A 144,179-nucleotide genomic window follows, 5' to 3' on the forward strand; every position below is an offset into this window, starting at 1 on the left:
TTGGTTTGCAGTGATGGACGTGTTGTACAGTGAGTGTGCAGCTCTGCATCTGTTTACTGTTGTTTACTAACATCCTCCATCAGTCCTCCACAGGGAAGAAGAAACACAAGTGGTGTTTTTCCTTCAGTGCTGCTCCCTCCATCTTCTGTCCTTATACCGTCATCTGTCCCGCCATCATTTGATTATGAAGATTAGTTGACCAACACACACACACACACACAGAGAGAGAGATAGCCTCCCTTTAGACTCCTTAGGGTGCCTGGGAGGAGGAGGAAGAGGAGGAGGTGCTCGTTTCTTCGTCTCCTGCACAGATTCAACCGGTTATTGGGCATCAGGACAGGCTCTGCCACTTCATCTGTTGTTGCTGCTGCTTCTGTTGCTGCTTTTGTTGCTGCTGTTGCTGCTGTTGCATTGACACCAGACGGAGGTCGACAGAAAGTTTCTAAAGCTGAGAAAACAAGTTCGACTTTTCCAGGTGAGAAACTAGGGCTGGGCGATATCGACCAACACTCATATCTCAACAATTTTTTACTGAAAATGCCGATATTTGATATAAATCCCGATTATTTTTTAATTCAAATAAAATCTGACCAGAAGAAAGATAATTCTGGGTTAAATTAGCTGAAACAGCTGCACAATATGTGGCACTTTTTGGCTTTTTCTCCTCTAAGGGACAGCATGTGTGAGTGAGTTCTGTAGTGTGGCTTGTTTAGGGGAAAGTCTGGGTTAGGATGCAGTGCTAGGGCTGGGCAATATCGACCAAAACTCATATCTCAATATTTTTTCTTAAAAATGGTAATATATGATATTAATCTTGATATTTTTAACTCAATAAAGTCTTATTAGTAAGACAATTCTGGGTTACATTTGAATTTGAAATATGTGCCGCTTTTGTTTTTTTTTCTTCTTCTTTAAGGGACAGCATGTGTGAGTGAGCATCTAACTGTGCTTTTTATGCAGTATTTTAAATTCAAAATAAGCTCAAATATATATATATAATTGTAGGGATATTGCAATTTTCCATATTTCTAAAAACTTGATTTATCTTGAATCTTGATATATTGCTCAGCCCTATGAGGAACCTTGAAGAGTTTCCAGTGTTTTTTTCTTCACATATGAGTGTTTATTTAAAGGCCTTTATTGAATCAATGCATTTTATTTTTTCATCTGTTACCACTCGGTGACTAACCCGATCAATAGCTTTATTATTTATATTTATTGATTTATCTGTGTTACTATGATAACAAAGTGGAAATGATTGATCTTTCTGCAGGTCTCCAGGTATTTTAAAGTATACACTTTCTTTTCTTATCCTTAGGATTGATTGGTAGTTTTTTCCGCCTTGTCGGCAGTTAGTGGAACTCAGGGTTGCCCTTAGTTACGGGTTCTGTTCAGAACGTTTATGGACATAATTTCTAGGTCTAGGGCGTTGAGGAGGTCCGAGGTTTGGTGGTGGCCTCAGGATTGGGTCACGACTTTTTGCAGATGATGTGGTTCTGTTGGCTCTATTAGCTCTTATTGCACGCGCGTCAAACTTAAGGCCCAGGGGCCAAATCCGGCCCTGTGAAGCATCCAATGTGGCCCTCAGGAGAAAGTAAACATGACAGAGAAAACATGAATCATTGTGAAAATAAAAGTCAATCGCATGATTGCAGTAATTTTTAATGTTAAACTGTTGAAAAACACTCAACATTCTTACAAAATCCTTCAATTTACTTATTATTTCATAATATTTTCCTTAATTTTATAGAAATTGGTCCAAAAATCTAGGAAATTTTAAAGTGAAGATCTTGTTGGGACTGATATCTGTCACTTGTTGCTTGGATTTTGTCAGTTTCTTACATATTTAGTATTTTATGTCTACGTAGATGTGCAAACTAGGGCACAATAATGTCGAAATTATTCGTTTGCATAAAATCTGTGGCCCACTTGAGGTCAAACTGTTCCGTATTTGGCTCCTGAACTAAAATGAGTTTAACAAACCTCTTGTAAAGTTACATTAAATGTGTGTATTTGAAGGGAGTGTGATATCTACACATATTTACACAATGATTCACATTTTTCTGTCATTTAAAAAAAAAAAAAAACTTTCTCCTGCGGGCCAAATTGGATGCTCTTAAGCAGTGTTTCTCAAATGGGGGTACGTGTACCCCCTAGGAGTATGTGATGGCACTACAGGTGGTACTTCAGAGAGAGAGAGAGAGAGGAAAATGAACAAATAAAATGTCACTCTTGTCCTGTCAGAAATGATAAAAAACTATTACTAATCAGCTGTTTTCAACCTTGGGGTCGGGACCCCATGTGGGGTCACCTGGAGATTAAATGGGGTCACCTGAAATTTCTGAAAAATTAAAATAGATTTTTGAAATAAATATTCTTTTTTTTCTTCTTCTTTTTAATTAAAACAACACACAATCTTGAAAAACTGTATTTCTATATATTCACTTTGTGAAATATTTAAATCTAGTTCAACAAACATATATTTGTGATCAATAATGAATTGAAAGAAAGAAAAAATAAATGTCTTTGGAGTCGCCAGAAATTCTTGATATCAAACTAGGGTCAAGATCTAAAAACGGTTGTGAACCACTGAACTAAATACTGTTTATTTCCACTTATTTACAATATGTGATTCTTTAAAATGTGTGTTATCACTTGTTTATTCCATCATTATGATCTATAGTTGTTTTTAAATAGTTTCCTAAGCACATAATAGTAAAGTAGTTGACAAAGGGGGGTACTACTTGGATTTAGAAATAAGAGAATGGGGGTACATGAGCCATAGTTTGAGAACCACTGGTCTAAAGGGCCGAAATTGGGCCCCAGGCCTTGAGTTTGACACATGTGGTGTAGTGGATTAAAAAATGTTGATGCTCCATTTTTCCTCTTTCAGCGTTTTCCTCCTCCTCCTCCATTGTTCCACCACCACCTGAGCTGGGTGGGCATGCCGTGGTCCAGACCTCAGATGGCCCTCCCCTCAGTCGGAGCAGAAGCCCCCGACCCCTACAACACAGACGACCACCACTACGAGGGCTCCCTGTTCCCCACCTCCACCCTCATCCCCGTCACCATCATCTGCATCCTCATCTTCATCATCGGTGTGACGGGCAACACCATGACCATCCTCATCATCCAGTACTTCAAGGACATGAAGACCACCACTAACCTGTACCTGTCCAGCATGGCGGTGTCTGACCTCATCATCTTCCTGTGCTTGCCCTTTGACCTCTACCGCCTGTGGAAGTACGTGCCGTGGCTGTTCGGGGAAGTCGTTTGTCGTTTCTACCACTACATCTTTGAGGGCTGCACCTCGGCCACCATCCTCCACATCACGGCCCTGAGCATCGAGCGCTACCTGGCCATCAGCTTCCCCCTGAGGAGCAAGGTGCTGGTGACCCGGCGCCGGGTGCAGTACATCATCGTGGCCCTGTGGGGCTTCGCGCTGCTCTCTGCCGCCCCCACCCTGTTCCTGGTGGGGGTGGAGTACGTCAACGACACGCAACCGGACCACAGCACGGGCCAGTGCAAACACACCAGCTACGCCATCAGCTCAGGGAAGCTGCACATCATGCTGTGGGTGTCCACCACCTACTTCTTCTGCCCCATGCTGTGCCTGCTCCTGCTCTACGGGTCCATCGGGTGTAAACTGTGGAAGAGCAGGAATGACCTCCAGGGGCCGTGTGCCCTGGCCAGGGAGAGGTCACACAGGCAGACCGTCAAGATCCTGGGTAAGAGGCTCCACCTGAGGGTCTGCATGGTGCAATCATAGCATCATTGATAATCATTAATCATTAAACAGATGTAAACACTACATTTGTTTAATATTATGAGACAACTCTTATGTACATGTACAATTACCAATTTATGCGTCCCATTAGTCACATTTGTGCATTAACCTGTTTGACATTTAATATAATTTAATATAATGTAACATGATGTACTACAACCTAATTTAATATAAAATAATATATAGTCAATCATAATATAACGTTATTTAATAATATAATGTGATATGATATAATATAATATATCATAATATAATGTAATTTAATAGAATATAATGTAAGATAATACAGTAAAACATAGTTTAATACAATATAACAACACAGTATAACTTATTTTAATATAATGTAATATAACATAATATAATTTACCATAATATATTATGGTATGATATAATTTAATATTCTATGATATAATATAATAAACCTTTACAAGACTCTTACAGCAGTAACACACCTAATTAGCTTTAGATGCTAATTTTGCTATTAGCTCTGTTGCACATTTCCATATCATTAAACTCACATACGACGATAAATACTAAACGATAAAATTAGTTATGTTTTAGGGATAAAAACAATATTTCTTTGCTTTCAAGTGTTTCCTTCACCATCAAACATGAACGGTATCGGGACTTTAGAGTTAGCCATGAAATGCTAACAGGATGAGCGATGACTTCTTGGTTTATTGTAGAGATCAGGATAAAAGTGCGTGAAATTCAGATTTGTTGTTATTCCTGTGATTTCTAACTTAACTGAACAACAATAAGATGATTTTTGTTGTTGTTGCAGAATCCGAGTCCTGTGCTTTAGATCGTTCAGTCTTTTTCCTTAAAGAAGACAAAGCTGCTGTTGTTGATATCATTTGGTTAATTGTTGTTCTTCGTCTGAAGCTAATCGTGCCTGCACATAGTGATTAGACCTCATTCGATGCTGGCGTTTAATGTGCATAAGACAGAGTCTGATTGAAGGAAATACACAGTAATGAAGTAAATAATCTTTCCAAAATGCATCTTTCCAGATTTTCAGCTGCCGTACAGTCACCTGAGTGCAGGTCGCCTCCTGTAGATGCTCTACACTCAATAACATCTACTGTAAAGAAGGTCTTTGCATGTCGTGACCCCATTTTATTATCAAGATATTCTGGTGACCCTAAAGACATTTTTTGGTAACGCTTTACTTGAAGTTTTATACATTACGCTGACATTAGCATGAATAAGGTGTCATTAAGTGTCATTAAGTGTCGTGTGCTAAATTATGACACCTTTGGAGCTATGTTGGCATTTTTTGGTTTAGTTGGAGTGAAGGGATCTAGTGGGGTTAAGGTAACGAATGACACTTAATGACAGCCTTAACGCCTCTGATCTAGAATAGTTTACGTGTCTAAATAAGATGCATATCCTTATACTCACTCTTTAAAGCTCTCATATGTCATGCTATTTCTTTATTTGTTCTAAGAACAACAAAAACATAATATTTGAGGTTTATTTTCCCAAACTCGCCTGTTTTCCACAGTTTTAGCCTCTGAAAAGTCACTTTCTGACCAACTCTATACAAACAGGCTGATTTGCGTCCTACTTATGCATATTCATGAGTGGGCGTGTCTATAGACGGGACACTGACTTCCTCCTCCCCGCACTGTGACATAGGGCCAGAGGACGGCCCGCCCTCCTCCCACCCACTCCGTAGCTGAACTCATTCTGCTTCATAAACACGAGACAGAGTGTGGGGGCGGGGCTTTCACCGGTACATAAACAGACTGTAGAAAATACATAGATAGAACTGTGTGAAGGACGCTGAAATGCTCACCTTCGTGGGCGTGTCTGTTTACATGTCAATCACGGCAGAGAGCTTTTGATATTGATTTTTGTTTTCATATTAGTTTTCCACTTATATCAAAGATTAATTGTGCATTTTTTTCCCCCCATGATCTTATAAGTGTTTTTTTATTAGCCTTTATTGTTTGCGTTTATTGAAAGGGGCGGAGCTCTTGTACAAGTCCTTTTGGCTTCGTTCCCTCCTTGCAACTTAAATGTAGTTTTTTATGTGTGCTAAATAAAATAAAATAAATGAAATGACACCTTATTCATGCTAATAAAAGGTGTCATGTCATACGTAATGTCAGCCTTTATGTATAAAACTTCAAGTTGTGTTGTTTTTTCTCTAGAATTACATTTTGATCATGTTCGTCATAATGTATTGCAAATACAGAGTTGCCAGTATTATTAATGTAAATAAAGCTCAGGGGGGGGGTTGAGGGTCTACCCACAGGCATCATCCTCCACATTTTCCTTTTCCTCTTTTTTTTCAAGTTTTATTTTGCATTTTTTAAGTTATTTTATTGAAATAAATAAATAAAAAAAAAGAAAAAATCCCATCAATTTAAAAAAGAAAATAATGAAAGAAAAAAGAAACGTATAATAAACATGCTGTGAAAAAGCCAGACCTGTGTGTAACATGTTAGTTGTTGGATTGCTACAAAACCAGTGTCTCAGTCTCTCAGTGTGTGTCATCCTCACCAATTCCACCACCTCCCCACCCCCGCCCCCCACCACCCCTCCTCCCACTGCCTGAACTCATAACACAGGTCTTCAGTTTCTGGGAACTTGCGTTCCTAATTCACAGATAATTAGGTGGAGAAACACAAAGGCAGCGACCCCCTCTTTTAATTATTGAGGTAACATTTATTACTCTCTTTGAAGTTACAGCCTCCATTACAGATGGATTGATGGTACGGGGGGTCGGGTGGGGGGGGGATCGATAGGAGTGACTCACTGGTTCCCCCACAATGAGATGTGATGGTGATGGTGGTGCCCTTTGCTTTCTTCTTCTTCTCTTTCTCCTCCCTGTAGGGGGCTCTAATGCTCTAATGCTCTAATCTACCTGGTCATTGGCTTGTTTTGTGAAATGTGAGTTTATCGTAGGAGAAGAGATTGTTCTAGTGTGTGTGTGTGTGTGTGTGTGCGTGCGTGGGTTTGAGGATGAGAAGCCTCTGTGATGTCGGTGTAATTGCAGCCGTTCGTTAATAAATGTCAAAGGTAAAAACAGACCATGAATCACCCTTAAAGAGACCGAAAACAATTCTTTCTAAACCAGACTTTGGTTGGATTTTGTTCAGCGATAAATACTGACACTGAACATGGTTTTATTGTCTCAATAATAGCAACATAGTCGAGATGGAATGAGAATGAAGATGACATAAGGACGATGAGGATGAGATGAGATGAGGTGAGCTAAAATCAGATGAGATGGAAATATGATAAGATTAAAAAATGTACAATGAGATGAGGTTGACATTAGATGAGATTAAACGAGACAGAGATTAAGTAAAACGAGACAAATTGGGATTGAGATGAGATGGGACATGAAATAAAATGAGATGAAGTTAGATTGTGATAGGATGCGATGAGATAAGATGAGATGTGACTGAGGTACAATGAGATTGAGATGACATATGCAGTTTTAAGACTGAGATGAGATATGATGAGGTGTGCAGTGATGAGATTGTGGATTGTGGATCAAATGTGGAAATATAATTCCTAAATTAATCCCAACAATTTATGAAAGACATTCAGAAATAATGCGTGTGTGTTTACATGTCAATCACGGCAGAGAGCTTCCTGGAGGCGTGGCTTCTCCAGCTCAGTGCAGCGTCAAATTCATCATCAAAGTGGGAACGCGTCATCAAATTGCAGCGAGGTGTTTGTTCTCACCCTGTAGTAAGAAAGGAGCAAATCACCGTCTAACTAACGACTGAGGGAATCAATAAAAAAAACACTTTGGACGTGTGTATGAAGTCATAATAACACTTTATGATGTTTAAAGCACAGAAAAGTTCATTTAGAGTAACAAAGGCAGTTAAAAAACATCTTATCCACTCATGAATCCTCCCACATTAGACCAAATTTCTACTTTTTGATCTTCAATTAATATTTTGTTCAAAATTTTCATTTGTCTTTTGATATTGATATTAGTTTATATATTAGTTTTCCACTTATATCAAAGATTAATTGTGCATTTTTTCCCTATGATCTTATAAGTGTTTGTTTATTGAAAGGGGCGGAGCTCTTGTACAAACCCTTTTGGCTTCATTCCCTCCTTGCAACTTAAATGTAGTTTGTGCATGTGTATGAAGCCCTAATAACACTTTATGATGTTTGAAGCATAGAAAAGTTAATTTAGCGTAACATGGGCCCTTTAGGCTTCATGTGATGCAAACCAAACACAATGGAAGTGTAAAAATACATTTTAAAATGCTCATTTGGACACAGTTTAGCACTTTCCTATGTAAATTAATCTAAACTTTTATAGTTTTATATGATTCATGATTTTCTTTACCCCCATTTGGTCAATTCATGATTAAATAAGTAAAAAACTATTTAAAATCTTTAGGTGAGACCTTCAGTTAATCTAACGTCTTTGCAATGTATTGCTTTTGGCTGATATTCACATTTGTGAAGGAGCTGTAAATATAGTTATCATCACTGCTGTGAGACCCTGAGTCTCATTGTTCTCTAAAATCAGCAGCACCAAATACACTTGGAGGTCGTGCAGTGACTTCCTGTTGTAGTTGAGGTGAAGACAAGAGGCAGGAAAAGGCTGTGAGCCAATGTTCTACAGATCAACCACCACAGATATAGAGTTCATTAGTCGTGTTAGTGCATTGATGTTGGTTTTAGAGAAAAGCAATAAAACTCTGATGGTTTTAGTCTTTTCAGTGCAAAAATATGAGGTAGCGTCTGTATTTTAGTCACGCTAACACAAAATTGCACACTCCGTACTATACACTACAATCTCAATAAGTGTATACTGTCTACTATATACTATTAGTGTGATTAGGATGATGAGCGCTCCCACTGAAGTGTACTTACAAGTTTCCCAAGATGCATTTGGAACGTACAACGATAAAAACCTGAATCACACTGAGGCTAAATATGTCGTTGATTGTCCACCTTTGAAAGTTCTGAAAACATTGAGAAAGTCACCAAATAGAAAATCAACACGAGGTTCTTTGATCCATAAAACTCATGTCAACACATTTCATTTCGACATTCCGGAGATTCCATATTGAATCTCCGCCATTTTCTAATGACTTCTTCCGTTTAACTTCAAAACATTTACAAAAGAGGTAAAAACTAATGCAAGGTAAGAAGATGTGCTTTTATTTTGAAAAGGAGATGTTTAATTATTAGCTTGAAGCCGGTGTCACGTACTGAGATTATAACCCTAACGCTAACATACTTCAATAAACAAATAAAACGTGTGTCTGTTCACTTTGAAAACAAAAATAAACAAAAATGAATTATTGTTTTTTTAGCAAAAAGGAGTTTTTCGGTAGTGTGCATGTGCGCGCATGCACATATATGTGCATATACAATCTCAGTACGATGCGAACGCAGTACATGACACCGGTCCCAGGACATTTCCGTTAGCAATGCATCATGGGACGGTTGAGTATGACTAGTGTACCCACCGTGTATACTTAAAAAATTACCCCATATAGTATATATCTGGGTATTTCTCATGTACTCAACCTTTTCATACTGTACTATCTAATGTGAACGCACTACATACTCATTTTGATGTCAGACTTAGTATGAGTAGTACGTTAGTATGAGTAGTATGTTAGTATGAGTAGTACGTTAGTATGAGTAGTATGTTAGTATGAGTAGTACGTTAGTATGAGTAGTATGTTAGTATGAGTAGTATGTTAGTATGAGTAGTACGTTAGTATGAGTAGTACGTTAGTATGAGTAGTATGTTAGTATGAGTAGTACGTTAGTATGAGTAGTACGTTAGTATGAGTAGTACGTTAGTATGAGTAGTACGTTAGTATGAGTAGTACGTTAGTATGCGATTTAGAACAGTCTCTGACTTTGACTCTGCGTGTTTCCCTCCTCAGTGGTGGTGGTCCTGGCCTTCATCATCTGCTGGTTGCCCTACCACATCGGCAGGAACCTTTTCGCCCAGGTCGACGACTACGACACGGCGATCCTGAGCCAGAACTTCAACATGGCGTCCATGGTGCTCTGTTACCTCAGCGCCTCCATCAACCCGGTCGTCTACAACCTCATGTCCAGGAAGTACCGCGCCGCCGCCAAGCGCCTCTTCCTGTTGCACCAGAGAGCGCGACAGGCGCAGCGTGGCCAGCGGCAGCTGTCGGCCATCGACCACATCTCCACCCTAAATGAAAGCCTGACGGGTGTGTGAGGGGACGCTGACACACACTCTGTAGATGCTGGTTTGATCCCAGTCGGGCTCAGAAGGTCTGAGGTTTAGTGTCAGGAGGGGACGGTGGTTATTTTTTGGAGAAACAGGGCTGACTGATTGTTGTCTCTTTAGTATCCATCAAAAAACGTGACATTGTCACAAAAAGGAACGTTTCTTTTTGTGTTTTTGTGCGTGCCAACACGATTTCCGCATTTTTTTTGTGCTGCGTGACACAAATTTCATACTCACGTGTTTCGGTTCTTATGTTCTTATTAGAACATTTCATTCATGATTTGGGTTAAAGGGATCCTTACTGTTTTTACAATTGTGGCCTAAAATCTTTTTAATAGAATATATACTGTATGTCTAACAAAACATATTATTTTGCACTAAATTCATTTTATTAACTTTTAAAAATGGAACTACTTTACAGTTTTAGAGCCTGTGTTCTGCCATCTTGAAATCATGTGATTGATGATGTCACACTGCCTGTAAACATCCCATTGTTTTCTATTAGAGGGAAAAATCCAGCCTGCTTTTTAGGTCATTTAGCAGCTTTTTCAGTCAAAATTGTGCTGCTTTTGGTGGCTCTAAATAATCAGGAAAAGTTAAAGATGTTGATTTAAACCTCTTTTGTTTACAGAAAGAGGATAAAAACTGTTGTGAAAGGAGACAATCTGTAACCGCAGGGGGCGACAGTTCCAACTTTGTGGTTTCGTCGCGTTGTAGACAATGAAGCAGAGAAGAAGAGCTCTCCTAAGGGACCTTTACTTTCCCGAGTCATCACGGACACAAACCCAGAAAATAGAAGTCCTTTTGGTTTTGAGTCCTTCAACAGTCCGTAATTTACTCTCTAACTTCAGCCAACAGAGCGTGTCAGCGCACATTTTAAGGGAGAGTTAAGGCTCCTTAGGAGAGCTCTTCTTCTTTTCTACGAAACCGCAGAATTGGAACTGTCGCCCCCTGCGGTCACAGACTTTTTTTGGGTCACAATTGTTTTTATCCTCTATCGGTAAACAAAAGAGGGTAAATTTTCTTGAATATTTAGAGCAACCAAAAGTAGCAAAAGTTGTAATTTTTACCGAAAAAGCCACTAATTGCTTTAAAAAGCAGGCTGAATGTTTGACTCCAATAGAAAACAATAGGATGTTTACAGGCAGTGACGTCATCAATCACGTGATTAAAAGATGCCGGAACACAAGCTCTAAAACTGTAAAATAGTCCCATTTTTAAAAGTTAATAAAACAAATATGGTGCAAAATAATGTGTTTTCTTAAGCATAGATCTGCTAATAAGTACATTTGAAAGATTTTAGTACACATTTGTAAAAACAGTGGAGGATACCTTTAAATGCCATTGATATAAATTGTGTTGCCACGCACAAAGAAATTACATCGAGTCATTTTCGCGGCAGTTTCACAAACTCTGTGAGACCTAAAGATGATTGTCTGAATCTATTTACCTCCATTTACATTTTTTTATGTATTTTACCTCATGTCCACATGTTTACTGCATCTCCAGCTTTTGCTGTTTTCCTGCATTTGTCTCTATGCTGATGACACCCCGAGGTTTCATTTGTATTCCAGTCCGTTTCACTCTGTATTATTAGTGAATCTCTTTATATCTACAATTATATGCATTGCGAAAAATTGTAACCACGTTGTTTGTTTGTTCTTGTAAGTCAACGGTTAAAAAACAAACCAAAAAAAATCAGCTTTGCAGATCTGACATCAAAAACACCACCTTGACTACGTGTGTTTGATGTGTATGTCTATGTGTGTGTGTGTATGTGCGCGTCGCCACCTGAGCCTGGAGGTAACAGATGTGTGTACGTGCTGTTTGACTCATTTATTCTGACGTGATTATTATATTAAAGGGCTCTGAAGCAGATTTGGGCTGGCAGCTAATGTCCCTGCATCACAATATTCAGAGTAATGGCCGCTCTAAGTGCATTTCAAAGAAAGCCGAAGGATATTAGCTTGTCACACTTATCGGCCTCATTGCTTTTATTTCTTTCCTTTTTGCATAATCATGCCACATAATGTATAATGTGTGTAATGTGCATAAAGAAATGTCATGCTTTTGATGCCCAAAGTTCTGCACATCAACCTGAGTAATGTTTGATTACAAAAGCCAATGTAGTTTCTATTCTTTCCGCTTGTTTTTATGCTTCATTCATGTTTCTTTCTTCCTTTTGAAAGACGCCGTCGTTTTTCTTTCTTACACATGAATCATCGGCACAAAGACAAACAGGCCCAGTAGCTCGTCCTCCTCATGCTTTTATACATGAACTCATTCATCTTTTGCACCGACGGAGGTGACTCTGCTCTGTGAAAAATTATATTTTGCTGTCCATTCTTCATCACCTGGAGGAAAGGACTGAAGGGCTCTGGGAACATTTTGTTCACAGTGGTCAATTTTCACCGCATACTTTGTTTTGTTTTTTTTTTGTTCCGGCGTGGTTACGTCTGCCCGATCAATGACTCAAACCCCTAAGGTAATATATTACGGTTTCATTTATTCAGACACATTTTTCAGGAAGTTTACTTTGATCTTTTGACATGTTTTGATTGTCAACTGCCAGTCTTCTTCAGAGGCATCTGCTGGTCCTTAACTTCCACGTAATAATTCCAGCAAGTTCATTTTGTCTTCTATTTGAATAACATCTAAAGGTTTCATTTATTTTGACAGCATATTTTCAGGAAATTTACTTTGATCTCCTGACATGTTTCGACTCAACTGTCAGTCTTCTTCAGAGGTTTTATTGATCGCTTTAATGTGTCCTTGACTTCCGGTTAATAATTCTAGCAAGGTAATTTTGTATTTTTTCTGAAGAATATGTTAAGTTTTCATTTACCGGTATTCAGAAAAACTTTTCAGGAAATTTGCTTTGATCTCCTCACATGTTTCAACTGTCAACTGCTAGTTTTCTTCAGAGGCATCTGCTGGTCCTTAACTTCTGCGTATTTTTTCCAGCAAGTTAATTTTTGTTTGAATAATATGTCATAGTTTCATTTATTTTGCCTTTTTTTTAGGAATTTTACTTTGATCTCCTGACATGTTTCGACTCAACTGTCAGTCTTCTTCAGAGGCTTTGATGTGTCCTTGACTTATAGTTAATAACTTTAGCAAGTTCATTTTGTCTTTTTTCTGAACAATATGTTAAGTTTTCATTTACCGGTAGTCAGAGACATTTTTGAGGAAATTTACTTTGATCTCCTGACATGTTTCGACTCAACTGTCAGTCTTCTTCAGAGGCGCATGCTGATTGCTGTGATGTGTCCTTGACCTCCGCGTAATTATCAATCAGCAGATGCCCCTGAAGAAGACTTTATTCTCGAAATATTGTGACCCAAATCTCAAAATATTACAACTTAAATCGACTTTAGTCTCATAAAACTACGACTTCATTCTTGAAATATTGCGACTTTGATCTCGAAATATTATCACTTTAATCTCGAAATATTATTACTTAAATGTCATAAAATTACAATTTTATTAAGACACGATTTATTTCTCATAAAAAGACAAGTTTATATTCTAAATATTACAACTTTAATCTCATAGTGCCAAGATTTTTATTTCATTTTAATGTAGCCCTAAAACTCCATCCTACATTTCTGATGATTCAGGAAAATGTCATCAAGATTTCTTTGGTATTTTTTAAGTTAGACACAAACAAATAAATAAGTACACGCTGGTAAAACCATAACCGAGCAGAAGTAATAGATGATAAATCATGCATTTCTACTTAAATGGTAAATATTAAATCTAAATGTTAAATATCAAATCTAAATGTTAAATGTAAATCTTAAATGTTTGACTTTTAGATTTAGATTCAACATTGACAATATATTTTTGCGTGAAACAATTTCACAAATGTTGCTGTAAATCTGGTCAAAAGTAACGTTAAAAAAAAAAAAAAAATCACAAAAGTGGTTTGTTGCTAAATGTTGCAAAAAAAAAGAAAAAAAAAAAAAAAAGCGCAACTCAATCAGATTGACAACAGACATAATCTGATTGTAATGACCTTTCTAAACACACGGGGGAGCCAAAAGCACTGTAGCCTCTACACACGACAGACACGTGTGGCTTTAACACAACACAAACTCTTCTTTTGTGTGTGTGTGTTTTTTTTTTTGCAAACAAAAGCTTCTGTTTTCTCCCACATTTTTTCTTCCAATATGTCTTGATCTGTTTCCTTTTACAGTCCAGTTCCTTAAATTATCAGCTACATAACTTCACTTCCTGTTTGGCTCCTTAGTTTCTATGTGGTGACAGGAAGTTGAGCTAAAAAAGGCGGTTATTTGCAAACGATTTCTACAGATCCTGCAGAGCTTTGCACTATTTCCTGCTCGTCTCGCTTCTTGTCACCTGTATTGTCTTCTTTTTATTTTCCTCTTTTACCCATTGCATTTTTAACTTTAGAAATAACATTCAAATATGTTTTTTTTAACACCCTCAGTTCTCTAAAAACAGAAATCAGTCTTAGTAAATGCTGTATTTACTCATGTTTATTTGCGTATATTGGCACACACACATTTTAATGTTTAATGAGCTGCTACACACATGAATAAAGGCTCAGTTTTCTCCTCCAAACTACTCGTGAGCTAACCTTTATGTGTTTGCACACCCTCACAAAATGTGTTTAACTTGAGATTAGCCAAGAAGACACAAAGCACGTCAAATATTTTGTGAAACACTCACAAACCAGTCACACCACATGCAGTTTTGCTTTGAGAGAAAAACAAGTTCAATGTTAAACTTGCGTCAGTGAAAAAGGTCCATATTTCTCAGATAGGAAAAAATTGATCGTCAACACTCGAAACATTGTATTATCTATATTTTAGTATTTATTATTGAATTATCTTCATTTCAGTAGATTAGAAATATAATTTTAAATGATATTTATTAGCTCGAGGTAAGCCTATTATTTAATATTTTCTTTTTCAGGATAAAACTGGATTTTATAGCACACTTGTTATTACTATTTTGAATAATTTAAACCATCTATACATGACCCTTGGACTAAAATAAGTTTATCATCCCTGATCTAAAATAATAAAAAAAACAAATAAACATTTTTTGTTCCCTGCCACTAGTAAAAGAAAAAAAAAAATCCTGAAAAAAAAATCAAAAAAAAAAAAATCATACAATTATCTTTTCTTTCTTTATTTATTTTTTTAGATTATTTTAAATTATTTATTTATTTACTCATTTATTTATTCATTTATTTATTTATTTTGGGGGGGGTGTCCTTAACTTTATTTCCCAGACAACGAAAATCATTACAAATACTATATATAGTGTTAGGGTTACACACAAACCCATGCCTTAAAAACCCAGCAAAAAAGGAAAGATTAAATAAGACATTTTTTTCAGTGGCCCTAATCCTCTTCCTTATTCTACACATACTATAAATAAATTCAACATAAATTAAATTAATTAACTTCATCTCCTGAACAGATTTTTTAAAAAAGTGAAAGTAAATACCACACGTTTGTTTATGTGTTTGCTTGTTTTATTCTGAAAATCTTCCCTATAAGAACACATGTATTTTCTTCAGTGCAGCGAGCGCGCGCTCACTGACGCACTGGGCCGCCTGTGCGTAAACACGCGCGCTCCGCCTCTGAGTGCGTGCGTGTGGCTCGAGATATAAACACGGAGCGTGTGCTCGACTGTTCCCACAGTCAGTAGATCAGTCTGTAGATCAGTCTGTAGAGGAGGAGGAGAAGAAGAGGAGAAGAAGAGGAGAGGACACACACACACACACACACACAGAGGAGACGGTCCCAGGATGGAGGTAACACGAGGAAAAGTTTGCTTTAATGACATCATAGTTCCTGGTGTTGTTATTGTGATGTTTAGAGATCAATAACACATGTTGTTGACTAAAGTGTGTGCGTGTGTGTGTGTGTGTGTGTGTGTGTGTGTGTGTGTGTGTGTGTGTGTGTGTGTGTGGCTGGAAGGAAGGAAACGGATGATACATGTGTCATGTCATGTGACTGTTGGTGCATGTGAGTTTAGATTATTTACTCACTTCATTTTTGGAGCCTCCATCTTTTTTTCTTTCTTTCTTTCTTTCTTTCTTTCTTTCTTTCTTTCTTAGCTGACATATTTTGAACATTTATCCCATTTTCTTTCATTTCATGTAAAACAGCATGTTCTATATCAATTAAAAAATGTGTAAACTTGAGAAATTAATCTAAATGTAAATCTAAATGTTAAATCTAAATATTTAATGTAAATCTATGGACCTCGAAATTGACCTGACCTGCCTTCCCCACTTTGCATAATTTTCTCAACATTTAGCTTTACACTTGGTTGCCGATTTAACATTTAGATTTGCAATTAGATTTAACATGTAGATTTACATTTTACATTTATATTTACATTTAACATTTAGATTTACATTTTATATTTATATTTATATTCATATTTAACATTAAGATTCACATTTAACAATTACATTTAGATTTAACATTTACATTTAATATTTAGATTTACATTTGACATTTAGATAGATTCATGTTTAAAAGGTACATTTAGATTTAACATTTAGATTCATCATTTAGATTTAATAGTTAGATTTACTATTGACATTTAGATTTACATTCAACATTTACATTTAGATGTGTTTTTCATGTGTACACATTTTTAACAATGATACAGAACGTGTTGTTTTACATTAATTTCTGTCCCAAATGAAAGAAAAATGAGCTAAATGTGAGGAAAGTGAGCTTTAATATGTCAGCTATGACATATGAGCCTCACATACAGTAATGGTGACATCCAATATGTCACATTTATGTGGTGAAGTGAAGGAGAAACACTCTCCTCACACACTCACGAGAGAGTTCGTTAGCGATCAACTGCAAAAACTGCTGACACGTGCAGGACAGCTTTCATCAGTGCTCAGGCTCACACTGGGATTCAGTTCTCTGAGCTTACCTGGTTTTTCCTGTTTGGTAAACGTAAGGGAAAATAAAAGAAGTTGGAATGGTCCCAGACCTGCAGGGAAAGGTAAACAACAGCAGGCAAAGAAACGTGGAACCTTTCATCCCATTCTGCTGTTCTCACAGGAGGATAATGTTAAAACACCAACACGTTATAGAGCTGGACGATATTAATCAGAGGTGTCAAACTCACTTTAGCTCAGGGGCCACAGATTTTAGCCCAAAAACAAGTCACAATTTTAACATTAATGTACCAGTTTCCACTTCCATGTATTACATGATGTGTCAAATGTGTAAAGCCATAACAACATGTTGTTTCAGTCCCAGCAAGAATTTCCCTTTAAATTTCCTTGATTTTTTTTTTTTTTTTTTTTTTTACCATTTTTTGTTTAATTCAAATCCTTTTTTTTGAGAAATTGAATTTTTCTTTCTTTTATTTAAATTTTGTTCTTTCATCAATTTGTGATTAAAAATGACTGACATTGTGTGATATAAGCGTGGGAAAAATGTAAGCCCTACAAATATTGTGGAGTTTAATTCAATTGAATTGTTTGATTTTGGAAAGGCTGACTTATCTACTACTGAAATATTTTGTAATTTAGGGTATAATAATTATAGTTTTCTCAATCATCTTCACTTTCTCCTATGGGCCACATTGGATGTTCTTAAGGGCCGTATTTGGCCCCCGGGCCTTGAGTTTAACACGTTATCTAAATCACTGTCAGTGTCAAATAGTTGAAAGTTGTGGTTAAGTCCAAACAACCAGTGCTAACGTCGCAATATTACAAAATCCAAAAGGCCAACAATTAAAAAAAAAACATTTAGAAATGTGATTATTTAAATTCTAAAGAAAAAAACAACAATTTAATGATAGAGACGAGAGCATTTGGCACGAATCATTTTAAAAGATATAATGCAAAGAAATGTCTCCGTCTCCTCTTTTGTCATGTGGTCATGTGACCCGGTACGTCATGTCCTGTCACGTGTAATCGCGAAAAAACCATTTCCAACGCATTTTTGTGATACATTTAAATATGGAAACATCTGAAGCACCTTTATGACAGCGTAAAAGCTTTTTAGCGATATTTGAACGTTTTTTCCAGATTCAAGTGTTTCCATCACCATTTTTTATTTGATTTTCCAGATTTCCCACGATAATGGAAACGCAGGGCATCCGTCAATCATTCCCAAAATCAGTCAATCCTCAAAAACACAAGATAAAGCTTATGATAGCAGTTTATTTTATGATCATGTTATCTTTCATTTATTTTCAAGCCCATTAGGGATAAAAACTTTATCCTTGGAGTCCTTTTGCCTATAGCCAGTGTGTGTGTGTGTGTGTGTGTGTGTGTGTGTGTGTGTGTGTGTGTGTGTGTGTGTGTGTGTGTGTGTGTGTGTGTGTGTGTGTGTGTGTGTGTGTGTGTGTGTGTGTGTGTGTGTGTGTGTGTGTGTGTGTGTGCGTGCGCGTGCGCGTGCGCGTGCGCGTGCGCATGCGCGTGTGTGTGGCTGGAAGGAAGGAAACGGATGATACATGTGTCATGTCATGTGACTATTGGTGCATGTGAGTTTAGATTATTTACTCACTTCATTTTTGGAGCCTCCACCTTTTTTTCTTTCTTTCTTTCTTTCTTTCTTTCTTAGCTGACATATTTTGAACATTTATCCCATTTTCTTTCATTTCATGTAAAACAGCATGTTCTATATCAATTAAAAAATGTGTATACTTGAGAAATGAATCTAAATGTAAATCTAAATCTTAAATATAAATATTTAATGTAAATCAATGGGCCTCGAAATTGACCTGACCTGCCTTCCCCACTTTGCATAATTTTCTCAACATTTAGCTTTACACTTGGTTGCTGATTTAACATTTAGATTTAACATGTAGATTTACATTTTACATTTATATTTACATTTAACATTTAGATTTACATTTTATATTTATATTTATATTTAACATTAAGATTCACATTTAACAATTACATTTAGATTTAACATTTACATTTAATATTTAGATTTACATTTGACATTTAGATAGATTCATGTTTAAAATGTACATTTAGATTTAACATTTAGATTCATCATTTAAATTTAATAGTTAGATTTACTATTGACATTTAGATTTACATTCAACATTTACATTTAGATGTGTTTTTCATGTGTACACATTTTTAACAATGATACAGAACGTGTTGTTTTACATTAATTTCTGTCTCAAATGAAAGAAAAATGAGCTAAATGTGAGGAAAGTGAGCTTTAATATGTCAGCTATGACACAGTGACCCCCCCCACATATGAGCCTCACATACAGTAATGGTGACATCCAATATGTCACATTTATGTGGTGAAGTGAAGGAGAAACACCTGTATGTGTAAATATTAAGATAACATCTACGTTTATTTAAAAGGCGAGTTATTGTACCGACAGAGGGTGAAACCCTTTAACAAACCTGTGGGTTAATTAGAAATCGAGAAACTCTCCGTAATAATTTCAGCGAGTTCATTTTGTCTTCTTTTTTAATCATGTGTTAAGGTTTTTCTTTATTCAAACAGGAAATTTACTTTGATTTCCTGACATGTTTCGACTGTCGACTGCCAGTCTTCCTCATTTTTTTATGCGCACAAACCCTGAGAATGAAACTATTTTTGGGTGGGAGACTTTCAACAATCTGTGATTTACTCGTTTAACTTCGGCCACCTGACAGACTGTCGGCCATGCACTGTTTAAGGGGGAGTGAAGGCTCCTTAGGAGAGCTCTTCTTCTCTGCTTCAATTGTCTACTACGAAACCACAGAGTTGGAACTGTCGCCCCCTGCGGTCATAGATTCTTTCAGATTACAACTGTTTTTATTCTCATTCTGATAATTTAGGGCAACATACGTCCCAGTTTGACCTCATGTGGGCCGGACCAGATAAATCCATGTTCAAACAAAATCCAGAATGTTAAGCATTTGGTAAAAATTCCTTTAATTTCCTTGAAATTAGCATTGTAATTTGCCAGAATTCTTTGGGATAATGTGAGAATTTTTCTAGTTTTTCAAAAAAAAAAAAAAAAGTTTTAATATTACTGTAAATAATGTATTATTGCATTGCCCATCATATTTTATCTCCAACTTATATGGTAATTTACAAAACGTCCTGTTTTTGTTGTAATTTATACTCTGAACAAAATCATCCTGCGGGCCGTACTAGGTGATCTGGCGGGCCAAACGTGGCCCGCGGGCCTTGAGTTTGACATATGTGAGTAAAGGTCCCTTAGGAGAGCTCTTCTTCTCTGCTTGAATTGTCTACTACTAAACCACAGAGTTGGAACTGTCGCCCCCTGTGGTCATAGATTCTTTTTTGGGTCACAACAGAAATGCTCACCTTCGTGGGCGTGTCATCATCAAAGTGGGAACGCGTCATCAAATTGTAGCGAGGTGTTTGTGCTCACCCTGCAGTAAGAAAGGAGCCAATCACCCTCTCACTAACGATTGAGGGGATCAATGAAAAAAACACTTTGGACGTGTGTGTGTGAAGTCATAATAACACTTTATGATGTTTAAAGCACAGAGAAGTGAATTATGCGCAACATGTTCCCTTTAATGAAACATGAGATGTAAACTCTTCTCTTTCCTTTGTTGTTGTACAAACTTTGATATTTGAGATGAACATCACATGTCGGTGACGTTTGCTGTTTGTTCCAGCGTTGATAGTTGTTCACACACACACACACACACACACACACAGGAAAAGCCCCTTTAGAGAAGATGAACAGTGTCTGTGTGTGTTTTCCATGTTTTAACGTCAATCATCCACGTGCACGTATGTCGGTTTATGGGAGAAAAAAACCACAGCTGGAGGAGTGAGTCGCTGGGATTGCTTTACCATCCATATGGTGTAGTGTGTAGGTTTCTTATGTAATCCATAGTAAAGTGTAAAAAAAAAAAAAAGAAGCAATAACAGTGCGAGCCAGACGTTCGCTAATGGTGGAGTGTTGTTTTTTTCCCTTTACTTTGGCAACAGTTTTCCATTTAAAAGGCTTTTACAGAATGATCTTTATCACTGTCATTAGTTTCTCTACATGTCAACATTTGATAGAATCTCTTATTCAGCAGTAGAGCCCAGTGTGCACCGCAAAATAGAAGAATAGCCCACTTTATCAGCTCATTTAGAATGTTTTTTTAGTCTTTATTTTGGGGTGTTGAGGGGAGCCTATGAACCAGGCTTCAGTACTTTTTTTTAATTTCTTTTCGTTCTGATGCTTAACAACAAGTGGAGTCATAGAAAGAATGTTAAGGTTCTTTTATTTTGAAACAATAGTGTGCGCCGCACCAACTTCCTTTCCATTAACACCAATTAAACCAGTGGTTCCCAAACTAGAATGGCTCTGCTGAACCTTGAGGATGAATTTTTTTTAAATTTTTTAAAATTTTTTGCACTTTATTCATAAAGTACGACTTGTATTAGGGCCACATTAACATAAAAATAAATCTGAGCACTGCAGGATTAATGTTGTAATAATTTGAGAAGAATGTTGTAATTTTATGAGGATAAAGTCCTAATTTTATTAAATTCTTAATATTTCTAGATTAAAGTCATAATATTTCGAGAATAGTCGTAATTTTATGAGAATAAACAAGTAATTTTATTAGATTAGTCATAATATTTCTAGATTAAAGTTGTAATTTTATGAGAATAAAGTCCTAATTTTATTAAATTTGTAATATTTCTTGATTAAAGTCATAATAAAGTCGTAATTCTTTGAGAATAAAGAAGTAATTTATTAGATTAAAGTCGTAATATTTCAAGATTAAAGTCTTAATATTTCGAGAATGATGTTGGAATTTGATGAGAATAAAGTCCTAATTTTATTAAATTCGTAATATTTCTAGATAAAAATCTTACTATTTCGAGAACAATCTCATAATTTCATTACAGTTAAAGTCGCAATATTTTGAGATTAAAGTCAAATTTCGAGAAAAGTCCAAATTTGCCGAGAATACAGTAATTTTATTAGATTGAAGTAATTTGATTCAAGTTGTAATATTTTGAGAATAAAGTTGTACATTTATGAGAATAGTTGTAATTTTATTAGATTAAAGTTGTAATATTTCTCGAATAAAGTCATATTAAAGTCATTTTTATCAAGATACAATTTAATACGTCTCATAAAATTACAACTTTATTCTCAATTTTTACAACTTTAATCTCATAGTTCCCAGGTTTTGTATTTTATTTTAATGTGGCCCTAATACTACTGTTCTAAAATTTGCAAATTTTGCTGATTATATGTTATTTTTATGAGATTTGAAGAAGAATAGTCCAAATTTGTATTTTTCTTTCAAAAAAGTCACACTTTTTGTTTTTGTTTTTACCCATTTTCTTTTCTTTTCTTTTCTTTTATTTGGTGGCATAAACTAACTTGAAAACCTAATGATCCAACTTCAAAAACCAATTCCCTGCTTTACTGTAAGTCTAGTTTAATCTGATGATGTGATGTAATCACTCAGCGACATTCTGTATTTGTTTTTATTTCAAGAAAAGGAAATATTAATAAATATTATGCTGCTGCTATTTGTCCAGCTCAGTGTTTGTAAACTGTAATGATCTATTATTGCTAAAATGACGAAAAGCTGAGAAAAAGGGTGTTGTTCACAAAATGCCGAGTCATCATCCGACAACTATTTGGATTTCATGCGAGTTCATAAAATAAATTAGCTGGTGTGTTGTTTTAATACATTTGGTTTTAAGGGAGGGGCTTAATTTACAGCTGGACAGTGATGACATCATCAGATAATGTCGGTTTAGACATTTGGTCATAGAGTTATCAGTGTGGTGCTAAGATTAGTCCTTAAACATTAAAATGAATGAATTACTTGTTGCACCTCAATGCATAAATTCATTAATATAGTCTGTGACAGTAAAATAACTAAATAAATAAATAAATAAATAAATAAATAAATAAATAAAGGACAGGTCATTTGAAGGAAATCCAGTCCTCTGCTTTCTAGTCACACAACGTGAGGATAAACACGTTGTGTTTGAAACTTGTTTAATAACTATCATCAGACATAGAAAATATCACAAAATAGACAATAACTACTAAAATTCTGAGAGTCTAATGTAGGGACTTTTCTGTGATCACGGGAAACAGACGGGAAACGCAAAATGTACATTTTGAAACAAAAACAAAGTTTTATTTGTCTCTTAATTTAAAAATCAGGCCCTACTATGACAAGGAAATACCTAACACACAAGGTTTTGAACAATATCCGGCATTTAAACACTATTTTTTCCAGGATAATAGGTGACTGAATGACTAGCAAGTGTTAAAAAAAAAAGGCGGTGGCTAGCCGTACGTATATACCCACATTCTATCCGTACGCAGCGCCCCTATTTGTCCAGTTTAGGTCACGTGACAGGTCAGTCATTGGTTAGTTTAGGTCGTGTGACTAAGATTAAACCTAAGCCTAAACTTAACCCTAAGACGCTACGTACGTGTACTTCGGTAACTGTACCAATAGCACCGGGGGTTGTCCGTACGAATAAACACTTTATTAAAAAAAACACCCCCAGACAAATATATCAAATTTAGCTCATAATAATAACACATTAGATTTTAAAAATTTACATTGCTGTGCATTATTCTTTCACACCACACACGGTGGTGGTAAGCTACTATTGTAGCCACAGCTCCCCTGAGGCAGACTGATGGAAGTAAGGCTGCCATAGTGCGCTATCGTTCCCTACGACCACCACCAACACTCACTCACACACTACATTCATAGTCGGCAATGTGGGCGAAGTGCCTTGCCCAAGGACACAATGACAATCATCTGGATAGGGCGGGATTCGAACCCCCAACCCTTTGGTTATTGGACGACCCACTTTATCATTGAGTAATGGTCGCCCCTTAATCTTGCGCTACTTAATTTCACGGCTGTGCATGGATTTTGTGCAAAATTGAATAAAAATATCTGTATTACATGGATTAAACCAGTGTTTCTCAATCTTGGGGTCACCTGGAATTTAAATGGGGTAGCCTGAAATTTATTTATTTCTTTTTAAATTACTAAATACATTATTCTTATTATTATAAAAACATTTTTTTTTTTTTTTTAAATTGAAACACAACAAAAGAAATCTCCAACAACTGTCTCACTTTCTCAAATATGAATCTAGTTGAAATAATATACAGTGTCAAAATATCTGAGCTGTCACTGAATCTGTATTTGTGGGACAAACGTGTTCAAAAACTAATTCTAGAAGAACAAAAAAAGAAAATTGTGATAACAAAATGGGGTCACGATCCAACAAAGGTTGAGAACCTCTGTTTAACGGTAATAATAACTGAGAGTCGAGCAAGTGCTGCAAACGGACACCAAATGTCTTCTGACCTGTAATTACTTCTGAACATATTAATAGCTTTGATATGTAAGATCATTCATAACTTTATAAAAGTAAAACCAGGCTTATCTGCCTTTGGAGGCACACGCTGTGGGTCAAAAACAAAACATTGCGTCCGTTTCTGTGCGACACTGTGTTTCTTTTGGTGTTTAACGCATCACATCCTGTACACTTTAACTTCACCACAGTGTATTTTCTGCCTCGTGTCCTCGTCTTTTTATCTTCTTCCTTGTTCTGTAGCGTAGGCGCTTTCTCAAAGCTGAAGAGAATACAGTTGCAAATCTGTGTCTACAGTGTTTTTATGTTCTCGCTGTGGTTCAATGAGGAGTAGTTGTTTTTTTTACATTTAGGACTGAGCTTCTGTTCAACAATGCTGTAAGGAAACCTTCATGATGTTTAATAATCCCTACAGTGTTGTGTAATCTGAACCCATAAAGACATACAGTCGATGATGCACACAGTATATCACAGTTTCTAATAACTTTTTTTTTAACTTGTGTATCTTTTCGTCACACCGTGCTATTACAATTACTGGTTTTGTCTTCAAGCATAGATCTAAAAAGGTAGCATCAAACAGGGATTTTTAGTTGATATGTTCCATATTATCTTTCTGCAGATATATTAAATATGCTGATATCGTCCATTGCTTTATTTAAGATGTTTGATTTTAGCTGATAGTGATAAATAAATAGGGCCCCAATATAGTTAAGTTCAGTTATGGAATAAGTGCCTCATTCATTGCCAACATGTCTCAAACAACAGCCCATATCGGTGGAAAAAACGATACCGATTTCCCATTTTATGGACAATATCGGTCGATAATATCAGTAGCACGAAAATAAAATGTAACAAAGCCCAAAACCACTTTTTTATCTGCTGAAAACGAATCAATGTATTGTCATTGATTGATTCTCTTCCAACTTGTGATACTTTTTTCAAAGTATTTTAGTTTGGCGTATTTTGTTGTAAAATGTCAGTGACTGCCCTCTATTGGTTTAAACCCAGCAATTACAATTGAATTGAATTTTGCTATTGGCTGACATGAAGGCCGATGAGGTTTTAGAGGTTTCTTACGTGACTAACCTATAGGGTGGGCCCCGCCCGGGCCCCGCCCCCCCTATAAAAACTAGCAACTTTCGACTGACTGACAGGGGCTACTATTAAGGTGCTTTCACAGCGAACGCGACTTTGACGACTCTGTCAACTAGATTACATTTGAAATCAATGTAAAGGAAGCAACGTTCAGTGACATTTGTTCAAGCACCGCGACTCGCGCAATTCCAGCAACTCAATCACATGACCTGAGTCAGTGGAAGTTACTGAAAGTTAAAAATGTTGATTTTTTTTTTTTTTTTTAAGCAACTTCAAGTGACGCTGTGTCGCAACATCCAATCGGCAATGACTTTCTCCCCACGTTAAGTTACTGAAGTCACGTTCTGCGTTCAGACGCCTATTCTATAGTCACTGAATTCACGTTTGGTGAGTTTACGTGACTTCAGCGACTATAGTTGCTTAAAGAGTAACTAAACCACAAACCCACTTTTTTCTGTTGAATAAATGTGTATTTAGGTATTAAATAGTGCTCTTTATTAATCCTATTCCCACTCTTCACATTTTAGTAGAAGTGTTTTAATTTTGTGTATTTAGTTGTAAAATATCAGACATACTGCCCTCTAAGGGTTGAACGCCAGCTATTACAACTGAATTTTTCTATTGGCTGAAATGGATTCTTTAGATTCTCCTGCGTCATCAACTTTCACTGTTGGCCCCGCCCCTCCTATAAAAGCTAAGAGGAGGGAGGAGGGTTTCCTCCAATCACAGCCCTCAGTGAGCATTGATTGACAGCCACTGAGGAAGTCCACTGTGTTCCGTGTGAAACAATGATGTTTTTGACTCTGAGCTTCTATAAAGATCAGATTCTGGTCTAATCAGAGGGTTCATCAATCTATGCTATGAGTGTATTCCTGTCTGTCTCTGCGTGTGTGCACGTCTTATCGCTATGTGCGTGAGGTGGTGGCAAAGCAGGGCTGTTTGTCCCTGAGTGGTGTCTGTAAGGCTGTGTGTGAGCTTTACGTTGTGATTGTGTGTGTCTGTGGTTGTAGTGACACATCTTAGCTTATGAACTCACTATGTGTGTGTATGTGTGTAGACACATTGTGTGCATAACCGTCTGTCTCTGTGGGCTTCCTGAGTGGGCGTGTCTTACTGCTACAGCAGCAACGCCCATAATCAAGACATTTTTTTAATTTCCCTCCTAGTGGCCGCTCAGCAGAAAGCAGGTGTTTAGTTACTCTTTAAATTGTGACGTGAGGGGAGTTACTGTATATGTGGAGAAACTCATTTTCGATTCAGTGCCACGACAGCGTCACTCGAAGTCGCTTGAAAAGTTCAAAATTATTTACTTTTAGCGACTCAGATCGAGCAATTGAGTCACTGGAATTGCGTGAATCGCGTCGCTTGACGTTGTGTCATTTACATTGATTTTGAATGTAATCTAGTCGCTAGAATCGCGACCTTTAGAGATTGACTGGGCGTGTCTTAACTGCACATGAGCAAGACAATTTCAATTTCAAGCCTAGATGCACGACGTCCAAAACCTCAGGGTTTAGTTCCACTTTAAAAGCATTTCTTTCCTCCAACGTTGTTACTGTCAGTTGACGTTCTCCTTTGTAAGCGATAATCATCCATGTGATGGACACGGCCAAACCAACTGGTTTTGTGGTATTTGTGAGGAAATAAGAGGAAAGATGAACTGAATGTGGCTTTAACAGATCAGTGAATGTGGTCGACTCACAGGAGAAGTGTTGTAGATACTTGCTGTGCTGTCAACTTTTCCCTCAAATTATTTGTTTAGTAGGTACTTTATTTTCCCCATTACGACCAATGGAACAGTTTACAAAAGCTTGTTCTCGTGTCTTTATTTTTCCCCATCTTCTTTTCTACGTGTTTTATTCTTACATTTAAAACTTTAAAAGATAAATACTTTAAAGGGACTTTTATCATACTTGTCAATACCAACTACAAGGATTTTTTTTTTTTTTTTTAAAAGACAGAAATGTTTTGCAGGCACCTCCTTTGACTAATTTTGGCTTACAGCCACACTTTGTCCTTTTATGGCAAAAACATGTTCTCAAAAACATGGCACTGCAAGCAGCTTCTACTGAACCAGTGGCATTTTTTGTGCCTTAAGTCAACATTTACGTTTTCAGACTCCATTTGTCAAAACCTGATTTACAAGCACAAATGTTCAGGCGTCGTTATCTTTGATACGATGACATCCTGGGAAATTGATTAGTCTTCTTACGGTCACGCTGAAATAAAAGAAGAAAAATGCCTTGTCATGGAAATAGCATCAACGCTCGAAACATAAAGGAGCGTTTTCCAATTCGCTGCTGATAATTTCTCATTATTGAATTTGCTGTGACATGGAAATTGAAATAGTATTAACAGGTTTGGTAGTAATAACCACATTTATTTATTTATCTGAATAATATCCATTGTTATCCAAGAAGTTTATCACTATTTGCACCATAATATATACAGTCATCTTAAAGATGTTTATCATTATTTTAATCAGAAATAAAATGGGTGGAAAAAGGGCCAAAAATGTTGGAAAAGGTGGTGAAATTTAAAAACTACAGAAATTGGTTAAAATTTGCAAATTGGAGTGACCAAAAAATGGACTGAAAAGTATCAATATGGGTTTGAAAGTGGCAGAAATGGGGGGAGGAGAGTTTGGGGTAATGTAATATAAAAAGTAGAAACAATTAGTTTAAACAGTGAGAGTTGTCTGTGTCTCTGTTGCCCTGTGATGGACTGGCGCCCTGTCCAGGGTGTACCCCCGCCAAGCGCCCTATGAGAGCCGGAGATTGGCACCGGCAGACCCCCGCGACCCTGTTAAACGGGAATAAGCGGGTAAGAAAATGGATGGATGGAATTAGTTTAAACTGGCAAATAATGGGCATGACAAATCATGAATGTGGTTAAATTGGCAAAAAATAAGCATCAAATATGGTGATAAGAGGTTAAAATTGACAATATTGAGTCAATCTATGGGACTTTATGTGGAAACAGTTGTGGAAAGCGTTTATAATTGCTGACAATGTCTTGAAAGTGGAAAAAAGGTGCAGGAAAGGCGTTGAAATGGCAGAAGTGGCAAAAAATGCCTTTAAAGGAGCAAAAAACTGGCAAGAAAAAGTGATGAAACTGGGTTAAAATATGGCCAGTTTGGTGTAGTTTTAGAAAAAGGGTCTTTGCAGATCTTGGCAGATGCTTGTTTTTTGTCATATTATTTATGATGCAATACCCCCCCCCTCGTCTATTTACCTCATCCCTTTACTGAAGAACCTAGTTTCCTGCCCACACTTCTATAACTTATGTGAAAACACACGTAATGGTACCAGTGAGGACAGTGGAAAAGTGAAGCTGTTCACATGGAGCCCGGTTCCAACAACACATCATGTTTTCCTGGAAAGTTAGAGAGAGTCTACTTGCTTATTCAGGATTCAAACTGAAGACGTTCTGTTTGAGGATGACCAGGACGCTAAGCTTGGTGCTTGATCTTGGATTTGAATGATCTCCTCCACTGTGTGTGAGAAAGCTTATGAGGATTGAATTATTCAGAGGTGGGGGGGGCCACACAGCGTGTTTATCGGCTCTGTAACAGATTAAACCAACCACTGTTGTCAAGCAGATTCATCAGGGTTTAAAGTGTGATTAAACATCATCTGCTTCTTCTCTCCTGCCTCTGGGTATGTGTGCACACAATACTGAGCTTTGTGCGATGTGTTTTTATCTGAGCTAACCTTCACATCAGCTGGTCATACTGTAGAACTCGTGTCTTCATCCAACGCCTAAAAAACCAAGACGATGCAGACAATTAACCGTTGGGTCTCAAAGACATTTGTACGGCCATGTTTTACTTCTTCTTTTACAAGCACCGAGGTCACAGTTTTTAATCCCATGTATTTATAAATAATAATAATAATTCTCTACTGTTCAAGACCTTGATCTAGACTGGAAGCTGTCGTACCGAGTTGTTTAAAGCGTAAGTACACCTTACGAAGGAAATTAACCTTGATTATGGGCAGTAACGCCCCCGCCCCTCCATCCCAGCACACATGTAATCAAAACCCATCATAACTGCTAGCTAACGAGCTAAACATGAGCGAGTCCCACAGTGCGGACACTTTTGCCAAAGAGAGGTCATTTGAGGTGTCAATCCAACGTATGTGCTGCAGTTTGCAAGGAGGCGGGTGTTCAGGTTTTATAGGAGAGGCGGGGCCAACATGATGACGCAGGAGTTTCAAGAGCTTACCGTTCGACAAACAGCAAAAATCAGTTGTAATAGCCGGCGTTCAACCCTTAGTGGCCAGTATACCGGACATTTATATATATATATATATATATATATATATATATATTTTTTTTTATCAAATAAAGACAAAGTGAAATTTTCAAATCGCTGCCCTAAAATTAGTTTTTACCTCTGCCGTGTACGAACACTTTTATTGACAATATTGGCAAAGTTTCACGCAACAAAACCTTTGCGTTTTCACTTGAAAAGGTCGCGTAAAATGATAGACAGCTTTATTGATCTCAAAGTGGGGAAATTTACTGTCATGACAGCTCACATCAGATAAAGTGCAGTAAAAAAACACAACACACACAAAAAAATACAATAACAGAAGCTTTATTTAAATAGAAAAAATAATCTAAAAATAAGAAAGGATACAGATATATATATATATATATACATATTTACAGGCGGATGCAAGGTGATATATTTATATATTTACAGACAGTACAACACCCTTGACTGTTTTATTGTACAGTCGTACACTGTGTGTGTTTGAGTCTACCAAACAGTTTTGCGCATTGCATAGTGGGATGTGTACTCCCACGGATGCTTAGACGTGTTTTTTTTTTTTTTCTTTCATTCTCACTTTGATTTCTTGTTTCTTCACCAGACAAAGAGGAAAGTGATTCTTTTGACACTATTTTTGTTCTTGTTTGTTTTCAGTATTCACTTTAGTCCACGAAACATTCAATTTCAGCCGGATCCAGATCTTTCCGTGTAAACCCAAAATAAACCACCATCATTTGGAGGTTTTTTTCTCCCCCTACAACATTCAGTTCATAAAAACGCTAAAAATGTTTTGGGAAGTCACTTTGGCTGAATTTTTAGGAGTAAACGGTGAACACACAAAATCACAAATGAAGTAATGCAAAGTGAATCCGAGCGGGGCAAAAAATAAACAATTCAGGCCCTGTTTACACAACGTTTTCAAGTGAAAAATGTGTTTGGTCTGTCCGTTTACACGGCAACAGCATTTGCTTAAAAACTGAACTTTTCAGAAATCTTATACATTTATAGACAATCTAGTTCAGACATTAAAAAACACAAAATGACTCTAAAAACAGGCAAAAATACTTTCCTTTTTCCTGTATTAATGCTCATTTTGGTCAATATTCACACTGAGATGACGTCTGATTGGTTCATTTATACCCAGTGTCCCGCCCCTACCGTAAAATGAGCCACTGATTGGATGAAAAATGGTTGTTGTTGATTGTCAGATCATTATTTAAATTATTGTGCACAAAACTTTTCCGACAATGTAAATCCAAGCGGGGCAAATTTTTAAAAAAATAATTCAGGCCCTGTTTACGCGACGTTTTCAAGTGAAAAAATGCGTTTCGTCCGTCCGTTCACACGGCAACAGCATTTTGGTTCTTGAAAACTGAACTTTTTAGAAACGCTCGACTCTTACTTGTTTACAGAGGAAGTGTCTCTGCTCATGCACCACACCGCCATCTATTGGCCTGGCATGTACAGTATACTACATCATTTTTTGTTTCCCACGGTCTCATGTAATCGCAGATCATTCTGAAAAGGTGTGAATGCGGAACTTTTGGCAAACAGAAACGTAAACAAAATGTTGTTGTGTAAACAGGGCCTTAACCTTTCATATATTTTCTTTTTAACAAATAATCTTTGATTTATTGATGTGTGAGACCAATACTTTGTCTTGATCTGTTAAAAAAATTCTAATCTCCAGCAGCTTTAACAACAAATACTAACAAAATAGTACGTATGTAAATGTGACAAACAGGAACTAATCAATAAAAATGTGTCAGTCGATGTGAGATTCCTGGGATTTCAGAGTTGAAAACATTTTTCAGCAACTTTTTACAGCTCAACAATTAAATATATAGATAAATATATAGATACATATTTTATTATGGCCTTTTTCAATGTGTGATACCATTGTCAATTATACTCATATTGTTCAGTATCACTTGTTTTATACAAATATAGAAAGAAAAAAGAATAACACAATTAAAATAACACAAAAAGATAATATGAGATAATAAAAGTTTTACTGTTTTTTATGTTTTGAGTGCCCTGTCATGGTTTTAGATTGTCCAAAAACAAGATAATTTAACCTACTATAGATTATTCCCAACACCTTTTACTGAAATTAACTTTTTTAAAAAACAAATATTGTTTCAATGTTTACATGGAAGACCTGAAACAGTTTTTTTCCCACACATTTACCTTTGAAGACGTAGCTTTCTTTAAGAATCACATGGCTAACATGTATCATGCTGCTTCTTGGAAACGTCTTTCCATTGCATTGTTGACACACGCTCCATTGGTTTTTCCGCCAGATTTCAGTGTTTCAGAAGTGGACTAGCGTATCCTGAGACATGCTCTCTCAGGAGCTGAGAGGTTACAGATCAGAGCTGGATCTCAGCTGCCTGCACAGCTTTAGTCTTTTTTTCCCAGGCCTGGAGCCCCAGAAATAGCTTGTAACGCTCATTTAAGCAGTAAAAATTTCCCCCTCTTACACAAAACTCAAAGTGCCCAGCAGCTCTGTGGAACTGTGCAGCTCAATACCTTTAGAGTTGGGACCAGATCTCACAGCTTTGTTTACTTAAAATAAGAAAAGTAAAACACAAAATGATTTTAGAATAAAAGCAATATCTAAGTAGTTTTTTTTCTTGGTTACCAGTAATGCTGTTACAAGATGTTCAATGAAAATAGTTACTGCCAATAATATGATTGTCTGCATTTAAAATAATGACTAATATGAGCATTCATACGGAGAAGAACAATGAGTTTGTGTTGTCATTTAATGTGTTTTTGGTCATTTTGTGTATTTTTCTCTAATTTAGCACTTTGTCTTGTGTGTTTTTACTGTTGCTTTGTGTGTTTTTGAAATCATTTTGCATATTTTTCCCATTTTTTGGGGAGTTGTTGTTTTGTGTGTTATGAGTCAATTTGTGTAACCGTTTTCTATGTTTTTGTAATCTTTCTAAAATTTTGTTTTGTGTGTTGTTGATGTAATTTTGTGTTTTTTTTTTTTGTCTAGTGTATATTTCTGTAGTTTAGTATGTTTTTTTTAAGTCATCTTGTGCTTTACTTTTGGGGCCACCATTTGCCCATGCCTGGTCTACATGCTTCAGGGCTTCCATTTTTCCAACATTTTTACAGTAAACTACATTAAATATGATAAAAATAAGCGCCAGTTGGATGCTTTTTTTTTCTGCATTAAAAACATATTAAAGATAAGGATTGAGGTCAAACCAGAAGGAAGCTTCAAGCAGCTGTTGGTTAAAGATCAGACATAAGAAGGGTTAATCCTCTGCTGTGCTTGATCCAGTACCATCACTAACGGAACAATCAAAGTTCCCTCTCAACCTGAAACGTTTCTGGCAAATTATTCCTGCCAACTTTTTAAGGGTGTATTCACACTGACGGATCCTAGAGGACAAAAAATGCTCTAGGATTCGTTTGCTCTGATAGTCTGCCTTGTTTCGGCGGTGTGAACACGCAAACAAAGTCTAGAATGAGTCAAACAGGTGAATTCTAGAGCGATTGTTTTAGTCTGTCTCTTAGTGTTTCCAATCGAAGTCTAGAGCGATTAGGAACGTTGTGAACGCAACCACTCTCAAAGCGGATCAAACACAGGAAGTATCAGCGATGATGTAGCTCACACGACATCGTGGGTGATCAGAAGAGCTGGCGACGGGGCGAAACAGGGCTTTAAAACCACTAAAAGCACGGCAACTTGTTGCCACTCCATTGTTGAATGTTGTGAAAGAACAAACGGAGAAGGAAGAAGTTTCTGCGCACTTTTAAACGCTCGCTTTGACCCATTGTTGAGAACCTCTTCTTCAGGTTTCTGTTTTAGTCTCTACTCCAGTAACGGCGCCCACAAGCGTTAAGTTCATGTAACTGCACCAGAGGCTGTTTGAAGCGGATCAGAAGTTGCACTCTGAATGCAAACCGCCCCCCGCCCCCACCCTTTTTGACCGAGTCGGGGACTAAACCATTCTGAAAGCACCCTTAAGGCTCAAACATACTCGGGCGAACTCCGCACACAACAAACTCCACGTGGACAGTCCGCTCTCCTCAGAGCACACACACTCTGGTGCACTACCGCAGAGTAGTTTCCATTAAAATCCGACATTTCTCACAATTCTTAGCAAACCTCTGTAGTCCTTGTACTCCGTGTTTTAAAGGTGTCGGTACTTTCGTAGTTCGTCTGCCAGTCTCTCTTCTAAGCTCGTGTTCGTCTCTCCTGCTCTGTTACACCAGATGGTGAAATGCAGGTTGGTGTTACATTTAAGAAAGTGTCTATTTGTACGGTTGCCATACAGACAACCCCCGGTGTTATTTGTACGGTTGCCATACAGACGACCCCCGGTGTTATTTGTACGGTACGTACGTCTTACGGCTAGGTTTAGGTTTAGGGTTAGGTTATAACCCAATATCGCAACAATTTTTATGGTAATGGTTAGAGTTAGGGTTAGGGTAAAGTTTAGTCTTAGTCACGGGACCTAAACTGGTCGAATGGGGGCGCTGCGTACTGATAGAATGTCGGTATATTGATACGGTAACCGTACGGATAGCCACTGCCTACCTGGACAACTCCGCGTCGTAGTAAAATCTGAGGTTTTGTAGTTAATTGGCCTGGCGGACTCCCGCGCGGACTCTGCTCCACGCATGTCTATGTTCGAGTATGTTGCTGCATCTCTGTTTACCATGTGCAGTAAGAAGCTCTAAGGGAAGCAAACGGTCACAGAAGGAGCTGTGCATGTGCACAAAATCTAACTACATTCAATTGTCCCACAGAACGGTCATGTTTTAATGGTTCATCATATTTTTGACATGATCTGTGATTAAATCACTTTACGTCTTAAACTGGAATGTCTTGAAATGCAATTTTCTAAAGGTCAAGGCAGAGCTTTTCTTCATCCTAAACATCGAAGTGTTGATTAATAACAAAAAGGGACTGGTTTCCTTTGCCTGCAGTGTTTTGACTGGAACTCGCATTTGTTTTTGAAACACAGGAAAAAGTTAAACAAACAGGTTAGAAAATAATGCTGCAGCAGGTGGGTGGTCCCTAGCGATGACTATTTGTCCCTCGCATATGGGAGAGAGAGGGGAGCTCAGGAAAAGGCTCGGGATGTGGATTAGGGTGCAGTGCTGAAGTTTCTCATTTGGGTGGAGTGTGTTAAAAGGTGAGGTCATGTGGAGAATAATGAGAGAAGGAGAAGAAAAGGCATGTGGTTCAGATGTATGAAGCTGTGGATATACTTGTTTTTATGGACGGACTTTAAACTGTTCATGAAGAGAGACAGAGGGGAGAAAGTGAGGGTTCACACCCAGAAAACATCACAGAGTTGGCAGATGTGCGGAGAAGCAGGAGATTTGTGGTGCTCTATAAAGTAGAAGTGGGATGTTCTACATGGAATTGGGTTGGGTCACAGATTTGTGATTAAAAAAATCTGTGGTATAAACCAATGCAAATGTGCAGACTTTGTTTCTGCCTCCAAAACTTTCATCTTTGAAGACTGTTGTGTAGTTTAAAGTAGGGTTTCCTATCAGGAGCCCATTTGTGTCCGTGCGACATTGGGAGAGGGTCACCAGATGCCTTCAAGAAACTAGGATTTTTTTTTTTTTTTTTTTAACAATTTGAGCCCATTTTTGCCTATTTTTTACCATTTTTCTGCAACTACACCAAACTTGCCGTATTTTAACCTTTTTCTTGCCATATTTTTGCTCCTTCTAATGCATTTTTGCTACATTATTCCTATTTCTGCCACTTCTCCATCAAATTTGAATGTCTTTCAGGCATTTTTTTTCCTCTTTAAAGATTTTTTTTGCGACTTTATAAACCCTTTCCTATTTTTCAAGATTTCTCCTACTCATTATTTGCCAGTTTAAACTAATTGTTCCTACTTTTTAAATGACATTAACCTAATTTGCAACTTTTAACCAATTTCTGTGGTTTTTAAAATCCCATTTAATTTACGATTAAAACAAGGATTTTCATCTTTAAGGTGACTGTATATACTATGGTGCAAATAATTAAAAATAAACTTTCTGGATAACAGTGGATAATATTCAGATGAATAAATAAATGTGGTTATTGCAGATTCATAGAACAATGGACCATCATTTTGCTGACTTAATGGATGGACCCTAAAAATCTCTCCCCTTTATCCCCCCTTTCTCACCTTCAAGTACAGTGGGGGTCCCCACTCTCTGGAACCTTTATTTTGAAGGGTCACGGGCTGAAAAGGTTGAGAACCACTGGTTTAGGGAGTGACAGTATTCAAACAGTGATTTCTATGTAAGTGACACCATTGGAAAGCTTAGAATCCAAACTTTCAGAGTCTATAAATATCAAGTCACATGTTAGTAGTGGTGAAAATAAATGTAAATAACTTTGCAGTAAATAAAAAAGCCTGAATCATTGTCAGCACAGCAACGCTGTAGTTGTTTCCAAGGCGTACATTCCAGTTCGACACCATCACTCTACTTATCACAGAGGCCAGAGATATGACGGGAGAGTTACAGGCCATCAAAGGGAAAGTGTGAGGGAGGCACTGGTCAGCAATCAGCTCAGGAATAGTGGGAGCCGTGGGAAGTATAGAGGCCTGAGAACTGACAGGCGTGTAGAGCAGAGTGGAACGGTCCCTCCTGTCACAGGCTGAAGGCTGATGTTCAGCAGCTGCACAGAGAGACTCTCACTTCCTGTGCTCTCTCTCTGGCTGGGCGACATTCTCCAAACCACTGGTGTGACAGATGTTTTTGTTTGCATAATCGCACAAAAGTCCCTGCGCTGCTTCTAAATGGTCAGCAAATCTGTGCCAGAAAGAAGGAAGTGAAAGACCTTTATGGTTTTGGAGGAATCAAACAACTGTCAACAACAACAGCTCATTACCCACACAATGTTAAATGTATTTTACCATTTTGTTTCTTTTTTCTTATTTTTCCCAGAAGGATTCTCCATCAAAGCCATCCGTAGCAGAGCTGGCTGGAAGGTTCAAGGGTCACATCCAACCTTCGCCAAACGATGAGGTAACCTTCACATTTCAGCAAATATAAGGCCTGTGTTTAGGACAAGTTTCTCATACAGAGGTATTTAAAAATACTGTATAGCACACAAAAGGCCAAGTAAGAGATTGGAATGATGAAAAAAAAAATGTATATTTAAATATGTTAACATTTTGTTTAAACCTTTTATACCTGTGCCATCAAAGCTGTATAAATTATAGGGCTGTGCATTGCCATTCAATTCAACTTTATTTGTATAGCGCAATTTACCACAAAGTCATCTCAATGCGCTTATCAAAATATAAAAGTCATAATAAGAAAGAAAAAACCCAACAAGATCCACATGAACAAGTATTTAGCGACAGTGGGAAGAAACAACTGCCTTTTAACAGGAAGAAATCTCCGTCAGAACCAGGTTCAGAGGTGGCAGCCATCTGCGTGGACTGGTTGGGGTTAGTGGACAGAAGGACCAACAGAACAGGAGAGAGAGATAGAACATCAGAGTGTCCCAGACTAGTTGAGCCGTGAACCACAGATCAGGAAGTGACATCATCAGCTTCACGACACCTGAAACAGAGCAGAGAGAAAAGAACGAGGAGAAGACACTGACTGCAGAAAAACATGATACATTATTATCAAGTCAGCCTGTCACTCCCAGTGCCTAGTCAGCACTTATTATAAAGGTGACAAATCTCTTCCTGTTTATTGTAAACTAACAGCGACTCCAAGGTCTGTAAATGTGACCGTTTACAGACGAGCCCATGTCCGCTCTAGCTGTTATGTTGTGTTGTGTTATGTTATGTTATGTTATGTTATGTTATGTTATGTTATGTTATGTTATGTTATGTTATGTTATGTTATGTTATGTTATGTTATGTCCTGTTTATGCAAACTGTAAATTATAACCAGCTTCATCACAATTTCAATCTCTTCCCGTTTATTGAATCAGAAAATGCAACCGTTTACAGACAAGCTCATGTTCGCTCTAGCGATCAGATTATGTTATGATTCAGTTATGCCATGAATCTGACGATTTGCATGTCACTATACAATATACTGTGCATGCTGCCTGTTACAGCCGCTCCTGCTCTTTTCATACCTTTTTAACTTGTTTTAAGTCATTTTTCTTCACCTCATTAGTTTTATCTATCCTACTTTATTTTCTACTACTGTAATGTGTCTGTATCTGATCCCTATTTTTAAACTTATTTATACACTTATTTAACATTTATTCTTTCTTTCGTCTTTGTTAAACGTTTTATTCTTTTATTTGTGATTTTTTTTTTTTTTTTTTTTCTATGGCTGTAACAAAAGAAATTTCCCCCTGGGATTAATAAAAGAATTCAGATTCTGATACTAAACCACACAATATACTGTATATCACAATATCAATTACACATTTCTCAAGTACAAAACGGTATGAAATACAATTTTTAAATTTAAATTTGCAACAAGTACATGGTAACTAACTGTAAATATCAAAACCAAGTGGTATGTTTATCAAACTGTCAACTTATATTTCTCAAAAAAGTTTAACTTTTGCTTTTTATTCTGTAAAAAAGTGCCGAGTATGTCCAACTTCCTGCTAAAATGTAGTTTCACAAGGTCTGATTTCGTACACTGACACCTAGTGTTAAATTTGTTTTTTTTTTTTCGTTAAAAAACATGATTAAAAAAATCACTTTGGACATTTTTTGGATCGATACAATAATCGCGCGGTGTAATATTGCGATATATCGCCAAATCAATTTTTTCTTACACCCTTAATACATTACAATGGTACAGAACATAAAGTTGGGTAATTTGTAAGATTTTAATGAAGTGTGATTAACCAAGCTTTATTAATTCAAAGCAGAGATACTTTACTTTTTGAAGAAGTAACAAACATATAAAGCCTATTGTATTTCTTTAAAAAAAACTCCTTTTATTCAAGGCTTCCTTTGAGTAAACGTCACTTCAGGATCTTTAATACTAATATCTATAGAGTGTGTTTGGCTGGAATATACTTTTTTTTCAGATTGAACTTGTACATAATTTTCTAACACTTTCTCTCTTTTTTGTTTTTAAGTTGCCATATCGAAGAAAACCTCCGTGTTCCTTAAAGTTGAAAAACCAAATGGATATTAATGAAGACTCAAACGTGAGCAGTGCTGTTCTTCTACTAACCTTTTCATTTTAATGCATGTCATGATGTATTTTAATACTCATGCATAATGTGAATCGCACCATATTCAATGAAATCCTAAAAGTTGGTTGATGAATAAAATGTAACTTTCATCTGTTTTCTTCTAGAAATCCCCTCTCTCACCAAATCCTCCCAAAGTGAAGCACAAGAACTCTGCCATCATTGAGAAGCTGCAGGTTTGTATAATACAAGGAGGAGCCAAATCTGTCCAAAAGTAATGCATTACTGCCCCCTAGTGTTTAGTCTATGTTGTGTCAATGAGAAAAAGGCATGAGAAAAAGTGGGAGGAGCCAGTCCTTGTTGCCAGGGGCGGCTCAGATTAATGAGCTAATGGGATCAGGGGCCTCTGAGGTTCTGCTCAGGCTCAAACTCAGGCTCTCCAGGTTCCTTTAGTTAGAGTAAACCACACGGTTGGGCAGAACATGGGACAAAAAGGCTGTCGTTTCTCTCTTTTCCTCTTCTCTCCTGTGCAGGTAGGAGCATTTCCATGAGATCACACTTGATGGATTTACTTCATTTACATCAGAACTCTGAGAATTTTAGCATTGCAGTTATGATCATAAGGTTACCCAAGGACATGCCCAGTAGTGAAGTTGGCAGCAGATATTAGTGCGTTTTCTGATTTATTTAAGAATTCTGACCCAAAGCGAGAATAGAAAACCACCGTAATCCGTGTTCTTTGGTTATTCTGTTTTAAAACCAAATTAAAATAACATATAAACGTGGGGGTATTTAGTTTTACTGACTTGAAAAACAAAAAAATAAATACAGAAAAATATAAAATCAGACATGCATACATTTCAAATTAAATCTTGTTCTGTTTGTGTGATATTTGGATATTTAAGGGAAACTAGGATGAGAGCTTCATATTGTAAGATCACCACACAGAGAGGACACAGACTTTTACTCCAGGACAAAAAAAGGGGCAACGCATAAGTCACTTTACTGATGAACTGGTGAATTGAAACGTCATTAATACATACATAAATTAAAAAAAACAGAAAACAAAAAGCATGCACACAATATGTGATTAAAGGAACCAGGGGTGGTGTAATGAATCTACTGGTGCTCCTCGTTTCTTGTGATCAACCTCTGTGCGTGTGTTGACGACTGTCAGTGCCTGACCCTTTCAGATCCTTTCAAGCATGTGTGTAGACTACGTCACTTCCTTTACTCGCATTCTTTACGACAAAGCTCCTGGGACGTGATATTTGAATGTAAACCAATCACACGACGTTTGTTAAATATTTTAATAGTACACATGTAAATATGTGACTGTTTTGTGTTGTTTTTAATTGTTCATTTAAAAAAAAGGAAAAACCACTGCAAGACGATATATATACAAAAATGGATGAAAACAAAATACACAACATTGAAAACCAAACAGAAAATACAATAAAAACCAAAATAAATCGGAGTTCACTCAAAACATATAATACACATGTCTACATTTCTAATTATTTTTAAATAGCAGGGTTTCAACCATTTATATAGTACACAAACTGCCGTAAAATAGGTCGACCGCGTGTAGACGCATTTCGCGCATGCGTTGAAAAGATCCAAACGTATCAGGCCCGTGAAAGGATTGGGTAGTGACACGTGTCTGCGGTAATAAAACATGCAAAATAAATGTTTTTAAGGGCCTCAAAAAAGCTGTATTTGTTTTTGCAAATGTGTGGTAGAAGTTCTAACATCTGTTGTTCTTCACAGTCGATAGTCAGTCACTTGTTAATCTGGATACTATTTGAACCATAAAACTTAAACGTGAGCAGCTTTATATGAGCTGAAACATTCACCGACTGCATAAAAACATGAGCAGAACCAGAAAACTTCTGAAATACATCTTTAGTCATTTTGTGTCTGACACACGATGCTGCTTGTCTGGTTTTTACTGTATTTTTGTTTTTGTTTTTGTCAGGAAAACAAAAATAACCACACATTTATTTGTTATTTTGATTTGGTTTTAAAGCTGAATAACCAAACAGTGAACCCCTATGTGGCTTTTTAGAAGAAACCCCCCAAAACTCACACATTTCCTTTTCAATCTTTCTCTCTTATTTTGAACTTCACTAACTTTTATCATCCCCCCCCCCCCGCCCCTTTCTTCTAGGCCAACCTTGCTCTGCCACCCAACATCCTCCTGCCTTCACCTATGAGCCCGGAGGTGAAGCTGCATCCATCACCTTTGTCCCCGACCCCACCCATGAGCCCCCTGAGCCCCCTGATTCCTCTCAGCCCCACACAGCAGCAACGCTCACACACACCCAGTGAAGAGGAGGATCCCGTCAGTTTTGAAACCCCCCCTGAGAGCGTCCCCCTCCTGAGCATCAACAAAGTAAGCATAAATAATGCTGATTGTTACGTTCCCAATCTTTATTTTCCCATGTAGTGTACCCCCTTTGCATTTTTGTCAAATCACGTGTACCCCCTCTTATCACAAGTATTTTTTCTAGAATTAGTTTAACATGTTCAGCTAATACGTTTAACCCTTTTCAACCTTATTGCTAATGTTAAGCTAGTGCTAGGCAAACACTAATGCTATTTTAGTGCTATTGCTAGGTTAATGCTATTGCTAGGTCATTGCGTTTGCCAGGCTAATGCTAAAGCTAGGTTATTGCTAATGCTAGTTTATGCTAATGTTAATTTTAATGTCAATGTTAATGTTAATGCTAATGCTAATGCTAGCTAATTCTGATGCTAATTCTGATGCTAATTCTAGTGCTAGCTATTTCTAATGCTAATTCTACTGCTAATGCATGCTAATGATAGATCAGTGCTAATGCTAGATCAATGTTTATGCTAGGTCATTGCTATTGCTAGGTTAATGCTAAAGCTAGGTTAATACCACTGCTAGGTTACTGCTAATGTTAAACTAATGCTAGCTAATGTTAATTTTAATGCTTATGCTAATTTATGCTAAAGCTAGATCAATGTTAATGCTAGGTCATTACTATTGCTATGTTAATGCTAAAGCTAGGTTAATACCACTGCTAGGTTATTGCTAATGTTAAGCTAATGCTAGTTAATGCTAATTTTAATGCTTATGCTAATTTATGCTAAAGCTAGATCAATGTTAATGCTAGGTCATTGCTATTGCTAGGTTAATGCCATTGCTAGGTTATTGCTATTGTTATGCTAGTGCTAATTCTGATGCTAGTTAATGTTAGCTAATGCTAATGCTATTGCTAAGCTAATGCAGTGCGACGGACCTGCATCCTCACTTGCATTTTCTTCAGAAAATGCAAATATTCTTGTTACATATGCTTTTTCATTTGTGGAAAAGTGCGCTGTCCTAAACCCTTAACTGTTCAGTTCTTAACTCTACAGCATTAAATAATCCTATTTCAATAAAGTACAAGAAAATATAGTTTTTTATTGAGCTGTATCAATAAAAGTATGCGGTGAAGCCTAAAAAGGGACTATAGGAACATTTCCCAGTTTATTTTTAAATATTTTCGAGTACCCCCTGTAATGTGCTCCTGTACCCCAGGGGTACATGCACCCTTGTTTTTTCGTGCTATTCGTGGAGAGTTTGATGATGTCACATCCTGAGCACATGTCTCTGATGACGTGCTTCTCACTGGGTGTTCTGCTTCTCCTCACTAAGCACTTCCACAGATAATCCAGGGCCAAGATGCTCCTCCAGTGCATTTGTGCTGCTGCAAGAAGGGGATTAAGGTTCTAATCCCTTTAGCCTAGTTAGAGATCCCAGGTGCAATTACGGTTGGGGAGTATCACGCAAAGATGTTAGATAAAAATCTGTAAACCGTATAAACAGTATGTTTGAATCCAAAACTAATCATTTACATTTTAATTATGAGAACAAACCTTCACTGAGTGCAGAATCTCCTCTTTGCCAAATATTGGTTCAGTGATCCTGGTAACATGTGTTACTTAATTATTCTTAATTTTATATATATATACATTTTCTAATGGAATCATCCATGGCATAAAGTCTATCTTTGGTTAACCCTAGAACATTATCGCTAAAACTAGTAACACCATCCCTAACGCTGGGTGATTTTTACCTGATTTATTATACCAAATAAAAAGGAATTATCATCAAAATATGACAATACATGAGAAATTAGAGTTGTGTTCTTTTATTTTCCAACAATGCCATGCCTAACAAAATGAAAATAACTACCACCATGGGTGGATTGTAAAAATATTAACCAAAATTTCGGAAAAATTAAAAATGTAAGAACAAAAAATTCTAAAAAAAAGAAAGACACCGTAAACTTGGTTTTTTGCTCCAATCATTTCTGGGGTATTTGAGGCGTCCCTGGTGAAGGTATAGTCACACAGACACACAAAGGAGGAGAGAGGAATAAAAAAACGGTATTTTTCGATTGGGTAAATATTGGGCTACTTGGACCAAAATTCATATTTTGATAATTTTTCTCTATCCTGTTGAGGAACAATATATATTTAATTAAATAAAAAAAAGAAAGAATAATGATCTGAAACCATTTATTTATGTACCCCCTATGACAATTTGTGTACCCCTGGGAGTACCTGTACCCCACTTTGAGAACCTAGGTTCTAATTGAAATAATATTGTCACTACCTATTGCTTTAATAGGGTCGGTGGCTTATATACCCTACATACAGACATGCTTTTAACTATATTTAACAGCAAAACTTTCATTTATTACATGTACTCTTTTCTGTTTATCATCTGTACTGTCATTGTAAAGTGTAAAGCTCTTTATAAAAACATATTCACCTATTGATAGTGTTCTAGGGTTAAAATGTTTTAAAAATCCATCAAATACGTATGGCGTAATTCTGCTAAAAGATGAAAAAATAAACATCCAATCCTGGACTCAAGATCATTTCTGTAGATTTTCATGCGTCAAGAATAACATAAATAAATACTGTTATTATCTTTTCCACACAGACTCGAGCTCGGCTGTCATTTAAGAGGCGTCCACCGACGAGACAGCACAGGAAGTCGGTCGGAGAGGAAGCAGAAATGTCCGGGAGTGACTTGTCTCAGTCTGAACTGTCCATCACAAAGAAAAGTGAAGTGTTCCACAGTCCAGCTCAGGAAGAGGAGGATGAACCGCTGAGTGGTTCCACAGGAGATAACGAGAAAGATAGGAACTGTGAGAACACCAACGGAGGGACGCCAAACCTCCACTCAGGCCACGAGAAAGAAGAAGAAGAAGAAGAAGAAGCTGTGGACGAAGACAAGCAACTTTCAAATCAAGTTGAGGAAGAGGAGGATGTCCCTCAGGATGGCCCACGAGAAGAAAATGATAGAATGTGAAAAATATCAATAAGAACTGTTTATTCACCTGGTTTTAATGGCCCTCTGCTGCCCCCTGGCTGTGTAAAGAAACACTGGAGCATCTCTTTATTTGCTAATGGAAAAGCATTACTGTTATTGAAGCACATTTTTGCTTCTAAAAATATAGAAAGTCATAATTATGAGTTAGTAAAGTCATAATTATGATATATAAACTGAGCATTTGCAGCAGTCTACCGACACTGACTGTTACATTCTTAATTACACTTTGAATAATAATTAATTCAAAACACATATTTTGGATGTTTATTCAGTTCTTAGAATTCCACACATGATAAATAGTGTATACAGTAGTAGAAGTACATAAATAAGTCTTTTTTTTTGCAAAATTATATTGTCACATTTTTGTATGTTTCTTTGCAAATTGTCTCATAATTGTATTTGGTAATTGAAAATTGCTAAATACATTGTTCTGGTTGGAGTTCTTATTATTTTTCTTTGTCGTGTAACTCCTCCGAGTCTATTAATGCAGCACTAATGACACGTGTCATCTCATGAGGACAACGTGAAGGATGTGCAGTCGACCTTTTTTGGAGCCAAAATGTCAAGGTCAAGGTCACGTCAACTGTCAAAAACCAACATTTTCCATATCTCTTTGAATATTTATTGTACAAGTTTGATGCTTACATTTATGAAAAGCTCATCTCAAGTGGAGTATTTTTTTTCTCTATAACTTGGCCACACATTAAGATACAGTGCTCAGACTGGTACCATTGAGCAACATTTCCTTTCAATGTGTGACTTTAACCTTTGCTCAAGGTCATGTTTAAGGTCAAGGTCAGTCTTCTGTTTTTAATGCATTATTACTTTCAATTTAATTAGTAAAAAGAACAAACTTGTCAACAAATCCAGTTACGGGCTGTCATTTTTTCAATTGCCAAATACATAATTGCCTTACGAATACAGGTCTTGCCTCGTTATGACTTTACTATCTCATAATTATGACTTGCCATAATGATTTTACACTTTTTTTTAGTTTTTTTTGGAATACTGTTGATACCAAAAAAATAAAATAATTATTAGACATTTTTACTAAGACATTTTTAATAAGAAAAACTCGAAATCCAGATTTACAAGAGTGCATTTCTTTATTTCAAATCTATACAAAACAAAAAACATCTTTTGTGATTCTCTCTCTCTCTCTCTCTCTCTCTCTCTCTCTCTCTCTCTCTCTCTCTCTCTCTCTCTCTCTCTATATATATATATATATATAGATATCAGCAGATGTAAAAAATGTTACACATTCTGCTGGATCATTTTTAAGCGGAAACAAAATGTCAACTGTATCACGTTGTTTTATTAAATATTGGCCAATTTTGCTGCTTTTGTGTTATGTGCTACAAATAACCCAAGTCAGGTCCTCAGAAATCATGCACAAAATTGTTTAATAAACAGTTTTGTTTTATCCTGTTTTAAAAAAAAAAGAAAGTGTACAATTTATTATGCAGTCAAAAATGACCAAAAAACTAATAAAGGAAGAGAAGAAACTGAAATAAAGGTGAAAATCCAACAACTTTTCATTCACTACAAGGACAAATGGTGGTTAAAAACCTTATTTTTTAACTTCCAAACTATACCTAATGTACCACATGCGGTCCTCGGTTTAGTATTGTGCAGCCCACCCAAGGAAAATACACACATTGGCTAAATAAAACATACAAAAAAATACCCCAAAAATGACTCCAAAAACCAGGGGTGTAAAAAAATCTATTTTACAATATTTTTTGGGTGCAAAAAAATCGATTTTGTATCTTCTTTTTTTAATATTTAATCAATATTTTTCTCATTGTATTTTTCACATTTTTGTGGACGTGTTTTTTTTATTTTTACTGCTGGAGACATTGTTACGTCTCAGCGCAGCACCCTAACTACTGGACATGTTGACCAGCTCCTGTTCCACCATAAAAACCTTAAAAATTGTGCCACTTCCGCATCTCCACTACTGTAGATGGCGCCATAGATATAATAATAATAACAAATAGGATGTTTTGAAGCAAATAGTTTTGACTCAATTTGTCCTCTGAATGATCAATATCTTCTAATGAACATAAACAGCAACTTGATTTTTCATCTCTACATTAAATTTTGATATTAACTGGGAAAAATATCGCAATATGTCGTAATATCGTATCGTGACCCAAGTATCGTGATACGTATAGCAACATCCTTGCCAATACTCACCCCTACCAAAAACACACAAAAATATATAGAATTATAAACAAAAACGTAATAAAAAATATGTTAAATGACTGCAGAAAACGCATAAAACTCACACAAGAACAAAAATACATAAAACAACCACAAAAACAAGAGGCACAGAGTCTCCAGTAGGTGGTGCTGTAGAACCAGCCAAACATCCACATTATTGTGCTCCATAACTAGTTTCTGATACTGTATCTAAAATATCTGCCAGATCATCTCCAAAATCAAACTCCTTCTTTCTTTTGACATCGTCCATCAGATCCATTCAGGGAATGGACGATGTACAATTTCCAATTCAGTGATTACATCTTATCATATTTTAACTAATTTAAACACTTTTTTTTTTTTTTTTAAATGTACGAATAACAATTAATCTAAACAACTTCTTAATAAATCAATTATCACTTTGTCTGCCAGAATTAAAGTTTATTGAGACACTGCTTTAGATAAGAAGAAAAGTCAATACATTGATTTTTTTTTAATACATATATTGTTTAAAAAAAAAAAATTCGACCAAAGTAAGTTACCACATCTATTTATTAAAGGTGGGGACAATATTTAGTGCGACAATATATCGCAATTAAAAAGAAAAAAAGTGCAGATATTTTTTGAAGAATGTCATGATATGATATGGTTTTGACACTTTCTGCAATTTTTTTTAAATCTTTTTTATTGTTATTGCTATTTGTTATTGTTCATTACTTTATTTATTTATTTTTTATATTCCTACTGAGTTGGAAATATCCTACCCTGACTAAATATGCAAGTATTCCCAGAGTTAAAGTAAAAAAAATAATGGTTGTTTTTTTGTTATTTTTCCAAAGGGAATTTTTGTGTCCGTTTTCCCTTTCAAAAGGGAAAACTTGGTACCTCAGTGGTGCCAACCTTTCCGAAACTGTGAGCTATTTTTTCTAAATTTATGCAATCGTTTTAATACATTTCACACGGGATCATCATGTTCCTATTTTAATAGACACTAACAATGTTTTACCCAATCACAAAAAAAACAAAACATGTAACTTGAACATTTCAACAAGTTTGTAATATTTTATTTAAAAAAAAAAAAAAAAAAAAATCCTCTTTTTATTTATTTAAAACAACACTGTTACCACAATCCAAACACCAAATCAGCAGCATCTTTAACAAGATACAGGCAACAATTGAACTAGGGGTGTCCCGATCCGATATTGATATCGGATATCAGTCCGATATCAGCCAGAAAACGAATATCAGATTTTATTCGACTGCATCTAAAATCTCCGATATCGCTTTGATAAGTTTTTGCTGTTTTTGTCCCCGCCCTCAGTTGTTCCCACCTTATACTTAAAAAAATAACTTAAGTAAACTTGAATTATTTTTATTATTATTGTTCTCTGTTTGAGGAACATCACTTGATCAAACCTTTTCTAACATTCCACACGACAAAAAATAAAATAAATAAAAGTATGTATGATCTGTGCTGATATTGTACAGTATCGACCATTAGTCAAGGCTGCAATATCGTAACGGAAGTGAAAGAGTTGTATCAGGACATCCCTAAATTGAACACATTGTTTTAGTGAAAAAAATAAAAAATACAAATTCTGACTATACATCCGTCACCCGTATTTATCTTTGTGATGATTAGAGCTCCTGAGGGCCCCTCACATGGTCCCTACGGGCTCCCAGGTGCCCGCGGGCCCTATGTTGGTGACCGCCTCCACCTTATTTATTGATTATTATTTTTTTAACACCGCTTCCTTAAAGTCACACCTTGAGCACTTATCTGGCAACCTGCACGACCAGCTAGTTAGCTTGTTTCCGCTGCTGTCAGTGACTTTTAGGGAGGTTTTCCCGCGGATTGTCAGCAGTGACCCGTGCTCGTGCTGTTGCTATGGTATCACCAGCTGGTGTCCTATTGAACCCGTGACCACTACCCGGCCCCGCGTGCACACCCGCGTCGGCTAAAAAAACAGTTAAAGTTCCAGAATATATTTCCGGGTTGGTGTTCGTGGGACATAAACATGGACACGGAGCTGACACGGAGCTCAGTCATGGAATCTAATGGAGCCGCTAAAGAACCGGTGAGTTTATTTATCACAACTCAGTGTTCAAACACCTGTCATTAATACGTTTTAATGAAAAGGTGTGGGAACTACTACTGTACACTTCAAACATTTGAAAACAAACACACACACACACCCAAAAAAACACACCCACCCAACAAAATATATATAAAAAGGACTGACATAAATGTATTTATTTGTTTATTTGTTCTTAACTGTTAATAATTCGTGTCATAATTGATCTCATTATAATATTTTGGTTATTTTAACACTTCAGTTAGACATGGACAGAAATAGACTTGAACATTTAAATCCAAACAATTCACATTAATTAATTAATTCATAATAAATTAATAAATAGAAATGATATTTTGTCATTTCTAATGAAAAAATGTACTTCATAATTTTAAAGTTAATTTAATTTGCCTCATGGTGTGTATAAGGCAGACATAGGCAACTGGTGGCACATTCAGCCCTCGGTCTAATTTTATGCGGCCCCCAAAGTAAATGTACAAAATTACTGAAAAATACACAAAACAAGAGCAAGAACACATTTAAAAAAACACACAAAAAATTACAACATTGTACAGTAAAAGACAAGATAAAAACACAGAAAATGCTCCAAAAACACACAAAACAACTACAAAAATGAACAAAACGACAACAGTAATACACAAAGTTACTCAGAAAAATATACAAAATGACAACAAAAGACAAGAAAAACACAAAAAATTACTCTGCACACCCACAGTACTAATAAACAAGCAAAATGACAACAGAAATACACTTAAATACTCCAAAAAACTCATGACAACACAAATACACAATATGACTCCAAAAAACATATATTTTATTGGAAAAATACACAAAAGGACAACAGAAATTCACAAAATGCCTCACAACAATCGAGACAACAACAAACAGACACAGAATGAGAGAAAAATATACAAAATGACTAAAAAAAACTCTTTTCTTTCCTGTCTTAATGCTCAGATTGCTCATTATTCTAAATGCTGACATGAATGTTGATCATGTGACCCTCTGATCAAACAAACACATTTTTGAGGCCCCACTTTGATAAAAGTTGGGAAGTGTCTCCTAGTACGTAATACGTATCTATATACAAGCATTCTATCCGTACGAAAGATGACGTTACCGGAAGTCATTCCGACCATTCCGTGCAGTTACGGTTAGTTAGTCCATAACATAGTTAAGGGTTAGGGTTAGTCCGTAACATAGTTAAGGGTTTGGGTTAGTCCGTAACATAGTTAAGGGTTAGGGTTAGTCCGTAACATAGTTAAGGGTTAGGGTTAGTCTGTAACGTAGGTTAGGTTAGGGTTAGGCCTGGGCCGATAACAGATTTTGCTGGACGATATATTGTCCCACAAATTATTGCCGATCAACGATAACAACAAAAATGCTAGCGGCCCCCCCTCCCCGTTTCATTCTGTTCCGTTTTTATTCAATGTTAAACCATACAGAATTGACCAAATAGTTTCTAGGTTACCCCGTTCATTCTGCTATAGAACAAACATGCTCAGGTGCTGAGGGTGAACCCCCTTGTCATCCAGCCTGTTTGGAGGCCAAAGACGGAGAAAATAAAAAACTTCCGAAGCAACGTAGTAGGTCCAGAGTTGCCGCATCTACCGGACTATAACTGTTTGATTTACCTAAATGTAAGATTGCCTTGCGGTGGAGTACTAGTTTAGAGTAATTACGCTGCAGGTTTACTGAGAAATTATTAGAACTGACTGAGTTATCTTCTGTTTAATATCCGTTGCTAACACAAGCCTCTGCAGCCGACGGGCGCGCCTCCAAATACACATGAATATGGCAATATACCGAGGCCGGCATACTTACCGAGTTCATTTTATTTACCGTCTGTTAATTGATTTATCGATCCAGGCCTAGTCAGGGTTACAGTTAGGGTTAGGTTTTGTCCGTGAAGTAGGTTAGGGTTAGGATTAGGGTTATCTACCTACCTATCACGTGTCCTAAACTGGCCAATGAGGGGCGTTGCGTACGGATAAAATATCGGTATATGGATATGTATTGACAGCCACTCCCTAAAAGTCGCCTCCGTCTGGTGTAGGGAATGGAATGTTTTAATGGTGCAGCCAGATATTTACTTTTCTTTGTTAGATTTGTGCGTTTGTTAAAAATGTCATCCAAATAAACAAAAACAGTAATAATTTAACTTTAAGAAATGTATTTTTTTAATTTTTATCTTACAGAAAATATTCCATTGTACACTGTAGTTAAAATTATCTTAACTTCAGCTAAGACACAAAATGCACATTTTAAAAAATTACATCTAATATTTGTTATTTGTAATTTTAAACAAGTCCTTGAATTTTTTTAAATACACTTATCTATCTTTTTTTTTTTTTTTTTTTTGTATCTTGTCCTACTAGAGTTTTCTCTTAATTTTGTTGCACTTTGTGTATAATGACAATAAAAGGATTCCATTCTATTGAATTCTATTCTAGCGGCTTGATCTTAGTTAAGATTTATTTAATCTAAGTTTTGCGTTATGTCTTGCCTAACTTTTATCTTGTGTCCTGTTTCACTTTGCTAATTTCACCTCTTATTTTCAGCACTTAATGCATATAATACATTAACTTTCAAAGGACAACAGGCTTGTCTTTGGTGAGCTTTACACAACGGTGTTTCCATTGCAAATTGATTTGCGATAATAGACCCATTCTTAGTATTTACAGTCTGCACAGTTTTCTACAATTACAGTAAAATAGAATACAAAAGTAAAAATCTAAAAGAATAAAATATAAACAGTTGCCATTCCTTGTCACATGAGTTGAAAACAGTTTTTTCTTATTTTGGCACAAATTCAATATCATTCCATCCTGTTTGAGCAACTTTTCTCTGTCCATTGTGTTTCATCCAGACTGATTAGTCATTGAGTTTTCTCATGTAGTTCATGTTTGTGTTTCTGTCACACAAAATGCCTCACTGTCATTGTATTGGTGTGTACTAGGGCAGGGCAATATGGACCAAAAACTACTTTTTCTCAAAAGGGTGATATAAATACAAACTAACCCAAAATGATGGTCCATTGTTCTATTAACTGTGATAACCACATTTATTTATTTATCTGAATATTATTCACTGTTATCCAGGAAGTTTATTATTATTTGCACCATAGTTTATAATCATCTTAAAGTCGTCGTTTTAATCGGAAGTAAAATGAGGTTGAGCTTGAAAGTGACCAAAAATGGTGGAAACGGTGGTAAAATGGGAAATTAGAGTGGGCAAAAACGTGGCAAAAGTGTCAATATTGGAACAATTAGTTTAAACTGGCAAATAATGGGCATGACAAATCGTGAATGTGGTTTAATTGGCAAAAATAAGCATGTGAAAATAGGTTAAAAGTGACAAAAATAGGTCAATATATGTCACATTCGGTGGAAAAGTGGTGGAAAGGGTTAATAAGTGTCGAAAATGTGCTCAATAGAGAAGTGGCCGAAATGGGAGTAATGTAGCATAATTTAATTAAAAGGTTGAAAATGTGTCAAAAAAAAAGATGAAAATATGTTAAAATATGGCAAGTTTGGTGTAGTTGCAGAAAAATTGTAAAAAAAAAAAAATAAGCAAAAATGGGCTCAAATTGTAAAAGAAAAAAATATATTTTTTTGTAGGCATCTGGCAATCCCAAATGGGGTCCTGACCCCAAGGTTGAGAACCCCTGCTCTAAGAGACAGCATGTGTGAGTGAGTCTCTGTAGTGGGCTTGTTAAAATGAAGCTTCCCTAAACATTCCTTTGACTTTACAACAGATGTTGGTTGTGTGTTGTTTTGTAACTTGTCATCTAATCGTTTTTTTGCAAGCAAACGAGAGAGATATGAACATGTACAGTACACATACACGCATGTTAGATCCTTAACTAACACTTTAACATGCTGCGAAATAAATATTTTATTAAAAAAGGCCTTTTTGTAACATGACCTAAACGCCCCAAGGCTGAGAGCAAGACAAAGGCAGTGACATGCAGTTACAGAGAAGATAGAACTCACTTGTCATCATGTCAAGATAAATACTGACAATGATAAGAGGAAATCACCAAACTTGCCATATTTGAAAATATTTTCATCACTTTTTTTGCCATATTTTTGCTACATTCCTCCTATTTCTGCCACTCCTCCATCACATTTTGATGCCTTTTCTGCACATTCTTTTTCCAATTTCAAGACATTTTCAGCACTTATAAACCCTTTCCACCATTTTTCCCACCTAATGTTTCGTATGTTGACCCATTATTGTCACTGTTAACCTCTTTTTAATTATTTTTTTTTTACCGTATTTCGTGCTTTTTTTTTTTTTTTTGCCAATTTAACCACATTCACCATTTGTCATGCTCAATATTTGCCAATTTAAATGAAATATTACTACTTTTTAGATGACTTTACCCCCCACACCCTTTCATTTTGACCACTTTTTATGTTTGTTTTTATCCACTTTAATTTAACCAATTTCTGTGTTTTTAAAAATCCCATTTCACCACCTTTCCCACCATTTTTAACCCATTTTATTTCTGATTAAAACAAGGATTTACATCTTTATGACGACTAAATACTATGGCACAATTAATAATAAACTTGCTGTCGTGGATATTATTCAGATTAATACATAAATGTGTTGTCACAGATTCATAGAGCAATGGACCATTGTTTTGCTGACAGAACCACTGCTTTATATGACCAACAATATACACATGTACTACACATGCTGCGTGACGTTTTACGTGTAATAGATTTATTGTGTGTGTGTTTTTGTTTACCAGGGTGAGAAAAGTTTAACTCGTTCTGCAACTACTTTTGTACCTAATTTATTAAACCTGTGTATAAGGTGTTTGCAGTAGTTCCTTTGTTTGCTCACAGTAGTTTTTTTTTGACACGTTGCTAAATATTGATTTTCTCTCAGGCACGGAATGGGGATCGTTCAGCAAACAGAGATCCTGCAGAGACAGACTGTGACGCGCTGCTATCAGTACATGTAAGTTGTGTCATTTAAAGTGTGTTCATCTGCTATTTGTACTAAACTGATAACAATAATCTCAGTACAACTACTTCACAGTGTGATTTTCCAGCTCGCTGTGAATGAGAACGTTGTCCCGCCTGGTATTTAAACAACTCTAAACCTTGTTTTTCCTTTGTTTGTTTTAATTTGTGTCAGGTGAGCAACGGCAATGGGGATTTGGCAGCTGAACCCTATGCACCAGAACAGGTATGAAAAAAACAGGAATTATCCGTAATTTCCTCTTAAGACTGACGTTAAAGCTTGTATGTGTTTGAGCTCGACCAATTCAGGGTTTTCGGGGCCGAAATTATCTTTTTGTCAGTATTGGTTGTTTTGTGTTTTGTAATCTGCTATATGTGAAATGTAATATGTTCTTGTCCCCCTCGAAAACAAGATGTTGCATCTCATGGGGCTTTACAAGGATACATCTCAAATTTGGGGGCTTAAAAAGCCGTTAAATCGGCCGATACTGATAAATCAGTCGAATTAAACATCTTAGCAATATCAGTGAGTAGGGATGTAACGATTAATCGTAAGGCAGTTAAAAATCGATTCATAGGTATCACGGTTAATATCGATATTCTGAAAATTGAATCGCCGTACTTTTTTTAAACAGCAGAGGGCACTATCTATTTATCCTTCTCTTGTCCAGAAGCTTAGGTAGCGGGCGGAATCTCCTGCTACTCTCTTTCTGGCCGCCTACTACTCTTAAACATGTTCATTAATGATTCCTTACCCCTTTAGCACCAAAAGATTATCTGTAATATTATGTGAATGTCTGTAAAAGTCACGTTTTTTTTCTATTAGCTCTGTCTGCTAGCACATAGCATCTCTTCTTCACTGCCAGAATATCTGCATGCCAACCGACCACTGGGTTACCAGCGCCCTCTGCTGGTCAAAACAAATATCTTATGTAAATACAGTACAATGACTGTTTCTTTTAAAGTCCAATTGTTAAGGCACAAAATACATTTTCAGTTGCACTTTTAAAAAGAAAAAGAACTATTATGCAGTTTTGCATTGTTTACTATAGAACCAGAATTTAAATGAATAGAATTCTTCTTCATTTGTATTATTCTTTTATTTATTTCATTCAGGATTTATTTTTAGTTAAATTGCATTGTTTTGAAAAGTTTATCAAGGGATTCTTTTGACAATGAAAAATAAAAGGAAAATAGTACAGTATTTTCTAGTTTTTTCCCAAAAAAAATAAAGGAATATTTTTCAGTCATTTGTCTACAGTCCCATTTTGTAAAATAAATTGTGAGAGAATCGTATCGTGAACCCAGTATCGTGAATCGAATCGTATCAGGAGTTGAGTGAATCGTTACATCACTACTGGATGTCATCAACTCATACAGTGCCAGCCATTTTCCAAATTTCTACCCCATCAGTGCCAGACGTTTTGGAGCATTTTGACTAATTTTTAAAGACCCACAGAATATTTTGTACAATGACAATCTGAATTCTGAAAGATTAAAGTCTCTGTGGGACATGACAAAACGCAGAGCCGCTCCGTCCAAAATAATGTCACCCTTACACCCATACCAGATAAAATTTTCACTCGCACACACTAAAAACCTACTCGCATATGCGACTATTTTAACAGGGTGAGAAAAGTTTAACTTGTTCTGCAACTACCTGCTGTTGTACCTTATTTATTAAACCTGTTTATAAGGTGTTTGCAGTAGTTCCTTTGTTTGCTCACAGTAGTTTTTTTTTTTTTTTTTTTTTTGGACACTTTGCTAAATATTGATTTTCTATCAGGCACGGAACGCGGATCGTGCAGCAAATGGAGATCCTGGAGCGACAGCCGGTGACGCGCTGCTATCAGTACCAGTAAGTTGTGTAAGTGTGTTTATCTGCTATTTTCATTAGACTAAATCTAATAATGACTCTTCTGGTACTGGCCACCCTGGGAAAGCCATGTTCCAGCTCCTTCCCTCCGGGAGAAGATATCGTTCGTTGAGATGTCGGACATCTCGCCACGTTAACAGCTTCTTCCCACAAGTTATTATCAGGCTGAACAAAGCACTTTTATTGTTGTATTGCTTCATTGTTGTATGGTTTTAAGTAGGCTTTATGTGTGTTTTTATTACCTTGCTTCATAGTGTCAAATGTTTCCCTTTGAACTTTTACTTTGTTCATATTATTTTGTCTATTTTGGTATTTGTTGTTGCTGTCTCTGGTGCATACCTGTGTATTATTGCACAAATATTCCAATGTGGATTCTTTTCATCATAAATGGCAAATAAATTGAAATTGAACTTGTGTTATAGTCCAGTGCAGTGTGCAGGATAAAGAAGGAACTCACTGAGGTCGTCTTTTGGAAAGTCCAACTGTGGAAGATCATCATCTTCATCCTGCTTGTTATGGTTGCTGTGATTATGATTTCTCTGGCTCTGTGCACAGGTAATGCTTCAGATTAACCAACATCTAAAGCAATTTACAATTTATATAGCACCATATTACAGAAGTTGAGTTGATAAGATACTTTCTTTTTTTTGTTTTTTTTTTTATCTGTTTTGGAGCAGTGATCCATAAAGACGTGGATGATGAGTTTGACTCGTCACTTTTTAAATTTCCTCGCTATTTTAATGGAAGTTTCCAGATGCCAAACATGGTCCCGACAGAAGACTTGTATAATCTTTCATCCAATGAAAGTCAAAACCTCACTGCAGACCTTCAGAAAAAGGTTAGGTACACCGTCACATTTTCTAATGGTTGTTTTTGTATTCTAATTAAAACGATGTAAAAATGTACCAAAATGTCAGTAGTGAAGGGCTTAGCTTAGAAAACAGATAAAATAGTAGGGACAATAGAGACAAAAAAAACCAAACAAACAATATATATTATATATTATATATCTTATATAATATATATAACCAAAAGGGACCTTTAGGGGGAGCTCTGAGCGCAAGTTACGTAGTTCTGATTTAAAAAGCCGTACAATCGGCTGATACCGATTAATGGGTCGATGACCAATAAATCGTCTGATATATGAAAGAAGAACATGAACACGAACACAAAACCTTATAATATTTAAAATAATAATGAAGACTAAGAAGCAGAACACTACTACAATTAAATAAATGTTTAATCTTTTATCTGTTTGCACCAGTTGAACTTAGTGTTATTAGAGGTGGTTCTAGACTGAGACGTGTTTACTGCACTCAGGTGATCTTCAGTCACTTGTCTGTGGAAGGTTTCAGTAATGGGTGGAACATTGCCAGGAATGCAGAAAGATAAAAATCAACCACAATGCCCTGAAGCAATGTGGCCAAATGCATGCAGGTGTTAAATCAATGGTAAAAAAAAATGGTAAAAGTGACCTCATTCCACTAAAGAATTTGTGGCAGGAAGTGAAACGTTGCAATCGACATACTTCTTATGAGACGCTGAGTTAAGGGTAGCCTCACTCTTCTTGCGTGTGTCAACTTGTCGTACCTCTGCAGCTTTCTGACGTCTACAGCTCTTCTAACGCCCTGGGCCGATACTTCTCCAGAGCTGAGATAACTGCTTTCAGGTAAATACTCATCAGTTGTCAATTCCATTTTATGTATAGTGCAATCACTGAATTGTTTTATTCTGAACTTTTGACTGGCAGGAACGGTTCAGACGTTACTGACTACAGGCTGATGTTTGTGCTGCCTGAGGAAGAAAAGGAATCAATAGGAAAGTTTATAGTGTGCAGGGAGATCGTTTACAACGTCCTCAGACAGTTCCTCTACGACCAGGAAGACGATGGGCTGGAATACATCGACCCGAGGACCCTTACGATGTTTTTGCAAGACGTTTGACACGTACAGAAATAACTGGGTTGTTCCCAGTAGTGTTTTTTACTTTGTTGTTGAAGTTTGACGCTGCAACACAAAACAGGAAGCTGTGCAATAACCACCGTGTACGTATCGTCAGCCTTAAAGCATGATATTTCCCACAAGTTTACAAATGACCACCAAACCACTCTATACATGCATCCTCAGGAGGATGTTCTCATGTGATTCACATTTTTCAAACAATTGTCATGTCAGTCAATACCATGGAAATCATTCCATTGAAATCTCGGGCTTGTAAATATTTTTAACCCTTTCAAACCACATCCCATGTTGTAAAGTATTTTCTATAACTTCTACAAAACTTATGTATTTCTCACAGATGGAAGTATGAACAAATAAAGACATTTTTCAGATTTTTCCAAATGTCAGAATTTAATTAGTATTAATAGATAAATAAACATAATTTTAAAACTATCTATGACTATTTTATTTAAATGTTTTTACTTGAAAGCATGTATTAGGTTTTGAAAGGCTACATGATGCTAAGGCTGTGTTTAACATCACATACTAACATATTACTCGTACTAACTTTGACATTCAGTTAGTTTGTAGTGCGTTCACGTTTGATAGTATGAAAATATTTGCGTACCCGAGAAATACCCAGATGTATACTATATGGTGCATGGTGGCCATACTAGTCATACTTAACCCATGATGCATTGCGAGCGGAACGTAAAATTGTCATGGCACCAGCTTTAAGATAGAAATCAAACATCCCCTTTTCAAAATAAAAGCATCTATTCTTGTTTTCCATTAGTTTTTTTTTTTTTTAATATTTTGTAAATGGGGCTCTTGTTTTGAAGTTAACCAGAATTTTAGCCAGTAGCACAATGGAGGGTCTCTGAAAATCTCCAAAATGTCAGAATGAAAAGTGTGTACAGTACGTGACGTATGGTTCAAATGAGCACATGTTGATATTCTACTTGTTCACTTAATACGTTTTCAGAACTTTCAAAAGTGGAGAATCAACAGAGATATTTAGTCTCAGTGTGACTCAGGTTTTGTAGGTTTCAAATGCATCTTGGGAAACTTGGAAGTTTACTTCAGTAATAATCCAGAAGGTCTCTCAGATCTATGGACACAGGTCAGATAGTGGAGCCCAGAGTTCACAACAAACATGATGATGCCGCTTTTAGTTGTTATGCTGCAAAGAAGTGGAACAAACTGTCAGCAGAGCACATTGAATTGCCTTGTGAAATGTGTTATACAAATACATTTGCCTTTGGAGATAAAAGGATAGCCCATATTGTTCTTTTTGATGTCTTGAGTCTACCAGATCTTGACCTTGTTTATGAAATGTGTAGCTCCAGCTAACTAGAAGTAGAAAGGTTAATAAGAAACTGAGAACCTTGGTGTGTGCTTTTGGTCTTGCATTAACCTGGTTATTCTGTGATTGATGACGTGCTCTTAATGCAAACCGCTAAGCTACGTTGGGCTCCAGAGTCCCACAATACAGATCAGGATAAGAAGATCCACTGAGTGGATGAATGGATTAAATCGTCTCATGGGTCGGACAGCAGAGGAAGTTCATGATCCACATTCAGCAGCCAAAAATGACCAATATTTGATTTCTCTGATCCTTGTTGTCAGAAACCGGTTAAAAAAATCTACCTCAGTAATTCACACTGCAGCAAGACTTAAATCAAACAATTGTAGTTAATATTTGTTAATTAAGAAAAAAAAGGTGGATGTTTTCTGTGTCCTTGGAACGATAGAATCTCTGTGTTAAAAGGATTAATGTGTTTGCCAATTTGTCCGAACACAAATAGTCTTATAAGTGCATTTCCGTTCGTGATGACTGCGTAAGCTACAAAGTGAGCCCTGCTGATCCTGTCACATATGCTGCATATAAGGCACATTTATTTGTATAGTGCATTTCACACACAAGGCAGTCCAACGTTATTATTTGTGCCATGGTATATAGTCATCTTAAAGATGTAAATCCTTGTTTTAATCAGAAATAAAATGGGTTAAATGTGACCAAAAGTGGTGGAAAAGGTGGTGAAATTGGATTTAAAAAACCACAGAAATTGGTTAAAAGTTGCAAATAAGATTGGCCAAAAATTGACATAAAAAGGGTTCAAAGTGTCAATATTGGAACAAGTAGTAGGAACAATTTATACCGACAAATAATGGACACGACAAATCATAAATGGGGTTAAATTGGCAAAAAATAAGCATGAAAATGGTGAAAAGAGGTTAAAAGTGACAATAATGGGTCGACATATGCAACATTAGGTGGAAGAAGGAGTGGAATGTCTTCAAAATGGAAAAAAAATGTGCAGAAAAGGCGTTGAAATTTGATAAAGTGGCAGAAATGAGAGTAGAGTAGCAAAAATGCATTAAATTGAGCAAAAACATGAGAAGAAAAAGTGATGAAAATAGGTGTAGTTGTTAAAGAATATTCTTAGTTTCTTGAAGACATCTGGCGACGCCCTTGCCAGTGTCTTGCGACTCCAAGGTACAACAGTATATCTATTTACATATCAGTTTTTCCTTTCTGCATAGAGTAACCTATATTTTTTAATTGTATCTTTTTGCTGCTGTAATAAGTGAGTGTTCAGTGGAGAGAGTAATGGCGTCCTTTGGCGAGGAGCCTGATACAGTAGCTGAACACTTTCCTGTTTGACTTTTACAGTAAATATTTTTGTAAACATCCACTAAATGAGCAGCCTGGGACAGTTCTTTAACATATACTGTACTAGAGCATTATCATTGAGAGCTTTGTATGCCAACAGAATGATTTTAAAACCCTATTGTTGCTTTAACTGGAAGAAAAATGAAGAAAAGAGACCAATACTGGAGAAATGTGGTTCATCAAACCATCTGATCGTAAAACGAGAGGTAATACTTGCGTGTCCAGACTGAATATATAACAGTGGATGGTGACCAGTAGATTTAAATTGGTTTAATCCTCTCTGGATTAAGGTGTAAATTGTGGTGTGTTTTAGCCAGCGTTGAGCTCCTTCCTATCGCAGTAAATACTTTTCTTAATCTTCTCACAGCACTTTGAGATTATGTGGTATGTTGTATGCACCTTGGATATTGCCAGTCCATAGTGTGATAAATGAATGCTGCCGATGCTCTAGGAAGTCTGGAGTGGTCCAGAGTCTCAATCCTATTTCAGGAGCTGTTAATCGTCTAAAGGCAGATTAACTGTTGTGGGCGTGTTGAGCATTGACAGCCTTTTTTCTTTGAACTGGTCACAGTTGTTCTTCACAATACTCATAGACTGACCACCTTTTAGGTCATCCACAGGTCAACAGTGCTGCTCAAACCTGTATTCATCTGGAGATTAACATTTAAAAACCTTAAATATTAGACATGACCTGTGTTTAGTCTTCATTCATTACAAGTTAAAGAAAGTGGTTTTATTCATAATTATCATGTACGAATGTGAGCTTATGGAGCATTAAAAAAAGGGCAAGTGGTTTCTCAGAGACTTTTCCTCAGAGGATTCCCAGAGGGTGTCAGTTCTGTCCGTAGGAGGAGGGTGGGTGTGACAGGGCTATGGGGTCTTTGTCAGATGAGCCAATAAGCTACCGGGAGCAAAGAAAATGTATATAAAATATAAATCATATTTAAAAATGTAACTACATTGAACAATAAAAGCAGTCCATAAATATACAGACTGTAAATAAAATGTAACACATACACTGTAGACAAAATTGAGTTTAAAATCACTATTACAGATTATGTATAAAATGCAACATTTTACTTACATATATACATGCATACATCATACAAAGTATACTAGGCTAATATTAAAAACACACATTGCTTTTACCTTTTTTTGTTTAGAATGGTTATATTCAAATAACCATGCATTTTTTTTTGTAAAAATGTACGCCATTTTGTCTATTCATGCCTTTTCTGACTATTTATGGAATTTTCTTCAGACTATATATGCCTTTTTTATGACTATTTGTCATTTTTTCTGACTGTTTATGGCATTTTTCCCCGACTATTTATGCCATTTCTTTCTGACTATTTGAGCCTTTTTCTTTCTTTTCATGTCTTTTTTCGACTGTTTCTGCCATTTTTGGGGAGCATTTTTGCCATTTTTATTTTCTGCTGGAAACTGAATCTTCTGACCCCAATTTCCTTGACGCATGCATAAATAGATAGCTGCTTCTTCTTGTCATTGTACAAAGTCATACAACAAAATTTGTAGCAGCTTGAAAAGTTGTCACGACACATAAAAATAGAATAACAATAAAATCTTGATAAATTAAAAACATGACACAAATATGTACCGCTACTTAAGAAGAGGTTAAAGAGATATATATATATATATAATGTCAAGTAAAACAGTGCAAAGGTACAGCAGTGCCTTTACGATGGTGAGAAATCGGTGTTTGTTATATAAAACTCTAATCTTCACATTTCCTTGAAATCCCTTGGCTCCAAGTCCTGTACCCTTGACACTGGCCCGTTGGCTGCCCCTTAGCTCAAGTCGAGCAGTCACGAAGCTCTCTACCGTTATCCCATTAAAGTGTTATCTCTCCTTTTGGTCCACACCAAGACTCAAAGATTAGGACGTTGGTTGGATGAGGTTTTAGCCAGATCTGCACTTGCTCTTCTGCTCTGTCCTCTCTCCGGTCTTCTTGGGTCTCCTAGCAGAATTCTGGATAATAATCACAGATCTACAAAGGAAAAATGGGCGCCCACAGCTCCATTGACGACATCCTTGAAGAGGACATGCACCACTGGTACACCAAGTTCATGAAGGAGTCTCCATCGGGGCTCATCACCCTGTTCGAGCTGAAGACCATGTTGGAGATGAACGGTATGACAGAAGAGGCCAGTAGCTACGTGGACCAGGTTTTCTTCACCTTTGATATGGACGGGGTGAGTAGAGTACACATACCGGCATGTGATGACAGGCAAGACAGTTGCACAAGAGCAGGGGTGGCCAATCCTGGTCCTCAAGAGCCACTATCCAGCATGTTTTAGATGTTCCCCTCTTCCAACACACCTGATTCAAATGATTAACTCATCATCAAGCTCTGCAGAAGCCTGATAACGATCCTGGTCATTTCAATCAGGTGTGTTGGAAGAGGGAAACATCTAAAACATGCTGGATAGTGGCTCTTGAGGACCAGGATTGGCCACCCCTGCACTAGAACTTGTGATGCATTTGTGGATACATGAGGTTCCTGGAATCAGAAGAAAAACTTGATAATTTAATTCTGCAACAAAACATTCTTTATTATCTAAAAAGGCTTTTATTCTATAGATTTTCACAATGCTTTTCGTCTTCTTCTTTCATAGGACGGGTATCTAGACTTCGTTGAGTACATCGCAGCCATAAGTTTACTCCTCAAAGGAGAAATAAACCAAAAACTAAAATGGTACTTCAAGCTCTTCGATCAGGACGGCAACGGAAAAATCGACAAAGATGAACTGGAAACCATATTCAAGGTAGGCTATACGACTTTATCTCTTTAAGATCTTTCAAAAGCAACGCTTCCAATCGGAGGATGTCATTAGCTTCTGGTTGTACATTTTAAACTCTCGAGTTTGAAGAATCCAGTTGAAGTGTGTGTGACATGTAATCTCATTCGCCACCTAAATACGTCCTGCACTAATCATTCTGAGGACAGGACACTTTTTAACCTACATACAGGGTTACATAATGTTAAACGACAACGGTCTTATACTCCTAATGTGCTATACACGCTTACAGGAGGTCATCGAGGGAACCGTTGCGGTGAAAGAATGAAAACCTGCAGATCACTAAAAAAACAAGAGTTCAAACAAAGCCACACAAGCCACATTCTCAAAGAATATAAGAGAATAACATAAAAAATAAAGTATAAAGTGGTGCAATGAGCCTTTTTTCATATACACTTCGTTTTCTATTCGAATGGTTTAGTTTTCCTACATTTGCTCTGACCGATACATTTTTAAAAAAGCGACAACGGAGGGGCAGGACGAGATACGTTTTTATTAACTTCATGGTATGATACAAGCTATGATGATCTATGGCAGTAGTTCTCAACCCTTTCAGCCTGCAACCCCTAAAATAAAGGTTCCAGAGAGCGGGGACCCCCACTGTAGCTGAAGGTGGTTGAACACAGACATGAACCTTGAAGAACAGTCATGTGGAGACAGGACCATCTATAAGGAGGAATAAAGGGGAGAGATTTTTGGGGTCCATCCATAAAGTCAGTAAAATGATGGTCCATTGTTCTATGAATCTGAATTCTATTAATTTATTTATTCATCTGAATAATATCCACTGTTAAACTTAGTTATCATTTTCAATAATAAGTGTATTATTATTTGTGCCATAGTATATAGTCATGTTAATGATGTAAAACTCTGTTTTAATCAGAAACAAAATGGATTCAAAGTGACCAAAAATGGTGAAAATGGTGGTGAAATGGGATTTTAAAAACCACAGAAACTGGTTAAAAGTTGCTCATTTAAAAAAAAAAAAATGTAATTAAAATTTACCAAAAAAATGGTTTGTTGTGTCTTGACTTATTTAATTTATATACTGTGTATATATAAAATAACATAAGAAAAATTGCAGTGTAATTGCGATGACAGCTGTTTGTAATAAAGTATTCAAAGTGACCAAAACAGTGTAAAAGGTGGTGAAATGGGATTATTATTATTATTATTATTATTATTATTATTATTTTAAACAGCATTTGGTTAAAATTTGGAAATTAGAGTACCCAAACGGGCACAGAAAAAAATGTTAAAAATGGTTCAAAGTGTCAATATTGGCTTATAAGTGGCAGAAAAATGGCAAATAATGGGCATAACAAATCTTGAATGTGATTAAATTGGTAAAAAAATAAGCATGAAATATGGTGAAAAGAGATGAAAAGTGAGAATAAAGGGTCAATATATGCAAAAATGGTGGAAAGGGTTTATAAGTGCTGAAAATGTCTAAAAATCTGCTAAAAAGCATTGGAATTTGATGGTGAAGTGTTTTAATCAGAAATAAAATGAGTTAAAAGTGACCAAAAATGGTGGAAAAGGTGGTGAAATGAGATTTAAAAACCACAAAAATTGGTTAAAGGTTGCAAATTAGAGTGGCCAAAAATGGAAAGAAAAAATGGTGAAAAGGGGTCAAAGTGTCAATATTGGCTTAATATTGGCAGAAATGAGGGGGGGGGGGGGGGGATTAAAATAATCGTCCCTACTTTTTAAATTACATTAAAAATTTCAAACTGGCAAATAATGGGCATGACAAATCATGAATGTGGTTAAATTGGCTAAAAGAAGCATGAAATATGGTGAAAAGAGGTTAAAGGTGACATTAATGGGTCAACATATGCAACATTAGGTGGAAAGGTGGTAGAAGTGAAAGTGGAAAAATATTTGCAGAAAAGGCTTTGAAATTTGATAGAGAAGTGGCAGAAATGAATTTAAAGGAGCAAAAATATGGCAAGAAAAGTTATGAAAATACGTTAAAATATGTTTGGTGTTGCAGAAAAAGGGTCAAAATGAGCAAACATGGGCTCAAATTGTTGAAAAGCATCTGGCAACCCACAAAGGAAGTCTTGACTTTAAGGTTGAGAACCCATGATTTATGTTGTTATTCAGTTTTGTTTTTGCACTTTGTAAATTAAAAAAAAAACATATATATTTTGTTTATCTTAACCTGTTGGAAAAAATAAAATAAACAACTATTGTCTTATTGTACGACTTCTTCTGTCTTCTTTAACCTTTTCATTCAGGCTATTCAAGACATCACAAGAACGTATGACATTCCACCCGAGGAGATTGTGACTCTAATATACGAGAGAATCGACGTCAACGGAGAAGGTAAAACAAAACCACCTCAGTGTGTCAATATATTGATATAAAATAATGAGAAAAGCTGCAAAAACAGTCCCAGAGTAATAATCCTAAGAAAATAAAAGTCCTGACGTGCCCTTTGGTTCCTCTTGTGTGATCCTCCCAAGGTGAGCTGACACTGGAGGAGTTCATCAGTGGAGCCAAGGAGCATCCGGACATCATGGAGATGCTCACCAAGATGATGGATCTCACCCACGTCCTGGAAATCATCATCAAAGGTCAGCCGAAGAAATGAGAAGGAGCGACGCTCACCTGTTCTCAGTGGGGGGGGCGGAGGGATTCAAATGGGCATCCTGTGTAGACGTGTGCACAAAAAAAGCCAAGCTTTATCCCAGACTGCATGGACGGAAGTCAACCGGCAACCTCCAGGAGGCGGAAGAACAGACTGTTTCTGTTGTTCTGCCAGGATTACAATTTAATTTAGCAGACGCTTTTATCCAAAACAACACAAACAGTTAGGGTTAAAGGACTGTGATAGTACAGGTTGGATTTGAACCGGCAACCAAGACTTTTAATCTGTTTTTAAGGTGGAAGATAATGTTGATTTATTGAAATGATGACACTGCCACAATTAGAGTCAATCAACCTGTGATTGGTTGGTTTAAAGCACTGGTTCTCAACCTGAGGATCAGGACCCCATTTTAACAATTTAAGAAGAGTTTTGTTCATAATTATTATACTGCACCAAACCTGCCATGTTTTAACCTATTTTCATCACTTTTTCTCACTCATGTTTTTGCTCCTTTTAATGCATTTTTGCTACATTACTCCTATTTCTGCCACTTCACCATCCATTTCCAATGCTTTTTAGCACATTTTTTCTATTTTCAAGACATTTTCAGCACTTATAAACCATTTGCCATCTAGTTTTGCATATTTTGACCCTTTATTGTCACTTTTGACTTCTTTTCAACATATTTCATGCTTATTTTTGACCAATTCAAGATTTGTTATGCCCATTATTTGCCATTTTTCTGCCACTTTTAAGCCAATATTGACACTTTGAACCATTTTTAACACATTTTACTGTGCCCTTATGGCCACTCTAATTTGCAAATTTTAACCAAATGCTGTTTAAAAAAAAAAATAATAATAATAATAACCATTTCACCACCTTTTACACTATTTTGGTCACTTTGAATACTTTATTGCAATGATTAACAAAAAAAAAAAAAAAATCATTTTTACAAACAACTGTCATCGCAATTACACTGCAATTTTTTTAAATTATTTTATTTTATATATATACAGTATATAAGTTAAATAAGTCAAGACACAACAACCTTTTTTTTTTCAATTTTAATTACATTTTTTTTAAATGACCAACTTTTAACCAATTTCTGTGGTTTTTAAAATTCCATTTCACCACCTTTTCCAACATTTTTGGTCACTTTGAACCCATTTTATTTCTGATTAAAACAAGGTTTTACATCTTTAAGATGACCAAATAACAATAAACGTTATTGGCCCAAATAACAATAAACGTTATTGGCCCAAATAACAATAAACGTTATTGGCCCAAATAACAATAAACGTTATTGGCCCAAATAACAATAAACGTTATTGGCCCAAATAACAATAAACTTTCTGGATAACAGTGGATAATATTCAGATAGATAATGAAATGTGGTTATCACAGATTCATAGAACAATGGACTATTATTTTGCTGGAACCCCAAAAATCTCTCCCCTTTAGTTGTGGGTTGAAAACCACAGTTTTAAACAGTAAGAAATATTAGTGATGGAAAAAGTTAGGCCTAGTTCAGCATTTCAATGTATGTTTGATGTTACATTTCACCATATTTTGTTTATGTAAGGAAACATTGATGCCTTAAAAAAAAATGTTACTTTTGTTAAAATGGGTTTTTTAAAAACGTAATTGCACAGGATTGTGTGGAGACAGGATTGATATTACACAAACCAATGTATAGTTTGCTTTAATTAATGTGTATATATTTATATGTGTGTATTTTGTCAACTTCTTAAGTAAACCTTCTTGTTTTATTATGTAACAGTGATCGACAAAGATGGATGACAGAAGATTTATTGCACAGGTTTTACACTGAAAAGGGCGAGTGCACAATATAATCAATAAACTACTGCTACTTTATGGAATAAATGGAATAAACATGTTTCATGTATATATATATATCAAATCACAATCCAAGCATAGGTTAATGTACATTTTAGAATATTTCAATGTCTGTCAAACTTTTTTTATTTTGAATCCTAAAAAGTTTATTTTAGAAATAAAGTCTTTTTAAATTAAAGTGTTAAAATTTGATGACAACTATTTTTTTATGCTGATACAAAATTAAAAATACAGCAAAATGTAGATTTCAGAAAAAGAGAGAAATACTGTTAAGGATACTTTTTTTTTTTTTTTTTTTGGTACTACCATTTATCATAATATTTTAAATGATTAACATCTCTGATATTATAATCTGGTGTCTGAAAGTTTAACTTTTTTATGAAAAATAAAAACTTGCTTCATTTGGTCAATAGTGTATAGGACATGAAAACTATTTACTAGTGTTAGCTAATCAATAACTCCTCTTTGTTTATATTCAAAACCATTTTTGTAGTCAAACCCTTTGGTTTTCCACTGTGGGAAACATGTCATGAAATGTAAATAAATGTTTTTATTGAATTGCAAAATGTAAGTTGTTTTTTTTTAGCTGAAACAATTCACGAAGAAAATGAAATTAAAATATACTTTTATTCCTGGTTCCCAGGAGGATATGTACAGGTTAATGACAATGTTCACAGAATTTTCATTTCCAATTACAAAGTCAATTATCTGAACTCAATTATGATTACAACAGCAACACTTTTTTCCCAATTCCAATTACAGTGGATATAAAAAGTCTACACACCACTGTTCAAATGCCAGGCTTTTGTTATATAAAAAATCACACCAAGATGAATAATTTCACAGGTTTTTCCACCTTTAATGTGACCTATAACCTGTACAATGCAACTGAAAAACAAACTGAAACCTTTCAAACTTGGTTGCATAAACATGCACACTCTTAAACTAATACTTTGTTGCAGCATCTTTGGCTTTTATTACAGCACTTTGGGTCAGAGTTTATCACTGTGGCACATCTTGATGAGGTAATATTTGCCGACTCTTCTTTACAAAACCGCTCCATATCTGACAGATTGTGAGGGCATCTCCTGTGCACAGCCCTCTTCAGATCACCCCACAGATGTTCAATCGATTCAGGTCTAGACTGGCTGGGCCATTCCAAAACCTTGTCTTTAGTTGATGTGGGTGTGCTTAGGGTCATTGTTGTGTTGAAAGATAAAGTTCCTCTTCATCTTCAGCTTTCTAACAGAAGCCTGAAGGTTTTGTGCCAACACTGCCTGGTATTTGGAACCGTTCATAATTCCCTCCATCCTGACTAAGGCCCCAGTTCCAGCTGAAGAAAAACAGCCCCAACGCATGATGCTGCCACCACCATGCTTCACTGTAGGTATGGTGTTCTTTTGGTGATGAGCAGTGTTGTTTTTACGCCAAATATACCTTTTGGAATTATGGCCAAAAAGTTCAAACTTGGTTCCATCGGACCATAACACATTTTCCCACATGCGTTTGGAAGATTTCAAATGTGTTTTTACAAAATGAAGCCGGGCTTGGATGTTTTTCTTCATAAGATAAGGCTTCCGTCTTGCCATTCTACCCCATAGCTCAGACATATGAAGAAGGGAGATTGTTGTCATGTACTACACAGCCAGTACTTGCCAGAACTTCCTGCAGCTCCTTCAACGTTGCTGTCGGCCTCTTGGCAGCCTCCCTGACCAATTTTATTCTTGTCTTGTCTTGTCATCGATTTTGGACGAACGTCCTGTTCTTTTAAAGTCACTGTTGTGCCATATTTTCTCCACTTGATGATGACTGTCTTCACTGTGTTCCATGTTATATTTCACTCCTTGGAAATTCTTTTGTACTCTTCACCTGACTGATATCTTTGAACAATGAGATTCTTCTGATGCTTTAGAAGCTCTCTGAGGACCATGGCTTGTGCTGGAAGATGTGGCTACAAAAGTGTGAGAAAAGGCTACTAGAACATCTGAACTTTATTTAGGGTTAATCAGAGACACTTTAAATGGTGACAGGTGTGTGCTGACTCCAATTTAACATGAGTTTGAATGTGATTGGTTAAATCCGAACACAGCCCCATCCCTAGTTATAGGAGGGTGTGCACATTTTTGCAACCTCATTCTCTCAGTTTTTCATTTTTACTTCACCTCCCTGAAAGGTTTCAGTTTGTTTTTCAGTTGCATTGTACAGGTTATAGGTCACATTAAAGGTGGAAAAGGTTTTTACATCACAAAAACCTGGCATTTGAACAGGGTGTGTAGACTTTTTCTATCCACTGTGTGTCATAATTGTAATTATCAGTTACGTGATTACAACTATAATTGACCCCGACGTAAATTTTCAATGTAAGTAGTAAGTACATTTTATTTATAAAGCGCTTTTCACAGGTAAAAAAAAAAAAGAGTGCTGTACAAACATTTCAGGATCATCCCATTCAAAGAAACATAAAAAGACAATCACATATAACATGGGAGGACAAGAACGGGATAAACTGTGGGTCGCCATGGGAGGTGCCCCGTATTTAGATTATAAATGGGAAACAACAGGAGGAGAAGTGAGGGGAAAAAAGTTTTTAAACTGAATTCCCTATTTGGGAGGACATATAAAACTAGGAAAAAAACCTCCTCGGCGTACGTGCACAAAGCAAAAACAGTCACAAAGAGCTCGAGACCATAGCGCGTGGGCAGGGAGCGTCAAATCTGCACACATTCCCGGTGAAATAGAAAACACAGTCTTGAGCTGGCACGTTGGGGAGGCCAATGGTGATCCAGGCTAGCACAGTTTCAGTAACCTTGAGTCTTTGGTTTCCTGCAGTAAAATCCAATAATGTGGACTCAAACTACAAACCTAGCACTTAGCCTCTCCAAGTTGGTTTCAATTCCGCGTAAACGCTCCAAAGTAGCGTTCGTCACATTAGTCTGAGTGTTGATCGCTCTGCCACACCCTTCAGAAATGACTGACAGCTTTCCTAAAACAGCTGCCAACGTAACAGACTTTGCGATAGATCAGAAAGCTGCCAGCTCCAATCAGCAACATCCCTGCTACCATAAATAGTCAGAATTCCAAAAATAATTTCACATGTGGCCCTAATCCTCTTCTGTAAGATACAGACGTGGACATAATATATAGATTACTTACAACCAAAACTGAAACCTTTAAATTAAACAACTGGCTTCTTATTACATTATTAGCACAGATGTGACAACCTGCAGTTTATTAAATGTTTTAAGTTTAAGTCACCTGCTAAATACTGATTTTTTTTTATAAGTTGTGTATTTTTCCCTGTTTGCTGAGGTTATTTAAACACGATGACCTGCAGAGGGTATTGACTTCAGTGGTAAATGTATTCATGGGTGTGTAAATCAAACACAGATAAGGGTTTGACTTTACATCATCAGGTGATGCCGTTACATAACTAAACAGACCGTATAAACGTCTGAGCTCACAGAGCTTCGTCCTCTATCACATCCACGCAGTGGAAACAACATGCAGCTCTCACCAGAGACCCACTTCTACAGGAGTGGGCTGTACCTGGCCATGAGGAAATACAGCACTGCTGTTAGGGACATGGAGCAGACCGTCCTCCTACCCACCCTACTCAGGGACATCCGCTCTGACCAGGTGTGGAACAGCCAATCAGAAGACATCAGCACTGACCTGTACGACTACTACATGATGCTGAAGGCTTTAAGAAACACGGTCGAGAGCGGATCTATCAACAAGGACGACCTCAAAACCCAAAGTAAGACAACGGAGCTGCTCCTGGACAGCGATCCCCAAGCCCTGCTCCACTTCCACCTGCGAGGACTGTTTTCTGTGATGAGCGACCTCACCGAGAAAACCCAGAGTGTGAAGGACAAATACGTGGAGGTCATCGGTGTTTCCAAAGGAAGAGGAAATCAGGACTTTAAACTGCATGTTTAATCCTGACCTGAATGATTGTGTTTAATCTGTTCATTTCAGAAAGAAGAGTCATGAATTCACGTTAAGATTCTGTTTATTTACATTTCTATATTTCACACAATAAATGACAGTTCTTCATCAAACGGTTTCATTTGACACAAAATGTTCTGACTGTGGCACTTTAGCGCACGGGGATGAAGGGCTCCACGATCTCTGCAAAGGTCTTTTTTTCTGAGGAAAAACACACGAGAAAAATCCTGTAACAAACACGCTTCACTGTGTGTCTGTATTTACTGCTAAACTAAACAAGCACCAAACAAGTGCAGCACAAAGCAGCAAAATAACAGGAATAAGTACTAGGGGTGTGCATCACCATGAATCTGTTGATACAAAACACGATTTCCATGTCACAATACAATATATCGCAATATATCCTAAAGAATACGATTTACAGTAAATCAATAATTACAAATCTCACCTTTACAAGTACAAAATGGTATAAAATACAATTTGTTTCATTTATTTTGAAACGTGCAAGAGCAAGTTAATGATAACTAACTGTAATTCAAGTACAAATATTAAAAACAGGTGGTATGTTTTATCAAAGTGTCAAATTACATTTTTCAAAAAACTTTAACTTTTGTTTCTACAACAGATTCTGATTCTCATTTAATTCATTTTACAAGAAAATTTCTGGGCCTTTTATTATATAATTTTTTTTTTTTTTTTTTTAAAGAAATGTCTTTAAAAGTCATACTTGCTTAGGATTAGAATACTTTGCACAGTTTACACATTTGTTGAGATCTAAAGTTTGTATCTACTGTATATCATGGTTGTTTATTATCTAATAGGTCTGTGCATTGCCATGAATCTGACGATACGATTCACAATTTACATGATACAATACAATACATCCCGATAATAACCACCACGATATCAATAATTACAATTTTCAAATGAATGTTTATGAAATTATCAAATTACATTTTTCAAAGAAGTTAAACTTTTGCTTCTACAACAGATTCTGATTCCTAGTGACCAGGCGTTTACGTGCTATGCATATGATAGCACTATTAATTCTTTGTTTTTTTTTATTCATTAAAAACTTGATTAAATAAATCAATTTGGACATTTTTTTCAGATCAATACAATAATTGCGCTGTGAAATATCTTACACCCTTAACAAGTACGCTTGCCTATGAATATCAAAATAAATCGACATATAAACTAAATAAATGTCAAGCAAAAGGTGCAACAAAAGAAACACTACTACTAATACTACCTGCTTTAAAAAGAAAAACTATACAACTATACAATCACCTATTTTAAAATAAATAAATAAAGACACGCACATACGCAGACATATTTATTTAATAATGCTGTGTTCGTGTTCCAGCATTAAAGACTCACCTTTTGGTGCAAACTCCTCCGGGTGTTGTCGGATGTACTCGTTCATCTCATGATCACGCTTGGCGTAAACGTAGTTTTCATACTTTGTGATGTGATATCCCACAAACCACCCGATTGTCGCGTAGAGGAACTGCCGATGAACACCTAAGCATTAAAAAAAAAGAAAAAACAATAAATACTGTACATTTAGTTGACAGATTCATTAGAAAGCAGAATTTGTGAATTGTGAAGTGCAGTAAGCTGTAATTTATTTATTTTTCTATAAAATATCTGTAATAAATGTAAACCCATTAAATTATTAATACACTCAATGAAATATTTAAGAACAACACATTTATTAATAGTAAAATTTCACTGATTATTTTATGCATTATTCATATAATTTCTAAACAAAATTAATTGTATTAAAATTATCTACTAACACATGAATTATTAACACTTGATTCAAATATTTATACAAAAATGTGATGGATGCTGCGCTGTTTTATTTCACATCTGAAAATGGTTTGCTCTTGTTGATAAGACAGGATATTAGATAGAGGACTGTAGAGATATAATAATAATAATTTAGGCTACTAATATTGTTTATATTTTATTCATTTTTAACCATTCATAAGTGATTTGTTTATTTTTTTTCATTTACTTTTTCCCGTATTCCTCTCATTTGTTATTCTGCAAAAAACGTACCAGTAGTTAAAACAATTTTTAATCTATAACTCGTCTAATTAAATTGTCAAATTTAAACATTAGCATTTAAAACAATTCAAAAGTAGCATTTAGAATTAGAATATGAATTTAAATTCAATTTTTAGTATAAAACTAAAATGTAAACGTCACCTTAAAAAAAAAAAAAAATAATAATAATAATAATATACCTCCACGGCATGTTTATTGTGCTATTGTCTGATTTGGTGTCTTGCTCCGGTGTAAACAGCTAAGCTAACATGCTAACCTGACTTGAGTGGTGGCCTCTGTCTAATGGCGTTATCGAGCATCGCGGTGCACCAGCCGATATTAGCCAACCACACCGAGTTACGGTTCACCACCCCTGGGGGAGGCAGGTCCTTGGCTTTGTCTGGAAGAAGCCCCATAGCCGCAGAAATAAGCTTGAATTCACTCCGTTCCACTGACCTCCAGGTTGCTAACTGCGTTAGCTACGAGCTACGGAAAGGAAGCCAAGGACAAGGTGTGCAACAGCAATAAACGTCCGGGCAAAACAAACGCAAACACGTCTTACACGCTATAATAACAGTATAATAACAGTAATAATGATAATGTTCCTTTTGTTAATGCATTATAATTAAATCAATTAACCATTGCATAAGAATTCTAGGAAAATAGATTATGATAAATAACAACTCATTGAGAAAAGGTGCTTTATTATTATTGTAGAGCAGATGAGCTTTATTTTGTCACATGGGACCACAAAATGTAACTGTCTGATCCTAGTGTCACATTATTATTTATCATTTATGTCAGCATTTAGAATAATGTGCAGAGAATTGATAATTTGATACAGGAAAGAAAGGGTTTTTGACTGTTTTTGGTATATCCATTATTATTATTTTTTGGATACTTTTGTCGTCCTTTTGTGTGTTTTCGTTGTCATTTTGTGTATTTTTGCATTGTTACATTGTGTATCTGGTGTACATTTTGTGCATTTTGGGCGTTTTAAGATTTTTGTGGTCGTATTATGTGATTTTACAGTCTTTATGCATTTCTTGATTTTTCTGTAAAGTGGTGTATGTGAGTTTTAGTCATTTTGCGTATTTTTGTGTATTTTTGCATAGTTGCATAACTTGCATTGTATATCTCCTCATTTTGTGCATTTTTCTATATTGTGTGATTTTAGAGCCATTTTGTATGTTTTTAAGATTCATATTATTTATTTTTCTGTTATTTGGTGTATTTATCTGTCTTTTTTCATGTGTGTTTGTAGTTATTTTGTGTATTTTAGTGTCATTTTGTGTGTTTTTGCATAGTTGCATTGTATATCTGCTGTCATTTTGTGCATTGTTCTATATTGTGTGATTTTAGAGCCATTTTGTATGTTTTTAAGACTCACATTATTTATTTTTCTGTTATTTGGTGTATTTATCTGTCTTTTTTCATGTGTGTTTGCAGTTATTTTGTGTATTTTGGTGTCGTTTTGTGTGTTTTTGTTTGTTTTTGCATAGTTGCGTTGTATATCTGCGTTGTGCATTGTTCTATATTGTGTGATTCTAGAGCCATTTCAATTATTTATCTGTCTTTTGTGTTTGTGTATTTATGTTTTTGTTGTTGTTTTGTATTTTTGAATAGTTTTTTTGTGTATCTATGTTTCCCTTGAATGTTTTTTCATGTTATTGTGTTTGTCTCTGGGGTCATTTTGTGTATTTTTGTTGCCCTTTATGGTTTTTTGGAGTCAATTTGTTGTTTGTTTGTGTAATTTTGTTGTCGTTATGGGTTATTAGAGTCATTTTTGAGTATTTTGTGTGTTTATTAATGTGTGTGTGTATGTGTTTTTTTCTTTTCTTATTTTCTGTCATTTTTATGCTTTTGGAATGATACTTTTTTAGTTATTTGCAGCTATTTCTTAATTATCTCTCACTTCACTATAGCCCAATTCATTCATTTTTATTTTTATTTATAGCTTTTTTGTGCGTTTAATTTTCCTTTAGTTCATGTTATTATTATTATTATTATTATTATTATTATTATTATTATTATTATTATTATTATTATTATTTGTTTTGTTTTATTTTGTTTTGTTTTTTTTAGTTCATGTTATTTTTTTTATTTTCATTTTTTTTAGTTCATGTCATTTTTTTATTTATTTATTTATTTTTATTTTTTTTAGTTCATGTTATTTGCTGGACCTCTTGCTCTGTGAACTGATGACGTCATTGAGGCCTTCCTCCTCCCCCTCCTCTTCATCACTCATCCTGCTGTTGCTGAGGACACAGAGGGAAGTATATACTACACTATGCACACTACAGCATCGGTTATTCCGTCCATCTGAGAGCGCTGTGACCGATGCTTCCCTGCTAGCCTGAGCTCCGGGGATCTCCCGGTGTTTTCGGTGAGTAGAAGCCGTCTCTGAGGGTGTCTCAGTCCGCTTTCTGGTCCGTTCTTTCCCTCCTGCATCTGCAGATGAAGCCAAAATGGCCAAAATCAGACGATGCTAGCTGTTGCTAATGTTGCTAGCTGCGCCTCAAACCCTTCAAAAACTCACAAACTAAACCATAAGCCCATCAATGTGCAACATTAAACACGATAAAATATCTGTGCATGTTGTTCAAACTGTGATTTTAACAGATTCAATCAGACTACACTTACTAATACTAGCAGAAATCTCATGATTTGTGCAGAAATGGGTTTAATTATTGTCCCTAACGTATAAAAACCATCTGTATTAAGCAACAGTTTGTCTTAGATGTTCATCTTTTGACTCATATTATTATTATTACTATTATTATTATTATTATTATTCACATGCACAGACATTATAACAAAACATCCTCAGTTTAAATTCTTTTATCTTTCCATGTCTGTTTTTCCATTTAACGACGCCATCCTTCATTTTGACTTCTTTGCTTTGAGAAATTCAGCTTTTTTTATTTATTTATTTTTTAATCAATAATAAACGTCACTGAAATCCACACACTGGGTTTGAAACTATTGGCAGGCAATACATTGTTTTACAATTAATAATATTATTTTAAAAAGTGGCTTTTTATGAACTTCTAATTTAAATAAAACAATTATTATTTTATTACAATGCAGATAATCACACATTTTAATACCTACATGTAAATAATTTAAAATTAATGTAAGGGTCAATGATTTTTAAGGGTTTTCAGCGCATTATGTTTCATAAAATAGGCATCATCATCATCAGACAGTTTACATTAATATTACAATGGGGGAAAAAGGCACAGAGTCACTTTGACATTTTATACAGGTCTACAAAGCACAATGTGAATTTATCACAAATATGTGTTTTTTTTTTTTTTTTTTTGTAATTCGGTATATTTTGATGTCATTTTGTTTGCTTATGTTTCATGTTTTTTTTCTATTCATAATCATTTTGTATATTTTTCTCGTGATTTTGTGTTTTTATTGTTGTTTTTCTGTTTTTGTTTCACATACTTTTGTTGTCATATTGTATTTTTTACTGTCATTTTATGTTTTTGTTGTTGTAACGTGTGTTTTTTTTTGGGGAAATTCCGGAAAATCTCTGCATTTCTCTTGTCGTTTTGTGTATTTTTCTGGCATTTTGTGTTTGTTTTCGTTTTGTGGATTCTGCGAGTAAATTTGTGCATTTTTGTTTCCATATTGTGGTTTTTGGAGTCATTTTAGTAGGGGTGTCCTGATCTGATATCGATATTGGCTATCGGGCCGATACCAGCCTGAAAACGGGTATCGGATTAAAAGTTCTGATTTTTTTTGCAATTCATTTTTAATTTTTTTCATTCAATTGTAGAATACTGCAGATATTATGTTGAAGGTTAAAATGTATGTAAGCAATTGGTTAATAATACATGGGTCAGTTTTTCTCATCTCTACTGTTGCTGACTATTGTTCTCTGTTTGAGTGACATCACTTGATCAAGCCTTTTCTAACATTACACACTATAAAATAAGTAATTATTATTTTTTTATAAAAAGAAAAAGAAAGGTAATAAAAGTATGTATGATTCATGCTGATATCGCATTGGATCAATATCGGTATCGGCCGATACGTAAGGCTACCATATCGGAAATGAAAATGTTGTATCTGGACATCCCTAACCTAAATTATTGAGACCTTGTCCTTCTCTCAGCACATATTGTAAGACGGGGTGTGTTAACACAAAAAGAAAAACATTAACTCATGGACACTTTAACCAAACATGACCAGCAGGACGAACAAAAGTAAATGAAAAACTGAAAACATCCCCACCCTGACCTTGGATCTCACAACCTTTGATTTACAAGCTAGAAACCAAACCAATTGAATCCGATTTGCCAAAGTACGTGACCCGGAAGTGAAGCGTTACACATATATATATATATATATATATATATATATATATATATATATATATATATAGATATCTTTAGCTCTGCAACACTTATGAGTCTCTCAATCCTCCGAAATGTCCGTGAGGAGGTTCTGTGCCCAACACCAACTAAAGCGAAAAGGACACGTTTCGGATGCACAGTTGGAAGCAGCGATCTTATAATGCCGAACTGCCGTTAGCATAGCCATTAGCGTCGCATGAGAGTACACTTCCGGGTCACGTACTTTGGCCACTTGTTAATGGAGAAAACAAACAAAGATGTTTGTTTTTCGTTTTTCGTTTTCTAAACCGAAGCAAAAGAGCTTGAATTTGAAAAACAAGGCGTTTTCCGTTTTTTCATTTTGGTTTTGGAAACAAATATCAAACAATGAGTGTTTTTTGCATTTTTCACGTTTTTTTACATAATGAAAAACGAATGATACACGGATTCAGTTGTACGACATAATCAACATAAACATTAAAGAAACAGACACACAAACAAACACACCCACGGGCCACAGATTGTGAGGTAGTATGGTACACCCTGAACCAGACATAGTGAACACACAAAATGACTCCAAAATGCACACAAAATAAAATAAAAATTCATAGAACAATGACAAAAACACACAAAAATAACTTCAAAAACCTCGGAGAACAACTTAAATACACAAAATGTCAACAAAAATACACAAAAGAGTCTCCAAAAACCCATAATGACGTTAAGCACTCAAGGAAATATTATATAACACAAGTATAAATAACTAGAAATATGTGTGACATTTTGTTAAATGTAAATGTAATTTTTTCTTCTTTTTTTAATATTGCCTGACTGTTACTGTATGTTTGCTTTCTCTATTTTACAGTTGACTATGAGCATGGAAGATTATGACTACCTGTTCAAAATCGTTCTGATAGGAAATGCTGGAGTTGGGAAGACATGCCTGGTTCGGCGATTCACTCAGGTTTGGTTCCCAAACAGTCCTGTACCCCCTTTTAACCTGAAGCCATGTACCCCCTACTTCTGCACATTTAAAAAACATAATAATGTAATGTTTTATACAATGTCGCCCTTTTACCTTTCATGTAGAGAAATAATATACTACTACTAATAATCATAATAATAACTACAATATTTGCATTTCCTGAAGAAAATACAAGTGAGTATACAGATGCTGGCCCATGTCACACTGCATTAGCTTATCATTGGCATTAACTTAGCATTAGCATTAACCTAGCATTAACATAAACCTAGCATTAGCAGTAACCTAGCATTAACATAAACCTAGCATTGGCTTAACAATATCAATAACTTAGCATTAGCTTAGCATTAGCATTCACCTAACATTCGCTTTAACCCAGCATTAGCCTAAAAATAGCATTAGCATAGCATTAACATTCACCTGAAAATAGCTTTAACCCAGCATTAGCATTAGCCTAAAAATAGCGTTAGCCTAGCATTATCATTAACCTAGCATTAACTTGGCAATAGCAATAATCTAGCATTGGCCGAGCATTAGCATTCACCTAAAATTAGCTTTAACCCAGCATTAGCTTAGCAATAGCATAAGCTTAGCAATAGCATTAGCTTAGCAATAGTATTAGCTTAGCAATAGCATTAGCTTAGCAATAGCTGAGTAATAGCATTAGCTTAGCATTAACCTAGCGTTAGCATTCACCAAACAGGTTTAACCCAGCATTAGCCTAACATTAGCATTAGCTTAGCAATAGCATTAGCTTAGCAATAGCATTAACTTAGCAATAGCATTAGCTTAGCAATAGCATTAGCTTAGCAATAGCATTGGCTTAGCAATAGCATTAGCTTTGCAATAGCATTAATTTAGTAATAGCATTAGTTTAGGATAAACCTAGCGTTAGCATTCAACTAACATTAGCTTAAACCCAGCATTAGCATGAGCCTAACAATAGCATTAGCCTAACATTAGCATTAACCGAGCATTAGTTTAGCAATAACCTAGTATTAGCCTAGCATTAGCATTCATCTAACATTAGCTTCAACCCAGCATTAGCATTAGTTTAACAATAGCATTAGCCTAGTATTAGCCTAGCATTAGCATTCATCTAATCTTTAATCTTTAATTTAATCTTCAACCCAGCATTAGCATTAGTCTAACATTAGCATAGCCTAGCATTAGTATAAACATTAACTGCTCTATTTATATTCTAGTTTATGTTGTTTTAATTTTTTTATTATTTATTCACGTACCCCCTATGACAAGTTGCGTACCCCACTTTGGGAACCTATGTTCTAGTGTTAAAATATAGAACATGTAAGTGCAGTGGATTGCTAACTTTTGGGTGTGATTACAGGGCCTTTTCCCACCTGGACAGGGGGCCACCATTGGAGTAGATTTTATGATTAAAACTGTTGAAATCAAAGGAGAAAAGGTCAAGGTGAGGAGGATTTTCTAAAAGTATCAAATGTATGGAACACTGGATCTTTACTGCTGTGTTTCTTCTTTTTTAGCTGCAGATATGGGACACAGCAGGACAGGAGAGATTTCGCTCCATTACTCAGAGTTATTACCGCAGTGCCAACGCCCTCATTCTCACCTATGACATCACCTGTGAGGACTCCTTCCGGTGCCTTCCAGAATGGCTGAGGGAGATTGAGCAATACGCCAACAACCAAGTGGTGACTATATTAGTCGGTAAGAAGGATTGACTTCAACGTTTTTCACAAAAACGTGATCCAAGGGCCACATTATCAATATTCATGTCAGTATTAAAGATAACGACCTATCAGAGCATTGATACAGGAAAGAACATTCTGTGTTATTGGAATCATTTTGTGCATTTTTATTGTCATTTTTGTGTATCAATGTGATAGCTTTTTGTTTCTGGAGTCATTTTTGTACTTTTATTGTAGATTTTGGAGTTATTTTAGGGTAGTTTCTATTGTCATTTTGTGTGTTTTTTGAGTAATTTTGTGTATTTTTTGTCTTTTTTTTTTTTTTTTGTCATTTTGTGTATATATATCTTTATTTTATGATTTTTGTGGTCATTTTGTACATCTTTATTGTAGTTTTGGTTGTTTTTGGAGTAATTTTGTGTGTGTTTGAAATAATTTTACTGTTTATTCGGTCATTTTGTACATCTTTATTGTAGTTTCAGGTGTTTTTTGGCCATTTTGTGTTGAAAATAAAAATAATTTTACTGTCAATTTGTACAATATTGTTGTCATTTTTGTGCATTTTGTTTCATCATTTTGTGTTTTTTGTGTATTTATCTGTAAGGTATGTTTTGTGTAATCAATTTGTGTATTTTTATTTTAGTTTTGGGTCATTTTAGTGTTTTTGAGGGATTTGTTTTTTGAACAATTTTACTGTTGTTTTTTTTATCATTTGGTGTATTGTGTTATTTTGTGTATTCAGGATCACACCACAAAATTATCATTATTTTGAAAGAATAAATCAAACTTATTTATTCAATCATAAAATTGAAATGTTTGGTGAAAAGCACCCACTCATTTTTATTTTTTATTTTGAAAATAAATCCAGTCTCATTTCTTTGCTAAAGTGCGTCCATGTGATTGGTCGGTATCGCTTGTAATATTTAGGAGGTCTTATAATCTAAGGGCACAGACCAAGTGTGGGAGCGGCCCATGGCTGCGGATAGGAGAGAGTGGAAAACAGTTATGGGACGCAAGCTCGGGAGTGATCACCCTGTAGCTGGCCACTTTTGATGAGGGCCATCTCGTCCTTTGTGCCATCTTTTGGCACAAAGGACGATTTACCATCACATCCCATGTTGAATGATTCTGTTTTGCGGTTCCCAGGTAATAAGATCGATCTGGCAGAGAAGCGGGAGGTTCTGAGGCAAAGGGCCGAGGACTTTGCGGACTCTCAGAGCATGCTGTATCTGGAGACGTCAGCGAAGGAATCGGACAACGTGGAGAAACTCTTCCTGGACTTGGCCTGCGAACTGATCCGAGAGGCCAAGCAGAACAAGCTGGATAACAATGACACTGCCCCTATGCCTGGAGAGGGTAAAACCATCAGTTATTTGACCTGCTGCAGCGTCAACTAGAGAGAGAGAGAGAGAGAGGGGGTTTAGCTTAGCTTTGACTGAGCCTCCATGCCTCTGTAACACTAATAAATGGCAGTGATGCCACTTCTTAGTCTGCTCATGTCTAGTCCCAGGCCTTGACCATAGTTTGGCCTTCCAGGAGGAAAGATTTAAAGATGATGCTTTAATGGAAAACATTACCAACTCAGTGCTGTTTGCCTGATGCATCCCAAAAAATCAGAGCAGGGCTCTGTTTCTATCTGCCGTGTATAGAAGAGGAGTAGGGCCACTGGTTAAAAATAAAAACAGATTCAGTAGTGGAAGGAAAAAAAATCACAATTGTAGGATTTTTTTTTAGTCTTAAAGGTAGGGTAGGTAATTTTCTCCAGATACACTTTTTAAGTTTTTGGTTGAAATTTTCTTTATGTCGTGACAGAAATTAAGATCTTAAAAAGGAACAAATAAAATCTGTAAAAACTTTGACCAATGAAAAAAGACGACTTTTTTTTTATTAATCTTCCTGTCTCCCTGCTCGTTCTTGACCCCTCGCGTGCACGAGCCCACACTCAAAGCGTGTCACGTCATGTATTTCATTTTGTTTCTCTTTTCTTTTCCATCTGTTAAAGAAACTACTAGTGAATATTCATCAAGAAAAAAAAAAATCAAGGGTAAAAAAAGGTAGACTGAAAAAATTAAAAAATCAAGACCAAAAAGACAATTTTTTTTTAAATTTTTATTTTTAAAGTTTTCTACAATTGTGATTTTATTTTTTTCTTCCACTACTGGCTGTTTGTTTGTTTTTTGTTTTTTTCTGTGGCCCTAATCCTCTTCCGTAGCCGTGCTTTCTTTTTTTTGGTTTAAAATTCCACTTTCATCAAATGTCAGTATTCAACCAGCAGTGTTTTTTTTTTTTTGTTTTTTTAACCAGATTTTCTGTTACAGCCTCTACAATTGAGAAGAATTTTTTTTCATATTTTGTTAAAAATAGCTGCATAATGATGAAAACAAAACCTGTTTACAACATACAGTTTGTTTGTGAAATTACAGATCATTCCTTCTGCAAAAAAAAGCTCCTTTTTATTGTGCTCTGATTACTTCTTCATATGATGGTATTAACGTTCATTATTTCTTTCTAAACTCGTAGTTTGCACCTGACATTTTGTACTGTGAAATATTTGTTTTCATTAGAATGTTTTACTTGCTGCTAAAATGATTATTATTATTTTTTTTTTATAAACGGAAGTGAAGCGTATGATTAATATAGTATTCTGTGATGCTTTTATTTTTGTAAGTAAACTTGCAGTGCTTGTGATTAGTCATTAATTAATTTAGCTCTAGAAACTGCCATCACAGATTATTAATCACCTTTTTTTTTAATGATTATTATTCGTAGACATATAAGTTTTCTGCGTAGTCATTGAATTGTTTAAATGATAACAGTCATGTAAGTTTGTATGACCTGTAGTATTTCAAATACTTTTATTGTGAAAATGATTCTGAATCGATCAGCATGTAGAGCCTTCATATGTAGTGTCTGACCTAATCTTGCCTATATTTGCCATAACTGTAATGTACTGTATTGCACAATGCCGTTAATTGCACCCTTACTTTTTATAGTAACATTTTTGTTGTCTTTAGTTCTACAGACTCCGTACTTTAGTACATTCTCTGCACTTTTGTGTTTGTTTTACCAGAAGTCTTTGGTTTTAATGCTGAGTCATTGCTATTCCCTTTGGTTTTTCCATGTGTCACAGTATGGCAAATACAGAGTGAAAAAAAATAAAAAAAATGTTGGGATGTTCCATTTTATGTACAACGTTTGCCCTTCGTAATCTGCGTATCATTAAATGAATACTCTAACGTCTTCTGCACCTGTGTTGTTCTTTTTTTAATTTATTAAATTTGTTAAAAACATTTTTTTTTTTTACAATTAATTTAAATGAATGATAGGAAAATTAAATCTCTGCCATGATTTTTCGAGGTTTTTTTTTATTTTTACGTTAACATTTCTGGGCCTTTTGTCGTTGTTATTTTTAAGAAATGCTTTTAAAATTCATACTTACACAGGATACAGTATGTGTCTATACCATGGTTATAATTGATTTAATATTTAGTTTTTTTTAGTTATTTGTGTATTTTTATTTAAATGTAAAAAAACAAATTACTACTCATTATTTAATAGTTTTAATTTTTTTATTCTTTTATATATATATATATATATATATATATATATATATATATATATATATATAATTCATTATTTAATAGTCTTAAAAAGACTGACCTGCCCATAAAGTTTAAGATAATGAATGTTACGAGCTTCCATCTGCGACAGCCAAAAACAACCAAAGCCGAATTATTATTAAATAGTAACTTTTGTGAAAATAGCCAAATTTTTGCACTCTCAAAATCAGGGTAGCTAAAATAGCTATTTTTTTAAAATAAAAAAAATATTATTATTATTATTTTTTTTAGATTAAAAATAGACCTTTTTGTTTCATCTAAAATTATGTCTTTTGTTTTTTTGTTTGTCATTTTTGTATATATTTGTAGTCACCATGTGTGTTTTTGTAGTTTTGTGTATTTCTGTTGTCTTTTTGTGAAACCACTTTCTTTTTCTGTAATAATTGATTTTGCAGTCATTTTGTGTGTCACACAAATACAGTATAGACTGTAAATTAGTCCAAAAAATAAATAAATAAATAACTAAATACAATTTGCAGCTTATATTAACAATATACAGTCATTCTTATCAAAGTGCCTTGAATAGGAATCAAATAAACACAAAGTTTTTTTGATCTTTCAAATTCCTTCTTTTTAATTAAAAGTACAATTACCAATCTGTATCTGTTTTTAATAGAAATCAAATGAACAACAACAAAAATGTAAAATGATTTATTAATATTTTTCCCAAATAAAAAGTGTAATCAACAATATGCAGTCATTCTTGTCAAAGTGTCTCGAAAACAAATAAACAAAACAAAACATTAAATGTGATTAGAACAACAATTTAGTAATTTAGTGAATACATTTATAATAAATATTAAAAATACAATTTTGTTCTGTCTTGTCAAATGCGATAATTTTCAACGGCACACTTTTCCTTTAAAGAACTCTAACTCCCATCAGCCATTGCGAACTCACTACCGTCAAGTCGTCCACTGTGCAGATTTACGACACTAAGCTAGCTGACAGATGTAATTTAAAGTTTTAAGTTTATTAACAGTATAAAAAAAAATAGTATTTAAAACTCGGTGCTTCAGTTGACCGCTTCGGTTCAGGTAATTATTATTATTTTTAGTCCTTCCGGTAACAACAATAAGAGCTTCGTGAATCTGCTGACATCAGCTGTCTGACTTCCTCCTGTTCACGCGACCTGCTGTGTGTGTGTGTGTGTGTGTGTGTGTGTGTGTGTGTGTGTGTGTGTGTGTGTGTGTGTGTGTGTGTGTGTGTGTGTGTGTGTGTGTGTGTGGGGGGGTGAACCACACACACACACACACACACTGACTGCAGGCATGGCGGGAGGACGGAGGCTCGTGCTCTCCGGTGTCACCTTCGTCCTATTATCTCTGTGTTGGGGGTCCCAACACGTGACTGCACTCAAAGCTCAACTTTTCACCAGACTGGGGGGGCTCCCCACCAACACTGAGCCCCCCATCAGCTATAAAACACTTTACTTTGACCAGCAGGTGAGTTTCAATTTCACTTTTCATCTTTGTTTGTCCAAGAATGATGAAATATTGGAGTGTTTATTTATTCTTCAAATCAGCAAAATGATGGTCCATTGTTCTATGAATCTGTGATAACCACATTTATTTAATGTATTTGTCTGAATAATATCCACTGTTATCCAGAAAATTTAGTATTATATAGTATATAGATCTTAAAGATGTTAAATCCTTGTTTTTATCAGAAATAAAATGGATTATAAGTGACAATAAATGGTGGAAAAGTTGATAAAAACCACAGAAATTGGTTAAAAGTTGCAAATAAGAGTGGTAAAAAAGTTCTCAACGTGTAAATATTGAAACAATGAGTTTAAAGTTTTAAACCGGCAAATAATGGGCATGACAAATTGTGAATGTGGTTAAATTGGCCAAAATAAGCATGAAATATGGTGAAAACAGACAATAATGGGTCAATATATGTGACAATAGGTAGAAAGGGTTCATTAGTGCAGAAAATGTCTTGAAAGTGGAAAAAATATGTAGAAAAGGCATTGAAATTTGATGAAGTGTCAGAAATGGGAGGAATGGAGCCAAAATGTATTAAAAGGGGCAAAAATATGGCAAGAAAAAGTGATGAAAATAGGATAAAATATGGCAAGTTTGGTGTAGTTGCAGAAAAAGGGTAAAAAATAAATTACTTTATTAACCCCTCAAGGGGATTAATTCCCAACATTTTTCACAATGAAGGGAGCGCACCCAGAGCAATGTTGGTGTTCATTACCTTGCTCAAGGGCACCTCTGCAGTGCTCGGGAAGTGCTCCTTCCAGCTACCAGTACAACTTCTGTATTTTGTCCGCACCAGGACTTGACCCAACGACCTTCCAGTTCCCAACCCGCGTCCCGACGGACTGAGCTACTGCCGCCCAGATTTGGGGTCCTTACCCCAAATTTGAGAACCTCCTGATCTATTAAATGGATTGCCTTGGTTATATGAAGCGACTAAGTTAAAAAACAAAACAAATCGTTGCTTTCCTTTAAATAAGATCGAGGTGGTTACACGATAAATGTCATCAGTTTGGTGTTTAATTGGAATAATTGCCCTCCAGGTAACGGCAAGTAATGGTTTCATTTTTTCTGTAGTTTGTGTATTTCTATTTGTCTTTTTGTATATTTTTATGTCATTGTGTCTATTTGGAGTAATTTTTTTTCTTAATTTTTTTGCTTGTTTTTGTTCACCTTTTGTGTATTATTGATGTAATTTTGTATAATTTTCTCTCATTGTGTGTATTTTTTTTAAATTCATTTCAATATTTTTTTAAGTTGCACTTTGTATGTTTTTCTGTTGTTTTGTGTATTTTTTCTGCTGTTACGTGTGTTTTTTTGTTGTTGCATTGTGTATTTTTCTGCTACTATGTGCGTTTACTTTGCGGGCCACATGTGACTGCCTGTTGGCCATGTCGGCTATAGACTTTAATTTGTTATGTCTGTTGAGGGAAAACATCATCAGTGTTTCCACTGGGCTTCCTGTCATAAAGAGAAAGCCTTTAGAACCTCTTTTGTTGGTACCAGCACATCCAGGTTTGGCTCCCAGCCTGGAACAGGGTCTCCAGGGCCCAGTGGGTGTGAAACACCACCTCAGGGTGGTTTGAGAGCTCTAACATCAGCACATTTATTTTTACGTGAGGAAGACTCACTTTACTGAAAGGAAGCGCTTATGCTCATCTCATCGTGACTTTAAAAAAAGACGTGAGTTTGACTCACGGAGTCACAAGACGTCGGTCACATTAGTGCAGTCACGGTGACGATGATGATGATGATGATGAAATACATTTATTCACACATGGTCAAATAATTCATGCTAACAATTTGATGCAAACTGCGATCCGTCCCAACCATTATGCACATTTTCCTTTTGTTGTGGGTTTCAAAAGTGTAACAAAGAGGTAAAACATAAATAACTAGATTTTTTTTTTTGTTGAGGTAGAAAATAAAACTGGTAATCATTGTGCGTAGGGATGCAACGATTAATCGTAAGGCAGTAAAAAATTGATTCATAAGTATCACGGTTCATATCGATACTCTGAAAATTGAATCGCAGTACTTTTTTTAAACAGCAAAGGGCGCTATCTATATTTATCCTTCTCTTGTCCAGAAGCGGAGGCGGCGGGCGGAATCTCCTACTACTCTCTTTCTGGCCGCCTTCTACTCTTAAACATGTTCATAAATGATTCCTTACCCCTTTAGCACCGAAAGAATATCTGTAATGTTACGTGAATATCTGTAAAAGTCACATTTTTCTATTAGCTCTGTCTGCTAGCGCATAGCATCTCTTCTTCACTGCATGAATATATGCATGCCAATTGACCATTGGGTTACCAGCGCCCTCTGCTGGTCCAAATATCTGACGTAAATACAGTGAATTTTTTAAGGCACAAAATACATTTTCAGTTGCACTTTTAAAAATAAAAAGAACTATTATGCAGTTTTGCATTGTTTACTATAGAACCAGAATTTAAATGAATAGGCTTCTTCTTCATTTGTATTTTTCCTTTATTTATTTCATTCAAGATTTATTTTTAGTTAAATTGCATTGTTTTGAATAGTTTATCAAGGGATTGTTTTGACAATGAAAAATAAAAGGAAAATAGTTCAGTATTTTCTAGTTTTTCAGCCATCATTTCTCTACAGTCCCATTTTGTAAAATAAATCGTGAGCGAATCGTATCGTGAATCGAATCGTATCGGGAGTTGAGTGAATTGTTACATCCCTAATTTTTTAACAACTTTCAATCTGTGTAAACTGCAGAAATGTTACTTTGGGGGTACACTGGCATCAGTAGTGGATAAGAACAACTTTTGGATGAGATCGTTTTTATTTTTTAGAAATTAATATTTAAAATTATGATATAACATTTTATCGTCATTTTTCTTTTATTAAAGTAGTTTATCATAGGAATTATTTTGTGTAACATGTGTGTCTTGACCCCCCCCGAACCCCTGGGGTTCAATTGAACCCAGGTTAAGAACCACTGGTTTAAGAGATGTCATATATTGTGCGGCTTTAAGGATCATGAAGGTTTCATCTTGGTCTTGATGCGATCTCAGTTTGTCTCGGTCTTCATTTGGTCTCAGTTTGTCTTGGTCTTCATTTGGTCTCAGTTTGTCTTGGTTTTGGTCTTCATTCGGTCTCGACTCTCAAAAAGACCAAGACAAGACCTGGTTTCAATGCATTCTGGTCTTGGTCTCAGATACTGTGTGTTCTTGAGTACAAACACTCCACATATAAGCAGAGCATTGCTTAGATTTTTCACGCATCATTACAGTCCTTAATATAGCAGGACATTAGGATTTCATTCACTGTTTTCTAATTTCTTCAGAAGTGAACATTGTATTGAATATTTAAGAGGTACGGTGTATATATATCTATATGTATGTTATATTTTAATGAAATCAGATTTGAATCCAAGGCGTAAGTGTTTGTGTGAACTGTTGAGTGGTTTGTGTTATGGAGACAATAGTCCACACCTGGTCCACCCACAGCATCCTGTGTAATCAGCCTCCTTGACAAGAAGATAAAAACCATTTCCTGCTCCTTCCCGTCCGCTGTCCTCTTAGATGTTGTCTTTGTTTGCTGATGAGCAAGTTACACCTTCCTGATGAATCTAATATATTTAAAGCAAATCAGTTTTAAAGCATTTTCTTATTTAACCATTGGGGCAAATGTCCAATTACCACACAACAATTATACAAACCAAATCAGTCTGTTTTCCAGTTGATTGGATGAGCTGCTGTGAGGAAAAGTAATCCCGCAGTTGCCCTCAGGAAATCCTCTGGACTGAACTCTGGTTCCAGACAATGAATGGAAGTGTCCTCTTTAGCTCCGACTCACATTAGCAGCTTTATGGAACGCCATCCTTGCTTTGCTCGTTTCCCTTCATTCTTCCTTGATCAGTTCTCATCACCCACCCCAGAGATGTGTTTCATCCTCTGACCACATGGGGGCACTACTCATTAGGAAGTGGATGTGTTATGAAACTGGGATTTTGTGATATGAATACTGAGAGGTAGTATATCAAGTTTGATCCAGGGGTGGACTGGGATAAAAAAGCAGCCTTGGCATTTTCTGTCTAGACATTATCACAAGTCAGTGATGCTTAACATGTGGTTCTGTCACCATTTTAATTATTATTCCCCCAGTAAACCTTAAAAGGGGAAAACTTTTGAACCGCTTTTTACAAATTTCCATTTTACAAATTTCCATTTTACTACTTCCTTTGTCCCATTTATTCAAAAAGTTCTGACATTTTTTTTTAAGAATTTAGCTACCTTTTGCCATTAAATATCCCTATTTTTTTTTTTTTTAAATAAATTAAATTTTTGTACTATTTTTTTTTCTTCATTTTTACAAGTTATTTTTGATACTTTTATCCACTTTTTGTAATTTTTTTTGGCCTCTTTTCATCCAAATAAGCTAACTTAAGCTCAATAAATATAACTCGTGCATTTTGCCTCTTTTTGTTCCACAGTTGAGCCCTTTTTCACAATTTTTTTTTTTATTTGTCACATTTTGCCTATTTAGGCTACCTTTTCCCATTACAAACCACCTGGTTCCTCTTTATTTGCCCATTTTTTGGCCCGTCTTGATTCTTGACTGCTTTTGGCTCATTTTGTCACTTGACATTCTTTTCCTGTCATGTATTTTTGGACACTTTTGGACCCTTTTTGGCCACCTGTTACCATGTCTGCCTCCACTCGCTTGTAAAACCGGTCCACTTCGGGTCTACGGTCCACCAGGACGATGCTCGATATGCCAGATGGCCAGTTGGTTTGATCTCAAGTGGACCATAGAGGTGGGGAATAGAACAAATTCAACATTAGTGCTACTTTGCATTTACATGTATACATGATATAAAAGTATGTCGCATATAAGGCATCAACAATGTTCAAGCAATAGGTGACAGATAGTGAATATGTTTATTTAATGTGGGGAAATCTTGTCAAATAATTTGAGGATTGAGCAGGATTTGGGAGGAGGAGTTTTTTTTCAACAATTTGAAAGTAAAAATTACTTTCATCGTGAAATAGAAACATGGGAAAACTGCCAACCTCTGTACTGTTTTGCATGGATGCCAATATTCATGTATGGATATGATCCAGTGATTTAAAATTACACTCAATTTATGCTTAATTTCAATAAATAATTCCTCATTTACAACTAAATGTTTTGGTCATTTACACTGTTTTCTCAGCCATTCTAACGTTCTCCAGTGAAAATAAAAGTCAAATTTTAGATCTTTGTTGTAGAGATATTTTTTTTCAAAACTGTTACACGTTACAAACCTTTTAATGCCAAGATTTTAGTATTTTCCGTTAGGAAAACATGGTACGTTAAAAAACATCTCAGCGGCTTGGCTTGAAAATGAATACGTCGTTGCCTTAGGGCTGGGCGATATGGACCAAAATTCATATATTGATATTTTTTCTCAAAATGGCGAACACGCGCAGAGTAACCAATCAAACGATGAGTGGACCTGACGACAATAGCACGACAAGCGTAGTTCTTTTTCCCTAAACGGAGCTAGCAGACGAAAACAGCGTGTAGTACCGTACAGACTTACAGTTTTAAATCCTCTTCTTGTTGTGGTTTCACCAATATATCCAGATCTTTTAAAACGGAGCAGAGCGCAGTTTCAAACGTCTTTTCTGTGTCAGCCGCCATGTTTGTTTTGATACTGCTTACTGCACGCGATGTGATGGTTTTTCCTGTTGGGCTCTTGTTGGCTCGATCTACTCTGGATCAAAGAAGTGAGACAAAACGGCGCCATCACCAGACCCACTTCCTTACAAAGAGTAAGGAAGTGGGTGTGGCTTCGCCAGGCTAACAAACATGTACAAATGAACAGAGAAATACACAAAAGAACAACAAAATTACACAAAAGGACACAAGAAGAGAAAAAATACACAATGGGTCAATAAAAACCTAAGAACAACATGCGTACATACCGAAAAATACACAAAAGAACAACAAAAATACACAGAAGGAAGAAAAAAATACACAATGGGACTGGGACATTTATTAACTAACAGCTGCACAATATGTGCCACTTTTGACTTTTTTGCCATAAAATAAAAATATATTGATATAGATGATATTCTAAGTTCTATATCGCTAAAATAGAAATCCCGATATATTGCCTACCCAAGTTCTTTGGTTACACCACAACTTTTCCCTGCTGCCAAACTGTTGCACATTCCCTTTAAACCCTCTCATGATCCCCCGTATCCTTAAAAGTGCTGCCAAGTGTGAAGAATTACAGGGTTGAATGAACACATTCAGGCCCCACAATCTTTTTTTTTCTTTTTCTTCCCCCTCCTGTCATTGGCTAATAAAATGTTCTCCTTTGTATCCACAGAGGAGGGAAACTTGCAGCGATTGGAAGGAAAAACAGAAACATTTTGTGTGTGTGTGTGTGTGTTTGATCGCTCAGCAGCCTCATGGGGTTGTATTCACTGTGAAGTATTTGGTTTGTTGCCTTTGTTTAATATAGAACACGGGAGGTGTGCTTTGCAGAGGGGAAGGTACAGCAGAATCCCTGAGGTTTTATGAAAGGATATTTCAGAGATCATTTGAAGTGGAACTAATGAAGTATTGCTTAAAATGGCTCTGATAAAATTTTTTTTTATTTTATTACAAATTAGGGCTAATTAGCCTCCATAAAGTCCAACCTTAGTTCTGTCACAACACAAAACAATGATGGTTCATGGCCGGGTAGCTGTAGATCACAACACATGATATTAAAGCAGATATTTTTTATTATTATACTGTTTTTATGATGGAGGATGCGGTTGTCAAAAGTTATTGCCACTTTTGGTGATTTAAAGTCAGCTCATGTGTTTGGTGAAAAGTCTTCTTCCTTCCTGTGACACAGGGGTCAGTCGGGTTCTTTTGGGTAAATTTGAGACAAAACATGCTCAACATAAAAAAGAGTCTCTCGATTAATGTAAATATGGGAGTCTTGAAATGGATAAAAACTGTTAGAATGAGAAGTTAAATTGTAAGTACACCCCCAGGTTTTTGCTGACCTGCCACTCGGGGGAGATTAAAAAAAATACCTTGATTATGGGCGTGGCTCCCAGTCACAGCAGCCCCACCCCCACAGTGCTGAAGAGTTCCACTCGGAGGAAACCCTCCTCCCATCTTTTATAGGAGGGGCGGGGCCAACAGTGACGGTTAGTGATGTCACTGATCTAATCTCCGCCAATAAAAAAAATTACTTGCAATAGCCCATAGAGGAAAGTCACTTTGACGATTTACAACTAAAAAAATGCTAAGTTTAATTACTTTGACTAAAATGTGAAGAATGGCAAAAGGATCAATAAACCTATGTTGCTTCAGACCTAATCATATATGTATTCAGCAGAGAAACGTGGTTCTAAGCTGTAATTGCACTTTAAGAATACAGATTAATTACACTGTGTAGGAAACTTCATATCGTGGGTGGTTTAATTACAAAGACAACAATGCAGAGACAGAGGTTATTTCAATGAACAATAAACAGTGAAGTCAGTAGATCTTTAGATACATTGTGTCAAAAAAAGTTGCACTGATTAAAAGAAACAAAACAAAAAACAGGATGATAGCTGTTCCCTGGGGGCTCGCTGATTCTGTTTCGTTATTTGCAGCTTACCTTAGTTCTGAGTCGTGGGGGCAACATCCTCAGCAAAGAAGCCAAGACGTTCCTTACACTCTACACAAACATTCTAAATCTCCCTAACCCTAACCCTTCGATTCACGATACTGGGTTCACGATACGATTCTCTCACAATTTATTTTACAAAATGGGACTGTAGACAAATGATGACTGAAAAATATTCCTTTATGGGGAAAAAAAATAGAAAATACTATACTATTTTTATATTTCATTGTCAAAAGAATCCCTTGATAAACTGTTCAGAACAATGCAATTTAACTAAAAATAAATCTTGAATGAAATAAATAAAGGAATAATACAAATGAAGAAGAAGCCTATTAATTTAGATTCTGGTTTTATAGTAAACAATGCAAAACTGCATAATAGTTCTTTTTCTTTTTCAAAGTGCAACTGAAAATGTATTTTGTGCCTTAACAATAGGACTTTAAAAAAAAAAAAAAAAACAGTCTGCACTGTATTTATGTCAGATATTTGTTTTTTGACCAGCAGAGGGCACTGGTAACCCAGTGGTCGGTTGGCATGCAGCTATTATAGCAGTGAAGAAGAGATGCTATGCGCTAGCAGACAGAGCTAATAGAAAAACGTGACTTTTACAGATATTCACATAATATTACAGATATTCTTTTGGTGCTAAAGGGGTAAGGAATCGTTTATGAACATGTTTAAGAGTAGTAGGCGGCAAGAAAGAAAGTAGTAGCAGATTCCTACACTGCTGGACAAGAGAAGGTTACATATATGGCGCCCTCTGCTGTTTAAAAAAAGGTACTGCGATTCAATTTCCAGAGCATCGATGTGAACCGTGATACCTATGAATCGATTTTTAACTGCCTTACGATTACATCTTTATTTTTTACTATTACACTGGATTTCTACTGGCTCCCAGTTAGCTGGAAATGCGAGGAATGAGGAGATTTTACGTGTAATCGGGAGATATAATGAGTTGTATACTATAGTCGCAGAAGTCGGTGTGAATGCAGTTATAGTTGCTTAAATCGCCCGCGATAAGTCACTTGAACATAGTCGCGCTTTTTTTGTCCAGTGACTCAGATTGCGCGATTTGAGTCACTAAATTTGCATTGCGTCATTGACATTGAGTTTGAATGTGATCTAGTTGCTGAAGTCGCATTCGGTGTGAACGCACCTTACTAAAGAGAACCACAAAACCATACAGACAGTTCATTGTGTCCTTTGAGAGGAGCAGAATCCCATATATTGGGATACAACCATGGATAAGTGCAATATTATAAGTAAAATACGATCTACTGGTGCCCTGTCCAGGGTGTAGCCCCGCCTAGCGTTTGAAGAAAGCTGGAGATAGGCACCAGCAGACCGGGTTGGAAAATGGATCGAAATACGATTCACCTTGAACATGGATGTTTTTTTTCTGTCTGTGCACTAATTCCTGTCCCTAACTAGTAGGGGTGAGGGAAAAAATCAATTCACATAAGACTCGCGATTCTAATAATCCATAATTCTGAATCGATTCATAAACTTCAGATATTGAATTTTTCTTTTTTTTCAAGAAAAACTCTGATTCAATAGATCCGCTTAATCTTTACTCAGGAAACACTGTGAACTGATCATACAAATACATATTAGTGTTCTTATAAATAGAAACTACCACTATACAAAAAAGTCAGCTAGCTTCATGCTAACTTCTATGGGAAAACCCATGTATATGCTCATGCTTACATTTACAGCGATTGGCAGTGATTTATTTAACACACAGTTTATGCTTAACTTTCACAAACACAGTCTTAGGAGTGTTAATATCAAACAGTTCTATTAAACATACTCACAAGCATACTGTATGTCGAATCGTGAGACACCCAAAGTTTCACATCCCTACTAACTAGTCAATCTGAGTTTATCCGCCGTGCTCTGGCGTTTGTCGAAAGAAGAAGCTCTTTGCATCTGTTGCATAGAGCGAAGGACTGCCAGACTCGTTCTGAAGCTATGACGTATCGCATCCACACGTGGTGGAAACTGACACAATGACTAGAAATGGAAACGTATCGGAACCGCAGTTACTCATTGAGTGGAAATTGTAGATTAGCATTCAGCCAATAAACCATGTTTTCTTTGTTGTCCCAGATTGATCACTTTGGATTCCTTGAGAACGGAACCTTCAAACAGAGATATCTTGTGGCTGACGACTACTGGGAGCAGCCTGGAGGACCCATATTGTTCTACACTGGGAACGAAGGCGACATCGCCTGGTTCTGCAACAACACTGTAAAAAAAACACATTGGATTTAAGTATTTATGCTCCACACCGTCTTCACTCTGGTAAACACATGTTTCTGTTTCTTCTCCTGGAGGGCTTCATGTGGGAAATTGCGGAGGAACTGGGAGCCATGTTGGTTTTCGCCGAACATCGTTACTATGGAGAGTCTCTGCCATTTGGAGAAGATTCTTACAGTGTGAGTTAAAAAAAAATGGAAATGTTGAAAAATATTTGGCTTTTGTTTGAAGATTAAAAAATAATTATTCAATACTCGAGATCAGTGGTGTCACTAGACTGTTTTATTGGGGGATAAAGCCCCGGATATAATTTAATTAGCACCAAATATCTTTTTTTTTTTTTTTTTTTTTTTTAAAGAAAATAAAAAAATCAAGTCCTTGAACGTCCTTTACTGCACGACAACAGTGCAATTCTCCACCATCTGTGATGCCAACACATTAGGGTGACCATACTTCCGGAGTTACCCGGGGATATTTTATAAATTAATCAATTTGTCCGGGTTTCCCAGGTACCTTGAATGCTTCTTAGAGAACACGTTCGTTTAAAACACTGTAACTCTGCTAATATTTGCTTTATCTGTGAAATGTCACCAGTTTCTGAAAGCTAAGGAGTTGCGCACTTATGCTCAAAAGACAAAAGACCCAAATAAAAGAGAAAGAAACTGTCAGATAGCAACAGGGAATGAAGAAAGGCAAGTGCAGGTTAATAGTACAGAGAAATACTGTACAAGATAAATGAATGAAGAAAAACAGTCAATGTATTCAATTCAACTTCATTTGTTTAGCGCAATTTACAACAAAGTCATCTCAATGCGCTTATCAAAATATAAAATTCATAATAAAAAAGAAAAAACCCAACAAGATCCACATGAACAAGCATTTAGCGACAGTGGGAAGAAACAACTGCCTTTTAACAGGAAGAAATCTCCGTTAGAACCAGGTTCAGAGGTGGCAGCCATCTGCGTGGACTGGTTGGGGTTAGTGGACAGAAGGACCAAAAGAACAGGATAGAGAGATAGAACATCAGAGTGTCCCAGACTAGTTGAGCCGTGAACCACAGATCAGGAACTGCCATCATCAGCTTCACGACACGAGGAGAAGGCACTGACTGCAGAAAAACATGATTATCAAGTCAGCCTGTCTTGGCCTTGGGCCGCACTCCCAGTGACCTAGTCAGCACTTATTATAAAAGTGACAAATCTCTTTCCGTTCATTGGTAAGCAGGACTCCAAGGTCTGTAAATGCGACCGTTCACAGACAAGCCCATGTCTACTCTAGTGGTTAGGTTATGTTATGATTCAATTATGATATTAATGTTATGTTATTAACAATTACGTTATGATATTCATTTTAATCTGAAATAACTTAAATGGAACCTTAGTACAGCAGTATAGCACATATGTAGTTATTTTAAGCTATAATAAACAGCATATTTTGTTTATTTAGGTAAAGCATTATGGAGAATTTAGTATGCAGAATAAAACATACAAAAAATGAATCGCCCCTGCTCGAGACGTTTTATTTTTGTTAAATTAATTGTCGTCTGCTTGCAGGACAGCAAACATCTGAACTACCTGACATCAGAACAGGCTCTGGCGGATTTCGCTGTCCTTATTCATAGTCTAAAGAGCTCCGTACGTGGAGCCCAGAACAGCCCAGTCATCGCTTTAGGAGGTTCATACGGAGGGATGCTCTCTGCCTGGTTAAGGATGAAATATCCCAATATCGTCGTTGGGTAAGACGTTAAGACGATGTGAAAGTGACTCCGAGGTGTTTTTGTGTGTTTTCTGTTCATGAAAATGTAAAATAGTCTATAATCTTTACATTTCTGAATTTTTAATGTCACCTTTCCTGACTGTCGGTTTGTGTGCGATTAAACTGTTTTGGATCTTTTTTTTTTTTTTTTAATCTTTCAGAGCTTTGGCTTCGTCGGCTCCGATATGGCAGTTCCCTGGTATGGTGCCGTGCGGAGACTACTACAAAATAGTAACAAAGGACTTTGCCAATAGTGGCCATAATTGTGATATAAACATCAGAAGATCATGGACGGCCATTAATAACGTCTCCTCCACTGGTAGGTCAAGCTGTTGTATCGGATAAAGACATTGGGGTGTCAATAAATCAAAGATCATTTGCTCAAAAAACAGATGTGAAATTGTCGAAAAAAGTTTTGTGCATTGCATTGTGGGATGTGGAGTCTCATAGACGGATGCATAGAAGTGTTTTTTTTTACCTTATTCTGTCTGTGATTTATTGTGTTTCCCAACACATTTCTGCTGTTTTTAGCCAATGAAAGTTATGGTAAAAATCAGGCTGAAATTGAATGTCTCGTGGAGTGAGGTGATCATACGGGGAATTCTGAGAACCAACTAGAACACGGGTGTCAAACTCATTTTAGTTCGGGGGCCAAATACGGTGGAGTTTGATCTCAAGTGGGCCACATATTTTATGCGGGAAAAGTAATTTCAACTTTACTTGTGCCTTAGTTTGCACAAAATATGTAAAAAAACGACCATATCCAAGCAATAAGTGACAGATATCGGTCCCAACAGGATCTTCACTTTAAATTTCCTAGGTTTTGTGACCAATATCTATTTAATTAAGGAAAATATTTTTCAACTGTTTACCATTAAAAAAAGATTGCAATCTAGTTTAATTTACGAATTTGATGCTCAAAAAGGGTCAAGTTAGGCCCCCGGACCACGAGTTTGACACGTGAACTAGATCAAAAAATGGTTGTTCTTGTCCTTTTTGTCTGGCAAACAATTAAACAATTAGAAATCACAGTAAAAATTAAGTAAAAGCACTTCTACGCATCTGTCTATGGGACTCCACATCCCACAATGCAATGCGTGAAACATGTCCAAAAATGTCAACAAATCAAGTCTTTACAGTGGAGATGAAAACAGACTTTCCACTGGAAAGTCAAACTTTCTATGTTGTTTTTATGAATAAATAATCTTAAATTAATTGATTTGTGAAGATTTGTCTTTATATATTGAAATTTAATTAAGGTTTTGAAGCAGAGGTTGATAAATCATCCCCTGAGCTAAAAGACTAGTGTTTAACATGTTTGGTTGTTTATAGTACTTCACCATATTTAGGCACGTCTGCCCCTCAGAAGTACGTAGACTCAAGAGACCAAGTTTCTGATGTATTCCCACCATTAACTTTTGTGTTTAAACATCTGAAAATAAAGCACGCAATAAGGTTTGGGAATGATTCTCACAGGACCAATCGACTTAGGTGTGTATCAGGAAATGTGCTGTGTTTGGGTCCCTTGGTGCCTGTGCCATTACCATAATAGTTTACAGGTGCAATGAGTGATTTTAATAGTATTTATTATATTCTTAGTGATAAAAGTACAGCTTTAACCATTTAAATTCTCCTTCCTTTTATCAAAGAAAGTTGAGTTTCTGCAAATATTTACTAATGTTGTGTCTCATCACTTATTGTGTTAAAATGTATTTATAAGTTGTTTTGTTGTTGTTGTGTTTTTAGTGCCTGGTCTTCAGTGGTTATCGGAGGAGTTCAGTTTATGCTCCCCGCTTAAAAACCAAAATGACGTCCTCGTCTTCAAGAACTGGCTTCAGGAGACGTGGGTGAGTCTGGCCATGGTGGACTATCCATACGAAGCCAACTTCCTCCAGCCGCTGCCGCCCTGGCCAATCCAGGTAGGAAAACACTCAGTGATCAATGTTATTTGTCACAGTTTTATTGATTCAATATCAATGTAATGATCTATTTATTAAAACACAGCACTTTCAATTGATGAATTAATAATAGTCTAATAGATAAATAAGTTGCATCTGAGAAAACTGGGCCCAGACATGCCACCAAAAATGGAAGAGAGCTTTAAGCTATTCAAAGAAGAGCTTAAAGAAATGATTAAGGACATGAAAGAGGAACTATCTATGAAGATGGAGAACATGACGAATGCCTTGGAGAAATCATTGAAAATACTGGAGAATGATGTCAAGGTACTGAAAGAAGAAAATGTAAAGAATGCAGAAAAGATAAAAACATTGGATGCGAGGGTTGAAGAACTGGAAAGAAAAGAAAGAGAAAAGGATGTCATCATCACGGGCCTAAAGATAAGGCCAAGGAGCTACGCCAGTGCAACAAGACAAACTGAGGATCCGACCAGCGAAGACGAAAAATCGATTGAAGAACAGGTGATTGATTACCTGGACTCGAAAGGCATTGAAGTGAAACCAGACAACATCAACTACTGCCAGCTGCTGCCAAAACGCAAAGACACCAGAGATGTGAAAATTACATTCACCAACGTGAAATATAAAGCTGAAATAATGAAACAAGGAAGAAAACTGGCCGGAACGATGGTGTTTATGAACGAGAACCTGACGAAGCAAAACGCAAGTATCGCATGGAAAGCACGCCAACTAAAGAAAGGAGGAAAAATTGTGAAAAACTGGACCAGAGGCTGCAGGATTTACATCACACCTCCAGGAGGAGAAAATGGAAAACCCGTTCTAGTCCAAAGGATGGAAGACCTGGAAAAATACGAATGAGGTGCCTAAAAGTCAAGAACACTGATAAAGGTCATGGATATGGACAGTATCACTAAAAATCATCCGCAACATCATCAACATCAACAACGGGAGATTAATCAAGTAGACGAAGTGGACCCAAACAACTTTTCACATTGGAAACAATACACGAACAGCCATTATTACACAGAGAATGACTTCAAAGTGGAAAATAAGAACGAAAAAGGTCTGTCACTTGTTCACTGTAATTGTCGCAGTATGTATGCAAATTTTGAAGACATTAAGGATTACATCTCTACATTGTATAGATTTGACATAATAGCACTGTCAGAAACTTGGATGAATGAAAAAAAAGGCATGGATTTTATGATAAAAGGATATAAATTTGTCTATAAGAACAGATTACATAAGCCAGGAGGAGGGGTAGCACTATTCATAAAAGAAAATATAGATATGGAGATAATAGAGTCTTTGAGTTTAGCTGTGGAAGAAGTAATGGAATGTATAACAGTGAAAATTACAAGTCCAGAGGGACATAAGATAATAATCTGCTGTTTGTATCGTGCACCTGACTGTAAAATAGACATATTTAATGAGAAACTAACCAAAATGATAGAAGAAATCAAAAATAAGAGATTACTGATATGTGGAGACTTCAATATAAACATTTTAAATCCTTTAAAAAATACACACATTGAAGACCATGTACACAAATGGATTAAAACCTCTCATAACGCAACCAACCAGAATTAATAAACACAGCTCAACACTGATAGATAACATCTTCACAAACATACAAAACACAGATGTAAAGAGTGGTATATTAATAAATGACATCTCTGATCATTTACCAATATTTATGATACTAAACGCAAAAGAGAAGAAGAACCGTGTAAATCATAACACACAGACATACAGGAGACTGGAAGGAGAAAAACAATTACAAAACTTTAAACAACAGATAAAAAGAGAGACGTGGGAGAGTGTCTTCAAGGAAGAAGACGTGAACGTAGCATATGACACATTTACAGACACAATAACGACAATATACGATAAATGCTGCCCTTTGAAACAAATAACAACCAAAAGTAAAATAAACAATGTACCATGGATTAATAAGAAAATAGCCAACGTATGCAAAAAGAAAAACATACTATATAAAAAATATATAACAGAAAAAACATTAAAAGCAGAAATACGTTATAAAAAATACAGAAACAAAGTTAATAATTTACTTAGAGAAAAAAAAAGGGAATATTATGAAAAACAATTAAAAGAGAATAAAAACAAAAACAAAAAATTGTGGGAAATAATAAATAACATAACCATGCGCAAATGCAAAGAAAAAAATGCAGATCATTTTATAATAAACAATGTAAAAGAACACAATAAAAACATAATAGCACAAGAACTCAACAGTTTTTTCATTAATACTGGAAAAGACATAGAGAAAGAGATAAATAAACACCCAACACTTAAATGGAACCATTTTGACAATGACAAGAAAGACATTGATAAGTATCTTGTACTCGAAGAAGTAACAGAAGCAGAGGTGGACAGAATAATCACTACCAGTACTTCAAAAAAATCCAGAGACGTTAATAATCTAACTATGAGTCTAATAAAAACCATAACAGCTGAAATAACCCCGCCACTAACATATATAAGTAATCTATCATTCAAGAATGGTGTTTTCCCAGAAAAAATGAAAATTGCAAAAATCAGACCGATTTACAAGGGTGGAGAAAAATGTAATTTCACTAATTATCGACCTATATCAATATTACCACAATTATCAAAAATTCTGGAAAAACTGTTCATGAACAGACTCGACAAATTTATAGAAGACAATAATCTACTACATGAAGGACAATATGGATTTAGAAAAGGACGTTCAACAGCAATGGCTATAATTGACATCACGGAGAATATAAGAGAAGCATTAGAAAAAAAACTATTTGTATTTGGAATTTTTCTGGACCTAAAAAAAGCCTTTGACACAATTAATCATGATATTCTACAAGAAAAACTTCAAAATTACGGAATAAAGCGTAACGCCTTAAAATGGATTAAAAGCTATATGACAAATAGAAGACAATATGTTGACTTTGAAGAACACACATCAAAATGCCAAACCATACAATGTGGTGTTCCTCAGGGTTCAATTTTGGGGCCAAAACTGTTCATTCTATACATAAACGACATTTTCAAAGTCACCAATTGCCTAAAACTAACATTGTTTGCAGATGACACAACCATTCTATGCTCAGGCAAAGAAATTAACACTTTAATAGAGTCAACAAATGAAGAACTATTAAAAATTCAAACATGGTTAGATGTAAATAAACTATCCCTAAACGTCAGTAAAACAAAATTCATTAACTTTGGAAAGAGAAAAAAAACAGGAGATATAAGACTGAAACTAAACAAGGAAATAATAGAACAAGTAAAAGAATATAGGGTACTTGGAGTGTGGATGGACGACAAGCTGACCTGGAAAAAACATATACAAATAGTTAAAAACAAAGTGGCCAAAAGCAGCTACATCTTATGGAAGCTTCAACAAATCCTACACACCAAATCACTTAAAACAATATATTCTTCACTCATAGCATCGCACCTAAATTACTGCTCCGAAATATGGGGTAATAACTACAAAACGTATCTAGAACCACTATTTAAACAACAAAAAAAAGCTATAAGAATTTTACATAAAGTACCACACAACACACACACAAACGATTTATTTGAGAAGTCAAAATACCTAAAACTGCAAGAAATAATACACTATAACACACAAATACACGCATTTAGGGCTTCATCAGGAAAATTACCACATCAAATCCAAAAACGTTTCACTTACAATCAAAATCCCTACGAATTCAGACATAATAATGTGTTTAGACCAAACAGGATCATATCAAACGTTGGCAAACATAGTACTGTGTATAGAGCCATGAACCTCTGGAACAGCCTTGACAAAGAGACACAACAGTCAGATAATCTGAAACAATTTAAGAACGAAACGAGGAGGACATTTTTACACACATACAGATCTCAAGTCAACTCTCCATTGAACTCTTGGAGAGTTGGAGGAACGTAAACAACGACTGGAAAAGAAAGCTCGTGGAAACACGGGGGAAAAAGACTGTGATGAGGAGTAACAACAGGAACAATGACTGCAGACAAGAACACATCACAAAAAAAAAAAAAAAAAAAAAAAAGGGAAGAAACGAGGTTGGATGTAAAATTATCTGTGTTCAAATTAGGGGACGGATCTAGATAAGCATAATGCTTTTTTCCGTCGCCCTTTCCGGCATGAAAAAAAAAAAAAAAAAAAAAAAAAAAAAAAACAATGATGTGATTTTGCTCTGAATGTCAAATGAATTTCTGTGAATGCAACCATGTCGGAAATGAACTGAATAAATAAAAATAAAATAAAAAAAGTTCATTAATGTTTCCTGGCTATTCAAACACACTAACATTGTGTTTAGGAAGTATTTTTCAAAATAAAAGTGCACCTGCTCTTACATTTTTCAAGGAATTTGTCAAAATAACCTCCAATCTGACTTACCACATTTATCTATTTATCTGAATAATATCCATTGTTATCTTAAAGATGTAAATCCTTGTTTTGATCAGAAACAAAATGGGTTAAAAGTGACCAAAAATGGTCATGAAATCGGATTTTAGAAACCACAGAATTTGGTTAAAAGTTGCACATTAGAGTGGCCAAAAACAGACAGAAAAAGTGGTAAAAAGGGTAGCTTTAAAGTGTCAATATTAGCTTGAAAGTGTCAGAAAAAGTAGGAAAAATTAGTTAAACTTGCAAATAATGGGCATGACAAATCGTGAATGTGGCAATATTGGCATGAGATATGGTGAAAAGAGGTTAAAAGTGACAATAATGGGTCAACACATCCGACTTTAGGTGGGAAAAGTGGTGGAATGGATTTAAGTGCCAAAAATGTTTTGAAAGTGGAAAAAAAGTGCAGAAAAGGCATTGACATTTGATGGAGAAGTGTCAGAAATGGGAGTAATGTAGCAAAAATGCATAAAGGAGCAAAAATATGACAAGAAATAAAGTGATGAAAATAGCTTAAAATATGGTAAGTTTGTGTAGTTGCAGAAAAAGGGTAAAAATATTCCTAGTTTCATCTGGCTCCGCCCTCCTGACCCCAAGGTTGAGAACCCCTGCACTAAATCAATTAGGTTGAAAAATACTGTTAAAGTTTCATTTATTGAGAAAACTTTTTATTGAGGGAATTTACTTTGAAATTCACAATAAGCTCCTGAAAATACTCATAAAGCCACATCAAAGTGATCAGCAGAAGCCTCTGAGGATGACTGACAGTTGGCAGTTGAAACATGTCAGGAGATCAAAGTCAATTTCAAAGTAAACTTCCTGAAAAAAAAAAAAAGCTGCCTGAATAAATGAGACTTTAACATATTATTCCAAAAAAGAAGACATACTTGCTGGAATTATGAACCACATTTTATGTTGTGAAAAATGAGGCTCATCAGATAATGAGCTGCCACTGAATGGATTGTGAGTTTCTCCATTAATCGACTCACTTTCCACAGCCTGCTGCTGCTGTTTACCCTCTTCAGTGAAGCCTCCTCACTAAACCTCCATCAGAATCAGATCCGTCCTACACTTTTTGTTTGTTTTTTTGGGTCGGTGCCTGATTCTAATTCTAATCCTGACACTGTTGCGAAGAATTGAAACAAATGTGCGATCCGGCCGATTGTGCCACAAGTGTTTGTTGTGTTTTTTTTATTTACAACAGCTGTTGGACTGGACTTCATTAATATTCACAGGCGTGGGGGGGGGGGGGGGGGGGGGGGGGGGGGCTTGTTTCTCTTTAGATTTGAAGTATTCTTTAGATTTAAGCCACTGTTCCCAGTCTTTTCATCCGCACACTCCGTCAGATCTCCGAGGTGTTCCCCTTTAAAAAAGTTCACGTGGCTTCACAGAAAGAGCTTTAACTGACGCTGAGCAGGACACTGATGTACGGTCATTTAGTGTTTTGGCAAAAATGACACAGATTTATAAATGGGATAAATGATATTCATTAAATGCAATAAGAATAGGATGAAAACAAAATCACACGTACCAAAATTAAAAGTTGATATAATCATAAACCATTTTGTTTTTGAAACCGATTCCAAATATATCTCAGATTTGTCATTTATTAATGAATTTGTTATTACTCCCATTGTGTGTTTGGTTCTATCGTAATACAGGTCCAGTATAACAATCCGTGTACCCTTCGTTCTTTGGTTATTCCGTTTTAAAACCAAATCAAAATAACAAATTAACAGTGTGGTTATTTTGTTTTACTGATATCTATTAAATACAGAAATACCAGATAAGCAGAGTTTTTCTGTTGTTCTATTTGTGTGATATTTTAATATTTACAGGGAAATTAGAGCGAGAACTGAAGTCCGCTGCACCTCGTTTCCCTCTCCAGGTCCTGGACCAGGTCTCCTCACACATTAGGACTATTTAGCATTTATTTCAGCAGTTTTCTGGTTCTGCTCATGTTTTCATTCAGTCTGTGGATGTTTTAGCTCGTGAGAACTTCTGCACATTTATGTTTTGTTTCGCGGTGTGACTGACTATTAACTGTGAGGCTGGTGTGAGGAACAATCCATGTTAGAACTTCTACCATTTGACACTTTTGCAAAAACAATTACAGCTTTTTTGAGGGCAGTAAAATGTTTATTTTGCACGTTATAAATACCGCTAACAGCAGCCGTCAACACACACAGAAGTTGATCTCAAGAAATGAGGAGCACCAGTAGATTCATTACACCACCTCTGGTTCCACATATCATGAGCATGTTTTACATGACATCCATTTTTTGGTTTTGATTTATTTATGTATAAATAATGTTTCAATTCCCCAGTAATGTGACGTATGTGTTGCTTCTTTTTATGTCCGGACCGGGAGCAAAACTCCAGTCACCAGTTTATCTGGATACTATTTGGACCATAACACTGGTAAAGTTGACAGGTAATCACAGATTCAGACTTCCAGCATCAATAACTTTTTAACGAAACGTCATTGACACAAATGACACCTCTGCCACCAGTGTGAGGTGGACAACATGATACAAGATCATTTTTTATCAAACGCAGCAGAATAAAAGTCCGTCTGTGTGTCTTCTCTGTGTGGTGAGAATAAAACATATGAAGCTTTCGTCCTTGTTTCCCCGTAAATATCAAAATATCACACAAACAGAACCAGATTTATTTTTAAAACAGAAAAAACGCTGCTTGTTTGGTTTTTGGTTTTTTCGTTTTCCTGTTTCTGGTTTTATATTAATAAAACTAAAAAACAATCAGTTTTTTCTATTTTTTATTTTGGGTTTTTGAATGAAATAAGCAAAGAACGAAGGGATTTATAACAAAACTATAGAAGTTAACTTCCTGTTTTTCATATTTTCAACAAAGAAAAGATGTTATCATTCACTAATGTTAAGCAGCGTCTCATGACCTTCTGTATTAGCTGGGATTAATTGCTCTGCTGTACAAAAGAGAATTTTAAAGTTGCATCTGTTTAATTATTGTTTTCTTTTATATATAAATAAATGCTTTCTAATGCTTTTCATGACCAATAAATATAGGGCTGTCAAGAGAGTATAGAAAATTGATGAATCATGCTTTATGTGAGACTATAAAGGGCTGCTGACACCTTTAGTTTAGACCATCAGGGGAAATAATGATGTGTACTTTAGTCAATCTCCAAATAATAGAAATTATGAATGAAATAAAACGTCAGGTCCATATGAAGTGCTATAAAGTTAGCACATCAGAAACGGAAAGGACACGTTTCTTAGCACAATTATGTGGATTACAATTATTTCTCTTTATCAGATAATCACATTTATCTACTGACTTTGTTCATTTGTCACTCACGGACGTATTCACTTTGGCTCTGAACCTCGTCATCTTGTCCAGTGTGGATTGGAGACACTGTCTGCTCGTAGCACGTTGCAGCTAGCACTGTCTGAGTGTCCGCGCTTGCTGTCCATGCTAGCCGCTACATGTTTAGCATTGAGGTGCTAGCTGATGCTGCAATGCTCTGGTGATCAGCAAATTCTTTCTGGCACAAATTTCACACAACTGGGCTTTAGTTTTTCATCCAATGTTTTATTTAAGCCAAAATTAATGCAAACAAAAGCACAGCAGTGTCTTATCTTATTGTAGTATGTGCATCAGTATTATTGGTAGACCTGGAACCATTCCTGGCATTTTGTGTCCTGACCAGCCCACTACATTATCAGAAACACCACGTATAAGCTGTTATTAAAGTCTTAATTTGAATTATTATCCCCCAAGAAAACCTTAAAAGGGGGGCATTTTTAACCACTTTATTTTTACCTATTTCTGTGGGTGTCCCGATCCGATATTGATATCGGTCTGATATCGGCTAGAAAACGAATATCGAATTTTATCGAACTGCATCTAAAATCTCCGATATATATTAAATTGTAGAATACTGTGGATATAATGTTGAAGGTTAAAATGAGTGTAACCAGTTGGTTAATAATAAATGGGTCAGTTTTTCTCATACCTGCTGTTGCTGAATATTGTTCACATCACTTGATCATGCCTTTTCTAACATTATTACAAAATATGTAATAAAAGTTTGTATGATTCGTGCTGTTATCATATCTGGCAATACCTAAGGTTGCAATATCGGTATCGTATCGGAAGTGAAAAAGTTGTATCGTCACATACACCGATTTCCTTTGGCCATTTTTTCCCATTTTCTAAAAGTTCTGACACTTTTTTTTCAGACTTTAGCTATTTTTTGCCATTAAATATGACTTTTTTCCTATTTTGTCCATTTTTTTTTTTTTTTTTTTTTTTACATTTATCCAATATTAATTTTTTTTAGCCACTTTTCATCCCAAAAAGCTAAATTTTGCCCAATAAATCCCTTTTGTTTCCTTTCCTCCTCCTCCTCTTACCTATTTTTGTTCCACATCTTTGTCCTTTTTCACTAATGTTTGCCACATTTAAGCTACGCTTTGCCATTACATACCACCTGGTTCCTTTTGATTGACCATTTTTTGGCCACTCTTGACTGCTTTTGGCACTCTTTTCTTGTCAAGTTTTTGACACATTTTGTCCAACCTGTTACCATGCCAGCCTCCACTCACTGGTCAAAAAAACCCAAAAAAAACGTAGCGACCCGGACCGGTCCTCCGGGACAATGTCCGATGTCCATTCCCCCCCTCTGGGAACTCTTGAAGTTAGAAAAATTCTGCACTGTTTGGATTGGAATACAAAAAAAAAAAGAGAGATTAATGGCGTAATTTTTTTTTGGTGCGTTATTTTTTTCTGTAATTAATTAATCGCAATTGCGTAACTCATTAAAGTGACAGCCCTAAATAAACTAGTTGTATCTTTTTTTTTTTTAAATAAAAAGCATAATAAAAAAGCGGACATTGATGGAGAAACGTGGGGGGGGTGGTCACAGAAAAGTTAGACACAGTTAGAAAAGTCTTTCCTTTTGGTTTTGACGTGTAGGCTTTGTTTGCGTGTCACGTGTGGAAACCAAGCTCTGTTATTGACCCTTTGCTTCCTCTTTTCAATACTTTCTTTTCCAAACAGGAGACTTCCTCTGGTCTGACACCTTTTTTTTTTAACTATTATTCTTTAACTAAATGAGGAGCCTCAAGATTGTCCTCTTAGGTGAAATAAACACAAAGTGGTCATTTAAAGTTTCTGGCTCCTTGCCTTTAATGCATGCGACCCCTATGGGTGGTTTAAGCAGTTTAGGCAGTGGGTGCAAAAAAGGAGCTTTTTTTTCTCTTTTTAATGACAAAGCTAATGTGATTATCTGAGTGAGTGTGAGAACGGGGTATTGAGGGCTTAGAGGAGGGGAAATCTGTTGGCAGAGATGAATGTAAAAGCCTAATCCTATCTGAAAAGTAAGGAGAGGATGCTTTTTGGGAGCTATTGCTGTGTTTTTTTCTCTCTCCACGGTATAAATCTCTGCTTGGACATGTCCGTAGGCCCTCCTCATCCATCGACCACCAACTCCTCCCCGACCCCCGCAGACAAAAGCCTTAGTAACAGACTCCACGCTATATCGCAGTGCCCCTCCGTCCTCCCCAGAGCCAAAGCTTTTTTTCCCTACTTGACAAAGAGTGAAAGCACAACAACCACAGCCCAGCTCCACCACTGCAACCATAACAACACGCAGCGAAAAACCCCAACCAGAGCCGAACCTCAAATATTTATCATTCGCACCGAGAGTCACTCATTGTAACGAGAGTTATTTTCAAATTTAAAATCATTTCGATCATTACTTTGGACTGAATGAATGGATGTTTTTTGTTTTTTCGCCCCTTCTGCTGCCAACATGGGAGCAATAAATTAAAGTTCATTCCAGGGAATGTTGTATGCAAATCAGGCGCCACCACTTTTTATGTGCAAAAGCACTTTATGGCCCACGAGAAAGCAGCTTTCAGGCCGGTAAACAACTAGACGTTTTTACTGTTTCTCTGCAGTGTTATCACGTAGGGGTGTAAGGATATATTCAACCAACGATTTGATTCGAATCCTTATTTAACAAAAAAAAAACTCAAATCAAAGGTTGGGATGTAATGATGCACTAACTACTTTCAGTTTGAATAAATATACATTGGAGAAAAAAACTGATTTTTATTCTCTATTGAAATTGTTAAGATATTTTTAACTAATATATGTTCTTCTTATAACCTTCTTACAAACCATTTGAACTGGCGACACACCGAAAATCCACCCAGCTTTTTGGAACACTTTTCCCACTGAAACTGGATGTGCTTGGTTAATAAATATTGCAGAGAAGCTGGTTTTCATCAAGAACTTAAATGCACTTTGTGTTTTAATGAGAGAACATATTTAATTTGGGTGACTAATAGGTTTGTTACAGAAAATGACAACAAAAGTACACAAAAAGACAAGAAAAACACAAAAAATAAAACTAACAAATAAGCAAAATGACAACAGAGGTACCGGAAAATTACTCAAAAAAAAAAAAAAGCAAAATGACAACACTAATACATAATATGACTCCAAGAAACGTACATTTTACAAGAAAAATGCACAAAATGTCACATAAAGAGCAAAACAACAACAGACATACTGTACACAGAATGACAGAAAAACACACAAAATACATCCCTAATATTACAATTATATTATACAAACACTGAATATTTAACCCCCGTGTGTGTGAACTAAGATGTGATGAAATATCTCATTATTTCTCTCAATTTGTCTCGTTGTCGTGTGTTTTTCAGGAGGTCTGCAAGTATTTGACCTTTGAATCGAGTGTGTCCGACTACCACCTGCTACACGGCGTGTCCCAGGCCGCCAACGTTTACTACAACCACACCGGAGGAACTTCCTGTCTCAACACGTCTCAGACGGCCACCGGCAGCCTGGGGTTCCTGGGCTGGTTTTACCAGGTGAGCAGCAAAGCAAAGCCAACCACAGCTGGAGCCGTCACCATGAATGATCGTCTCTCTTCCTCTCCCCTCAGGCCTGCACAGAGATGGTGATGCCCATGTGCACGGACGGCGTGCACGACATGTTTGAGCCTGAGGAGTGGAACTTCCAGGCATTTTCTGAAGAGTGCTACGGCATGTTCGGTGTCAGGCCGAGAGCGGACTGGGCCGAGACCGTTTACGGGGGGAAGGAGGTCAAAGCCCACAGCAACATCGTCTTCAGGTAAATGTCACCAGCCACAGGTGTGTGTGTGTGTGTGTCGTGTGTTGTGTGTGCCCTGTGCCAGCTGGGCGGTATGACCAAAAATGTATATCACAGTATTTTTCAAAATTGTAACTTTTTCACGGTATATGACGGTATTGGAGAATAATTCTACACAGTAGTAATACAAATTTGCAACAACAGCCCAATGGCTCTTTGCCGTGCTAGCTTAGCTTTAGCATTAGCTTGATTTCTAGCTTTAAATGCTGCATACTCAGTGGCGTGGTGGTTTCTTATGGTGAATAAGGTGGTGTTTTCTTTGCAGCTCCACTATGACTTATTTCCGCATTATAGGAATTACAAATTGCGATCCTTTGCTATCTTTTTGTGTAGAACTGCCGACATGCTAAGCTAACGTTGCCTCCGTGTTCGTGAGTGTTGTTCTCCTGTAGCAGAAGCATGCGCACGCAGGCACATGCTCACATGCAGCTTCAGAGCTTTCAGTTGTGTCTTTCTTATGATTTACACCATATTTAACACCGGAGCGCTACTGTTTACCTTCTTATTTAGAAGTGCAACGTTGAAAAGGGTCCGGTCTGAAACGCGGCGCAGCGTAGCATTCTGAGAGTTGTGTAATCAAATACACCGGTATGGCGGTATATTGAAAATCATAATGAAAATTAGGGATGTAACGATTCACTCAACTCCCGATACGATTCGATTCACGATACTGGGTTCACGATATGATACAAAATGGGACTGTACATAAATGCGCTTTACATATCAGCTCTTTCACCCAATCACTCTCACATTCACACACCAGTGGGACAGGACTGCCATGCAAGGCGCTAGTCGACCACTGGGAGCAACTTAGGGTTCAGTGTCTTGCCCAAGGAGACTTCGACACATAGTCAGGTACTGGGATCGAACCCCCAACCTCTCGATCAGAAGACGACCCTCTACCACCTGAGCCACGGTCGCCCCTATGCTTCAGAGGATTTAAGAAATGGGGATGATAACATTCATCTACTTGTTTAGTAGGAAAAATGTCATGGAAATGTGTGACATGGTCCCAAAACATTACTTGTGAAATCTTTATTACCTCCAACCAGTGAATAACCTTCATGTTTTACACAGTGTGATTGGATGTTGAATGCATCACAGGATAAAATGATCACTACTCGAACCTTAACACGTAGCGCAAAATTCTGAATGAGATTATGAGTGCAATTGGACAAATTTGTCTGTTTGTCGCTTTTTCCAGACATTGAATCACCCGTTTTCTGATGACAAACAGCGTTTAAAAGTGAGATATTGTCCCAAAAAAGGCATGTGAGGCATTTTCATTTCAGCTTGGATCGTGATTTGAAATAAAGAGAACGTGAATTACAGTTTTTAAATATATTTTCTTAATTGAGGGAAAATCGAAGGCCATACCCACTGTCCTATTGCGGTATTGAACATCTCTTTGCTCCAGCATGTCTGAATTGGAGTTAAATCACAATCCAGCTCTGCAGAAAGCCTGTTTAATGTAACCAGTCTAGTTTTATTGGAGTATTACAAGTTTAACTTGAGTTTGCATTAAAAATATGTCAAAAAAAGTGATGAAATTAAGTTAAAATATGGCAAGTTTGGTGTAGTTGCAGAAAAATGGTAAAAAAAATAAGCAAAAATGGGCTAAAATTGTTAAAATATATACATCAAGTTAAGCTTGTATTTCATAGACATAAGCATAAAAACTCACCAATATTGCTGCAGCTTTGCTTGATTTTCTGTGGACTTGTTTGTTGGTAAATTTCAGTAACGGAGGACTGGATCCGTGGTCATCCGGCGGCGTGAACCACAACATCACAGAAACCTTGGTGTCCATCGTGATTCCAGAGGGAGCTCATCATCTGGACCTTCGCTACAGTAATAAACTGGACCCTCCCTCAGTACGAGCAGCTCGAGCTTTAGAGGTGAAGTATTTTCACGAGTGGATCAGACAAGCCAACACCGGACGGAAAACTGTGGCAGAGCACTTTGATCCAAAAGCAGGAAAGAAATTGATTACGCTTAAATAATCAAAAGTTGTTGGTTTTTCATGTGGTGCGTTCTATTACCAAATATTTTACCAAAGTTTTCCTCTTCTTTTGTTTACCTTATCTAAAAGCAAAGTTATAGATTTTTCAGGTTTTGATGATGTGATCGTTTTGCACGATGAGCCCAATGTTTCCTTTTTTATTTACAATCAGAGCCAAATGTAAAGCGAGTGTGTATTTAATGTCATATTTGTTACCCAAAAATTTTTTACATTTTGTTGCATTTGGAGGAATTATAAGCTTAAAGCAAAGGATACCTGTAGTGGAAATGTATACAACAATTTTTTTTATTATTATGTATTACCAATAAACAAAATATGTGCACCTTTTTAAAAAAAAAATCATTAAAATAATTTTTTTGAACGATTTTATACTTTGGGGAGCCGCCATTTTGGAAAGGATTTGACGCACATTCGTTGATTCCTATTTGCAGTGTTCTGTTTGTCTACAGTTTCTGAACAATGGCGGAGTCTAAAGCTAATAGTTGCTATAACAACAAAAGGAAAAACCCCACAGAAACATTTATTTTGCGTCTCAAATCCAAATAACGACACTAAGTCAGAGTTATCGGTATGCAAGGTGATATGCGAGGACCGCTTCAATCTGAGCTACTATGAGAGGGATCTGTGGGCTGTGCTAATGGGCTAATCTAATGGGCACCAAGCCAAAGTTACGTCTGAAACCAGACAAAATTTCTTCACAATGCAGCTTGTAAACGTACTTGTTCAGAACACTACTACGTTTCTGCTTACTGGTGATACTTTGGGGGGTTTCATGGCACTAACCACACCCCCACCACATTGTTCCCTTTTTATTTCCTTGTGGCTAAATGATGAACACTCTCCTGAGAACTTACCTGTCAGGTGCTGATCCTCAGAGGTAGTGCAGCATCATCCCGTCAATGAACAGATATCCTTTCACGCAGCTTTCATCACAGTTGCTACTACTAGTAACTACTCAGCCATGGCTCGTTTCTACTGGCAACAACTGAGAGAGGTGATATTTAATCCTCTCGAAAACTGAATGAGTGGTAACGCACGGCTGCTTCGCGACCAGAACCGACAGAAAAACAGCACTTGTTACGTCTCTACCTCCCACAATGCACCATTTCTTCAATGAACGTGCATCATATCCTGTCCAATATGGTGGTTCTCCATGGTTTATGCCCCAAGGTATACAATTGTGCGAAAAAGTCATTTTAATGTGTTTTTTTTCAGAAAAAGGTGAACATTTTTTGTTTATTGGTAAGACATTAAACACATTTCTTTGTTATATACATGTTACATACAGGTACCCTTTAATGTCATATTTTTATATCCACATTTTTTTTTAAATTGTGTTACCTTTGGATAAATTTTAAGCTAAAGTTTATTTTGTACACGTTAAGAAGGTAATACACCACAATGTCATTAAAATAATAAGGTAATACAACACAGTTGTGCATTTTTTTGTTCTGGATTTATGTTTTGAACATATCTGCAATTATTTTCATTCCCCAAAAGCCTGTTTTTCCACTGAAACCAATTTTAAAAAGCTGCAGATTGAATCATTACCTTGTTTCCAAATCCTTCTCTGAAGCCTCTGACTTAAAGACACTTTGTCATATTTTATAATCCTTTCAAACATTCGTCTGTAACTCACAGGAACAATTGCACATGTTGGAGATTTAATAAAAACCCAATCGGAGGAGGCCAATAAAGCGACCGGCGGGAGGTCATCGCTGACCTCACTCCTGTGGACCGACCTTATGTTGGATTCCCTCTTATTATTTCACCGGCTGCCATGAAGCTTTAAATTGTGGCAGCCCATCCACTCTGCTTTGTCCCCCCCGTGAATATTAATATTAGTTCAACTCCTGCGGTGCCACATAGAGGGCAGACGGGCTAGATGGGAGGTTAAGGTGGTAATTGGGACTAGGAATATTACATTTGTTATAAAAGTAAACGTTTTGTTCACTTATTTCCCAAAGAAGACAATTTTTCCCAGAGGTGTAAAGTTTACTGATATATCCTACTCAAGTAAAAGTAATGTTAAAATGACCCATTTTTTGCCCCTTTTCAAAAAGTTCTGACACTTTTTTCAGACTTTACCCCCTTTTTGCAAATAAATATCCTTTTTTGTCCATTTTTGCAAGTTCTTTTTTACTCTTTTATTCAGTTTTTGTCGTTTCTTTCATTTTGGCCACTTTTCATCTAAATAAACTAACTTTTGTCCGATAAATATCACTTGTTTCCTTTTTACCCTACATTTTGCCCTTTTTTGTTCCACATTTTTGCCTTTTTTCACTATTGTTTGTCACATTTTGCCCACTTAAGCTATCCTTTGCCATTACATACCATCTGGTTCCTCTTTATTTGCCCATTTTTTTGGTCACTCGACTGTTTTTTTTTTTTGGTCACTTTTTACTCTTTTTTTTTTGTCACGTTTTTGTCACTTTTGGACCATTTTTGGCCACGTGTTGCCATGTCTACCTCTACTCACATTGAAGAAAAATGTGTTGCGGTTGTAATTATAATTTCATTGTAATTGAGTTCAGATAATTGACTTTGTAATTGGCATAAAAATTATATAGAAACTGTCAATTTCAATGTAATTAAAGATAAAACTAGGGTAATGCTGACAGAAAAAAGACTGACACCCACACCTAAAATATTAATACCAATATTTTCATTGATTAGGAAGCATAACAAAGTAACCAATAGATGAGAAACAAATTAAATGATAGATAACATTTTTTTTAGTGTATTTTACAGCTGATTTAAGACAATTGAACCATTATCATAAGAGATGCTAACACAAGAGGAAGGTTACAGTTTATGGGCTTATTTATGAAATGCTCAGTAATTGTAGTTAATTGAATTTGAACTTTAGTAATTAAGAACATGATTGTAATTGACTTTCAGATGGAAAATAAGTCATTTTATTTGCAAAAAAAATGCGTGTCAAAGTAATCGCAATTAAGTTGTAATTGAACATGGATATTTAAAGACGTAATTGTAATTTAGAAATGTAATTGACCCCAACCCTACCTTGCATACAGTTAACATCTCATGTAGAAACTTAAAAAGGAAGAAATTGCACAATTTGAACTTAATTTATTTTTTACAAAATGTTAAATTATTAAAAAAAATAACATAAATTCAATTCAAAATAATAAAAATAATCTCAGGCTCTAAGTATAGATACTTTTATGAACTCTAAAACTGATGTTTTCGAGCAGTGGTTCTCAACTGGTCTCACCCTGGGACCCACATGTTGCCACTGTTAATAAACCACGACCCACTTAAAAAAAAAAAAGAATTCAACCAACCAAATTTAGTTTTTCAACCATAGCCGTTGAGAACACACATATATTAATTATTTTTAAAAAAATTAAATCTATATATTTTCCTGTGCAGCATGCATTTCACAGTGTGTCTTTCAAAATAAAAGACAAGTCCAACATGAGAGACATTAAGTATTCATTTATTTTTGACCCGCTGTCTGCGACCCACTTTTGGGTCCCAACCCACCAGTTGAGAATTCCCGTTTTTGAGTTTTGTGTCTGTTTTGGTGCGGTGCATTACGTTTAATCTGATTGGTCAGCTATGATATGTTGCATTTGATTGTTGTCTGGTTATTACAGTTTTGTGTAGTTTCACACTGTTCGTTTTAATACAAAAATATATATAATAATAATATTTCACTCAGTAATGGTTGGGTGTAGAAATGTAATTAATTACTGATTTAGAAATATACTAAAAAAAGTACAAGTACCCATAAAAGCAATTCAATTACAGTAACGTGAGTACCTGTAATCTGTTACTTTCACCCATGGTTTTCCTTTAGATAAGACATGACTTAGCAAATCTGATGTGAACATGTCAGCACTTTTTATCGCTGTTTTGATTTTGAGCCAAAAAGACACAAAAGCTGAGGCTGTTCAGCATTTCTGTCACAGAATGGACTGAATTTCAGACGCCTCGGCGAAAAAGACACACAACTGAACATGGGGGAGGACGGAGCTGTTCTTAAACTCTGTCTTTTTTTTCCTGAGGGACTTTGAGAGGTCATTAATTTGTCCGGCCCCTTTTCTTACGTGTCTGACACCGGCCATCAATCAGAGGTGTTATTAGAATGTGTTCAGCCTCAAACCTTCTCCTTCCAAACTCACACGAGGACCACACACACCAGTAGGAAGGGATTAAAGCTGTGTGGGTCACATGGTGCTGCACTGGGGGCTCCATAGACCCTAAACTAAACTTGGGGGCTGCTGAGTTGATAGATTTGAAGGGAATAGGGGTGTTTAAGAAAATTTATACACGTGGATGATAATATGTAAAGAAAAGCATGAAATTTAAAGTTTCACACAAATCTAAAACGCGATTTAGCCTCTATTCACACATTCAGCCTACGGTGAAATCAAAAAGCCTATTTTGTCATTAAGAATAAGGAATATTTGAGAACATCTTACATTATAGCCTCCTTTTAGATTTAGCTAAAATGTATCCATAATTAGGGGGCGAAGCCCGCGGGGCCTGGGAACTGCTTATGTAAGCATATGCTGTTCCCAGGACGAGCTTATCGTAATTGTTCTAATTTTTATTATAGTTTTCCTCAGGTACAAGTGGTGCTGCAGGATAAACCGTGCCAGGGAGGGTTAGTCCAGAAACTCACATACTGTATATCCGCCAGCAGGTGGCACTATAACCAACATGTTTTGGCCTACAGCGGGTTGTCACGGCACGTCATCAACCTGGAAGTTGCCATTTTGGAGATTAGCAGCAGGTTTACAAACAGCACACACAAGCAAATCCTGAATTTTGAGAGGAAATGGTGAAATACTGCCATGTTTTTGGCTGTGGAGTTTTATAGACTGTCAAAAGTTCTAACAGATCAGGGACAACGATGTCTGCATGTTATAGTCAGTAGTTCTAAATCAGGAGACGAGCTCACCGTTGTTGCACCAGTTGTTATTGGTGTTTATACAAACACCACCCACCTCATCTCTCGTCTTGCATTTAAATCCAGCTTCAGGTAGTCCAGTTTGTTGCTAGCCCCGCTCTTGATTCCGATCACACCGCTTACGTCTCCTCCGCTGGTGGACACCGCTGGTACGAGTCTCTGCTGCTTGGCAGGCCGCTGGATGTAGCTGGCGAAGCAATCCGAGGCACGAGGTCCAGAGTCGTCACATCTAACGGACTATTAACTGTTTGATTTGCCTAAATCTAAGATTGCCTCGTGGTCGTTTTCCTATTTTAGAGTAAGTATGCTGCAGGAGAACTGACTGAGTTATCTGCCGATATATATCCGTTTCTAACGCAAGCCTTTACAGCCACACCCGACCTCCAAACTTCTATAAGAGTTAAGGTCTTCTGCTGTGTAGGGCTTGGTGAAATCCAGGTAGTTGACGATATCAGGATACATAATAGATGGAAGACTCTTCGGCTCGTCATTGAACCAAGACAAGGAAGCCGATTCGTATGGATCTGCACCACCAATAACCCGTATTTCTTCCAAATATCGTGCCCTTTCCTGCGCAGAGTTCACCTCTGTGAGCCTCCAACATGTAGTAATGTCAACATCTGCTTACCTCCAACATGGCCACGCATCCCGGTTACTGTCCAGAAAGTGACGTCAGCGATAACCCTCTATAACTCCCACACTGTATGTCACACATTCAAAAACCTCATATCCACTGATTCTCTGAATAGCACTGATTCACCTGGGCTAGGCCCCGCCCATTTCCGCCTATAATTGTGTTGGTACAATATCGCAGAACTTGGAAAACCTACTTTTTCGAACTCCTCCTTGGGGTTTTGTCCAGTCAGCATGAAACTTGGCACGTAGAGTCTTCAGTTGGACCTGATCTAAAGTTCAGCCAAGAATTTTGTTCAGTCAAAATGTGCACAAATTATTAACAAGTAAAGTTTTCTACCTATAAAAACACGAACTGTTGCTTATCTCGGTCAAAATACAGTAAATGCTAACAACACCAAATCTGAGTTCCTTGGTTGGCATGTGACTGTGGGATTATGAGCCAAGTTTGAATAATGTAGGCCACTAGGGGGCGCTGCAGATATGGGAAATTTATATCTTTTGAATGGCAAGACCGATTTTTACCAAATTTGGTGGGTATGACCTTGGGTCGCTCCTGAGGCTATATCTTGAAGTTAATCATGATTGATAAAAGTGGGCGTGGCTTATTACAACATAAACAACAAACATTTATTTCAGCTCAAGTATTATGTTGAGGGATGTGAAAAAGTGCACCACTAGGTGGCGCTATAATGGGTGCAAATGCATTTTGACCTGTAACTTTCACATTTGAAATCACATTTTCAAAAACCTTATATCCACGTGTTCCCTAAATAGAGTATATTAGCACAATGGTTAGCAGTTGAACAATGAATATTATTGTGTGCCCTATGACACGTCTGGTCCTGGACAGCCCCTGTTCTGCATATTTTACATCTGATTTCCACTGGATGCGTAACATCCCAGTTTTAAAAGCTAGCTTGTTTTCAGGTCTTCTGTAGAGCTGCATGATGACATCACTATATTCAGGGCCACATTTAAAACATGCATCTTAAGGACTAGACTTGGCCACTCGAAAAGTTGTTAAATAGGGATTAGGGATGTGTATAGATGCATAAAAAGGTTGAAATGTACTTAAAGGGTTGTGTTTTTAGCATAAAACCTATATCACAGTTCTATTTAATAAACGCGTCACCTATACTCTGTTTTTAATGTTATTCATTTTGTTTTTTGATTATTTTTAGTCATCTCAGCTCGACCTCTTTCACTCTCTCAGCCTTCATCCAACAATAGAAACTTGTTTCCGGGATCCGTGCGTCAGCTCCTGTGCTGTGAATGACCCACCAGGACAAAAGCCAAGACCCCCTAATGGGAGAGAATAAGGCCTGACATGGCTGCCATGACAGTGATGATGTCACTGTGCAGAAAACTGGGCTGTAGGAGGAAAAAACACTGGGACAGGCGTTAAAAGCTCTGTAGTGGACGGAAGGGATGGGAATTAGTTACAGATCATTTTTTATTCAACTAGTAAGGTTTTTTTTTTAATGTATTCCATATTTTGGGCACAAAAAGTGTAGAATCTTTTTTTTTCTTCTTTATTGTAGTGTATACAACAGAAACAAAGCATATGCATCAGTAGTACACAGTGTTACCAGCATGAAACATTTCTACACAACTTAACTCAAGTTTAGATTTTAATTAGAATACATAAAAAACAATAATAATAATAATAAAAAAAATAAAAAAATAAATTAAATTAAAATAAATTAAAATTTACAAATTTGGAATTAAAATTTACAAATTTTGGAATTAAAATTTACAAATTTTGGAATTAAAATTTACAAATTTAATTTTTTTTTTACAAATTTAAAATTTACAAATTTAAAATTTACAAATTTAAAATTTAAAATTGAATTAAAAATTTAAAATACAAATTTGAAAGAAAAAAGGTAAAATTTTAAAATTGAAATTAGAAAAAGTTAAATTTAAAATAAAAAATGCTAAATTCAAAATAAATGTTAAAAATTAAAGTTGAATAAAAATTAAATAATGGGTGGGGGGTTGTAATACTGCATAAAAATCCATGAACGCTTGCCATTTATTGTAGAACTTACTTTGTTTTACCTGTTTTTGAATACCTAATTTTCTCTACTTTAAAAGCGTTTAATCTTAAACTGATATTTGATTATTATCTGTTGCTTCTGTATTCTGGTTTACCTCATTTATACATTCTTCTTTAAACTTCATGTAAATACTGTCTGCTTTAAAAATGTCTTTGTATGTTTGTTTTTGCCAGATTGGTTTTATCAAAGGGAGAAAGTGACAAAAAACAAAACAAAACTTTAGTTCCACACATTGATCTGAACTGAAGCAACAAACCAACAACCTGCCTCTAACACGTCCTGCGTCATCTTCTCTCCCATGTTAAAAAGTTATTGTTCACAACATAAGTTTCATACCCCCAGGATTTCTTAAGGTCAACATTTCTTCTGGCACACTGAGCCCCCAAACTTGCATTTTATTCCCCTTTAATTTAACAGCTCCGGCAGCTTTTCCAGTTAAATCGACTGTTCATTATTGAGAGGCATTTTACGAAGGGGCTGTGAGGTGCAATTTAATGAATCTCTGGCACAAAGCTCCCTTTCAGTGCCGCACGAAGAATAGAGGCTATTTAGACCCTGTAGGGCTTTATGTCAAAGGCAGCCCATAATAGTTGTCAGGCCGGGGCAGAAATTCCCACTGGCCCTGGGAATGCGCTAGAAATCAACTTTTGCCATGAGCAGATTAAGACACAGAGAGATGGACGCAGAATACGAGGCATCTGTTTGGACACAAAGATTTTCCCACAGAAAAGAAACGCAATTCGATTACGAGTTTCACTTCTTTTCACTAATCCAGACAGAACACATGAATAGGCATGTGAATCCCTTCATTTAATTAGTTTTTAACATGTAACAAATCACAGACAAAACAGCAGTGGTGTAAAGAGTACTGATGTATTCTACTCAAGTAGAAGTACTGTGGATTGATTGAAACTGTTCACAAGTACAAGCATGGGTGGACTGGGACAAACATTATTAAATCAGTGATGCTCAACATGTGGTTCTTTATGTTTTCATTTTTATCATTATTCCCCCAGAAAACCTTAAAATAGGGAAACTTTTAACCCCTTTTTGCCTATTTAGATTGGCCATTTAGCATTTTCCTAGCAACCCCTTTTTGCCAATAAATAATCCTTTTTTACACTTTCATCCAAATTTTGTCCTTTTTTTAATTTTTTTGGCCACCTTTCATCCAAATAAGCTAACTTTTGCCCAACACTTGTTTCCTTTTGCCCCTACATTTTGCCTTTTTGTTTCACATTTTTGCCACGTTTTGCTCATTTAAGCGACCCTTTGCCTTTACATACCACCTGTTTCCTCTTTATTTGCCCATTTTTTGGCCACTCTCGCCTGCTTTTGTCCCATTTTTGCCCCTTTTCAAAAAGTTCAGACTTTAGCTACCCCCTTTTGCCTATAGATATCCTTTTTTCCCTATTTTTTTTGTTCATTTTTGCAAGTTATTTTTGACTCTTTTATTCAATTTTTGTCCTTTCTTTCATTTTGGCCACTTTTCATCAATATAAGCTAACTCTTGTCCAATAAATATCACTTGTTTCCTTTTTAACCTACATTTTGCCCTTTTATGTTGATTTTGCCCATTTAAGCTACTCTTTACCATTACATAACACCTGGTTCCTCTTTATTTGCCCATTTGTTGGCCACTCTTTACTGCTTTTGGTCCATTTTAGTGACTTTTCACTCTTTTCTTGCCACATTTTTGTCACTTTTTGACCATTTTTGACCACCTGTTACCATGTCTGCCTCCACTCATTGTCCAAAAAAACCAAAACGTAGCAAACCGGACCACTTTGGGTCAACGGCCCACCAGGACAATTCCCTGTATGCCAGATGGACAGTCCACCATTGACTACAAGTACAAGTAAGTCATACATGAAATACTCAAGTACAAGTAAAAAGTAGCTCAATTAAATGGTACTCATAGTAAAAGTTACTAGTTATTTTCACCCCCCTATGTTTATTTTTGGTAATAAATCTTGCCACGGTTCCCTTGCATACAGTAAACATCTAATGTATAAACCTAAAATTGGAATTGAATTTATTTTCCACAAAGGCATCTGTATAAAATATAAGGTTTGTTGAAGAAAATGCACACATACATCATCTTTAAAAAAAAAAAAAAAAAAAAAAAAAAATATATATATATATATATATATATATATATATATATATATGTTTTCCTGTGCAACATGCATTTCACAGTATGCCTGTCAAAAGAAAAGTTTCTTTCAAAATAAAAGACAATTCCAACATAAGCGAAATTAAGTATTCATTTATTTTTCACCAGTTGTCCGTGGCCCACTTTTGGGTCTCGACCTACCAGTTGAGAATCGGTGTTTTAGAGTTTTGTGTCTGTTTAGATTGTTGTCTGGTCATTTTATTTTTTTATTGTTTCACAATGTCAGTTGATCATTTTAAAACCAAAGAATTATAATTTACTCAGTGCCGGTTTGGCGCAGAAATGTAACAAATGACTTCTTTTAAAACAAGCCTTAGGAAAATGACTGATTTAGAAATACACTCAAAAAAAAGTACAAGTAGTCATAAAAAGTATCTCAATTACAGTAACGTGAGTACTTCTGATGAACAGTAACAGGTTTTCTTGGATTGGATTCAAGTTGACAAACATTAAGTTTCAGAGTAAAACTTACATTAAACGTCGACATTGGGGTTCGGTCTGTGTTGAAAAGGCTTTTTTCTCTCACTGTTACATTAATATCATCAGGTTTCAAAGTGGGTTTTTCTTTTTTCAGAAACTGTGGAACTAAATGAGGGAGAGGGAGAGTTATGCCAGGGGTTATTGTCCTCGGCTCAGTGGGGGATTTCTGACAAATCCCTCTTAGATGCAGGTGGTCGAGCACAAGCAAAGAGTTAAGTCCTGCAGTCCCCCTTTTTTTTTTTCTTTGCCCCTCCTCTTTGAAGTCCTGACATCATTAGCCCGGCCCCCTGAAAGATCTCCCCGCCGTCCTCAGAGCCCGTCACTTCTTCCCTGGAATGTTTTACAAGAACCTCTGGAGCAGCATCAGGACCGAGTGTTTACCAGGAAAGAAAAACAGGCAATGATCTGAGGAAAAGTTCCGTTCCGGGGATTAGAGTGGATGCCACAGGTGTAGCCGTCGGGCCCCTAGCAAAGGAATGGCTGTTCAGACTGCAATCATGAACCCCCAGTTCATGAATTTCTGCTTCCCTGCTTCTGTGATGGAGTACGAAGTGGAAAAAAGCCTGGACGGGAGTCTCCTGGCTGAGGCCGAGACTGACGAGGAGTACAAAGAGACCACCAGGGACTTGCTGAGCTTCATAGACTCGGCCTCCAGCAATATCAAGCTGGCCCTGGACAAGCCAGTCAAGTCCAAACGGAAAGTAAACCACCGGAAATATCTACAGAAGCAGATCAAACGCTGCACTGGCATTATCGCACCTGGAAATGTAGCAGAGGCACCCGTGAAGAGACACGGTTCTTCCCCCCCGGCTCAGCCCAGTTTTCTACAGAGCAAAACTCTGCCTAAGCGCGATGGGATCCAGGCCAACCTTCAGAGCAAGAGTCTGGCCGCCTTGTTCAGCCCCGTGAAGGATGTACGGGGGGAGAAAACTAAGAAGCCTCCCCTCAGGCATCGCAACCTGCCCCCTTCGTTCTTCACAGAGCCAGCAAAGTGCCCCAAAGTCAGCTCCACGTCAGGGATGACCCTGAAGGACCTGGAGCGAGGCAACCCCGAGGCAGTGGACTTTTTCGAGCTCCTGGGGCCCGACTACAGCAACATGGTCAGCGAGCAGGACTTTTATCAAAACAGCTCCTCTGGCAGAGTACAGCCAGAACTAGGAGGCCCCGATCCCGCTTCCTACGACATTCACCATCTGGCCAGTGGCCTGCTGTATGCAGAGTCCTGGACTAACTGTTCCGGAACCGCTAAGAAACTGGAGGAAAGTTTGTCCGCGGGTTCCGCACAGCCTCCTCTTTACTGTCAGGCTGAGACTTCGTCATCGCCGATGGACGACAGCTTGGCCTTCCCACACTTCTTCACAGACTGCTCCATACCCCAGGTCACCTACGACGGAGGCTACAACAGAGCCACCTACTCATCCCTATGACCAAACTGAAAATAATATGCAGAAACAAGTCTTACAGTATGTAAACAATCAGAATATCGATGTAATCTACTGTCTCTTGGAAGAGTTTTATTACAAAAGGAACAAGTGTAGAGTTTTCTAACGTGACACTTCTAGAAAAGTCACCAAACGTTTCTGTTTTCCTAAGATTTGTATCACACATGGTGCTCCACCTACGACGGAGGCTACAACAGAGCCTCCTACTCATCCCTGTGACAAAACTAAGAATAATATGCAGAAACAAGTACAGGAGTATATCAACAATCAGAATATTGAAGTAATCTACTGTCTATTGGAAGAGTTTTATTACAAAACTCTAGAAAAGTCTCCATAATGTTTCTATTTTCCTAAGTTTTCTATCCCACATAGTGCTCCGTACCTCATGTCACCTATGACGGAGGTTACAACAGAGCCACACACATATGACAAAGCTGAGAATAATATACAGAGACAGACCAGTATGTAAACGTTGGGATATTACTGTATTGTACAGGGGTAGAGTTTTCTAATGTGACACCTCTGGAATAGTCACCAAACCTTTGTTTATTTTGCTAAGTTTTTTTATATCACACATGGTGCAGAATAATATCAGTTTGTGTTTAAAACTCCATGTCCTCTGCAGTTTACATAAACCAACAGCTACCTTTGCACGTCCTTGGTCAACATTCAAGAGGCACATGGGGAAAAAAAAAGAGAAGCTTTTGCTGCGTCTAAATAAATATGAAATTATGCAATGCAAGGCCATGGAGAACTGAGTGACAAAACAATCGAAGCACTTTCACAATAAAACAAATCCAGTGGGAAATGATGGTTTTTTTTAGCAAAATCTCTGATGCCATGTTTACTGAAGTTTTATAGCTCGGAGCAATTGTTTGATGACAAATTGAACATTTGTGTGTTTTTTTTTTTTTTTTTGTTGTTTTTAAAAAAGAGGTTTTATTGTATCGAGCTGTCAAATGGAGAGAAAATAAAGCTGGTCTTTATTATGGAGTCCGTTTTTGTGTCTGTCACGAGTGCAAATATGAATCCTTATCACTGCAGACAGATTGTACGAGCCTTGAGTTGACTTGTTGTTTCCGACGCTGTATTTATAAATCAAGTGGAAATTGAAAATGTCCTTGTAATTTACTCATAGCCTGTCATGTACACTGCTGCACTTTCACATTCATACTAAGTCCTGGTGGAGGGAGGAGTTTCCCAACATTTTACTGAATAAGTATTAGTTTAACTCTGCATTCATGTTTTGTATATTTATTTGTTTTTACAGTTTTACGTCAACCTGCCAAGGAACTAAAGACAAAAAATTCAGGTTCTTATTAAATGAATAACTAAATGACAAAATAATTAGAAAATTATTCATTTTGAATTATTTAATTAAGAAGTGGGAGATCTAACGAAAACGTTGAATGTTACACATTACAATTGCACATCAGGGTTGGGGTCAATAATTATAATAATTGATAATTAATTATGATTATTAAGTAATTATAATTGTAAAATTCTCTTGCGGTTGTAATCATAATTGAATTCTAATTGAGTTAAAATAATTGACTTTGTAATTGTAATTGGCAATTCTATCAAAACTGTCATTTATAATTTAATTAAATGCAAAAATGTGGAACCATGTTATAATTCTATGGCTTAACACACATATCTAGTTAATATTTACTTATTTACACTGCCAATAGATATTAAACATTTTAATTCAGGATTTGTTTTTTTGTTGAGCTCGTTTTTATCACAAAATTACATACAGTATATATGTTTATGTTTAGGTTTCATGCATTTTTCCTTTTTTTTCCTTTTTTTTTTTGGGACCAGCCATGACAGTAAATTTGAGCATATTGACATTTAAAAATGGTGCATAAATTGAACTAAAACATATTAAAGTTAATTTTCTAAGCACGCCGTTGCTAAGAATGTGAGTAGCTATAAAATAAAAAAATATTGGCTATCATCTACTAAACATTTAACAATTATTTCTTCAATTTATTTAAGCATATATATATTTACATTGTGTAATTGTGGATGATTGTGGCCACAAACAGAGCAACAAACTTGACTTTTTTATTTATTAATATTAAAGATTGGCTATATAATCGACCCTTTGTAGATAATATACCCTGGTATTAGCCATAAAATTTAATATTGGTCGGCATTGTTATTGATTTTTCCACCAATACTGAAAAACTGATGTGTATAATGTCATAATAAAAATGAAGATGGTACTTCTTCTATTACTAAAGTGTTTAAAAGTATATATATATATATATATATATATATATATATATATAATGGTTATGTAATATCAGTATTAGTTATTATTGGAAAATTGGTGTTGGACAAAATCGGTATTTCAGATATCGGCAAAAAACTAACGTTATATATCTCTAATTAACATATATATATAATAAATATAGTATAGTAAATATGTTTTTATGACTCATTTTAGAAGCAATTCCACATTGATGCAAATATCTTTCCCCATAACAGGCATACTGTACATCTTTTTTAGTGAGGTTTTTAGTCAGGTTCTTTTCTGTCTCACCAAAATTGAGGCATGTTCGTATCGTATAGCTAATAAATAATAAATGACAACTTCATCCAAGAAAATACAGCTATTACAGTCGCTGAATAGAGAATGAAAGACGTGGAGAATATAAAGAACTCTGCAAAGCACAGCAAAAAAAAAGAACATGCAGTGAGACTTTCAAACACTTTTCAGTGTAGTAAATTTATGTGCAGTTATAGATGTTTTTCCTTTTATTTTCACCAAAGGCAGATAAAATATTATGCTCACTGATGTTTTTCACACTTTTATTTTCTTTCAGGACAGAAAATCATAAATACATTACAGGACAGGCAGCTGTGGGAAACTTTACAGTAAAATGCCTAAAGTAAGAACAATCACCATCAGAAACACTGTGATTTATAGAAATATGAAAGAATGGAGTTCATTGCCTAAACATATCAAACTCAACACGAACATAGATACATAAAAATATTGGTAAAACAGCATTTAACAAACTGAAGACAAGCAACAATGGTGTAAATGTGTTTGTGTATGTAATGTATATATAGTACATGTGTGATAATAAGATACAGAACAGAAGGTAATACTGTTTATCTATGTGTATATGTTTTTGTATGTGTGTATATGAAGGATACACTGTTGTATGTGGTATATTGTGATACGAGAATAGAATATAATTTTTAAATATATATGATATGAGATATTATTTACATATAGGATATAAAATGTAAGATGTATATGTTTTGTATGTATGTGTAAATTAAGGTCAGACTGTTGTATATTAAGAAAAGATTAAACATAAGTAAAGATTAAACGTAAAAGTCACAACGTTTTGTTTTTCTTAATTTTTAAAAGCTTTATGGAGTTTTTTTTGCTTGATAAAGTGTAATTTATTATTTTTTGCTTGATTTATTTATTTTTTTGCTTGATAAAGTGTATTTTTTTTGCTCAATAAAGTGTTTTTTATTTTGCTTGATAAGGTGTTATTTATTTATTTTTTTGCTTGATAAAGTGCTTTTTGTTTTGTTTGATAAAGTGTAATTTTTTTTGTATGTATAATATTGTTGGACCCCATAAGAACAGCTAAGCTCTCCTGCAGCTAATGGAGACTAAACTTTAGACCATGGTTCTCAACCTTTGGGATCACGAGACACTGGGAGAGGATGTCACCGGATGTCTTCAAGAAACTAAGAATATTTTATGAACAATTTGTGCCCATTTTAATCACCAAACTTGCCATTATTTATCCTATTTTCATCACTTTTTATTTGAATGCATTTATTGCTACACTACCCCCATTTATGCCACTTCTCCCTCAAATTTCAATGACTTTTCTGCACATTTTATTCACTTCTAAGACATTGTCAGCACTTAAAAACCCTTTCCACCACCTTTCCACCTAATGTCACATATGTTGACCCATTATTGTCACTTTTAACCTCTTTTCACCATATTTCATGCTTATTTTTTGCCCATTGTTCTCCATTTTAAACTAATTGATCCTTTTCCCCTGCCACTTTTAAGCCAATATAGACACTTAAGAACCCCCCCCATCGTATTATTATTATTATTATTATTATTAATATTATTATTATTATTGTTGTTATTTTTTATTTATTTATTTTTTTTAATCACAACTTCTCCCTATTTTTGCCTAATCTGCTTTGCAACTTTAAACCAATTTCTATGTTTTTTTTAAAATTCAATTTCACCAACCTTTCCACCATTTTTGGTCACTTTCTTTTTTTAACCCATTTTTTTTATTTATTTATTTTTTTTTAAATTTTTTTTTTTTATTTCTGATTAAAACAAGGATTTACATCTTTAAGATTACTATATACTATGGCACAAATTAACAATAAACTTCCTGAAATACAGGGAGAACAATGGACCATCATTTTTGCTGACTTTATGGATGGACCCCAAAAAACCTCTCCCCTGTATCCCCCCCTTTATAGATTTAATCCTGGATATTTATGAGAGTGAATGTTTGATGTGATTGTGGCAGATTTATGAGGATTACAGGCAGTTGCATCACAAACTCACTAGATGGCAGTTATGCTCCTCATAAGACCAATGTGTACCACTCCCACTTAGAGAGGAATGATGTGTGTGTGTGTGTGTGTGTGTGTGTGTGGACACAACCACATGGTTCTTCTGCATCTACTGAATGATCCCTTTTGGATTCAACGGTGCTTATTTCCTGTGTATCATCATCACACCTTTAGTTTCTCTGTATCTCAGTTGTTTTATTTGATTGGGATCAAAATGCTCGACAGCACACGGCGACACAGTATCTGACACCTTTGCAAAACAGCAGCAAACAAACTATAGACTGAAGACATATAGATTTTCTGTCGCCGACTTGACACCAGCTGATACATTTAGATCAGGCTCCAGTGACGGATACCCAACTGCATCCTGCTGCTGCTGCCACTGGAGAAGATGCAATGTTTGTGCAAGTGATTAGCAGGATCTGTTGTGTCAGGCCTGAATACTGAGCCAGATGTGCACGTACACTAGAGAGCATGCATTCATTGCTTAAGCAGATGCAAAAATAAAAAAAAAAGGTATGCAAGCTGACGATAATGAACACGGCTCAGAAAAAGTTCCCCTGGACAGTGATTATCCATATCCATAGCAACGTGCCCTCTCTGACCTTTCACAGCTTGTATCAGATCCTGTTAACATTCACTCAGGAGGAGGTGTGGTTCACCATGGGTCACTGTGTGTTTAGGTCATTGAATTTTCAGTTCAGAAAAGGAAAAAATGATTGATTATATGATTTTTGTTTTCAATTTGAAACATAACGTGCCCGTACTTAAAAAAACCCCTCGGCCTGACATTTGAAAAATCCTCAAAATATTAAGTGTCACGATAAATAATGTACATTGATTTATTGTGAACAAGTTGAGCACTTCAGTGAATTTATAGTTGGAAATGGTTCATCCATTACATTTATTATACCGGTAGGGGAATAAAACATGATTAAATATGATTACTCACCTGTTTATGCATAACATTTTATTATGTAGTATTTTCTGTGACAAACACAAAGATAAAAAAATGTTGCCATTAATCTAGAGACATGAGTGAATGTCACCTTACAGCGAGGTATCAATGTTCCACCTCCTTTCCTTCCTTAAAATCAGTCCACGACAAAGTATTTTTAAAAATCCTCAAAAACGTTGTTTTTTTTCACCAAAAATCGACCGATTTTTTTTTCATTACGTAGAATCCACCATTAGTACCAATGTTCTGATGTGAGAATGGTTGGTGGGTATTGCATTAAAATATACCTACACCACTCTATACACAGACTAAAATTGATATTCAAAGCATATATTTCTTTATCAGGGTCAAGAAGGAATAAACAAAAGTTTAAAAATCTGTTGATTTCATTTTTTTGTGTCTAAAACCAAATTACAGAAATACCAGAGGACAAAAAAAAAAGGTTTTTCCATACAGTATAGTGAGAACAGGAAGTTGTTCTTTTCAAAAGAAGAGCACATAAATGACGATGCTGCTGTATCTATGGCACCAAAATGTATGAATTAACTCTATACTTTCCCTGATGTTTAGAAATTGTCTTTGGAACCATACTCCGATATTATTTTTGTAAAAATAAAAATAAATAAATGAATAAATTTAAAGAAAAACTGAAATGATATTGTGTTCAGAACAACCTAAGAATGTTTGACCAGAGAGACAAGCTTTGATGTCCCAGGGGACGAGACTTGGATAAGCAAACTGCTTCTCTCGTCACCTTTTTCGGCATGTACAAAAAAAAAAATTGTAAATGTGAAAGTGAATGTAACCATGTCAAAAATAAACTGAATAAATAAATAAAATTAACAGCAAAACAAGGCTCGTTATCTGCGGAAATTGCTGCAAATATAATGTATTGCACCAAAGTGGGAGTGGAAGAGGTTTTTTAATACCACATGTGAGGAGAAATTTTTTGCACAAAAAAATACATGGTCCGCATATATGTGCTCTTATTTTGAAAAGAACAACTTCCTGTCTCACCATAATGAAAAAAAACAGGCTTTTTTAGTTTTTTTTCCTGTAAAACGCTTATCTTCTGACCAAAAAAAATAAAGAATATAAAGACCAAAAAGAAAAGATTAAAAAAGAGAAATATCAAAAAAAAAAAAATCTGCATTTGTTCCATTCATATTTAGCTCCATAATCTGTGTACTGTTCGTTCTATATTTATTCTATTTAAACCAAATAATAAATAAAAGGTGTGGTTATTTTGTTTTACTGACTTAAAACCACAACAAAAATACAGAAATTTCAAAAACCAGATAAGCAGCGTTTAACTGTTTAATAAAATAAAATAAAATAAAATAAAATAAAATAAAGATAACTGTTTGTTAGATATTTGAATATTTAAGGAAAACTATGGACGACAGCTTCATTTTTTTAAGCTCACCACACAGACCACAGACGGGGGGTCTGTGGTCAAAAAAGAGCAAAAAAAAAAACCAAAATAACCACACTGTTTATTTGTTATTTTGATTTGGTTTTGAAATGGAATAACCAAAGAACGAACATTACATGGATTATTCTCCCTTGTACAATTAAAAATGTTCCTTTAAGTCAGTGGTTCTCAATTATTTTCAGCCTGCGACCCCCAAAATAAAGGTTCCAGAGACCGGAGACCTCCACTGTACCAAAAATTTTAAAAACTACAGAAATTGGCTAAAAGTTGTATATTAAAGTGGCCAAAAACGACCAGAAAAAGTAGTAAAAAGGGTTCAAAATGTCAATATTGGCTTAAAAGTGGCAGAAATACAGGAGTAATTAGTTTAATGGGCATGGCAAATCGTGAATGTGGGTAAATTGGCAAAAAATAAGCAAGCGTGTGTGTGTGTGTGTGTGTGTGCGTGTGTGTGTGTGTGAGAGAGAGAGAGAGAGAGAGAGGAGGGTGTCTTTCCACTCAGGTGTTCCTCATCTCCTGATTACCATCCCTCATTATTTAAACCTGTGTTTGCTGGGTTTTCTCCTGTTTCCTTAACACAGTCTGTCTGTCCTATTTGTGCCTGGTCAGTAGTTTGTGTGTTTTTACGTCACTCTTACTGTAATTTCCACTGTCCACAAACTTACTAAAGTCAACTTCAACCTTTTACATCTCTTCTTTGGGAGCAAATGAACTCCATTTCATTAATCTGTGAGGCCTAGACAATGTCTTTATAGTAAAAAACCTTTATTTTGAAAACTACTTTGGGTCCTTTTTGACACACACTGATGAGGCGTAAAACACAGTTTTTGTATTTATGTGACACATTTTGATAGAATGAAAGATTCTAAACATATATCACTGTTTTATTTTTTATTTGTTTATTTTTTGGTGTTGTCAAAGTAAGAAAGCCTTTTCAAACCCTGATGATGCAGAACTAAAATAACTTTTTTCCCTTTTCAAGGACATCCGACTGTAGGATCTTTGCGCTCTATAAACAAGGTCAGCTCACACACACACACACTTTTCTACACTTTTTACAACGTGTAAAGCCACAGCTCAACCTGTGACAGTCGCAGAGTCCTTGATCAAACATTTAAAAACACTAACATAAAAACACAAATTTTCTAGATTATAAAGAATAATAATCAATGTATTTATTTATTTAGTAACATTACCCAGAAAGACATTTTGCTTACAGCAGTGTTTTTTTTATTTTCTTCTTTTCTTTGGGCATTTCACGTCTCACTGCTTTACATTTAAGTCTGCGTTCTTTTTCAGCTCTTATGATCCACTGCTTTCCTCCTCAGGGTGTTGCTTGTTTGTGTGTGTTTCTGTGTGTGTGTGTGTTGATAACAATACATGCTGTGCACATGACAAACGTTACAAAAATACTTTATATTTCCCAAAGAGACATTTTTCCTCTCAATACAGCTGCAGGACAACAAAGAAATGAATATAAATACAAGCACAAATATCAGAATAAATACAACACATGTTTTATTAAGGTGAGCTGGTGTGAAAAGTGACAGGATGTGAGCTCTACTTATCCTTCGCTCTTATTTTGACAGTCATTCATTCATTTTGAGAGGGTCCTGCATGAAAAAATGTGGAAATACGTTTAGTTTAAGATGAAAAAATGTAGTTGGTTGTTTCCCACCAAACTCAGCTGTTGATTGACTGATTGTATTGTATTGATGTACTTTAAGCCTTGTGAATAATGTTTGTTTTGTTTCCTGCCAAGGGACAACAGATGGAAATTAGCATTTTTGCTAACTCCGGCGCATTTACAAAATGTGTAATTTTTTTTTTTTTTATATATATACATTTGTTGATCAATGTGCACTATCCCTTTCAAATAAACAAACAAAAAAAGAAACGTTTAACAAGCAATGACAAAAATGCCATTTTCAATATCGTCATAAAATAAAGAATGGAAATAAAAGGGAGCAAGTTTAACATCAATTTATTTACAGAGTAGCTGCAAGATTTAAATTTCCCCTTTGGGTGTTGGACTTAATCCTTTTAAAATTAGCATATACAATTTGACATGTCCACTAGGGGCAGTGAGAGGTTTAGCTTTTAGTGGCAAAGGAAATAAAAATAAAAAGGCAATCGTGTTATTCTATACCGGAGGTTTTTGGGGTGAAATAAGTTAAACTACTAGAAAATAGGCTGCAAGTCGTGACTTTAGCACTATTCCTTGGGTAACATGCAAATTTGTCTTTTCAAACATCTCTAAACACGTATAGCCAAGATTAGCATCTCTACGAAACATTCTGATTATTTTCACGTGATGATAAACTAGCACTAAACTCATAAAGTTATAGATTTAAGATGGAAAAGAAGAGCATGATGTTGCCTTTACTTAGCAGAGGAAGCTAACTGAGGAGAGCAGCTAGCATAAAGCTAGCTTCAAGTCAATTAACATTAGCTCTACTGCTTTGGAAACATGCTAATTTGTGTTTTCCAACTTTTTCGAACACTTGTATCCCAGATTAGCATCTATTTTTTTTTTTTTACTCTTTGTTTATTAACTGGCACAATCCTCCCAAAGTAAAAAAGATGTGGATTTTTAGATGAAAAAGAAGAGCGCGTCATTTCCTTGGCAGAGAAAGCTAACTGAGGGGAGCAGCTAGCATAAAGCTAGCTTCAAGTCAATTAACATTAGCACTACTGCTTGGGAAACGTGCTAATTTGTCTTTTCCAACTCCTCCAAACACTTGTATCCCAGATTAGCATCTCTTCGAAACGTTCCGATAATATTCATGCGATGAAAAGAAACTGCTTTTTTTTTTTTTTTTTTTTTTTTTTAATAAACTGGCACTTTCCTCACAAAGTAAAAAAAAAATATGAATTTAAGATGAAAAAGAAGAGCGCGTCGTAGCCTTTACTTCAAAGCTAACTGAGGGGAGCAGCTAGCATAATGCTAGCTTCAAGTCAATTATCATTAACAGCAGGAGTAAACAAGCCAAACTACTCCTTGGGAAACATGCTAATTTGTCTTTTCCAACACTTGTAGCCCAGATTAGCATCTCTACGAAACATTCCGATTATCTTCATGTGATAAAAAGAAACTGCTTTTTCTTTACTCAGTGCTGATAAACTAGCACTATCCTCACAAAGTAAAAAAAAAATTATATGGATTTTAAGAGGAAAAAGAGCGTGTCATTGCCCTTAGAAGCTAGCATAAAGCTAACAGTTTTTTCCCCCCAAAATATGGTACCCGCATAATATATTTACATTATATATTTATGACTAAAACTCAGCAGTACAAAAGGTAAAAATCATCTTCTAGTCTACTCCAGGGCAGGACTTGATCTACTGATATAAATGCTGTGACTATCATTTGAGTGGAGGATGTATTAAAGTAGCTGTGCATCCCTTGGGAAACATAATAATCTTTAAAAGCAGTGACAATCCCATTCCTTATTACAGATTTCTTCCCTAATAATTGCCGCCTAAGCGTCCCTGGTGGGAGCAGTAGGAGGTGAAGGACACCGGGCTCACTGATATCTGATATCATCTATTTTAGTCCCATCAGTCCCAGAGCGCAATTTCAGCCAAACCTTCACAAGAGTTTTTCTTCTTTTTTTTTTTTCTTGTACAAAAAAGAATGAGAAAAAAACTCTGCAATGACAAGTTTTCTTTGGACCAACAAATGTGTAATGGCTGGTAATTGTCACAATGGTTTGCATTTACTAGACCTAATAGAAAAATTGGAGAGCCTTGAACCTGAATTCTCAGCAAAACAGTAAAAGTTTTCTGGTATTTAAGGGTTTTTCCATCATTTTACCTATTTTTGTTATTTTGTGAAGGTTTTTTGGGGTACTCATTTTGTTTTGTTTTTTTCCCACGTCATTTTGTGTATTCTGTCATTTTGTGTATTTTTGTTGCTATTTCGTGGTTTGTTTTTTGTTTTAATAATTTCGGACCTGTACTACAAAGCTGGATAAGTATATCCGGGATATCTCTGTTAGCGGGCTTTACTTAAAAGTATTGTGGAGGACATTATTTTGGCTTCCATTTCCAGGTGGATCATCTAGACTATTGGTCCTCCTAATTGTTAATCATTCTGACATAAGGTTGTCGTACGTGCTCGTCCACAGCTAGTTTTTGCTTGCTGCGCATGTGCACTAAAGGTGCAAAGGTGCGTTCACACCGAACGCGACTGAAGAGACAGAAGCAACTAGAGTACATTCAAATCATTATAAATGACGCAACCTCAAGTTATCTCCCCTCAAGCAACGTGACTTGCGTGATTTGAGCGACTAGTCAAGTGCGACCTAGTTGCTGAAAGTTGGAAAAATTTGAACTTTTTAAGCGACTTCAAGCGACAACTCCCCTGGCCGTCACTGTCTGTAGAGCCGAGGCTGCAGCCCCTTGTGAGCTACGATTTCAGCCATTTATTGAAGCTCGTCGTTCTCACCGGATAAGTAAGCTTGTATGAGCGACGCTGACGCCAACTTGTAAACAGAGCTGTGCACGAGGAAAACTGGGCTCGTGCACGCTCTCTCGCACTCGTTTAATAGACGTTCCCTCTTGGGAGCAGGTAGAGTGTTGCTCATTTTTTTGAACTTCCACGTGTCCTCTTAACCCAGGTCATTTCAGCCTGGCTACGTGCGCGCTCCAATTACAGGGGTGCAGATTGTAGTTTCGGACCAATCACAAGCAAGGAGAAACCGTGCAGACTTGCGTCACAATAACATCAGGAATAATTCTTTCAACATATGAAGAATTAAAATCTATAATTCAGACCAAAAACAACAGTGTTGCTGCAGAAAAAGGAGGAAGGAATGAATGCAGGAATTGAGTGTTAATTCTTAAATTAGTGAGATTATATATATATAATCTTATTTTATTATTATATTAATCAATGGGAGAATAAACGGACACTGATCAGTTTAACTTTATTGTCTGTGGCTCTGATGCTGCGTTCATACAGCTCAGCTTACATCATAAGATGGACAATATTTGTGTTTTATACACTACAGCTTGTATTATCTCAGAACTGAGGCTCTCAGACACACGCAGGCTTTATCAGCTGATTAATGTAGGTCAGATCAGATAAAAATCTATGTTTCTTATAGGATTTAATTGGGTAAATGACGTCTAAATAGTCTCTCTGTCAGCGTCACATCAGATCAACACAGCGACATATTCACACAATGATCCTCCTTTTATTGGTCAGATCTTAGCCATAACAAAGTCTACTCCTGACTGGGTTAGCTGTTCAGCCTAAGTTACCATGGTGATTTAGCCCCATAAGAAGTTAAGCAGCATTGAAGTACAGGACACACAGGAATAAATCTGGGAAGTTAGAGCGACAAGAGGAAATCCAGTTTCATAGTACAGGCTCCATGTGTTTCTCCCTTCATTTTGGGTATTTTTGTAGCCATTTAGTGTTTTGTTGTTGTTTTAAAAAAAAACTGTCATTTTTTTTTCTTCTGTTTTTGTGCCCAGTTGCCCGTGTCTGCTCTAGAGGGTAGTTTTGTAGATTGGTGTTTATTCTTCAGTCAGTCATGATGATGTTTGCTCTGTTTTTGTGCAGCTCTGCACTCCTCATGACGGGATTCGGGCTGTGATGATGAGTCCTTTGTGTCTCCTGAACAACACAACCTACAGTGACTGTTTCACACCAACAAACACACTGTACTGACCATCAAAGAGTTGCAGTTTCACCTGGTTTAAGAAAAGGTAAAGTCAGTCACTTATTTACACATTGAACTCACTGGAGCGTCACAAACACTTGAGACTCTGTCACCAGAGATCACATGGTCCAGATGGTTGTTTGTTCTGCTCCCGCTGCTCGGCTTGTTCAGCTTACCAACACTAACATTTGCTCTAAATATTGACCAATCCTCACCAGGGGTGGAAAAAACTTCAGCCCTGGCATTTTGTGTCCAGACCAGCCCACTACGTTATCAGTGACACCACGTAGAAGCTGTTAAGTCTCTGACGCTCAACATGTGGCTCTTTATGTATTAGTAATATTAATTACTATTTCCCCAGAAAACCTTAAAAAAGATTATTTTAAAGCCATTTTGTTTCCTTTGGCCATTTTTGCCCCTTTTCAAACATTTCTGACACTTTTTCCAGACTTTAGCTTCCTTTTGCCAATAAATATCCCTATTTTTTTTGTCAATTTTTAAGTTCAAGTTATTTTTGATAATTGAATCCTATTTTTGTCCTCTTTCATTTTTTTTTTTAGCCACTTTTCATCCCAATGAGCAAACCGTTGCCCAATAAATATCACTTAACATTTTTGCCCTTTTTCATTATTGTTTGCCACATTTTGCCCATTAGCTACCCTTTGCCATTACATACCACCTGCTTCCTCTTTATTTGGCCACTTTTGAGTCTGCTTTTGGCCCATTTTAGTCACTTTTCACTCTTTTCTTGACACGTTTTTTTTGCCACTTTTGTTCCATTTCTGGCCACCTGTTACCATGTCTGCCTCCACTTGCTCGTCATAAAAATAAAAGTAGCGGAAACCTGATCATCACAATTTGTTAATAATACATAGACACAATTTCCATAAGGATAAACTGATAATATTTCATCACCAGCAGTCAGAGCATTAGCTGGATTTGGAGCCTTTTGTTTATTCCAGCCACTTAAAGAAACATTTGTTAATAAGCAAGTTTTTGTCTTATGATTGTTTCAAAGTAATTCAGTATATTTTATCATCTTGTTCAACAGGATCAGTGCCCAGCGACTGTTTTCCCACAGTAACAAGTAAAGAGACATGGCAGGTCTAAATGTCCTTGTTCGTTTTTGTGAAATGCTAATGAATGTATCGTAGATCAAAGCCCATTAGCACTTCGTCCCACAAGATATCCAGTATTTGCATGCACTGATGAATCGAGGGTCTAAAAAACCCCAGACACACAAAGTCAAAAGGGTTTTTATTTGCTTTGGCACCTGTGAAGTTTTTCCATCCGGTTTTCTTCTCAAAGCTTGTTTGGCTTTTCAAACGGCAGCTGCAAGATCAAGGTACCGTAGTTAAACCAATTTCTTTCTTTCTTTCTTCTTCTTTTTGCCGTTGCGGCTTGCCGACTGAAAACCAGGACTTTGACCTGACAAGTAAACTCTACGGTTGCCCTGAAAGCTCACGACGCAAAAGCCACAACTCATCACATAAAAAAACACCAATGAAAACCAACAAAACAACACAAAAGCCACAAGGGAAGTAAAAGTCCACGAAGAAGAGTGAAGAGGTAAGAAAATTCCACAAAGAAGAGTTTAGCCAGAAGTTGGACTCAAACAATTTGTTTATACCGTATGTATAAATAGCGTACTTGTTGAAGGATTTGCTGACATTGGCCAAGGTTACATTATGATTTTTTAATTCAGAATTTAGATTTACATAGAAAACACGTTTAATTGCCTTTATTCAATTCTGCTTTAGGTTTATGGGTTGGGAAGGGTTCTGATTGGACAGGGAGTGAACGTGACGTATTCACGTCTACCGGAAAAACAAACACAACAAACCGTTTCTTTTGGCTACGACATAGAAGACCAAATAAGTACACACACGCACACGCGCACAGAGAGAGAGAGGGCAGGCAGGCAGGCAGGAGACCGGCCAATCAAAGCCAATGGTTAGTGCAACAGCTGCTCTACCTGCTTCAACTCTTTTCATTATATCCATATCATCTAAGGCTCTTATTAAATACATAGTCTTGGCTCAAGTCCAATGCTTGAGTCCAGCGGCCATCTTGGATTATGTCGTCACCAGCGCGTCATCGCGATAGGACGAGCATGCCCGGAACGACCAAAATTAATTTAAAGCAGAATTAACATATACAAGATACATTATTCAATTTGGAATTATTTAATCAGAATATACCAGCCACCTATATATTTATATATATATATATATATATATATATATATATATATATATATATATATATACTCAAGTAGAAGTACTGTTACTTGACTGAAATTGTATTCAAGTACAAGTAAAAAGTAGCTCAATTAAATAATACTCAAAGTAAAAGTTACTAGTTACTTTCACCCCCCACATTTATTTTTGGTAATAAATCGTTGCCATGGTTCCCTTGCACATAGTAAACATCTCATGTATAAACTTAAAAAGCAAAAGACGAAATATTGCACTATAGGAAATGGATTTATTTTCACAAAGGCATCTGTGGAAAATAAAATGTTTGTCAAAATGTAAAATAAAAAAAAAAAATTCAACAAAAAAATTTACACCACCAATGAATTCAATTCAAAATAAAGAAAACTTTCTCAGTCTCCAAGTGTAGTTAGGGTGAGAACTCAGAAAATAACCAGCAATCAATGGTGTTTGGTGTGGTGCATTATGTTTAAGCTGATTGTTTGGTAGAAATCTAACAAAATACTTTTAAAACATATTTAAGTACAAGTAAAATGACTGTATTAGAAACATACCCATGAAAGCAACTCAATTGCAGTAACATTAGTACTTATAACCCATTACTTTCACCTCTGTGTAAATGTAGCCACTATTCATCCATTTCTCGCTTCTATTGTGACTTTTGTGTTGTGTTGTGAGTTCTCAGGGCCACTTTTGTGTCACAGCTTTTGTGTTGTTGTGTGTTTTCGAGGCCGTGGTAAAACCCATCAACCATTGCTCTCTCACTCCACGATAACGTTGTCTCAGAAGATGTAATAACTCAAATCCTCGCATCCCCGAAGCAGATGTGAGCGATAGGTGAAGTTCACTGTGAGCAGCTGCGTTCAACGCCGCTTCATTGACCACACAAAGACAAATGACAAACAGCTGTTTTACAAGCACTAGTCCCATTCTCAGAAGGTGAATCTTTCTTTTTGTGAACTGTACCTGTGTTGATGTATGTCTAACATTCAACTGGCGCCGACTCTCAAAGCGAGGAGAAGTGCAGAGGAACAGCTTGGTTTTACAGTCACTGCCACACACTGACTAGCGCACTTACACAGCTTTAGGCTTTATTTTGCTTTGATGGTGCAGCGTCGTGCTGATTCACCATCACAATGGACTTTATGGTCGTAACTGGCTCCAGATGTCACCTCTGAAAGAGACTTATCTTTGGATCAATTTTAAAGTTTTAAAAAACCTTGTTAGAAGCAGATCCACTATCTACAGAATATGTGGAGTACAGTGTTTTATTTGATCTAATATAAAGGTAAACGTATTGGGCTATCGTGCAGCTTTTTGAGCGATGCATCACTATCAATCCACTTCATCTTCTTTTATTGTTTCTCTGTGAATTTTGTTTATTTGAACCCCTGATGTTGTATTGGTTGCTGCAAAATAGTAAATATTTAGTGTTACTAGTTACTACACTGACTAAATAATGCGTTACTGTGAAAAGTAAAGCTTAAGTTAATGTTAAAGAAAGCTTTGAAACGCTAATTCCCTGATAGCCTTCATTTCACTAGTGAAACGCATGGAGAATAATATTAATATGCACTGTTCAGCTTGATGGTTTCCCTCAATACAGTGGTTCCAAAACCTTTTCCATTGCAGCCACCTTTGAAGCATAAAACATTTTCAGAGTTCTCCCATCGCAACAAAATTTGAACAAAATGGGTAAAACATTTTTTTTACCTTATCGTAAAAGGTCAAAATATTGATTCTCTTCTTTAAAGTCACTAAAATGACATAAAATGTGTTATCACATTTTATTAAACAAAATTTTTTTGTTTTAACCATTTTTCATACTCAACCTCTGCTCCCATGCCATGACATCACGCCCCCTGGAAGGGGGGCGCTCTCCCCCAGTTTTGACACAAACTGATGTTGCAGAGTCTACTGATACCAGTGATCCTTTATTATCATAGCCACTCAATAGGTCAATAAATGCTAATAAAGACCTGTGTATAAATGTGTGTAAAAATGACAGAATGAACAGTATAACTGAGAACTTTCTCAAACACATAGTTTTTACCTTAATGTTATACATCTTGTTTGTTCTGTGCTGTCCTGACATGCTTTCATGCTAGTTAGCTGCCTCTAAAGTGGGTAGTGTACATTTCCTATAACGGAACATTCCCTTGGTCAAACTCAGTGATAGCTTTAGTCGTGTCTTGAATCACTTCGGTTCAGTCCATCACGTCTCCTTTAGCTTCTGGCTTAGCCGTACTTCCACCAATTAAAGATACTGTGGCTGTGTTTGAAATGGCACACTCTGTATTATGCACTACAAACTGAATGAGTATATAATGTCTACTATACAGGATAAGTATGATTAGAAGGATTAGGATAAGCATTCCTACTGAAGTATACCTACAAGTTTCCCAAGATGCATTTGGAACTTACTACAAAAACCTGAATCACACTGAGGCTAAATATCTCTGTTGATTCTCCACCTTTGAAAGGTCTGAAAACATTTGAAGTGAGAAAGTGACCAAGTAGAATATCAACATGTGCTCATTGGATCCATAAAACTCACAAAAACACATTTCATGCCAACATTTTGGATATTTTTGAAAACCCTCCATTGTGTTAACTTCAAAACAAGAGCCCTATTTATAAAAGCAAAATGGAAGACAAGAAGAGATGCTTTTGTTTTGAAAAGGCAATGTTTGACTTTTAGCTTGAAGAAAGTCCCAGGACTATTTCATGTTCCCATCGCAATGCATAATGTTGCAGTTTAGTATGACTCGTGTGTCCACCGTGCATACTTAAAGAATGACCCCATATAGTATACATCTGGGTATTTCTCTCGTACTCAATCTCTCTATACTATTTATTGTGAACGCACTACATACTCATTTTGATGTCAGCCTTAGTGTGAGTGGTACGTTAGTGTGAGTGGTACGTTAATGTGAGTGGTACGTTAATGTGAGTGGTACGTTAATGTGAGTGGTACGTTAGTGTGAGTGGTACGTTAATGTGAGTGGTACGTTAATGTGAGTGGTACGTTAATGTGAGTGGTACGTTAGTGTGAGTAGTACGTTAGTGTGAATGGTACGTTAGTGTGAGTGGTACGCTAGTGTGAGTGGTACGCTAGTGTGAGTGGTACGTTAGTGTGAGTGGTACGTTGGTGTGAGTGGTACGCTGGTGTGAGTGGTACGCTGGTGTGAGTGGTACGTTAGTGTGAGTGGTACGTTAGTGTGAGTGGTACGCTGGTGTGAGTGGTACGTTGGTGTGAGTGGTACGCTGGTGTGAGTGGTACGCTAGTGTGAGTGGTACGCTAGTGTGAGTGGTACGCTGGTGTGAGTGGTACGTTGGTGTGAGTGGTACGCTGGTGTGAGTGGTACGCTAGTGTGAGTGGTACGCTAGTGTGAGTGGTACGCTAGTGTGAGTGGTACGCTAGTGTGAGTGGTACGTTAGTGAGTGGTACGCTAGTGTGAGTGGTACGCTAGTGTGAGTGGTACGTTGGTGTGAGTGGTACGTTGGTGTGAGTGGTACGCTGGTGTGAGTGGTACGCTGGTGTGAGTGGTACGCTGGTGTGAGTGGTACGCTAGTGTGAGTGGTACGTTGGTGTGAGTGGTACGCTGGTGTGAGTGGTACGCTGGTGTGAGTGGTACGCTGGTGTGAGTGGTACGCTGGTGTGAGTGGTACGCTAGTGTGAGTGGTACGTTGGTGTGAGTGGTACGCTGGTGTGAGTGGTACGCTGGTGTGAGTGGTACGTTGGTGTGAGTGGTACGTTGGTGTGAGTGGTACGTTGGTGTGGGCGGTACGTTGGTGTGGGCGGTACGTTGGTGTGAGCGGTACGCTGGTGTGGGCGGTACGCTGGTGTGGGCGGTACGTTGGTGTGGGCGGTACGCTGGTGTGGGCGGTACGTTGGTGTGGGCGGTACGTTGGTGTGGGCGGTACGTTGGTGTGAGTGGTACGTTGGTTGGCTCAGTTTTCCCTGTGTTTATGATTGCAGTCATTTTCTATTGTTTAACTTCTGAAAAAAAAATCCAAATTCTTCAATTTTCCTCAAATTCTTACATTAAAATTTCCCTAATTCAATAGAAATTGGTCACATAATCTAGGAAATTGAAAGCGAAGATCCTGTTGGGACTGATATCTATCACTGCAGGGCACAACAATGTTGAAATTACTCATTTTCTTGCCTTAAATCTGTGGCCCACTTGAGATTAAGCTGCTCCGTATTTGGCCCATGAACTAAAATGAGTTTGACATCCCTGTAATAATTTAGCAGCCGGCCAAAAATGAACTAGTTTACTAATCTAAATAACAGAAATTGGAGTTACTTAATTGAAGAAGTTAGAGTATTAGTTACAGCGTTACTTAAGCGTGTGTTTGGATCGTTTGAGTAAAATCCTGTGATAGTTTTGCTCTCTCTTTACTTTGTTCCACACATTGCTCAGTCGGCTGGAATCAACCCCCCTCCCCCAGCACCCTCCATCCACCAAACCTGTGCATGATAAATAGACACAGACGACGAATAAACAAGCAAAAAAGTTGGTGTCGGATCTTGTACTTCAACGCTATTTCCAGCGCCACACTGAACAGATGTTTCAGTAGTTAACTTTTCAACATAATTAGAAGCTAGTGCCTCCTTTGTTTCCCCCCCTTTGCTACGATGTTAGCGTTACCATATCCATATATCTTATTAGACTCGGTGGATAACGGCGGCAGCGCTGTATAAATGGGCTGCATCCGATCTCATAAAGGCCTGTGTTTAAAGTTCAAGGAGAGGAAGAACGTGAAAGGAGAGCGGGAGCGGCTTTTTATTTATTCACATGCAAACCAACGAACGGTTGACTCCTCAATAATGATTTACATAAACCCATTATTCTGTCAAACGCTTTAGCAAATAAAATCTTGAATCAATAGATGTTGATCCTCTGCATGAGGACTCATTAATGTACTCGACGCTAACACAGAAGTGCATATCGGCATACCAATGATGCCTCAGTTTTCAGGTAAAAGACCCCCGTGGGTATGAATAGTCAAACTCATTATTACACAACGTTATCATCGAGA

The 144,179-nt window shown here is 36.3% G+C and overlaps 9 protein-coding genes across 11 annotated transcripts; 8 read left to right on the top strand and 1 right to left on the bottom strand.

Annotated features, from left to right (window-relative positions):
* Nucleotides 1–2,944: 2,944 nt before the first annotated feature.
* Nucleotides 2,945–9,989, top strand: mlnr (motilin receptor). Its single transcript, XM_028465088.1, has 2 exons — nucleotides 2,945–3,728; nucleotides 9,682–9,989. Exons 1-2 carry the CDS (start codon nucleotides 2,945–2,947, stop codon nucleotides 9,987–9,989), a joined length of 1,092 nt encoding a protein of 363 aa, XP_028320889.1.
* Nucleotides 9,990–15,575: 5,586 nt separating this feature from the next.
* Nucleotides 15,576–44,618, top strand: zgc:153184 (capZ-interacting protein). 2 transcript variants are annotated; one of them, XM_028464668.1, is made up of 6 exons: nucleotides 15,576–15,792; nucleotides 36,633–36,710; nucleotides 38,755–38,826; nucleotides 38,979–39,047; nucleotides 40,982–41,206; nucleotides 43,775–44,618. In XM_028464668.1, the coding sequence occupies exons 1-6, from the start codon at nucleotides 15,787–15,789 to the stop codon at nucleotides 44,144–44,146; spliced, it is 822 nt and encodes a 273-aa protein (XP_028320469.1). In that variant the 5' UTR covers nucleotides 15,576–15,786; the 3' UTR covers nucleotides 44,147–44,618. The 2 variants fall into 2 exon arrangements, with proteins under 2 accessions (XP_028320469.1, XP_028320468.1); XM_028464667.1 differs by having other exon boundaries at nucleotides 15,578–15,792; nucleotides 36,630–36,710.
* Nucleotides 44,619–48,144: 3,526 nt separating this feature from the next.
* c15h3orf52 (chromosome 15 C3orf52 homolog) lies at nucleotides 48,145–57,961 on the top strand. 2 transcript variants are annotated; one of them, XM_028465598.1, is made up of 8 exons: nucleotides 48,145–48,450; nucleotides 53,371–53,442; nucleotides 53,623–53,673; nucleotides 55,234–55,314; nucleotides 55,746–55,878; nucleotides 56,001–56,161; nucleotides 56,922–56,992; nucleotides 57,074–57,961. In XM_028465598.1, exons 1-8 carry the CDS (start codon nucleotides 48,391–48,393, stop codon nucleotides 57,264–57,266), a joined length of 822 nt encoding a protein of 273 aa, XP_028321399.1. In that variant the 5' UTR covers nucleotides 48,145–48,390; the 3' UTR covers nucleotides 57,267–57,961. The 2 variants fall into 2 exon arrangements, with proteins under 2 accessions (XP_028321399.1, XP_028321400.1); XM_028465599.1 differs by having other exon boundaries at nucleotides 55,234–55,305; nucleotides 57,074–57,960.
* A 3,036-nt stretch (nucleotides 57,962–60,997) lies between these two features.
* On the top strand, nucleotides 60,998–65,951 carry guca1c (guanylate cyclase activator 1C). Its single transcript, XM_028465600.1, has 4 exons — nucleotides 60,998–62,153; nucleotides 62,577–62,726; nucleotides 65,003–65,090; nucleotides 65,231–65,951. The coding sequence occupies exons 1-4, from the start codon at nucleotides 61,962–61,964 to the stop codon at nucleotides 65,356–65,358; spliced, it is 558 nt and encodes a 185-aa protein (XP_028321401.1). The 5' UTR covers nucleotides 60,998–61,961; the 3' UTR covers nucleotides 65,359–65,951.
* Nucleotides 65,952–70,705: 4,754 nt separating this feature from the next.
* thrsp (thyroid hormone responsive) lies at nucleotides 70,706–71,233 on the top strand. The gene has a single exon (XM_028465601.1). It carries the CDS (start codon nucleotides 70,717–70,719, stop codon nucleotides 71,152–71,154), a length of 438 nt encoding a protein of 145 aa, XP_028321402.1. The 5' UTR covers nucleotides 70,706–70,716; the 3' UTR covers nucleotides 71,155–71,233.
* On the bottom strand, nucleotides 71,210–73,738 carry ndufc2 (NADH:ubiquinone oxidoreductase subunit C2). The gene is made up of 3 exons (XM_028465602.1): nucleotides 73,496–73,738; nucleotides 72,544–72,687; nucleotides 71,210–71,364 (listed from the first exon to the last, which is right to left on the bottom strand). Exons 1-3 carry the CDS (start codon nucleotides 73,632–73,634, stop codon nucleotides 71,315–71,317), a joined length of 333 nt encoding a protein of 110 aa, XP_028321403.1. The 5' UTR covers nucleotides 73,635–73,738; the 3' UTR covers nucleotides 71,210–71,314.
* A 1,823-nt stretch (nucleotides 73,739–75,561) lies between these two features.
* rab30 (RAB30, member RAS oncogene family) lies at nucleotides 75,562–82,005 on the top strand. The gene is made up of 5 exons (XM_028465603.1): nucleotides 75,562–75,604; nucleotides 78,433–78,531; nucleotides 79,898–79,981; nucleotides 80,055–80,238; nucleotides 81,366–82,005. The coding sequence occupies exons 2-5, from the start codon at nucleotides 78,439–78,441 to the stop codon at nucleotides 81,614–81,616; spliced, it is 612 nt and encodes a 203-aa protein (XP_028321404.1). The 5' UTR covers nucleotides 75,562–75,604; nucleotides 78,433–78,438; the 3' UTR covers nucleotides 81,617–82,005.
* A 3,019-nt stretch (nucleotides 82,006–85,024) lies between these two features.
* Nucleotides 85,025–113,955, top strand: prcp (prolylcarboxypeptidase (angiotensinase C)). Its single transcript, XM_028465596.1, has 9 exons — nucleotides 85,025–85,284; nucleotides 95,069–95,209; nucleotides 95,296–95,397; nucleotides 96,772–96,953; nucleotides 97,135–97,292; nucleotides 98,720–98,892; nucleotides 110,035–110,202; nucleotides 110,277–110,464; nucleotides 112,245–113,955. Exons 1-9 carry the CDS (start codon nucleotides 85,111–85,113, stop codon nucleotides 112,504–112,506), a joined length of 1,548 nt encoding a protein of 515 aa, XP_028321397.1. The 5' UTR covers nucleotides 85,025–85,110; the 3' UTR covers nucleotides 112,507–113,955.
* A 9,159-nt stretch (nucleotides 113,956–123,114) lies between these two features.
* On the top strand, nucleotides 123,115–125,122 carry fam181b (family with sequence similarity 181 member B). Its single transcript, XM_028465597.1, has one exon. The coding sequence runs from the start codon at nucleotides 123,297–123,299 to the stop codon at nucleotides 124,245–124,247; it is 951 nt and encodes a 316-aa protein (XP_028321398.1). The 5' UTR covers nucleotides 123,115–123,296; the 3' UTR covers nucleotides 124,248–125,122.
* The last annotated feature ends 19,057 nt before the right edge of the window (nucleotides 125,123–144,179 follow it).

Source organism: Gouania willdenowi, chromosome 13 (genome assembly GCF_900634775.1).
Source record: "Gouania willdenowi chromosome 13, fGouWil2.1, whole genome shotgun sequence".
Classification (NCBI taxonomy): domain Eukaryota; kingdom Metazoa; phylum Chordata; class Actinopteri; order Blenniiformes; family Gobiesocidae; genus Gouania; species Gouania willdenowi.

What these genes read in the sequence shown, in the direction of transcription:
- zgc:153184 (XM_028464667.1), top strand. An exon ending in AACCTTCGCCAAACGATGAG is followed by an intron (nt 36,711 to 38,754) that starts GTAACCTTCACA and finishes TTTGTTTTTAAG; the next exon opens with TTGCCATATCGAAGAAAACC. An exon ending in ATATTAATGAAGACTCAAAC is followed by an intron (nt 38,827 to 38,978) that starts GTGAGCAGTGCT and finishes GTTTTCTTCTAG; the next exon opens with AAATCCCCTCTCTCACCAAA.
- mlnr (XM_028465088.1), top strand. Translation starts at nt 2,945, where the DNA reads ATGCCGTGGTCCAGACCTCAGATGGCCCTCCCCTCAGTCGGAGCAGAA. An exon ending in GCAGACCGTCAAGATCCTGG is followed by an intron (nt 3,729 to 9,681) that starts GTAAGAGGCTCC and finishes TTCCCTCCTCAG; the next exon opens with TGGTGGTGGTCCTGGCCTTC.
- thrsp (XM_028465601.1), top strand. Translation starts at nt 70,717, where the DNA reads ATGCAGCTCTCACCAGAGACCCACTTCTACAGGAGTGGGCTGTACCTG.
- fam181b (XM_028465597.1), top strand. Translation starts at nt 123,297, where the DNA reads ATGGCTGTTCAGACTGCAATCATGAACCCCCAGTTCATGAATTTCTGC.
- guca1c (XM_028465600.1), top strand. Translation starts at nt 61,962, where the DNA reads ATGGGCGCCCACAGCTCCATTGACGACATCCTTGAAGAGGACATGCAC. An exon ending in TCACCTTTGATATGGACGGG is followed by an intron (nt 62,154 to 62,576) that starts GTGAGTAGAGTA and finishes CTTCTTTCATAG; the next exon opens with GACGGGTATCTAGACTTCGT. An exon ending in AATCGACGTCAACGGAGAAG is followed by an intron (nt 65,091 to 65,230) that starts GTAAAACAAAAC and finishes GATCCTCCCAAG; the next exon opens with GTGAGCTGACACTGGAGGAG.
- ndufc2 (XM_028465602.1), bottom strand. Translation starts at nt 73,634, where the DNA reads ATGGGGCTTCTTCCAGACAAAGCCAAGGACCTGCCTCCCCCAGGGGTG. An exon ending in GAGGCCACCACTCAAGTCAG is followed by an intron (nt 72,688 to 73,495) that starts GTTAGCATGTTA and finishes TTTAATGCTTAG; the next exon opens with GTGTTCATCGGCAGTTCCTC. An exon ending in GGAGGAGTTTGCACCAAAAG is followed by an intron (nt 71,365 to 72,543) that starts GTGAGTCTTTAA and finishes GTTTTTCCTCAG; the next exon opens with AAAAAAAGACCTTTGCAGAG.
- prcp (XM_028465596.1), top strand. Translation starts at nt 85,111, where the DNA reads ATGGCGGGAGGACGGAGGCTCGTGCTCTCCGGTGTCACCTTCGTCCTA. An exon ending in CACTTTACTTTGACCAGCAG is followed by an intron (nt 85,285 to 95,068) that starts GTGAGTTTCAAT and finishes TTGTTGTCCCAG; the next exon opens with ATTGATCACTTTGGATTCCT. An exon ending in TATCCCAATATCGTCGTTGG is followed by an intron (nt 96,954 to 97,134) that starts GTAAGACGTTAA and finishes TTAATCTTTCAG; the next exon opens with AGCTTTGGCTTCGTCGGCTC.
- rab30 (XM_028465603.1), top strand. Translation starts at nt 78,439, where the DNA reads ATGAGCATGGAAGATTATGACTACCTGTTCAAAATCGTTCTGATAGGA. An exon ending in TGGTTCGGCGATTCACTCAG is followed by an intron (nt 78,532 to 79,897) that starts GTTTGGTTCCCA and finishes GTGTGATTACAG; the next exon opens with GGCCTTTTCCCACCTGGACA. An exon ending in AGTGGTGACTATATTAGTCG is followed by an intron (nt 80,239 to 81,365) that starts GTAAGAAGGATT and finishes TGCGGTTCCCAG; the next exon opens with GTAATAAGATCGATCTGGCA.
- c15h3orf52 (XM_028465598.1), top strand. Translation starts at nt 48,391, where the DNA reads ATGGACACGGAGCTGACACGGAGCTCAGTCATGGAATCTAATGGAGCC. An exon ending in AACCCTATGCACCAGAACAG is followed by an intron (nt 53,674 to 55,233) that starts GTATGAAAAAAA and finishes ATTTTCTATCAG; the next exon opens with GCACGGAACGCGGATCGTGC. An exon ending in CTGCAGACCTTCAGAAAAAG is followed by an intron (nt 56,162 to 56,921) that starts GTTAGGTACACC and finishes GTACCTCTGCAG; the next exon opens with CTTTCTGACGTCTACAGCTC.